At 35.2% G+C, this 129,633-nt stretch overlaps 1 protein-coding gene across 2 annotated transcripts; it reads right to left on the bottom strand.

The window, feature by feature from the left end:
- Positions 1 to 53,387: 53,387 nt before the first annotated feature.
- On the bottom strand, positions 53,388 to 119,385 carry LOC149544733 (hexokinase-1 protein). 2 transcript variants are annotated; one of them, XM_089795303.1, is made up of 3 exons: positions 119,130 to 119,385; positions 54,767 to 54,846; positions 53,388 to 53,739 (listed from the first exon to the last, which is right to left on the bottom strand). In XM_089795303.1, the coding sequence occupies exons 1-3, from the start codon at positions 119,238 to 119,240 to the stop codon at positions 53,652 to 53,654; spliced, it is 279 nt and encodes a 92-aa protein (XP_089651429.1). In that variant the 5' UTR covers positions 119,241 to 119,385; the 3' UTR covers positions 53,388 to 53,651. The 2 variants fall into 2 exon arrangements, with proteins under 2 accessions (XP_089651429.1, XP_089651428.1); XM_089795302.1 differs by lacking the exons at positions 53,388 to 53,739; positions 54,767 to 54,846 and adding an exon at positions 58,703 to 59,303 and having other exon boundaries at positions 119,130 to 119,309.
- Positions 119,386 to 129,633: the final 10,248 nt, after the last annotated feature.

Here is a 129,633-nt window from a genome sequence, read left to right as displayed (position 1 = left end):
TGAACTGAACAGTGATCTAAACTTGCAAAGTGGGTTATAATCATATAGATAAAAACCCTACTATTTTCTTTCTAATCATTCTAAACAATTTGTATTGAAATCCTTTTAATAAAGGTTGACCTAATAGTAATTTGAAGGACTTAACAGTCTATGTAAATCATTTAATAAAGTGACATTCTAAATGGAATGATCAAAGTCCTCTAACAAGGCCACTTCTAACATGGTGATTAAATCCTCTAACTAGGTCACATTTAATAGTGTGTATTGTAAACCTTTAATAGGGTTGGCTCCTAACAGAGCTCACTTCGAAAGAGTGAAAAAGTGGTGACATGTTGTTGGTGGTTTTTCCCAAATTGGGTTTCCACGTAAAATCCTAGTGTCAAACTTGTGTCGTGTTTTATATGTTTTGCATTTGATAAAGTTTATATTCAACAAAGTATGCTATGTTTGAGACAATAGTTTTATCTCTATAGTAGAGATTGAGCAACAACAAGATAAGCAGAACAATGAGTGTTTTATGTTTAATTGTTCAAATACATTATTAGAAGCTAATGGGTCAGCAATATCAATTTAGTTGGCCCAATTAATGGCATTTCACATTGATTTTGTCTCCACTATCAACTTGTGCTAAATAAACTTATCATAGTGTGTCATTTTTCAAGATATTATAAGGGTGAGAAAATGTGTAGATATTTCTAAGATAATTATTATAAATGTTAATAGATTTCTACAGTTTATGGGAATTTATGTTGTTGCTTATAGACTTGATTGTGTAAATGTTTTAAGCATCAACATTTCATGTTATGCATCTACCATCAAGATGTTAGAGAGAGAAAAAGAATAAGAAAAATGGATTCATTGCACACCAAGTTTAATTTAAAAAGAGAAAATAATAGGTGGGGAGAGACAAAGGTGCATAGCATATGAGGTATGGCCAAGTGACAAGACAAGAAATAAATAAATAATAATAAAATGTGTATATATTCATGCATTTTTATTTTAAAGGATACTTCATGTTTACTATTATTTTATGGTGTGTATTATTGTATGTGTGTTTAAGAAAATAAATTATTATCATTATTTATTTCTTGTCTAGCCACTTGTCCATGTTTCATAACTCTCTCTCTCTCTCTCTCTCTCTCTCTCTCTCTCTCTCTCTCTCACACACACACACACACACACACACACACACAATAGTTTTTCTCCTTTTTCTTTATAATATTCGGGTATAGGAGTACCTATTACAAAGGCACTCTAATAGGTTAAAGGTCATGGCATGGGTCATATGATTCACATTTGAGTTTATATATGATCATTTCAATATATTATGAGTTTGTTTGAGTCAATGTGTAAGGCTATGCAGGCCATTTTTATTAAGTTGCCTAATTTGTCCAATTAGGTCATCATAAGGTTAATAGATTATTATGGCCAAATTAATTCAAAGATCCAATGAAGGGAAAATTGAATTTAATATATCATATTTGGTCCATTTTGAGTTGTTAAATGGTATCCATGCAAAATGTTGACGAGATTTTTGTGTACTGCCAACATAGTAACAATTGTCACCAGACTTAAATGTTTGGCCAATATTTCCTAAAAGAGTGGGAAGCAAAAACTCTCCACTCCCAAGATCCCTATAGACTAGGCCTCAATCGTGCAAGAATAGATAAAGTTGGATACGAAGGTGAATGATTTATAATAAAGTGTACAGAAGCTTCATCATTTTTATTTGCATCTTGGTTTGGCAATGGGTCACTTGAACTAGGTTGGGAAAATATCTTAGGATAGAACCAGGGGGTACAAGGAAAGAAAAAATAGAAATAACAGATCCTATAGGGTTAGAAATTTAATCTAGCTATAGTCTATTTTTGCACTGCCATTATTAACAATACATGCTTGAATGATGGGATAGCATAGATACATGCTCGTTCAATCAATCTAACATACACAAGTGTTGTAAATGAAGTGGTATCGAAGCAAACAAAATCATTTAGTTTTTATCCAAGCCAAGGAAGATAATAGAAAAAAAATAGAAAGATCTCACTATTTTCAAAGATAAATGAATCCCATAGCAAGCACTCCAAGATCCTTCTACTCAAAACACAACTTAAAAACACCAATGTGCACTAGGTGAAACACCAAATACTTCAGAAAAGATAATACTACTTGCATTCATGAAAAATGGTTTTATAATAACATGGACAATAAAACATTAACTTTATCAACCCTAGAATAGTCAACATTCTTCTTATTTATAGGCAAGTCACAATTTTGGTGGGAAACCAACTTTTTGCCCTAACTAACTCAACTGCCACTTTTATTGGCAAAATATATTATTATCTTCACATAGAAACATATGCAAAAAAGGAAATTTATACTTGAAAAGCTATGAAAAGAGGGTGAAAAGTGTTGGTTTTTTGAGGATTTCCTACAAATGTACTAAGCAATGCCATAATGTTTTGGTATGTTTTTTCCAATTGCAACCACCTCTTATATTTATAAGAGAGTGAGAGAATGGACATGTTCCTTCATGGGACATGTATGTTCATTAACATAATTGAAATCTCTTAGTTATATATTATATATTATAACTATATAATATATATTAATATAAATATTTTGTGTGTGTGTGTGTGTGTGTCTTGATGTAATTTATCTGAGTAAAACTATAAAACATCAACAATCCCTCTTTGCTAGGGAGGATAAACACATGACTATATATTAAATCAATGTAATATACAAATATCTTTGATTAGAAGATATTCAACATTTTGATATCATATTTGATATCAAGAGTATTGGTCTTCCAAAATATCAACATATGATATTCACTAAATACTCAAATAAAGTTTGATATCACGTCTGATATCACAAGTCTTGATCTCCTAGAATATCAACATTTGGTATCCACCAAGTACTCAAAAAATATTGATATCACATTTGATATCATGAGTATTGGTCTCCCACAATACATGATATTCACCATTTACTCAAAAATGTTTGATATCACATATGATATCATGAGTATTGGCCTCTCACAATATCTATGATATTCACCAAATACACTTTGTGTAATGACTTTCCAGAACGTTGAGATGCAAGACATTCACCAAATACTACGAGTAATGGTCTTCCAGAACATCAAGTCGTGTGATATTCACCAAGTATTCTGTGAGTAATGACCTTCCAAAACATCAAGACATGTGATATTCATCAAGTACTTTGTGTAATGGCCTTCCAAGATATCAATATGCATAACATTAACCTTGTACTCAAAAAATGTTTATAAGGTATTTCCACACACATTCTCATAATGCTTACCATATAAACATCCATTATGCAAAGTATTATCTATCATGATTTGCATAGACATTGTAAAACATCCATCATAGTAAAAAAAAAAAAGGTTATTGTAAGATCATCACCTTTCAATAACTTCTACAAATACAAGTGACATCATTTGGAATTCATCACTTCCTCATGATGTACACAGGGGATTGGCCCATTAAAATTACATAGTCACAAGGCATATTCATAAATCACAATCCTCTTGACTGCTACAATTTATTGATCGTTAGAGAATCCATCTCAACATGGTTTACTCCCTCAATATGATTGAGATCACCAAAGGTTGACTGAATCATATTCTAGGATTTTGCAAAATTTTCCTACGACGAGAAAGAAATCACTACTAAATTTTATTTTATTTTCCTATTTTGAAAAAAATTAACACCAATACAAATTTATTTTTTGCCCCTAAAATGATGTTGGATTCACCACGATTTTATAGATTTTTCCAAAGGGGGGTTTCTTAAAGTTATCCCTGCTTTGAAATTGATATCAATCCTCCTTTTCTTCCAAGAACATTCTCAAAGGAAAAGATCAAGGCAAATAGCTCTTATAGTATATACAAATAAGAGATATCAAATGATACCTTATTGATTAGTAAAATAAAATACACAAGGAAAAATGCTTAACTCTATATCAATATCCTTTAATTTAATCTTTCATGCCATTAGACATTAACATTATAATTTAATTTTAATTTCCCTTTATGTTAGGTTGGCTTAGATTGATCCTACAAAGGATATGAGATTCGAAAGAAGTCAAAACTTGATTTAAATAATTGTATTTGAACCAAGCTATAAATATCATCACTAAATTCTATTAGACATTCCAAATAACATCTATTTTCCACATATATTAGATCACATAAGGGATGGTAGATTTACAACTACTCAAGGTTGGACATGACCTATGTGGAGCTCTCTTATCCCAACATGAGAAATTCGTTCCTCCCCCTGTGCACACTCTTTATCCACTACATAATCGATGTAATGATTCTTATTTACTTATCTGTCATTTACTAATACTATTAATTATTACATTAGATTCCTTGCAAGAGGACAATTTATAATCACATTAAAGAATAATCATTTTATCAATACATATTTAGACTCAATTTGATTGTTATAATTTTTTTCATAACAATATTATAAATTCTTAGCTGTGTTTTCTGGGTAGATTGTGTTACAATTTTTGCATCAACATTTCGGATCACACTATGTGATCCATCATCAGGATGAGAGAGCTGAAGGAAATTTTTTTTTATTATAATATTAAGGATTAGTTTATTATATATCATGATAATTTTCAGTAATAATCTAATCCTTAATCTCTTTATAAAATAAATAACCTAATTATGAAATGGAATTAAAAACATATAGAATTTAAATACACTTTCTCATAACTTATAACTTATGTGAGTGATGTTACCCTTCACAATATATAACTAAGTTGAATATTCCTCATACCTTGCCAAATAACATGAGCTTGTGGTTCTTAACTAACTAATTTCCATATGCATGGTTACCATGTCGAATATAAGTTATCTATCTTTTGCCAAGGATTGTCAGCCCCCTCTTGGAAATGACTATGTAGTTGTTTGAATTCATCCACCATGCATATCCTTCTATTGCATCATATTAACTGCTCGATGCAATCTTATTGTATCATTGTTTGATCACTTTCCATAGGTATGCATTCATATGTCCCTTTCTACCATGTTTTGGTCTAATGCCCCACTCATTAGAGTCTACATGGCATGCAACATAAAGGAGACTATGTTTAGACTATACATGTTATGCAATAATCTATTTTCACCAATGTAGAGAAAACTATTGACTTGTTATCAAATAGTTTTCAAGACTTTGATATTTTGTATTCACTTTCACCATGAGCTCTTTACCCAAGCAGGGAACTTCAATGATGACCATGTCTTGGCAAATGTCGAGTGAGGGCACCATGTAAGTACACAAGTTGGGATTCTCATTCAAGATCTCCTCTGTTAGATACATGTATTTATTTCTTATCCTCGACTTTTTTTATGGTCTCTAGAAATTCTCCTTGAGCTCGACCTTATGGTCATTGTTGGTGAATTAGAATAGTCACTCTAGTCGATGGTGTTGGCGGGAGTGGTAATGCCAATGACAAGGATGATGGCAAGGCCATAAGCTTTCTAGGTATTTCTCTAGGCTTTGGTCTCCTCCTTGTTACACACTAGACATCACCCAATTATGGTAATTTTCTTTGCAGTAATAGATTTAATTTATAATACAAATTTTTCTCCAACACACATAATAGTTGATTCATGATATCCCCATAGTTTTCATTTCTTGGACACTCATCATAGGCAAGAATCTATTGGAAACTACAATTGGAATGATTTTTATGTTTTTGTTGATGTCAAACCTTATCGATGAGACATTTTACTATGTGATTTGAGTGTCATATCTAGATGATTGATGAAGAGGATATGAGAAGTTGGACATAAGAATAACACCTAGGGGAAAGGTTGAGTTATGAGAAGAAACTACAATGGACAATTGAATAGTTAAACATTGACAAGATAAAGTGATTGTCTAATCATACTACAAGTTTAGAAGATAGTTGTAATGAAGCCTTGAAGAAGTGATCAAATATAGACCAAATGCATATGCTTGACTGAGAAAAAGAGCAAAAGATTAAGGAACTTGCAATATATGTCGAGTGATGCTAGTGTCGACCAAGTGCCAATATAAGCTAAGAAGAAGTAATATCAAACGAGTGTTAGTATATGTGTTGAACAAGAATGTTAGTAGTGACTGAGAAACCCAGTGATGACCAAGTGTCAAGACACAATGTTAAGGGACAACATTTTGATAGTTAATGAGAAAATTATTATTTCTACCCAATAGAGTTGATTTCTTGGAATATGTAAAGCATGTTGAAGATAAGGTTGGATGACCTCGAACATTTAAATTAAAGAAAACCATGTTTGCACATTTCTATGCAAGGATTTAAGAAGATGTTTGGAGAAGTTTCTAGAATAGAAGGAGGAGATGAAATTTTAGAAAGATTCAATGAAACTAACCTAACCCTAAGATCTACAGTGGTGTTTAAGTGGAAAAATATCAAGATTACCTATTTAAAGAGGCATAAGAGCTAAGCTCATGTGTGTGCGAGTGGGTGTGATGACCTAGCAAGGTTGGAGAAATTGTTAATGTTATTGTAGTCACTTACTATCTCTGTTCAAGCTTTACAAATAGACCCAAATGGTGAACATGTCTTCCATGAGGGTCTCATGGTGCTCATTTTGAATGTTTTAAAGGCCAAAAGAATTGTGAGGAGCAGGGGTCGTATTAAAGATGCAAATTATGAAATGAAACGGAGTGCCCAAGAGAAGGGTTATGACTCTGAAACCCAAGATGAGGCTGAAGGGGGTGAGCTTAATGTGGTTAAGGGATCTAGGAATAGGTCTAAGAAGAAAAGAAGAGTTGTGGATCACTCTGATTCTGAGAAGGAGAGTGATTTTGTGGAGGATTTGGTAAGGGATTATAAGAAGAAATCTAAGATTAAAGGAAAGAGGATTAAGGAAAGTCCACAGATGAGGGTTTCTTCCCCTTCAGATGATGATGATACCCTAGCTTGATGACTGCAGAAGAAAAAAGATACCTGTCCAGACACCTTGAAAAGGATTTAGGAGATAAAGGGCAGTCAAGAGATGAGGACTCCCAGGAACAGGGGATAGATGCGGATTGGGAGGACAGGTATATAGGTACCCCTAGGTCTATGAAAGGGATGTATGGTAACTCGAGAGCTATACTGAAATAAATTGGGGTCATGAAGAGCCAAATGCAGACACTTGGTAGAGATATGCAAGACCTCAGGAAGGAAGTTGTGCATGTTAGTAAGATTGCACGTGGTGAGCGCACCCTCGGCCAACATATTGACAAGCTTATGGAGGTGGTTGGGAGCACTAAGGATGTTAAAAATCTTATGCAAAAAATTTTGCAATTGGAGGCCAAGAATAGGGCTATTGACAGAGACTTCAATTTGAACCAAGGCAAGGTCACTATGATGGAAGCCAAGATGTGTAACCTTGAGAAGCTAATTAAAAAAATGCCTGATAATGTGTCTACTTTGTTGAAGAAATTGGATACAAACAAATGCCAGGATTCTCCTCAAGTGGTTGATAGCCAAGGTCCTAGCAAACACACTAGGGCCCATTCTAAGAAGATTGATGACACGGGCAAGAAGGACAAGGTACAGGCTATGGCAGAAAACATGTAGATTCTAGCTGATCAGGCCTTGGACCTAATTAAGGCCATATAGCTAGTTCTTTACTGTCTTTTGTGCTATCTTTTTGCTATCTAAGTGCTATCTCTTTGCTATTTTTTTCAGCAGTCATGTTTGTGACCTCTTTTGTATTCTTTTTGGAGGTCTATTTTGTTTATGCTTCTAAATGCTCTATCTATTTCTAGATTGTCCTTTTGTAAAAAGGTTTTGAGTCCTTAAAACCTACTTTTACTTAATCAAAACCTAAGTTAAAGGCTAAATAGAGTTGTCAAGGGTGATTGCTTAAAGGGTTGCCAAGAAAATTGGAGACATAGATCGACATGAAGGCTAGTCAATGGATCAACTTATGAACATAATTGTGATTTGTATTTGCAAAGTGAGTTGCACTTATTCAAATTAGAACTTGTTGTTACTTTCTAGTCATTATATCGGTATTGAAATCCTTTAATCAAGGTTGACCTAACAGTCATATGTAAATCCTTTAATCAAGGTGGCATTCTAATGGAATGTTCTAAAGTCCTCTAACAAGGTCACTCCTAACAGGGTGATTAAATCCTTTAACAAGGTCACATTTAATAGTGTGTTTTGTAACCTTTAACAGGGTTGGCTCCTAACACAGCTCACTTTAGAAGAGTGAAAAGGTTGGTGACATGTTAATGGTGGTTTTTCCAAAATTGGGTTTCCACATTGAATCCTAGTGTCAAACTCATATGGATGTTATTTGTGATGAATTATTGTTAATGTTTAAATTCTACAAGTCTGTTATATTTAGGATAGTGGACTACTAGATGATGTTCCTGATAATCTACTATAGAGATTGAGCTAATGGATGTTAAGATCTAAATTAGTGTAAGTGTTTGTTTGTTCAATTGGTACATCTGGACCTTGGGTAACGTATTCACCCTCCTCTCAGTTATTCTATATATTCTAACAGCATCAACTTGGCTTTGATACCATGTTGGTTTTATGAGGATCTACTACAAAATGTACTAAGCATTGCCATTATGTTTTGGTATGTGTTTTCCAATTGCATCTTATATTTATAAGAGAGTGAGAGAATCGACATGTCCCTTCATGAGACATGTATGTTCATTAGCATTTCATAAAATCTTGTAGTTATATATTATATATTATAAATATATAATATCTATTAATATACATATTATATATGTATGTATGTGTGTGTATGTATGCATATATATGCATATCTTGATGTAATTTATCTGAGTAAAGCTACACAACATCAACAAAAAGTGGGGAATAGAAGGGAGGGGACCCCAAGGAAAATCTAATCTTTAAATGTTGATCTCTACATGCTTTTTTTACCAATTTTCATTTATCTCCTCGAGGTCCTTATTGATTTATAAGAGAAATCTACTTCTTTGACAATCTTAATTGCATTAGCTACACGGTGAAACATGTTGTTGAAAAAAAATAGTTCTTTTATCTTCTATCATTAACTTCCCACCATGTCATTAATAAATCTGTTAGCCAACAACAATGGGTGACAACCATGTTCAGGAATACTAAAACATCCACCTGCACATCGAAAGGACTTGAGTTTCAAGACTCCTGGGCATGGAATGCTAAATATCGGCTACCATGTAACACAAATATCATCTGACTAGATCATAAAGAAGAAGGAATACCATACCTAAAATTGTATTATAGAGTTGTGGTCCCTCTGAAAGCAAGTGAAGCTTCTTTTGAGCAGGTACCTAGTTAAACCAAAAGGATCACTCAATGTTGAAAATCTTGTTTGTAGGAGGGTCCTTATCATGTATTCTTCAAGTCACAATACAAGGAGGATCAGATATAGAAGTGGAGGTCTCATCAACCTAGGAAGATAAATATCTCAAACCCACTATTGTGGAGTGTCGATCGTGCAAGTATCCTTCCTTTATCCTACTTGTTTCATCCAAGGCTTTCCTTGCTTTGAGGCCTCGAGTCTTGTGTTGGCAACTAGTCCTTTCATGGTTCACATCTTGAGACCCGAATAGTGTAGAACTCTTAGGGAATCATCTTCCCATCTTTTCTTGAATATGCCTATTTTACAAGGCAACAACCATCTTCAAGAATTTACACCAATTCTTGCCCCACCATGATACCTGAACAATTTTATCGATCCTCCAAAGCCAATATTTGTTAGAACCTATGGAGACCAAACATGCATTAATATCATGATCCTCTCAAAGTACTTCATTTATTTTCTAGACTCAATATTTTAGGGTTTATGGGACCCCATGCCTTCTTGTTCTTTATGGAGGAAAAATATGCCACATGGGAAGGAATACAAGACCCAAAAGCCTAAACAATTAAAGTAACTTTTGATAAAACACAAAAAGAATGATATTCAGAAGCCATACCTTAGGGGCATGAAAAATACCTCTTACTAGTTATAGGGGATAAAATTCCCAAATCTCGAGAACCTACAATTTTAGAACTTGTGAGGAAAAAATAGATAGTTTCAAATTGGAAAAATATCAGTTGTTTATTCTCTAAAAACAAATAGTTCATCACCCAGAAAAAAAAACTTTTGACAATGTGGCTTATACTGCTAAGTTGTCCTTCCACAATCGACAATGCCACTATTCAACATTCACTCACATGACATATGGGATCAATATTGTTTACCCTAAAGGAATCTAATATTGTCAGTTAGAGAAAAACACTTATTCACTTACATGGCAAAGTTATTCAGCCAACATTGCAAGCAAGTGATTCTATATGGACCAAGTAATGTTATGTAAAGGAGAAGTATGAATATTCAGTTGTTGTCGAGCAATAGTTATTGTCAAAAAAACCAAGTGTCGTCAAGTACTCTAGTGGTTGTCAAGTTGTTTAGGAGGCAACATAAGCTGAGTGATACAGAGGCTGAGAAAGATATTAGAAACCAAGTATAGTTAAGGATGAGGGACAACACAAAGAACACACTAGAGAAAAAACACACTACAAACAAAAAGAAGAAGCAAAGGTTAAAAAACCAACCTTGAACACTTAGAATGTAGAGATGTTGTGGCTCTAGAACCTGCTCTTTTCTAACCAAAAATCAATACTAGACTAAACAACAAAGACACTTTCAAACCTGAGGAATGATTATTTGCAAGTGGGGTGCTAACAAAAAATGAAGACTTTTTCTTGTAGATTGCAATTGTGATTATCAAACAAACTGACAACTAGCCCTTTTAGGTATCTTAAATAACCCATCGATCATAATAATTAAAAGGGTGCTTTAATTGTACTTTTCCTCTATTATTAAACTTTTCCATGTGTCTTACTCAAGACCATAGAAACATTTTCTTGTTGTCGAAGACATATTTGAACAAGCTCATGTATGATCCAAAATTTTCTTTCTCAAAGACCATGGGTCCCACCGTGAGGTCGAGGATCCTTACTGCCTTCTCCCACAAAAGAGGGTCCAACATCTGCGACAAGGATGCAAGAACCTGAACAATGAAAATTGAAACAAACAAAAGGGCTTACCCCAAATGAGGCAAGACAAAAAGTGAAAAGAGGGGACCCAACTTTTTTCTCATAAGAAGTAGGGATGGGTATGTAAGGTATAACAAGTGACAACTCACCTGGGAAAATTTCTTGCATTTAAGAACTCCAAAACTTATCCTTTGAAATCATTAGTGCCTTATTACTATGAAGTAACTCCTTGTAAGCATGAACTCTGGATCCAAATATCCTAACTCACCATAACCCATGGAATTTACCGATGTCTAGCAATTAAGTGTTTGCTTTAAAATAGGGTATATCATTTAATCCATGATGAAAATAAAGAAACCAAGTTTTCTCAAGACTTCCTTTGTTTTTCTTTTACTGCATATCATGCTTTGTTTGAGAACCAAGGATCTCCTTCCTTCATTATTCTTTATTATGTTTCCAAGGCATGGGAGGTGGTACTTATTTACCTAAATAGAAAATTTAATTTGTTCATGTAGGGGTACTTCTTTCACAATCTCATCCTTATATGTTTTCTCATTATGGAAGGACAAAGACACTCATTTCCTGAGATATCACTTAGCATTTAATTCCATCAAATATAAGTAGAATCAATCTATTCATTTCACTATTATCATGATTCTTGTTTTCCCATTTTCTTGCCAACTTAGTTGGTTATTCTAATTAGCTTGAGATAGGAGCAAATTTGTTCAAATTCGGTGAAGGTTGGTTATTTCCTAAGTTCATACTTGCAAGTTTCAACTTAGAATGATAGAACGAGAGGGGATTCACAAGATGGGCAAAGGAGTACTTGAATACCATGTGAAAAAATTCATTAAGTTACATAGTGTCATGCAAAGAATACTTGCCTACTTGGAGGAACAAGAAACAAAACCCGCAAAAAGGAAAAAGACCCAAAACCAAAAAAAATAAAGACTCGACCCAACTATTTACAAGGGTTAATGAAGAACACATAGAAAAAATGTTAGAAATTGAAGTCCACCAAGATAACTGGGGGGGGGTGAATTAGTTATGCAATTAAAAAAAGTTTCAATATATTCTTTAATTTTGAAATATGTAAAAAAATAGATGTAACAACCATAGAAAGATAACCATACACAATAATACTAGATTTGTTAACTATGGAAACCCTTGATTAAAGGGAAAACCTTGGTGGGAATGATGCCCACAAGATGGTGTACTAATATAAATGTTCCTTTATGAAAGGATGGACCCTGTTACGAGTCAATTAAATACAATCAATACATACGAGTCCCTATAAGGAGACTTTGAATACTTGTTAGAAGATTTCAACCATGTTAAGAGTTCAAAGGAAGACATAAGAACCCACTATCCAAATAACTTCAGTATAATTCTCACTGAATAATACAAGTGTACATCAATAACTATCCAATAGAAACTTCTCTTTCCAAATACAATTCCTTATAATATTACTATTCCTTAACTACACAAATCTCTACTTTGATCCAAAAGATATTCGCATGTAAGCTTGCAATATACATCAAATATATATGATCACATATCACACACTACCTCAAGGAAATTATCTTTCCTTTATACCAAGTCCTAAAAAAATTTATTGAGTTTTCCTTGAGGCTTTCCCAATTTACAATAATTAATAATATAGGACCAACTTAAGATATTACAATACATGTTTCATTGCAATATTACATCTTTTCATAATTACAAGCAATCTTTTAGCTCACAATCTTCATAACTTCCCACTCGCTAATTATTTAAATATGCATGATTAACCAAAGAATCTTCAACATGTCTTCAACCTACCAAATTTTGCCTTTATTAGGAGATAGAATCCAAATATCATCACCTACTTTCTAGAAATGTTGTATGAGAGTTTCCCTCACCAAATCCTTCATAAATCAATTGTAACATCTAGACACATTCTAGAACATAATCCCTTGTATGCATAAGTTGATCATCAATCACCAAACTGTGTGAAGCCTGACTCTATATGTTGCTCTATCAATTTTCATATAATAACAATTATGTTGACATCAATTGAAAACTATGTCATGAATGCAAAATACAACCAATGAAACATGTCTCCAACACTATTAGGATACTCCCCCATAGGAATAAAATTAGCACTCATGCTAACAATCTGTCCCTTTGGTATTGATGACAACATAGATGAAAAGTATCTAAGTTCCATGAATATCATATGTATCTATGTTGCATCTAATCCCCCATTCATGTCGTCCACAAATGTCACCATTTAGCAACCAATATGCACAAGGGAGGTATTAATATCCCACATACATTAGCATCTTTCCAAATCCTCTACATCAATAAACATGAATTTCTCCTTCAAGAACATCTCTCCCTCATGTACATATCTCTCTCCAAACAAAGGTATCATTATGTCAATTCTCTAAGTATGATCTGCAATAAGCTCAGGTATCCAAAGACATTATCAAATACCAATACCAAGAGTCCTTCATGACTTAAACACAAATACTCCCCCAAAGCAAAATCATCAAGCATTCGATCTAGATAAAGAAATAGTGCTTTGTTATCACTAGACTAATGCAATTTTTGCATCAGCTACTCAAAAGTAGGCTAGGGCATAACACCAAGCATACCTCTAAAGTAAACAAATGTGTCCTTCACCAAAGGTTTTGTAAATATGTCTGCTATCTAGTCCTTTACGCTAACATACTCCAATTTGATCTCTTTCTCTACAACTTTCTCTCTCAAAAAGTGATAATATATATATACTTTGTCTTTGAATGTGATACTAGATTCTTTAACACACTCATTGTACTTGTGTTACCCCAATGTATGATAACTAGCTCTGTAAACTTAATCCCAATGTCTTTTAACATTTTCTTCATCCAAGTAATCAAATTAAAATTATTTTTTGCTACTACAACTCTGCTTTTGTTGTACTCTATGAAATACAATCTTGTTTCTTGCTTAGCCAAGAAAGCAATCTTCCTCCCAAGAAGAATGCTCCACCACTGGTGCTCTTTTTGATATCTACACTTCTAGCCCAATCAACATGTGTGTAATCATGTGATCTATCATACCATAGTCCATAATCAATTGTGCCTTTCAAATATCTAAAAATTCTTTTTACCAGTGCATAATGTGTCTCTTTAGAACCTGCTCAAAATATTTCCACAATTCCAACTACACTACCTATATTAGGTCTAATATGTGTCAACTAATCCACCAATCATAGATCTATACTTTTTATGTTCAACAATTATTCAACAATAGGGGATTCATCTTTGCTAAACAATTTGCATCTAGCTACCATAGGTGCTCCAATAGGTTTAAAACTTTCTAATCCAAACCTCTTTAATGGGTCTTTAAGATACTTAATTTGTGATATGAAAAATCCATCTTTGTTCTGTATAATCTGCAATCCCTAAAAGTATTTTATCTCACCAACCATACACATCTCAAACTCCTTCATTTCTTCTAAAAATATCTTACTTTCTTCATTATTACCTCCAAAAATAATGCCATCCACAAATACTTGAACAATCAATAAGTTGGTTTCGTTCTTTCTCAAATACAAATTACTATCAACATTACCTTTTATAAATTCAAAACTTGTCAAATACTTATCCAATATTGCATACCAATATCTAGGTGCACAAATGTAAAGGATCATGAATAGAATTAACCCACTTGTGCAAGATTAGATGATAGTTATAAGACTCATGGGTGGTCTAAAAGAAGAGGTCACAAAGGATACTGAAGAACTTGTTAATTAGGTATTGAGTGAACCCGTGAGTAGAGCTTACATGGAAGAGGTCCAAAATGAAGTAATCACAATTTCATCTACTACAACAATACCACATAGTTAATAAAAAATGGATACTACAATAGCAACACCAGAAACTAAAGCTCCTAGCAATTCAAAGGCAAAAGCAGAAAATGTCATTATGATGAATGAAGAAGAAGTCAGCAAGGTTGCAAAAGAAAATGTTAAAGAGACAATTTTTGAACCATCATAGATCACCATTGATGACAATTCCATGAACATTGACAAAAAACATATCATTGTTGGTAAGATAAAGGATCCATTCAAGGATCAAGACAATAATATTGAGAATTTGACCATTGAAAACTTGGTTGATTATCCTAGCTCTAATGAAGATAAGGATAAAAATAAAGAGATTGAAGAAGAGGAAGAGAATGACTTGAAGATGAAGTAGAAGATAATTGTATAGGAAACATCCCACTTCACAACACAACTAAGACACGTTGAAATAGAGAAAGAAACCATGGTCAATTGACAACAAGATGAACCGAATCAATAAAAATGACACTACATAAGCTAGCTTGACACTTCAGCCTATACAGGAAACATAAAAGGTTGTCAATCAGAGTTTGAAAGTTCAATTGGTTATTCAAATCAAAGAATCAAACAAAGAAGCTTTAATCTTATCCAAGTCCCATTAGAATCATTCTTGACAAACATCATGAGATACTCACCTTTGAAAATTATAGGAGATACATAAATTAAGATGTTTAGTCACTTATCAACACTTTCTACAAATAAAATCATTGATAAAAGAAAGAGCATCAAGAGGAATCAAGAAATTCTTGAGAAGATGACTAATAAGTTGCAAGACAACATTTTAGTCAAGGTAGGGGAGTTAGATCTAGAGAAGAGAGATCAAGAGGAAATAAATGAATTTGACAATTAATTTACCACTATCTTGGAAGTTGCATCAACAAAATCTCAAGTAAGTCATGATGCAAAACTATTTGGCCTTATAAGAAGATGTCTAATAGAAGGAAAGACTTTTTATGAATAGTGTGCCCTATCACACAACTACATTAGAGACATCACATAAGTACTAAAGGCCAAATAAGAAGAATCATAGAACATTATGAATGAACTTCAAATACCCAATGTGCAAATTAATGAAGATCTTGAAGGAAAAAGTGGGAAAGTGAATGGTGATATTAACTTAATAGAGATGAGAAGGGAGAAAATAATAAAGAGATCTTCATTGTTGGGGGAACACCTCACTCTAAAAACAAGTCATATTCAAAAGTAGTTAGATGAGTGCCTTAAAGCCAAGGAATCATATGAAAATTGTGTATATTCATATTTAAATACAATTGAGATAGCATCCTATGGACTATGTGCTTTAATCAATGTATCTAAGGCGGTTCAAGATTCATGGGATAAAGAGTTTACAAATTTGAAGAGAAACTTTTCTAATTGCTTTACATGCCTAGCCAACTAGTCAACTTGAAGTCAAGAAGGTAGAATTCCAAAAAAAAAAATTGTAAATAGTTTTTTTGACACTCACCTTTGTCATTGATGTTAAAGGGGCATGGTACCATGGAAAATTGTATAATGTATAATGTAAGGGGGAGTAGTATATGTTGTAAAAGGGGATACAAGGTAAGTGTAAAGGGGGGTAGTATACATTGTAAAAGGGGATATAAGGTATAATCTAATGGGGAGTATGTATAATGTAAAAGATGGTATATAAATAGAAATGATCCACATTTTGAAAATTTTGTAAGGCTATGTGAAGAACTTTACAATTTTGTAGTTTTAAAAATTTGGGACTTTGTCAAATTTCCCATATGTTATCATTAATGTCAAAGGGGAAATTGTTAGAAATTTGGCTAAGAGGAGAATATACAGATACTATGAGTTTTTCATTTATGACAACATATATTCATTGAGAAAATTTTGGTGTTATGCTTTGGAGGAGATAACTCAGAAAATTGTCTAAGTGTTACAAAGGATAACTACCATAAGGGACATCTTTTTTATTGGCAAGGTTCACAAAAATAGAACTGGTACATGCATTGTTGAGGAAAGATAGTACATATTAAGAGGATTTTATATCTCAAAGCACATATCATAATGAGTTGTATAGGCAGAACAAAACAAAGGCAAGGAAATTGTAAATTGTGTTAAGGAATTATTTTGGTTTACCAAAATAATTACTTAACTATTATGGGATGACATTCTAGATGTTAACCCTAACTTAGCATAAAGTGATCTTGTATTTTTGGATACGTGTGAAGACTTGAAAGCCATTAGGACAAAACATAAGGGTATAAAGGAAATATTTCTATATGCAAAGTTATGTGATGTCTATGTTAATTTTATTGTGATAATTATATGGTTTGAAATTTATGTTATAGTAGAGCAAAGGTAGTATTTGTAAATTATTATAAAGAGACCTAAAAAGGAAAAAATAGATAATGGAGATATTAGCATTGTCAAGATGGTTTTGTAACTATACCTTTTGTGTATGGAATATATCATTGTATATGCATGTTTGAGCAATGGGCTCATCTTGCTAGTTTTGTAATTGTAATATCATCTCCATATAGGGTTGAGGCTTCTAATTAGGCCTAGTCCTCTAACAAGGACAAATACACTATATAGATATAATAGACTCCTAATAGGGTCAATATCTTTCATAAGATACTTTTGATTAGTGGTTCATTTTGTGGGTACCATCTCTGTCAGGATTTTCTCTTGGCCAGGGTTTCCCTAGTTAACAAATAACAGTGTTATGAGTTACATTGTATTAATATTGTGTTTACTTTTTAGTTTGATTACATATGCATGTTTTAAGATTATTAAAGATATCCATAGTTGGGCAAAAGTTTATGAAATATCGATTCAACCCCCCTCTCATTATTTCCTATTTATAACAAAAAATGAAAAGAAATAAAAGGAAATTTATAGGATGAATCTGGAGGTTCACCATAGAAATATTTAAAAATTCTTTTACATATGGTACAGTAAAAAGGGGAATGTGAACCCTTATCCCATCTATTTACTCAAAGTAATGTTTGAGAAACTTTCCATTGATAGGCAACAGGAAAGGTTCTCTAGTTAGAGAACTAAGACGATAGGTATTAAACCCATGGATCTTCACAATCTAATAAGGCCCATGATAGAGCCATTGGAACTTAGTGTACTTTCATTTCTTCTCATGGGATTTGTCCTAAAGGAGAACTAGATCTGAAATCTAAAAGGCCTTGTATTGGGCTCTTTTGTTAAACCATTATTTGACCACTCATTGGTGTTTTGTGAAGTGCTCGAGGGTTGTGTCCCTCTGATCTTGAGGCATACAAGATTGAGGATATAAACCTCTACAATATTATCCCTCTCATTATACTCCTACATAAATTGCAAGACTAGATTTTGTAGGTTCATGGGGAACTCTGGATTCTGGTCATAGACTAGAAAGGATGGAGAAATTCCTAGCACTGTCTTAGTTCAAATATGATTTACCCAAAGGGAAAAACTGATCTTGTTGTACCAATCTCAGGGATTTCTCTCTAGTAGATGTTTGGTAATCTCCAAGAGGTTCTTGTTGGTTGATTCTTCTACTCTTTTACCTTGTGGATAATAATTACTGAAATATTTTAAGGTAAAATTTTGGTTGTAAGCCCACTCTAGGAGCTAAGTGGAGGTGGACGCCTTGCAATTTTTGCACACAAGGGTGAAGGGCATCCCAAATCTAGTCAAAATGTTCTCCTCAATGAATTGAAGTATTACATTCACTATGTTGTTCTTGTAAGGAATGGAATCAGACCACTGTGTATAATAAGCTATCATAATAAGCATGTACTGGTGTCTAGTAGATAAACTGGAGTTTATCTCCCCAATGAAATCAAATACCCACTCAAAGAATGGTCTAGCTTCAAAAACTAGGCAAAGAGACATTCTAGATTCTTCTCTCTAGAAGTAGTGGTTTGGAAAGTATGGCATTTCCTCACATGGTTGTGGATGTCATTGAATAAAAAAGGCCAATAATACCCACCCAAAATAATTTTATGGGTGTAGCATTATTGGGGCCATTTCTAGTCCTAAACTATCTGTGGAACTTTTCAATTATTTTCTTTGCCTAATCCTGATCAAGGCATCTTAGATATATGCCTTAAAAATTCAGCAAAGTAGGGTTCCTCCCTTGAATATGAAATGTGTTCACTTTAATCAAAGTGCACACCATTTATGGGTTGGGAGTCCCTCCAGATATCTCTTATGTAGTAGGAGATATACTAGATTAATGTACCATGGACATTGGGTTAGAGTTTCCATGGTCTAGGTCTACGATGTCGGTCTAACATTCTAACTGTGGATCAGTTGAGGCCATGGATTTTGATAATCCTTGTCCATGAACTATTTCAATGGGATGCATTTCTAAGTCATACTCTTGGAGAATGGTCATCCACTTTACACATCTTTCATCGAGTTCACTTTGCATGAGTAGTGATTTGACTACTTGGTCTGACATAATTGCACACACTTTACTTTGAAGAATATAATGTCAGAGCTTCCTTATTATTTGAACAAGAGAAAGCACTTTCTTTTCAAGGGTGGAATACCACACTTTGACTTTCTTGAAGAGGAAGTTGATGAACACAATGGGTGTCTTCTCTCCTTCAAACTCTTGAGTTAATATGACAATAGTAGTGTGTGTGGACACAAAGGAATAAATAAAGAATGGGAGGTCGTAATCAAAGCTATCCAAGAGTAGAGCTTCCATTATAGATTGTTTTATCTGTACAAAGGCCTACTTTGCCTCCAAAATCCATTCAATTTTATTGCCCTTCTTCATCATTCCACTCAAGGGTTTCATAACCTCAACAAATTATATAATGAAATGTTGGACAAAGTTTATCTTTCCAAAGAAAGATCTCATTTATTTATTCTTGTCAGGAATTTTTAAGTTCAACAGAGCCTCCACTCTCTTAGGGTTGATAATAATGCCCTTCTTAGAGATAATTTATCCCAGTAGTTTTCCTTTAGTAACCCAAAATATGTAGTTCTTGGGGTTTAGTGAGATACCATATTAGCAGCATCTCTCATAATTTTTAGCAAGATGGGTAGGGTGATCATGCCTATCCTTGGAAAAGATTGTTAAATCATTCATATAGATGATTGTGCATTTATTGACTAATCCCTTGATAGTTGTATCCATCTCTTTTTGGAATGTGGCCTCGACATTGATTAGTCTGAAGGACATTCGCCTATAGGGGAACATTCCCCACATTGTGGTAAAATAATTCTTGAATTGATCTTCATACCCGATCATGATCTTATTGTAACTCAAATATCCATCCATGAAGGAAAAAAATTGTGCATTGTTCACAATCTATAGGACCTTGTCCAACAAAGGCAAAGGATGGTTGTCCTACATCGACACCTTGTTTAGGTTTCAAAAATCTACACATAACCTGATTTCTCCGCTCTTCTTCTAGACTAGGACCAAATTAGCAACCCATGTGGTATGTCAGATGGGGAAGATTGTTCTTCTAGAAAATATGTTTTGAACCTCTTGATAAATCAAGGGCTCAATATGGGGGTTTACTGGCCTTTGTTTCCACCTGATGGCTTGGCATCTAGTTTGAGGGGTATTGTCTATTGCATCATGGATGTGTCATATGTTTTTAAATATTCATAGCTCCAAGCATATCAATGTATTCTCAAAAATTCATGAGAATCTTCATCTTTTCCTTGAGTGAAGAGGAGGTTCCAATGAACACATTTTTCTCCTCAGTGTCTATCCCAAGGTTGACCTTTTCATATGTCCCTCATTTAGAGGAGGGGGGATATATGTCTTTGACCCATGTAGGTTTGATTCATAGATGTGTTCAAGTGTTATCATCTCCTTTGGGATGGTGTTTGTGGGAAGATCAAGGATCTCTCCTGGATCATTTTCCTATCTCGTATCATCATGTTCTTCTTCTAGGATCAGGCCTTCAAATACACCACTATTGGCCAAAAAGGATAGAATATTCCAATCATCCCAAAAAACTTGGAAGTTCTTGATATTATTTAGGACCAATGGGATTTCTACCATTTCTACCAAAAAGTGTTGGAGGTTAGAGCTAGTCATGGGATCAAGAGTAATAGCGGATATGACAAGGGCATCGGGTATATGATTATGTTTCTGTAGGATGACTTCAATATTGAAGGTGTTAAATTCCTCAATCAATGTAGGGGTAAGAATTATGGTAGAGGGGATTCCAACCTATTGTACAATAAGGGGGACATACTGATAGGAGTTACCTCTAGAGGCAACACCAAGAGGGGTCCCTCAATGGTTAGACACTCTGATATGATTGTCGGAGAGTTATCTACATTGGAAATTTATTCTTGTCATTCTTCATTGGCAATGTCAAAAATACAGATAGAAGCTACATTTACACAAGGCGTGCATTCTAACTTGTTGTTCCCTTCACAATGGATCTTACACCATGAATCATACAGGATACTAGATAGGGAGGCACAATCACCATAAAGGTTGATGTCATGCTTCAACCGAATAGTGAGGTCATGAATTCTCTATGTGATGGCCAATTCCTAATTGAAGAATGTCCCTCTTGAAACAAAATCCAGGGCCAAAGTCTCCATGACATGATACAAGCTAGGCTCTAGTTAAGAATAAGAAACTTCACTCACCTAACCATAACTATTAAGAGACTATTTCATTTGGGCTTCACTACTAACTTTGATTTGATTCATTCCCCTCTCCAAGGAATCCATAAGTGGGAAAAGTCCATATAAATATACCAACTAAGGTTCTTCAACTAATTCTGACTTAACAACATCTTGTAAGTTTCAGGGATGTCTAACACTTGGATGTCAATAATACTAGACACCCGGGGTTCTTGGATGAGCTAAATCTAAACATTTTTCAACTCACCCACCATTCTGATAGTGGTCTTATCAAGATGCACTATTGCACCTTTGGGTGTCATGGGGACTAATATGAGATTCTTGCATACAGAAAGAGGTGTGATATTACTAGAATCCCCAGAGTCAACCAATTAGTTGTGCAAGTTTTTTCCATATATTTTAAACCAAGCAAGAAGGAAGGACCCTTAGTATTTCCTTGAAACATGGTCGCATTCGGATCATTAGTTACACTATTGGTATCTATCGGGCATGTTTCAGATAGAGCAAGTTGTTGTATGAGGGTCATTTACTTCTTAGGACAACTCAACAACATGCCCATCATGGATATGATGGCATCAGTACTCTTCATCACCCATCTGATATTAAACTTCACTCTAGAGGGGCCAAAAGCTTTCATCATAGAATGACAAGGCTAATGGGTCATTCCCTTGGGAGGTGGTGGGTTCACATTGGCATGAGGATCCAGAGGTATGGATTTATTCTTCAATGGGACTGACATTATAAAGGGGCACTTATTGAATCGGCTCTGTATATTGTAAGGAGGCCATAAATTGGTGAAAATATTGGCCTCATAAGTAGGGATGGAATCATCAAACAATCCTTGGAGAATGGGGTCCACATCTTCTTGTTCATCCTACCCATAAAAGACAATCTTGCAAATGAAGGAAAAAATGGAGGGTTCTGTCAAAGCCTCTAGAGATATTATTTTGGACTGTGATTGCAAGTCTTATTGGAAATAACAATGGGAAAGTACGTTTTGAGATGGGGGGGTGAATCAACACTTAAAACTTTTACCTTTAAAACATTTCACCATTCATCCATCTCATAACTTAACATGTAAACTAAAATAATTAACCATGCATCACATCCAAAGCATGAAATAAGTCAACACATAATACATAAGATTTTGGTTACCCAAAAACCCTCCAATGAGAAGGTAAAACTGGGGTGGGGATGACACCCACAACTCTTCACTACTATAGTTGTAAAATGTGGCCTATTATGGCTACAAAGTTCTGATTATAATCTATGATCTACCCTGTAAAGGTCTACCCTATTAAAGGCTTACAAGATTGTTAGGTCTCACCTTGATTAAAGGATTTAACTCACAACTAAATAAGCACTCTGTTAAGAGATTTACCAAAGTCAATTAGGACTACTCTATTAAGAGATTTACTTTGTATCACTCGTTAGAATGATTCACCACCCAATCCTTTCGTTAGCACCTTGTCGCTTGATGTTAGATCTCCTATTTACTAGCTATCTCTTGATCCTCATGATCATATCTATATTCTCTATCATTTCATTGTCTATCTTTGTTCTTCTCAAATGGGTTCTACATTGTACTTCCATAACTTAGCCATCATTTCCACCTTGAAATGTTATCTATGCTCTTAGCATTCCTCTCCTTGCACATGTAATGCTTCTCTTCACAACTTCTTCACATAAGTAATGTTCTTTAGGATTTACCTCTTTAAGTAGGCATTATGGAGATGAGCTAGGTTAAAATTAGTGGTTTTGGTTTATCCTTATTGCCACCTAACTCTTCCCTTTATCTGATTGGATGCATGTAATGGCATAGGGATTCGTAATATGCCTGGATCCTTATTTCTTAATATCAAAAATTCATGTTCATGTCAGCCAAAAATGGTTTATATAGAAGTTTATGCCATTACAAATATCTATGTCAAAGACTAGTAACTCAACATCAATAGACTCTAATGTTCGTCCTTCACTATGCTCTTTATACTGGTACTTGGCTTCTGAATAGCTTGGCACTTACTCTTGCTTGACACCTGAATCACTTGGCACACATTGTTTTCTCAGCTCCTTCTGTTTGCTCAGCACTTGAGTGACTCAGCACACACTAACTGCTTGATACATACTAGTGCTCAACACTAACTGTCATATTATTCACTATGTATTATCTTGAGGCTTATGTTTGGCATACACTATGCACTCGCCTTGCACTATTCTTTGGTAGATAATGACTAAGTGTTTTGTTACTACTTTGTCAAATACACAATGAGATTAACAATCTACCCCTTTGACATGAGTGGAAAAAACACTTTGTCATGGCATATACAATCTTATTTTATGCATAAGTCAGACAATATATCATCTCTAATTCGGCTTCTATACAAAGTTTCAAGATCTCAAAATTTGTAAAAAATGTTGTCTCCCATACCTTATTACTCCCCCTAAGTAAATACTTCATTTCAGTTCTGTAACTCCTTTTGAGTAGATATCTTCCTTGATAATATCTTCAAAATTTACAAAATTCAAAATCTTCAAAATCCCCTTTTTTTGACACTTATGTCATTTAGGTGGTACACTTACACTGTATTTCTCCAAAAATGTCTTGTAAAGTTCCATTATGATTCCCAAAGTGAAATCCCTATTGGCTGCATCTAAAGATTGAATCTATATTTCTAGATTCACTGTCATATCTACTCGACCTTCTTGAGTAAAAAGATGAGAATCTTTCTTCATCAATGTTTATGCAAAGGCTAGTTCCTTCTACAAAACTTCCATGTATAGAGTCAACATGCACTAAATGTTGATAAGAGTTGATCTTATATTTGCATCCTTTACTTGTAACTCAAAATGCCTACTCTATGTCAACAATAATCTCTGAAAATGAACTTGACCAGTGCCAAGAGAGTGCCTCAATGTAGTACTTGTTAATTGTAAATCTCCTTGCAGTAGGTCAATTGATTGTTGAGTCTCTTTGGTAAAGATATCAATATCACATAATTTTTTGTACAAAGAGAAAATTTTCTCCAACACCTTCTTCATGCTCTCCATCTTAGTTGATAAATCAACTTGTCTAAGTGCAATGGTACTAGCTATCTTGTCCATAACCTTAGTGTGAAATTTCCTTTGAGACCATTCCAATACCTTTACATTTGACTCTATATCTTCATCCTTAATCTTATCCACTATATGTAAAAGTTTCTCTAAGATAGGCTTATTGGAAAATGAATCTAAAATATCAAAACCATCAACAAAAATATATCTAATATCATTAGAATCTATTTTTTCTTATGCTCCCTTCTCAAGATTTATTGCCTTGATTTCCTCTACGAAGCTTCTTGAAGAATAACCATTTCTTCAAGTGTGATTGTTGTTGGATCAAACTAGGGTAGAACAATCACTTCATCTAAACTTACATCCTCAAATGATGTAGTCTTGTCACTCTTATGTGTATTGGTACTCAGCCTTGATATCTACAATGGTGTAGCTTGAGTACTTGGCCTCTAAAGAGTCTATATGCTAGGAGGAGATGTATTTGCTTGTAAAGTGACTAGTATCTATATGGCTACCTATTCCTCTTATTTAGTAGTCATCTTATCCTCTTCCTCTTGTTCAACCTCTGTCTAATCTTCAATGGGTATCAGTGAGGTGAGTGTAGGATTTTCTTCCTTATCCTCTTTCTCTCCATTACCCTTTTTGTCAATTATGACAAATGTTGGCAACCCTGAGCCTTGTAGACTCAAAAATAATGTAGTTGTGGTACCTGCCTCCTTCTCTTTTATCTTAATGAAAATAGCAGACATTGAAAATGGTGCTTGGTTGAGGTCACCTTGTTGTTCCAGGGTTACACTTATCTATTTCTTGTTCATTGGAATCCTTCTCCTTAATTTCTGCAACATGTGGGGGCACAATAGATATGTCTTGTTTTTGTGGCTCAGTGGATGTAATCTCAGCCTTTTGAGATTCATCAATCCTTACCAATACAAGATTTGTACATAGAATATCAATATTGGTGGATTCCTATCGCAGTGTCTTCAAATCATCCTCACTCAATGGATTTACATTCTATGTAGAGTTATCAGGTATGTCCTCAATATTCAATGAGTCTTGTTGACTCTCTTTCTCTCCATGTGTAGCACTGGTGCTCAGTACATTGACATCTTGTGCATCTTCCTCAACTATGTCATCCTGAGTAGTTTCATCTTGTTTTGTTTCATTCTTCTCTACCTCTATCCATTTTCTTCTCTTCCGTTGTTCCCATTGTTTTTGTGGTCAACCCATAGATTGTTTTCCAAAGTAAGTTTCTTTGGGTTACCACCTCTTCAACTCTACTTCTCAAAATATGCAAGGCTCTATATTTAGGAGAAAAACTCTCTTTGTGTTTCTCTACAGCCTTTGTGATTTTTATCTTATCAAATTCGGACATAACTTGAGCTAAAGTAGCCTCCAAATTTATTTTTCAATCTCCATACTGAACTTCCATTTCTACTCAACTCTTTTATATAGGCTTTTGGGTAATGAGTTAGCAATATCTAATGGAGTGGTTTTAAAAGTATTCATCATATCATAAATAGCTTCTTCAATATTATGCTTATCTCCATTATCTAACTTATCAATATCAACATGTTGAAAACCTGACAGATCTGCATTACTCTTTATATTGTCACATAGGTTTTCAATATCGAATGAAGGATTATGGCTAACCACTTTGAATCGACTATTTTCATCTGATTTTGTACTTTCATCATTTGATTTGTCCTAAAGTTTCAAACTCCTCTTTAATCTCTTAGCAGACATGCTCGAATCTGTTGTATCATTCTTCTTTTTACCTTTGGTAGATTGAGCTTCCTTAGCTTGTACAATGGCATCCCTTATGCTTGACCTTGTCAAATGTGCAAATGGATTCTATTTTTCCTTCTTTTCCACTTTCTTTTGTTGTGCCTTCCTCTTCTTTTCAATTTTCTTTGGTTCTTGCCCGACTTCCTCTTCATTCTCTGAAGCTTGATCCTCAACTTGTCCTTGTGTAAGTTGTAAAGGTCGTTGACCTTCATCATCTTCTTCTTCTTCTACTTCTTTTCCTTCACCAAAATTTTCTTTCAATTTCTTCACCATCTTGTTCTTCTTTCTGATGATGGTGGCAGTTTGCAATTTTATTGTTATCCTTGATTTGGCTTCATTATAATTCCCAAAAGATGTGGCATCCTTATCAATCTCTTCTACCAACAATGCAGTGATGGCTTTTGATGCCTCATCAACATTTATCTCATATGGTAATGGTCTCAACCATCTTACCCTTGGAGTAGCTACCTAAACATAGGTATAGTCAACATCTACTAGGAAACAAACACCATTATAATGTTGCTCCACTAGAGATACAAGAATTCTTGATCTCTACTTCATTGATTTCTTGAAATCTTCAAAATAACTAGCCATTACTGAATCAAAATTTTCTCCTAATTGCTCAATGAATTCACCTATTGTTGGACAATAGACTGACTAGACTTCCATACTACCTTGGCAAATCAAGGAAATGTGTTTTGCATATAAAAGAATGTATAGATAAGGAGTGAACCAAACTTACATGAAGAATTATTTGCCTTTCTGATAGCTTCTAGGTTTTCTAATAGTTGTTGAAGCTGTAACTAGGCTAGGTCATAGGAATGATCTTTCTTTATGATTTTGTAACCTAGGCCAATGGAAATGCATGACACACTATTGAATCATCTCAACTGGTAGAATCTATGTGCTATCATGCTCACTGTGAATGCAATATTAGGGTCTTCAATTGTATCAATTGACATTCCTCTTTTATTCCATACGGCTCTAGTATTTTCTTAATTACTTATTTTGCATCGCTCTTCAATGTCTTTAGCCTGTCTAGGGTAGGATACCCTATCACTCTGTGAATGATTCTCTTTGATATTATGATAGGTCCATTCTCTAACCATAGTTGATTGTCATGTATTCGGCTCAATACAATCTTTATCCATTTTGTTTTAAAAACTTGCACAAAATCTAGGGCATGTGTTAACCTTTTTCACTCTGTAATTTTGTTTTCTTCTTTCAAAACACCATTCTCACACAAGTTCTGATAGGTCTCTCTGATCTCTAAATCTCCAACTTCTCCAACCTTGCATGTGTAATAACATCTTACATTATTAATCATTAAAAACTTGGGCAGAATAATCGATAACACACCGGATGGATCTCCTTTGTATGCAATCTCCAGAATAGCGCAAAATGGTGGTGGTTGAACATCATTATTAATTCATTATACATCAGTAACCTCTTTACCTTCCTTTCTTACTCCTAGAAATGAACTTGATACCATATTTCACTTGCTAGGGTTTGCCAAATGTGAAATAGTATAACTTGGTACAAGTGAAATACCTTTCAAATTGATGTGAAATGTCATGTAGCAGTTGAATCTAGTATATAGTCATTGGAATCCATTTCTCAAATTGTCTTCATGCTCTTCGATCTTTTGATAAATGCAAATGACTCAAAAAATTGAGTATATAGCCTTCAACACCTTGTAATTAATGTTTAGTGCATATAGAGTTGTTAGCTTGGTCACTATAGGGTTTTCAATTCACTCAGCTATCATAGCTAGCTCAATAATCACTACAACACCTCATTACTCAACACTTACTGCAATACTTCCAATACTCGGCAACAATAAATAAAATAATATAAGGATAGATTGTATCTTTATTCTAATCACTTCATTGCATCTTAATATATGTTGATAGATCCTTTTTATTACTTGAATGCTTGGAACTTATGTAAAATATATCATTTTAGATGCCAGTTCCACACATACCTTTGATTGCCTAGTTGGGGGTGATGTGATCACTTGATCCATTGGATAAAGTGACCTCATCTAGACTTGATGCACTACAATCTTCCTTATTTCTCCATGACTTGTTCATCTACATCTTTGTCTTTTCAACACCTATCTTTCCTTTACCTTTGTTGAATTCATTGCTCGGTGTAGGTGACCGAGTTGGACAATTTCTCCTTACATGATCGGTTTTAAGACAACTAAAGCATATAATCTCATTCAACCATCTGTTGTTATTACGTCTGAAATGTGTCCTTATGCAATTTATAGAAACATGACCATACTCACCACAATAATGACAATTGTACCTTGTATTGTAATCCCAATCATAAGAATTCCTATGATGAAGTACCTTGGCTTCCTTGTTTGATGTCCACTTGGATTTGGGTCTGCATTCATATGCCTTGTGTCCATGCATCTGACAATTGTAACAGTATCCTTAAAATCTCTGAGTGTTGGTGGTCTTTTTCTTGCATTCATATGCCTGATGTCCTTGCTTCTAACAGTTATGGCAATGTCCCTTGAATTTCTTCTTAAGGCTTTGATTTCTAGTGTTGCTCCTACAAACATTTTCTCGATGACCCACTTTTCCATAGTGATGACAAGTGGGCTTGTTGATCTTTCCCTTATTGTTCCTTTATTCTCCACTTCTAGATGATTCTCCTTTTTCAGTGGTAGAATATCCCAATCTAGTAGTGTCATTGTTTGGTCTTGGTGCTTCTATCAATGTTTCAAAGTACTTTATGGCTTCACTAGGCTTGTTAAGCTTTTCCTTTTATGTTTTCAATTCATTCTGAAATAGGGAATTTTGTGTTTCCAAAGTTGTAATTTCAATGTCTTTCCTATTCAATTCTTGACTTGCAATCATTAGTTGGTTCATCATATCCAATTGAATGCTTGATAACTTTTGCACATCTAATGACTTCTCCTCAAGTCTATTAGCTAGTAGTCTTTTGTCTTCTTCAATCATGACTCTATCTTCTTTGGCTTTCTTTTTCAGTTTAGTTGTCTCACATAACAATACTAACTGAGTTTCTTGTTCCTTTTTCAAATTCCTAACTTCTTTATTTAGGACGTTGTTCTTTTCCATCAGATCTTCAATTGTTGCATCAAATTCTTCGGAGTTCTTGTCCTCAAACAATCTAGTAGTGTCTTCTTCTTTATATTGAGTGTCATTTTTTTGAATGGCCGATTCCTTTCTTTTCTTCAATAATTGGTGCAGTTCATCTCTTTCCTCCTTGAGTTGATGTAGGGCAAGCTATATTTCAATCTTCTGGTTCTCAATAGTCTTTCCTAGTTTTTAGACTTCCATCTTCAAGATTTTACCTCCAAATCTGTCAGACTTTCCTTTCTAGATAAGAAAGCTCTAATACCAATTGTTGGAAAGAACAATGGGAAAGTAAGGGGGGCGTGAGGGGAGGGCGGGGGCGCTGGTGGGGGGCGATGAATCAACACTTAAAACTTTCACCTCTAAAACATTTCACCATTCATCTATCTCATAACTACTACAGTTGTAAAGTGCGGCCTATTATGGCTACAAAATTTTGATCATAATCTATAATCTACCCTGTGAAAGGTTTGTCCTGTTAAAGGCTTACAAGATTGTTAGGTCTCACCTTGATTAAAAATTTAAACTCACAACTAAGTAAGCACTCTATTAGGATATTTACAAAAGTCTTTTAGGACTACTTTGTTAAGAGATTTACTTTATATCATATTTAGAATGATTCAACACTTGATCCTTTGGTTAGCACCTTGCTACTTGATGTCATATCTCCTTTTTATTGGTTATCTCTTGATCCTCTTGATCAAATCTATCTTCTCTATCCTTTCATTGTCTATCTTTATTCTTGTCAAATGGATTTTGCATTGTAGTTCCATAACTTAGCCATCATTTCCACCTTGAAATGCTCTCTATGCTCTTAGTATTCTTCTCCTTGCGCATGTAATTCTTCTCTTCGCAACTTCTTCACATACATAATATTCTTTAGGGTTTACCTATCTAAGTAGGCATTATGGAGATGGGCTAGGTTAAAATCAATGACTATGGTTGATCCTTATTGCCGCCTAACTCTTTCCTTTATCTGATTGGCTACATGTAATGGCATAGGGATTTGTAATATGACTAGATCCTTATTTCTTAATATTGAAAAGTCATGTTCATGTTGGTTAAAAAAGGTTTACATAGAATTTTGTGCCATAACAGACATCTATGTCAAAGACTGGTAACTTGGCATCAACAGACTCTAATGCTCAGCCTTCACTATGCTCTTTATACTGATACTCATCTTTTAAATGGCTCGTCACTTACTCTTGCTTGACACCTAAATCACTCAACACACACTATTTTCTCGGCTCCATCTGTTTGCTCAGCACTTGAGTGACTTGGCACACACGAACTACTCGGTACATACTAGTGCTTGGTACTAACTGTCATATTACTCAACATGTATTATTTGGAGGCTTATGCTCAGCATACACTATGCACTTGGGTTGCACTATTCTCTGCTAGATAATGACTAAGTGTTTTGTCACTACTTTGTCAAAACCACAATGAGATTAACAAGTATGAGTGAGAAAAATAAATTAGTTTCTATAGGATGGTACAAGTGGCCTCTGAATGTGATCTTGTATCATGTAACTAACACCAATTTGTCAAGGGCTAAAATTCTTCCAAGTGGGTAGAATGACTAGGTCATGCATTCCCTTGATGATTCAATTAACTTGGGATGACACCCTTGATATTTGGCATGTTATTCCATTGCCAACTACCCATTCCTTGGTTGTAGTTATCATTGTTGGTGCCTCAAGTACTAGAGTTATAGGAACCTTTTTATCCCAAGAATATATTCCCCTACTATAGGGGAGTGGACTATTTGTTGGTAGCTATAGTCTTATCTATTTTTAGATGGTACCGATGATAATCCTATGGAAGGATTCTATATTAGTTGCAAGACATGTAACTTGATCATGCAGTTGTGAGGAGTGCACCTACATGCTTGCCAAAGTAATATGGGTGCCAGAGTTCTAGCCACTAGGGCTAGTGGATAAAAAAGTAGGGACATCAAATGGTGATATGACCTATGGGGTTGTATTGGAAAATGCAGTCCTGGATACCTAAGGTACCATTTTTTGAGTCTAATGAGAATACTTTGGAGTTGGGGAAGGAGTGACCTATGATGCATAAGTATAATGAGAGGTTGGAAAGGCTTGAAGTCCTACCATAGGGATCATGTTATAACTACCTAGCTGAGGAGTTCATTCGGGGTAAGGAGCTCCTCTAGGATGAGGATGACATGACATATGTTTTTGTCCATCGAGTGAGCAGTTAATAAGTTGAACAGATAATTCCAAGGTGAAGGCATAGACTTTGGCCTTGGTATCCTAATAGCCTTAAGGTATAGTACACATGATAAATGTTGACATGCCTTGGTCAATAGCATCCAAGTAAGTCCTTAGGGAGAGTTCTAGTATAGGTGTAAAGGTATATGAACATCATCTGAGAGTTCGTTGGAATTGATTATTGAAAGAAAGTAGAGGTTTGTTGGGTTCCTTTTGGATTTTGATGAACTAACATTGGCACAAGGCGAGGTTGATCTAGGACAGAAATTTCAAGAGAGAGATTCTGTCCATATCAACCCATCCGTGGGAGGTTAAGGTACCTGTTCAACTTATTGGGACACAAGGTCATGAGAAACAGGTAGCAAGCAACATCTTTGTGCTCTACATTATTTCTAACTAGAGCATCCTTCACTAGTACATTAGGTATCCATTTTCGATCAAATTTTTTAACAAGCAGCCAATTTGGCTTGTCAAATCCACTTTTGTAATAAAAAAAAAGATCCCGACAAGGTTGAACTTTCAATCAAACTTAATTTTGTTCGTCAAAATTTTGACAAAACTTAAAGTTTCTGTCAAAATTTTGATGACACTTAAGTTTGGCTATTTGTTCAGAGATTTGTTCATCTCCTATCCATCCCTTCACTTTTGTCCATGGTGATAAGGGCTCCAACAAATTAAAATCTCTATATTATATCTCATCACCTTCCACCTCCAATACTTCCTGTTATTATCATTAATAATCTTCCCAATTTATAATTGGTTTAGTTTATTAGTACCTGCCTATATAATAGGCAAGGAACTAATGTTCTCACTCGCATGTCCCAATTAATTTTTCAAGAAATCAATATGTATAATTCTAAGGTTTATAATGATTTATTTTTAAAATATTTTTATGTGCATATATACTAAATTATTATTGGTCATAGCACATTTTCACAGGGGTTAAAAGAGTTTTCTTACTCAGAAAATTGGTAAAACATAATGTCGGAGTGGTTCTCAAAGCATCTCAAAAGTTCTACATCCACAGGAGAGTATTTGGCGGCAGCACCTCTATCAACTTCAGCTTATTTAGGAGAGCAAGCCTCCCTTACATGCTCTCCATGGTCTGGATCGAGTCCTCTTGAGTTGTATAGAATCAAGTAGCTAAAGTAGCGGGCAACATGCCACTACTGCTATTTTCCTTGGCCAATACAGAATGGACTGATAGTAGGCAAAGAATCAAGATTTTTACCACAGAAAAATAATGATTCTGCTTACAAACCCTCAATCAACCCATGCTTATCCAGGTTTCAAAGAAAATTTGTGCAAAAATAATATGCGTATCCCTTGGAACCACACAAAAATTTAGTAAAAACACCATCAAATTAGTCCCTAAGAACACTGTTATCCTTGTCCCATTTGAGCATTCACTTCTTTCAATTCCACTTATGGTTTGTGATCCATTCTCTCAGCATCTTCAACAACAGTTTCCCAAACAACTAGAATAAAAATCATTCTTTTTAGCATATGCTTTTTGCTTCTGCTAAAATGGGAGCTTGGGAATAGGGTATCAACATGAAGCAAAGCATACTGGTTATTGGTCAATGTGTCATAGTATATGGGTGGCTGCCAGAAAAGTAGGAGCATTTTGGTTTCTGTATGTTGCACAAAGTCTGCAGGAAAAGGAGACAGATGCACATTGAAGGGTACCCTCATGCTACTTTGTATGTGCTGGCAATAATAAATTGCCTATGGTTTGTGTGCTCTTGTTAATAATTCTCCCAACCAAATTGCATTCAAATTGTACCTTGTGCTTGATGAAAAGAGTTTACTCATTAGGCGCCCTACTATCTTTTTTGACAATTTGTAGTAAAAGAGAAGAGGAAACATTATTGCGGATTTGTTATTGGAGATGTCTTGCCAGTAATGGATCCCTAGCTCCTTTGTTTGGAACACAACTCTTAGTCAATTTTAGTTAAATTTTGATATAATACATGTCACATTCATCCAAACTCTCCACATGCCACGTCTCAACTCTTAAGTACTCAAACATGGAATAAATTTACCTTCCATTTTATTATACTTAGATATTATTCTTTATTTTCCACTTTACAATGCTTCACATTGTCAGTGGTGGTGTCTTTTGTCTAGTCTTTTGTTTTGGCTTTGAAAAAGTGTTCGATATTGTAAGAGGTGATATCAAAGAAAAAGAATTAATTTTAGTTAGTAAGCATCACTTAAAGAAATTTGGACGATGGCATATTTGTAAGGACAGTGCATCTATAAATCATTACTAGAAAATTCATAGTCATAGTCTATTTGTGCACATAATAATGGTATGGCCTCATGATGGCTATTCTATATCAAGCTCTTTGAATCCTCTACAATTGAGTCTAGCATTGATGGCTATTCTATATCAAGCTCTTTGAATCTTCTACAATTGAGCCTAGCATTGAGACACATTCTCTTTCAAATATTGTACAACAAAATACAAACTAACTTAACAAAAAAAAAATTTAAAAACTAATCATACAAATCATAAAAATACACATTAAATTTATAATTAAAAATTAATTAATTTACACAATTAGGATATTTATTTACTTTGATTGAATATAAAATAATTATTTTTTACATAGGTTTTTTCAATGAGAAATTTTATCTTTCTTTAATTACGTAACTCTTCTATCTATTATATATGTTTATAAATATTAACAAGTATTGAAAAAACAAATCTTAGATTATATAAATTAAATGCAAAGAAGAAATTATTGCACTAAAATGTGTCAATATTCATATTTATATTATAAAGAACCATGTCTATAATTGTTAAAATGTCTTCATGCTATGAAAATGACAAAAAGAGATGAGGTTGCACTATGTCTTTCAAGCTCTTATTTCTGAAATTGATATATTATATCTTTCAAACTATTTATCTCTTAGCCACAACCATAGACCCAAACAATACATGTCCCTTTGTAACTATTCTTTTAAGTTCTTTATGTTTTATATAGATATCTTATTTCTATGTACATATTTGTCCTGATCAAACAAAACAAAAATTCTAATTTTAGTTCAATTTCAGAATTCAAACTTATGACTATAGACAGAGACTCATGCTCCAACAGAACTCTTGTTATATTGGATACATTTATTAGAATCGAAAATTTGGTAATGCTAAGGGTTTATGTCCTTCACAATGACATTCTTCATTGCATGCCTAATAGAACTATAGGTTTTCAAATTGATTGATAACAAAATAGATTATTCTTATAAACCAGTGATTGTCTTGTAAATGGTCAAGGCGCTTCGCTATATCACCACCATCATGAGCTTTCATGGTAACTTGTGAATTCTATGGTACTCTCGATATTGATTATCCATGTCCCCACTATCGCGCTTTCCTTCTGAGTTATTATGTCTCTGTCATGTTACAGTTGTGCTTCCTTCTTATTAAATGTTTTGATGTTTCCCCATTTTCTTCCTCATCAATGGTGGCATGTTTATAATGCCTGGTATTTGATTCTTCTTCATCGTTCACATCTTCAGATCGGCTGCATTTGTATACATGACAGTTCCCGAATGAACTTCGCTTCACACTTGCACCTCCATTATAATTATTAGTATGACTTTTATTTTCATTGTGGCCATAAAACTCTAACCCTTCCGCAGACTCCCTAGCCAAATTAGGCATTGAGTTGAATGTTCTATCAGACGCACATCTCCGCCTATAATTATGGCATCCACGCATCTTGCTCTACATCACTTGCACACTCAGTTCATCATCAACATCTGGAGCTGCCCTCGTGATTGGTATGAAGGCTGGATATACGAATGGCTAACACTAGACGTATCTTTAGAAGAAGAAGAAACCCTCGTTCAGACAGGTGCATGCCATTAATTTCCCAGCATTGTGTTTCACATATCGCATGGTATTAATATGCTTTGCAATCTCAATAGTTTTCTCCCTTAGGATAAAAAATTACGCAAAATAAACTTGTGGGACACTTCACTTATTAATGCTCCTTCATGTCAGCTCTTCGATACTAGCAAATATTATTCCCAACCAGCTTAATATGTTTTGCTTCAAGCTTCACAGGAAATATTATTTCTTCCCAGCGGCCAATGAACTAATGATATTAAAAAACGGCCGATATGGTTTGCTTCACACATGTTTTGGCTCAAACAACTGCCCTGATTAATTTTATCCAAATAGTTAATATTTGCTTCTCCGATTTGGTTATGTATCCCAAATTGTTGGTTGGACGATATGTGCCAATGGTTCTAAGAACAAATTTAGTATTCGATCTGCTAATAAGAAGAAAATGTCTGTCAAACTGCTTCTTGCTATTGTACTTGTTCTCTGCGGATGTAATTAAGTATTTTCTGTTTTCTTACATTTGCAGCTAAGCTTTGATACTATGTTAACTAACATGAATTTTTTTGCAAATGTAATAATATGACCATTGTAATTGATATGTTTCAAATGCAGATTTAGATCTTATATAAATATGAGAGGAGGAGACATGTCTCTTGTCTCCAAAGTTTAATCATCATTTAATATATAATTTTCATAATAATAATTAGTATTTTATGTGTGTGTGTGTGTGTGTTATATACTATAATATGTATAATAATATATATATTATTTCATGAATACTTATATATAAAAAATGATGATTTACCAATAACAACAATGTATCTCAAATCAAATTTATCTGACTGAAGCTACAACTTTAACACCTTCATGAGTAAGGTAGTCCAACCAACTGTTAAACGTTTGTACAATTACCGCATTCCTCTAGATTTGATCTAGTAGTTGTTGATTAGCTAGCAATTTTGCAAGAAATGGTGAGGGGGTAACTATGCCAAAGGTAGGGGTTAGGATGTCAGAGGACATTGATATAGTTTGTCATTTGTCACATTGCCTATTTTAAATCATTTGTATCTTTTTCATCCTTCTAGGTTTGTCTTATTATTATCTTTGTGTAAGAGACCAAATGCCTATCATCAAAAGCCCTAGAAATTTCACTGAGATTGACCTTTTCTATTGTAAAATCTTGTGGCATAGCTCCTTCAATGTTTGTATTTGTAATATCAACCCATCACCTAGTCTTGTCATCGGCCTTGATCATGGTTTCATTCTTAATCTTTTTTATCCTTTTGTGTTTTCCTTGGGCACTTGCTAACCATGTCATCAATCGACATTGATATGGGTACAATGCTCCTCTTCTTTTTGATTGATGTCCCCTACCACTTGGGCATTATGGTGACTGTCTTATCATTGGGGTTGTGAAATCCTTGCTCTTCTTCTAATTTAGTGGTTCCTTGAGAATTTATTGCAAGTTTTCTCTCTTTCACTAGTTCCTTCCCAATCTCCAAGGCATCAAGAAGGTGGGTGTTTCTGCAAGGTGGTTTTCCATGCTTTTCAATACTTCCTCCACAAATTCAAGCTCAACTATAATAGGATTACTAGAGTTTTTTCTACTCCTTTTCCTACTTCAAGACCTAGTCAATCAAACATGGGATAGCCTCGTTGGAGACTTAGTGAGCTCACTCTCTAGAGATTCTTCAACCTAAGTACTCTACTCATCTGCATATGCAACACCTGGGTTAGGACCTTGAACAGGGGATTTTGAAATACATATAGTGTCACTACCGACACATTCCTTTTCCTTTACTCGAAATCTTTACCAAGAATTTCTCCTGAAGCCATCTCTTTGTTCTTCTTATAACATCGAAGGTTCTGGATATCAGGGATTGGAAGATGCTCAACCTTTTCATGAAACTCGAGATATGCCACTTCTTCATTCTCTTCTTCCTTTACCCTAGTGATGTTCATTTTCAAATTCATTGACACGGTTTGCCTCAAGTTGATGTTGGAATGTGGAGTGGTAATATTCATTAACTAGTTGTTGTCGAGTTGACAAGTATATTACATGTAGTTGTACAAGTCATACATAATAAATTTAGTAAGTGGCCTATAATTCAAAATCTATAGCTCATTTTTTATAAGCAACTTGAAGTAATGATTGTTCATGCATTTTGAACATTTTTGTAACTGTGAAAATTCTTGGAAATTAAAGTTGAGAGATTGTCCTGTGGTTTTTTACTATTATATTTTTACCAGGTTTTTCCATGTAAATATTTTGTTATATGTGTTTGTTCTTCTCTGCAATTTTCTACACTATGGTATTTTTCATTATAGTTGAACTTAGACAATAATCTTCTTCTTACTTCAAGTTCATCCTACAATTCTCCTAATAATAGTCTAACTAAGGAGAATACAACATATTCGGGTGGGTGACTTTGTATCCTCTACTATCAAAATTTCTTCTAGCCACATATCAGGATAAGTGCAATTTATTTAATTGAACTTCTAAATTTAGGGCATCAGAGACTGACTTACAACTATAGTGATCTAGTTCAACTAGGAAGACTACTCCTGAACTTCATCCTTCTTTGGATTTCTTGTCTATGTGATCTAACTGCCTAGATACTTTGATTAAAACATAACTATCTAGGGCATATCTAGGGAGCTTAAGTGGTTCTCCCTCAAATCCATTGACTCTATATAAGTGAATCGAGGGAACTAGATAAAGAAGTTGTCATAAATGATCACTGATTCCATAGCCTCTTTGGACATCCTCCTATTTTAATTCCCCTATAGTACATAGACTAACCTCCCAAAGAAGATATCTTTCACTCTGACAAAATTCTATGTATATCTCTATTCATGCAAGTGGGGGCAGTATTCATAGACTTTCACTCCTTCCATCCATTATTCACAATGTAGCCCCTTCTACTCCCTCATGCATGCCAGGATATAAAATGAATATGAAGATGTGTGAGAAATTCTGCACCCAAAGAAATTAATGAGGGACTCATGCAACCTTTTTGCAATTACCTCTCCCTAATCTAAGAACTTATGTCCTCTGCAAAAAGCCTTGATGAAGAAGTACATCCAGTGTTCTTAATATAAGGAATGTTGGTTTCCTTTGACTCAGTTGAGGAGGATTAATATGTTTGTCACCTCTGGTATTGGGTGTTCTTGAGTCAATGGCTTAGATAGCCTACTCCCACCCTTTTAAAGTTTTAACAACTAATTCCTTGTTATCACATTTTGGTAAATACCCTTCTTGTCTTGAAAGACAACAATGGGAGTTCCTAACTGTGCAATCCTTATATGGATCCCTGTTAGGAATTTCCATTGTTGCCATTACTATATCCCTATTAATTTTTATGAGCTCATTATCATCATACTTCTGAATACATCAATTTTGCATATCACACATGTTCATACAATCTACAAAAAGCTTTGGATATGGAAACATCGTAGGGAAGACATTTGCTTCTACCAACCCACTTTCAACTACCTTTTGTAGCATTGAGCCTTCTTGTGGGTTCTTAATTCTTATATGAAATTCCCTAAATTGGCATCTATTAGGGAGGTGTCTCCTAGCTCAAGGAGACCGTTAACTCGACTAGAGGTTCATCCCAATTTAGGAAGCTTAGGTCTCATACTCATGTTACTCAAAGCCCAAAATTTACAAACAAATAACAATGCAGCTAATGTTGGAAATACAATAGGAAAGGTAAACTTCTAAGAGGGGGGGGAGAGGGCGGCTGTGAATTAGTAGTTTAATCTTGGACCCATAAAACTTTCTCCACACATCCATCTTATGCATTCAATGAGTAAATTGAAATAATATATAAAGCATATAAATCTAAATCATATAAACATGTAAGCATTCACACACATAACACTAGATATGATTACCTAGAAACCCTCCAAGTGAGAAAGTAAAATTGGGGTGGGAATGACACCCACAAATCTTCACTACTGCAACAAAAAAGTGTATCCAATGAAAGTTACAATGTTTTGACCATGAAACATTATCTACCCTGTGAAAAGTCAGCCCTATTAAAAGCTTACAAAGACTATTAGGTCTCACCTTATTAAAGGATTTCAACACCTTGTTAAAAGTGTGCCTTATTAAAGGACTTCAACTTACAACTAAGTAAGAACCCTATTAAAGGATTTCATATAGCCCGTTAAGACTATTTTGTTAAGAGATTTGATAGAAATCACCTATTAAAATGTCTAAGCACAGATCCTGTAGTTGGCACTTACTTGTTTGATAACAAATCACCTTTAAACAATGTCATATTGATCCTTCTTGATCAGATGTCTCAATGTTGCATACTCTTCTCTATCCTCTGTTCTACTCTAATTGATTCTACAATTCACTCTCTCTTCATAACTTCTGAGTCGCCTTGAATGCTCTATTTACGCATGCACAACTATCCTCTTCACTTCAACTCTCATTAGATAGTTTAGGGTTTCGTCCTCCTTAAGAAGATTGTGGTGGCTTAGGGTTAGGTATGAATCTATGACTGAGATTCATCCATTTTACCACTTAATCCTTCCTATTTTTTGATTGGTTGCATGTAATTGCATAGGGAATCCAACTAGAGATTCGTCCTTATCTCCAAAATATCGTAATTTACCTTTAAGTCAGCTCAAAAATGGTTTACATAGTTGTTTGTGCCATTACAAACAAATATGTCAAAACTGTGTCACTCAGCATCTGAAGTCTCTAATGCTCAACATGCAGTATTTTATATGTTGTGACTCGACACCTGCATTGCTTGGCATCTATTATTTACTTGGCTCCTGAATCACTTGGCATGGTCTATCTACTTGACACTTGAGTGAATCGGCACTCATTGTGACTCAGCATAGTCTAATATTTATATGTTGTGCTCGGCATGAATTAAGTAAATAACTTAAGTGTGTTGACACTCACTTGTCAAAACCAATCTGAGATCAATAATCTCCCCCTTTGACATGAGTGTCAAAAACACTTGAATATACATTAATATCCTTGATTTCTCAAGCTCAACATATCCATAACTCGGAAGAAGAAGTAACTAGGGCCTTACTCTAATGAAGCAAAGTCTGCATATTATATATCAAATTTTATGAAAATGTCGACCTGGATCCAATGGTGAGGTCTATTTTTACCCAGGAGGTCATTTTTGCAAGCTAACCCCCAAAACCCTCATTTAAATGAAACATCTGAAAAAACCTTTTTGTTCGACAATTTCCCATGCCCAAATATTTTAACATCTCATCATAATAGCAAATCCAAGGTCCTCAGATCTACAATAAATCATTCATATATCTTGCCTTTTTTTTTATCCTCTCATGCATTTCCATGGATTCAATCTAGGGTTACAATAATAAAACCATAGCTCTGATACCACTTGTGAGGAAACTTGGCAATAAAAAATTATAACCGTTTCCACATAACTCATAATAAATCTAAAATAAACACGGAATTAAAATCCACATGCAAGAGAATAGAAAACATACCCACAAAATTGTGACACAAGATATACCCTGAGAAACCCTCATTGAGGGAAAAACCCAGCCTCCAAAAGCATCCATCATCATGTATTATTCAGCAAAAATATCATTGTCATACAACTATGGAAGCCTTCATGGCCATAGCCAATACCGAGCAAACTATGTGAACAAGCATGAATCCACACATCCCATGCCATGTTTTCAACCTTCACAAATGCTCCCTTGGCTAACCTGTCAAGCCTTGTCTCGCTCGACTCTTGCCTTTTGTCTTCTCCTTGTCACTCTTTCTCATTCTACAACAACTACCCTTGTGGCTGCTTATATAGTAGCAAGTCCCACAAAACCACTAAATGGTATTACATAAACCATGTGCTACCTAATCCACTGACCCCACATTTAATATTGGGCATTTAATTCTTTTCCCCAATATTAAATAATTACATGAAATATTATCACAATGTTACAATACAACTCATCAAGAATATTCCATGAGAATCTTTACATGTTGCACGTCCATCTAGGCACAACATTACATAATAAAATAACAATATTATGCAATGTGTGCAACACCCATTATCTCAACAATCTCCCACTTGTTGTATACATTGCATAGGGTCAATCGGTAGCCACATAAATGAACAAGGGAACAATCCCTCCCAGCACATCCACCATCATGGATCAAAATACACCAAGTGCTCCATCCTGGTACCCGCAACAAAATCAAAGTATCCAGCATCTCGAACATAAATGATCTCACCTCCTATTATGCCACTCCCACTGGACATACATAGAAGCCATCCAAAGAAAAAGCCACCCAACCTGTCGCATTAGAAGATCATAAAATCCTGTACCAACTGAAATTTCAAGCACAAAAATCTGATCCAAAGGTAATCACATGTATCCGTAGTTGTCAAAATATCCATAGCTGAAATAGCACCCACAGCAAAGTGCCAACCCATCCAACTATCCATACCTCCAAAAGGTATAACAAGTGAATCTTATATCACCGACATATCCAATCTATAACCTGCAATCATAAGCTTCAAGAGCAATACCTGCCACATATATACCAAGAAGCTCCCACTGCAAAAGATAATGTCAAATCTATAACCAATCCACTCAACACATCTCAGAGAAGTGAATCCATGTAGTATCAAGGACATCCACAATACATAAACTAATATCCTGCAAGAATAACTCTCATAACAAGTCTCCAATGCTCTCCCAAGTTCACCACAACCAACAGAGGAAAGAGATAAAGTAATAACCATGTCATCTCTCACATGACAAACATGAGCACAAACCAGTGATCACAATCTCTAACCAATCTCAAATCCAATGTAGGCAAAACTGAACATCCAGGAAGATAACCAAGACTAGAGAAACCATGCAAATCATAACCTGTATCATGTCCTTCCACACACACCTCTAAATGTAAACTGTGCAAGTATGATCTCTTCCATAAAACCCCAACAAGAAGCCTCAACAACACCTAAACCATACCATATAACTAATCATGGATGTAAGCCTCTCACAAGAAGATCAAACTCAATAAAACCATTCCTAAACCAAGGAATAACCATTCCTAATCCAAGGAATATGCCCAATATAAAACCATCTGCCAAACTCAACCAGCATAACAACATATGCACATGGAGATAACCAATGCTAAACCATCTCTCAAATGAACCCTCCAGAACTAACTCATGTACCATAGCTCAAGATCCATATCCATGAAAGACAAGCATAAATATAATGCAACTAAGAGAAAAAAACAATGGGCTATACCTCTCAAGTAGCAAACCGCCGAGTAGACCAAGAGTGGGGAATGAGAATGCTCATCAAGATACTCAAGTCTCCAACCAAGACTCATCTAAGAACAATCTCCTCTCAAGTCCATATCAGGTGACTGCCCCTCGGACTTCCTGCTGAAACCATCAACCGTCCCAACAAATACTTCTCTAATCCAAGAGAAATCAGCATCACCACCGTCTCTAAGTATCTATGAGCACCTGTAACCAATCAATCCATGCCAACTCCAAATGCAACATAGCAATATCATGAAGTATGCAGCTTATGATCAGTGTACTCAATACCAAGAAACTAAACCAAGATCAATGTCAAAATTCCAACCATGGCCTCAGGAACATAAACATGACAATATGATCTAACCATCTCAACCAAAGAGATAACATGCTCTATCTGAACATACCATAACATGTCACAACTCTAAACGCGTATCAAGAGTATACCATGACATAATAATGAAACCATCCTCATACCAAGGATAACATTCCAAATAAAAGCATAAACCACACCTTTTCCAAGAACCCTGTGAGTCCTCAAGATGCAACCATCTCCACACACCATGAAGAAAAATCATCTCCACATACCAGGAAGAACCATCTCCATACACCATGAAGATAACCAAAAACTCCATGAGTCCTCAAGATCTAACCATCTTCATACACCATGAAGATAATAAGTGCACCATGCAAATGTCAAAGACGCTTCTGCAACAACAAGATCTAAGACAAACCTCCAACATCTGCAAACACTCAATAAATATATCAATGCCAACAACTCCCACTCAACTGTGGTACCAAGTCACCTATGGCATCATAAAATCCATCCTCTCCAAACCAAGAAGATATAAACCAAACCAGAAACTAATCCTGCACTGTCACCCCATCACTGTCACAAACTCCCACTAAACTATGTATCCAAGTTATCCATGACATCATGATGAAAAACCATCCTCGAACCATGAGAATCAACCAAGGCATCAAACCATCAAAGAACTCAAAGTGCACATCATGAGCTCCTCAAAAGAAACCAAATAACTATGATCCTCAACCAAGAAGATATACCACCATAACTGAATCAGAAATCCAAGCTAATGAACATCAAGGATGTACCTGTATAACCAATCATGTCATGCCAAAATCCATGGCACCATGATCACATCCATGAACCGAGCATCTGGCTCTCAAAGTGTCCAATTTGTTAGCATAAAATAGTCAACCACAATCCTCCACCATGACTGTACCTGGTAACAACATCTCATCCCTTCTACATGAAGATAAAATCATGTGACTTAGGGCATAGACAACCCAAATCCAAGCCACCAATCTGAATATGCATCAATAATGAAAGATCAATGGGCAAAGACAACCCATAACCAAGCCATAAATGCAACCTATAAGTATAGACCGCTTACAACACTGCACAACTTGTAGACCCAACAAGTCATCATGCATATCCAAACCAAACACTGATAACCATATCATCATGAGACCAATCTAAAATATGAACTGAGTATACAATGACAACAAATCTTAAATCTCCAATGCCATAAACTCACAATGTTACCATAGTCAAAATATACCTATAAACTGTTCGGATAAATATATCAACAAATAAATCATGCCAAACTTGCACCAAATCTAAACCAATGTGTAGAGCTCTCCAAGAGCTTTCCGTTGACTACTCGAAGTCCAAAATCCGACTCTATATGCCCAAGTTATGCCCTAATCCGTGCTCAAAATAAACAACATCTGACTTTAGGGCTCTTAAAACCTGACAAAATCTCAAAATCATACAACCAAACCTACACCATGTTGTAGTGCTCTGAATTAGCTTTCCAACGCCTGTAAGAACTCTGAAATCTGATATTCTAAGAGAAAGTTATGGCCGTTTTACTAAGACAGTCTTTTTACCATTTTTAGTACGATTTTTCATTTTTTTTATTTTTCAGTGACGAAAATTCCGACGGGATTAAATTTGACGGCCATCATGGGCTGAAACCAAAAAACTCTTTCATTTCCTCTAAACATGGCCAAACTAGGGCATATTATATATCAAATTTTATGGAAATGTCGACCTGGATCCAATGGTGAGGTATGTTTTTACCCAAGAGGTCATTTTTGCAAGCTACCCCCCAAAACCCTCATTTAAATGAAATATCCGAAAAAACCTTTTTGTCCAACAATTTCTCATGTCCAAATATTTTAACATCCCATCATAACAGCAAATCCAAAGTCTTCAGATCTGTAATAAATCATTCATATATCTTGTCTTTTCTTTTATCCTCTCATGCATTCCCATGGATTCAATCTAGGGTTACAATAATAAAACCATAGCTCTGATACCACTTGTGAGGAAACTTGGCGATAAAAAATTATAACCGTTTCCACATAACCCATAATAAATCTAAAATAAACACGGAATTAAAATCCACATGCAAGAGAATAGAAAACATACCCACAAAATTGTGACACAAGATATACCCTGAGAAACCCTCATTGAAGGAAAAACCCAGCCTCCAAAAGCATCCATCATCATGTATTATTCAGCAAAAATACCATTGTCATACAACCATGGAAGCCTTCATGGCCATAGCCACAACCGAGCAAACTATGTGAACAAGCATGAATCCACACATCCCATGCCATATTTTCAACCTTCACAAATGCTCCCTTGGCTAACCTGTCAAGCCTTGTCCCGCTCGACTCTTGCCTTTTGTCTTCTCCTTGTCACTCTTTCTCATTCTACAACAACTACCCTTGTGGTTGCTTATATAGTAGCAAGTCCCACAAAACCACTAAATGGTATTACATAAACCATGTGCTAAAACCATGTGCTACCTAACCCACTGACCCCACATTTAATATTGGGTATTTGATTCTTTTCTTCAATATTAAATAATTACATGAAATATTATCACAATGTTACAATACAACTCATCAAGAATATTCTATGAGAATCTTTACATGTCGCACGTCCATCTAGGCACAACATTACATAATAAAATAAAATAATAAAATAACAATATTATGCAATGTGTGCAACACCCATTATCTCAACATGTTCCTCCTAGTCTTGTTGGGGGCCAAGGCCCTATACTCTCTCTTGCCCCTGCCCCTGTATCGAACGCTTCTCCTGGTCCTGTGGGGTGCCAGCTACCTAAGGGCTCTTCTAGGGAGACTTTTATTGCTTATGATTCCCCTAGGCTCCATTGTTCAGTTTCTTCTGAGGATTGTCTTGTTGAGGCAGCTAAGGTTGAGAATGGTTGGACTGTAGTAAAAAGAAAGAAAACTAAGCCATCTGCTCCTCCTTTAGAAATGAACCTCTGATCGTGTAAGGGAGGCTCAAAATCTAAAGGCAAATGGTGAGCTCCATTGTAATATATGGCCCTCATTTGTCTTCTTGTTGTTTTTTGCGTTTGGCTGGTGATAGGCTTTTTGTCACCTTGGTTACCCTTTGTTCAGGGGGCGACTAGTTTCGCTTCTGTTTGTTGTTTTGTTGCTTCTATACTTATTGAAAATCTTTTGACTTGTACAGGGTTTCAGGCACCCTTCAAAACCTATTTTCCTTAATCAAAAACATATCCATAACTCGGCTTATATACAAAACTTCAAAAATTCAAAAAAATTGCAATAACTTGTATACCTCAAACTTTGATAACTCCCCTTGAGTTGATATGTGTATTATGTAACCAAAATTTTGTTCTCCTTCTAAGTAAATGTGTCTCTGCTAATACACTTTGACTTCAATGCATTATGTTACTGATACTCTTTCATTTGTTCATCTGATGTGTTTTTCCTTAGATGATATCTCCCCATTTTGTTTTTTCTTCAAAATATGTATCTCCCCCTTTGTTCTTATTCTCCCCCTTTCTTATTCTTATTCTTTTATTCTCCCCTCTTTTGACACTTATGTCAAATGGGCTACACACTTATTGTGTGTTTGTCCAAAAAGGATTTATGGGCATCCAATATTATCTTGAGGGTTGCATCCCAGTTATCACATGCAACATCTAATGACTTGAGTTGGATGGCAACCTCGGCAGCAAGGTGGACTAGACCATCTAAAGTAGAAAATTTGGGGTTTTTCTTCAGTAGAGTTTCAGCATAGCCTAGCTCCTTGTGCAATATTTCAATATGCGGGGTGAGGGTTGCTTGTATACTAGTCAGTTAGGGTCTTATGTTAGCCTCATCTGCTATCAATACAGCTAATTGACTCTGTGTTTGAAACAAAGTTCTAAAATGCTTCTCACTCCGAGTTGGATTTGTTGGTAGTCTTGCACTTGATGCAAAATACTCTCCAAACTCAAAATGTGACTTTTGGTCCCTTGGGTGAAGAGTGTTGGATTACACAATTTAGTGTACAATCAGAATATGTTCTCAAGTACCTTCTTCACATCCTCAACCTTAGATGCCAATGCAACTTGTGTTAGTGCTATCTCACCAGATATTTTCTCATTCACCTTGTTTTGGAACTTGTTTTCTAACCATTCTAATAATTTGGCATTTGTATCAAGGTCTTCATTATTGACCTTCTCCACTATATCTGTCAGTTATTTTATTAATGGCTTGGTCTCTTCAAGAGTTGGCAGACTAAATGCATCTAAAAAGATGTCATTAATATCTTGAAGTGCCTATTTATGCCTGTGTTCTCTCCTAAGCATTTCTTGATGCTTTTGTGTTTCAAAGGCCTATTGTAATATGCCTATTTGCTCTAATGTCATAGTATCATAATCATATTTAGGTATATTAATTTCTTCATCAAGGCTTATATCTCCATAATGAATTACCATTTCAACCTTTGATGAACATGGGCTTGGCACTAAGATTTGCAATGGAATAGCTTCTATGCTCGGCTTCTAAAGAGTTTGTGTGGAAGGAGTGTCAGATGCTGGTAAAGCTACTAGAGCTAGAATGGCAACTTGTTCCTTCACCTTAGGTGTGTACTCTCTCTCTTCAAGCTTGCCCTGTTCTACCACTATGACATGACTTGCACTTTGCTCTTGTGTTGTAGGTGCAGATAAGTCTATCTGACCTGTTTCTTGCTATCCTGTAGTGATGACTTGTTCTTCTGTTGTTTTCTCCTCAACAATATCAATCTTGACAATTGTATCAACCTTGGTAGATGTAGCTTATGGCATTTGGACCAAAAGTTGGACAATAGTGACTGAAGGGATTGCAGAAGGTGGTTCTTATGGATTCACCTTTTCCCTTGTAACATCAATCACAAAACTTTTGTAATTCCTCTACACTTACTAAAACTAGATTGCCACAAAGTTTGGCATGCAATGTAGATTGATCTAATATTTTCTTCAAACCTTCTTCAGTAAGACGATTGGTGTTCTAAGTTGATAGATCAGAAACACCTTTAACAATTATTGTTTCAATTGTGTCATGTGGAGGACTGGCACTCGGCAATTGTGTGTCTTGCACACTCTGTTCTTCTTGTTACTCAAGCTCGACTGTTGCCTTGTCATCTTCTTTCATTTATGTTCCTCCTCTAACTGTGTCATCTTTGTCATTATCTTCCTTATCATCATCTCTGACCTTAGAAGGTTCAGGTTCTCCTTTCTTCACTGTGGTTAATCCATAAATGAGTTTTCATATCTATGTTGATTTCTTGACAACATCTTCAATATTGTTTTGGAAAATGCGAAAGGCTCTATATTTAGGTGTAAACCTAACTGCATACTTCTTTACAACCTTAGCAATTTGTCCCTTTGTTAATTCAAGTATCACTTGGGCTAGTGTGTAAACCTAACTGCATACTTCTTTACAACCTTAGCAATTTGTCCCTTTGTTAATTCAGGTATCACTTAGGCTAGTGTGGTCTACTTGATTTGTCTTTCCACATTTAGACAATGATGCCACTTTCGCTCAACTATGTCATATAGACTCTGAGGTACAAAGTTGGCAAATTTTAGAGGTGTTGTCTTAATTTTGACATCATGGCATATAGGGCCTCTTCCACTTGGTTTTTCTCCTATTTACCCAATTTTTCAAAATCAACATGACCAGAACTTGATAGATCTGCATTATTTCCAACATTTTCAAATAAATTTTCAAGATCTGGGAGAGGGTTGTGACTCACCACCTTGAATTGGCTATTGTCATCTAACTCTGTTTTCTCCTCTTCAAAATCTAGTTGTGTAACATATTTTCTTCTGGGTCGCTTTTGCTCTTGACCTCCTTGTTCTGTTTGCTTTGTATTTTCTTTGGCCTTTTGAGTAGTTGCACGTGTGTTGGCTCTTGTTGTTGGTGCAATAGACTTTGGCTGACTTGGTTTGCCAATTTTCTTAGTCTTTGGCTTCTTCTTCTTTTGCTCAACAGGAGTAGGTGCTTCACCGGCTTCGTCTCCCTCAACACCTTCAATTTCCTCTTCTTATTTATCTTCTCCCATGCCTTGTGCCAGTGCTAGAGGTTCTTGTGCTTGAGTTCGTTCTTCCTCTTCTTCCTTTTCCTCCTCGGCACCCTCTCCAAATTTAACTTTCAACTTCTTTACTAGCTTTTCCTTTTTCTTCATGGTAGAGGCAGTCTTTAATTCCATAGTAATCTTGGATTTCACCATCTCATAGTTCCCAAAAACTTTTGCATTTTTGTCCACCTCTTCTACAAGTAGCGTTGTTATAGCTACTGAGGTTTCATCCACATTTATCTCATAGCCTAAGGGTCTCAACCATCTTACCCTTGGTGTGGCAGCTTACACAACTGTATAATCAATATCCACAAGAAAACATACATCATTATAATGTTTTTCAACTAAAGATATTGGTATTCTTAGTCTCTCCATTGATTTTTTGAAATCTTCAAAGTAATTGGTCATTAAGGATTCAAAATTTTCTCCTAGATGCCTAATGTACTCACTAAAAGAATATACAAATCAATATAGAGCCAAATTTGCATTGTGCACTCTTAGTTTTGTTGATTGCTCCAAGGTTCTCCATCAGTTGTTGCTATTGTAGTTCTGTTAGATCATATGTATGATCTTTCTTAACAATCTTGTATCCAACATCCACAGCTATACAGGGTACACTATTCAATCTACTAGATTGATAGAACTTGTGTGATATAACCCTTACAACAAAGTTTAACAATGAATCAGTGATTGTATCTATTGTCATACCTCTTTTATTCCAGAGAACTCCAATATTCTTTTCAGTCACTTCCTTATAATCACTTCTTAGTGTCTTACGTTGATCTAGGGTTAGATAGCCAATAACCCTATGGATTATTCTCTTGGTAATTTTGATAGGTCCGCTCTCTAGCCATAAGGAACCATCATGGATTCGGCTTAGCACTATTTGTATCCACTCTGTCTAAAATACATTTGGAAAATCTAGGGCTCGTGTTAGTCCCTTTCTTTCAACAATTTTGAATTCTTCTTTCAAAACACCATTATCATACATCTTGTTATATGCCTCCCTAATCTCCATATCAGCAATGCTACCAATCTTGCAATTATAGTATTTTCTCACATCTTGAACCATTTTTGCATTTGACAAAATCATTGATAATGCGCCAGAAAGGTCTTGCTTATATGCAATGTCAGGAATGGCTTTGAAAATGGGTTGTTTAACTTCATTACTCACTAATTGAACATTCAAAACTTCCTTCCCTTCAACATTCTTTGAACTCGATGCCATTGTGTGAAACTAGGGTTTAAGGAAATGAAAATTGTGTAGCTCAACTCTTGATAAATACCTTCATAAATATGACGAACTGGTGTGAGATTGCTGCTAGAATCTTTTGCAAACACTTGGATGAATTTCCAGATTACTTTCTACTATGCTCGCTCTTTCTCAAATTTGAGATGAAAAATGAGCTACAATCATTCAAATACCCTTGCATTCAATGTTGAGCGCTTACAAAGTTGTAAGCTCAACATCTTCTAGCATTCCACTCGGCATACATAGGAAATATTTCATGCTCAACAACAACATGAAAAACTTCAACGATTTAACTTGAATTCCTAAGAGCATTTTGCATCTTTATTAATGCTAATGTAATCTCCTCAGTACTATCTCCTTTTTGAAACTGATGTATGATATAGCCTTTAAATATCAGTCCCACGTACCTTTTAATTTCCTAGTTTGATGAGGTGTGATCACCTAACCCATTGGGTGAAGTGATCCCTTCTCCATTTGATGTGTTGCAATCAACCTTTCTCTTCCATGTCTTATTCATCTCATCTCTGATGTGTTTAACATCTGCCTTGCCTTTGCCTTTATTAAATTCACAACTTGGTGCCTTTGACTTTGTTGAGCAATATCTACTGATGTGACCACTCTTCAAATAGCTAAAATGTGGTTTGACTCAACTAGCATTGGCATTTGCCTCTAAAGTGTGTCCTAATACAATTTCCAAGAACATGTCCATATTCTTGACAATAATGACAACTATATCTTGTATTATAATCTCAGTTATAAGACTTGTCATTGTTCCTCACCTTTGTTTGCTTGTTTGATGACCACATGGGTTTGGATCTGCAATCAAACGCTCTATGTCCATACTTCTGACAGTTGTAGCAATATCTTTCAAATCTTTGTGTATGCATGGCCCTGATTCTGCATTCATGTGCCTGATGAGCTTGTTTGTTCCACTTATGGCAGTGAACTATGTTAATAGGCTTGACATTTTGATTTGCAGTCTTGCTCTTGCACACTTTAGTAATATGTCATTTCTTATCAAAATTATGACAAGTTTAAAATTTTTACCTTTGTTAATCCTTTCTTCTACATTTTTGGATGATTCTCCTTCTTCAGTGTTTGTATATCCAATCCAAATGTATCATTATCGGATCTAGGAGATCTAAATAATTTCTCAAAGTATTTGATGGCTTTATTTGGCTTGTTGAAACTTTCAGCAAATTCCTTTTCTCTCTTTAGGTCACTCTGCAATTGTTTATTCTGCAACTTCAATGTAGTTATCTTAATGTCCTTGACATTCAGTTCATAATTGGCATTCATCATTTAACTTAGAGTATCTAATTGCATGTTGGAAATCTTGGTTAGCTCTGTTGACTTCTCTTCCAGTCTATTGGCTGGAATTCTTGTATTCTTCGACCATGGCTTTGTCTTCCATGGCTTTCTTCTTCTATTCAACCACTTCACATAGCAGTATGGCTTGTGATTCTTGCTCTAATTTGATATTTCTAATTTCTGCAGCTTGGACTATTCTTTTTCATTAGATCTACAACTGTTGCATCAAATTCATTTGAGTCTCCATTTACAAATAGCTTGGTAGTGTCAATCTCTTTGTAATGTGTGTTATTCTCCACAATAGCAATTTCTTTCCTTCTCTTCAAGGATTTCTTTAGTTCCTCTCTTGCTTTATTCAGTTGATGTAGTATTCAATCTCTTAGTTCTCAATAGTCTTTCCCAACTTTTAGACTTCTATTTCAAGATCTTTCCTCCAAGCTGCAAAGCTTCTCATTTTGAAAATAAGGCTCTGATACCAATTGTTGGAAATACAATAGGAAAGGTAAACTTTTAGAAGGGGTGAATCAGTAGTTTAAACTTGGACCCATAAAACTTTCACCATACATCCATATTATGCATTCAATGAGTAAATTGAACTAATACGTAAAGCATATACATCTAAATCATATGAACATGTAAGCATTCACACACATAACACCGGATATAATAAGAATCCTATAAATTTTATTTCTTTTCTTCAATATTTACTTATTTGGGGGTTTCAATTGCACATACCTAACAGGATTTTTGTATACAACTGTATCATGCCAATTATTAAATAGTTAGTTACATTTACTATTAACTTCTTAGAATATCACTAAAGTAAAGTAATTCTTATAGCATCCTTCACTATTATTTCTTTTAATTGTGAGTATACCCCTAAGCTTCACTTTATTCTGAGAAAGTATTAAATTTGTTTTATATTTGTAACCATGATGCCTTACTTTCATTATCATTCTTATAATAGCTCTAAAGCATATCAGAACTAGATGTTACACTTCTCATTATCAAATGTATGTTCTTTTGTAGATACTCATATTGTGCAAATGGGACAACACAAAAATGTGGCAGTTCGTTATTTATAACCATCTGTCTCTTGATGCATCATTTGTGCAACTGACAGAAAACAAAAAGAGCATCACTGACATAGCAAGTATCAGATGCACAACAATCAGACTGCAGTGTACCAAGATCACATATCCAAGCATCAAGAATAACAAGGAAGTTGAACGAAATAGAACCACAACCTACAATGGAATTACAGATTACGATACCCATTCATGAAAAAAAATGCTGACCAAACATTTCATGTTATTATCAAATATAAATGCCATAAAACATTCGGAAAGACTAAGAGTATAGTTTGCATTAAAAAAAGATCAGTCGTCCAGACATTCATGAAAAACACACCCATAACCATCATATGACAATCAAAGCGAGATTTACCAAGATAACATATACATGCATTAAGAATAACAAAGAAGTTGAAGGAAATAGAATCACAAACAGCAATTGAATTGCAGCTTATGACATCCATTCAGGAAAAAGAAAATAATGCTGAACAAACATTTCATGTTGAGATAATAAGACATAAATGCTACAAAACATCCAGAAAGAGTGAGAATTACAGTTTGCATTAAAAGCAATTTAAGTCATTTGTCCAGACATTCATGAAAAATGCACCCATAAACATAACAACTCCTCAGTCATTATTTCATCGTTACTTTTGTTTTATAAAACTGTTCCTATACACCCAATGATATGACTTAATTTCTGGTATCATTACCTATGACAAGAAGTTAATGGAGAACAAGGATCAGTCCCCTAATTCACCTTCAAGCTTGTTTTCTTTCCTTGTTGGTGGATCAAGCTTAAGATAGAAAAAGGGCTCCGTAGGCTCCTCACTGCAAAATACATATAATTATTCTCTTCAAGTAGATATTTTCTAGGGTTCAGAATAGATGCTTACGAAATAAACTATTGTTATCAATAATAATATCAATTAATCTGATTATCAGATGAAAATTTCATTCCGAAGCCTACACGTTGAAGTTTTCAAAAATAAAACTGCTATTGCTTTCCCTCTAGAAAGCATTTGTTCCTAATCATTAAATGATATTGGAAGGAAGAAGAGCATTGGCATTGTTATTGTCCTTCCGTCCACACGGAAAAATGAAAACATAAACCATTAAGAATCAATTCCCCAAGTAAACCAGAGTAATTAAACTTTTTGTGCCTTGTATTAATTAAACTCATAGCCACTGATTACCAGATTAAACCCTGAATAATTTCACCAAACAAACTAAACAATGAAACATAAATAGCATTGACAATAAATGTAAAAGGAGTCAAGTCCAAAATAGTTAGGCATCAGTTCCCCAAGCCAACCAAGGAATACTAAAGGTACAATAAGATGAAACTTTCTATACCTTGCATAAATTCAATTCATAATCACTGATTAGTAGATAAAGCCCTGAATATCTTCAGCAAACAAAACTAAAAACGAAAAATCCATAACAAAGCTAATAGATATGAAGAAGGCAAGTTCAAAATCAAGTGCCCGTGACATATAAGACAGAAAAATTGCCTCGAGAAAATTCATGACTACCGGGTCCAATAACTATCATGTACACAGCACAAATTACAACACAGAAACTACATTCAAAGATAGAAAGATTACGAAAGGTTTGTCGACATCAAATTTAAGTCACGTTTGCCCTCCCATATTTCCACTTTTGTCACAGAAAAGATTAACAGAGTTGAGTTCTGTCATCTTGTTCAAAGAAATGTTTCCATGAGAGCAAAAATAACCATAATATGACTACCAAAACAAAAGGACAGTGGAAAATATCTTTGCTTAGTTGTTCTGTACTTTATGTTTCAGCTCTGGATAGTGAAAATAATATCCATGCTAGGAATCGGAATACTCACCCTGGATTTGATTTCATGCATTCCCTAAAAAGCCTTATAGGACCTGGAAGAGTCTTGAATAAATTTCCCTCAAAACAAGCCTGCAAAAAACTTTAGAAACCTAAATTAGCAAGACAAACTTGAGAAGAATACAATCAAACACAAATTTTAAACTATCCCTCCCAGTAAAACTGCTTATCTAACACTATAAGCTTCTTTGATGCTCGAGGAATTCTTTCAACTTTCAAGAATTTTTTATTGAAAGCACAAATGAATTGTATAACATAGAATTCATACAAAAATTATACTATTAATGAAGCCAACTGCTATATTACAAATTGAACTAAATTAAGAAAAGCTATTTGATTTCTGATTAACACAGAAGCAAGATACGATTTACAATTTACAGCTTAGTCATACCCATGCCAGCTACTAGATGTCATCTTTCACAGGTGAATCTGTTAGAACATATAGTCCACCAATATAACTGGGGGAGGGTGAATCAGTTATCCAACTAATATCACAATTATCAACCTTATTAAACTTTAACCATATGAGCAATATTATTAGAAACCACAACAAGATACTCATGCACAATAACACCAAATATGTTAACTAGGGAAACCCTTGATCAAAGGGAAAACCCCAGTGGAGATGGTACCCACAAGATGATGTACTAATATAAATATTCCTTGTTAGAAGATGGACCCTGTTAGGAGTCTATAACAACATTCAGTACATATCAGTCCCTGTTAGGAGACTTTGAATCCCTATTAGGAGATTCCAACCCTACTAGGAGTTGTGGAAAACAACTGGAACCACTACCCAAACAACTTCAAGGGCAAGATCAATGAACCCACTATCCAAATGATCTCTATATTATTCCTTGTAGAATAATAGAAATGAATAGTACTTCCTTCCTCTTCCTCTATCCTATCAATCAAACTTCTGCTCCTTCTGATCTTGTAACCAGATCACAAAACTCGCATCCAATAATATCCTTCGATCACTTACTCGCATTCCGTAAACACTTTTCTCCTTTTTGCACTTCCGACTTCATACAATGATCACAACACTTTCCAAACAAGGAAAACATCTTTCCTTTATACAATATCTTCAAAAAATTTCATTGAGTCGGCCTTAAGGCTTTCCCAATAAATTATAATAAGATAATTAATTAATTACAATTACAATAACACTGTCGGCTCACAATATATACAAAACTTCACACGTGTGCCTTCAGGACCTACGCACTTGCTGATGTCACCATCAGACTATGCTCTGTCACTGGCTGACCACGCATCTTCTTATTACATCTCAGATGAAAGATATAATACAAACATCAAAAACTGCTTTCCAAGCACTCTGTCTCTGTACTACTCTTAGTAAATCAAGTACAACTTCCATACGTCTTCGACTTACATGCTGCGCATTAAACCTCGTCATCCAGACACTATACTAAACATGTCCATGAACGCACATCACTTGACACTCAAAACCATGTCCGTACAACTAAGATTTTTGTCTACTACTCTAGCAATCTTCGCAAACTTATTGCTATGTTGACATCAATGACAAACATAGTCATGAGTTCAATATGTCAATACTCTCCAATACTAAGGATATCCCCCAGTGTAGTATTATCAGCATTCATGCTAACAGAATCTATAGCAGCATTCTTGAAGCATTAGTGGCAATACTAGCAATGATAAGTACGACTCCTTTTCATTCAAGTAGTAGACCACTATAATGCTTCAGATATGGTTTTTCCATCTCTGATTAAACTTTGCTGAAAATATATCTTAAGCTGCACCAAGGTTCAGCTCTAGACGCACTGTATTTATGAGGTTTGAATGACCAGAGCTATCACAGATCACACCAGCAGTAACTCCTAGTTGGCATGAAGACAAACGAAATTATTCTTCTTGTCAAACTAGTAGCTCTAATATGCAGCAATTGAAGTAGTTAGTGAAGGTGTTTTAGCTTGGCATCCAAAACACGTGATCTCCAGGGTTTGTGTCCTGAAAATCAAGAGCTATTTCTTCCAAAAGAATCAATAACTCATAAAGTTTAAATGATGCCCATGCTGAAGCTTGCGCCAACTGTATAAACTCTTCAATCCAAAAAAAGTCATCGGTTTCTTAAAAATTCGACTTAGGTATTTACTTCCAAGATTTTCCTCTTTAACAATTTAAATGCTCACCATATGGAATTCACCTAGGACGAAGAAGGCATTCACTTAAATTGGCCTCTTCAAAAAATATAAAGTGAGTAATTAAGTGCCAAGTATTACACTCAATCTTTTTGCTCCTTTATTTAATTATTTTCATTATTCCCTTATTACTTATTTTATTATCTAACCTCTAGGAATTGGACAAGCTAGAAAATTCACCCAGATTGATTATCAAGTGGAAGGAGACATTACAAATTTCCTATTTTACATTATAAACTAACATATCTCTGTGGCAACATATAATGCAAACTAAAATAAATTTCAGGCATTTACTTGCCACGGGACATAGAAAAAGTAGCATACTGAATCATCTTCCTATAGCCATTAAGAGAAAAAATCACAGAACAAATGGACTGAGAAAAATCAGAACTAATCGTAATAATGTAGTTATGTACAACTGCCTGCAGAAGGCAAGTTGAATTTTATTCCAATTTACTTACCTTAATTATATGCCATGTGCAATACCATATCGATACATTTCTAATTCAGTTTTCTTTGGCTTCTTTGCCAACTAGTCAACTTTTTAATCTTCTTTTACAGAGTTGGCGTGTATGAGCAGATCAACATGTAAACACTGAAATATCTATACAAGGATTTTGGCCATTATGTTCTCCAAGCTTTTGAAGTCTAATAAGTTCATATCAAGGAAATGGATAGACATCAAGAGAGATTTGCAGAGCATCAATCACAGTCAAGTATTTATACTATCATTGAGGAGGCTCATCGACCTTCTCTTTTGAGCTTTTCCACTTTCCAAACTCTATATCTCTGTGTCCCAGGCACTTCTTGTTTAGGATCCTACACACTATAAATATCTCATGTATTGTCGTCGAAAAGCTCTAAAATACTTAAGTGAGCTGGTTCCATACTTACCACAATTTGAACTTGTTACAAGTATAGCCGGAGGTAACCTCTTTCCTAAACTCTCTATGGGGTCTATTTCAGTGAGCTTGATAACTTCATAGAGGAGAAAGCGTACGTACATACCTTACACTATGTCCTGATTTCTATGTTGTTATTTTCCAGTAAGATGTTACTGCAAGCTCATCCCTGAGTGATTGCAAACACAATTAGGCTCACTTGCTCATGTTTGTGAACTGTTGATGTTTGTAGCTTCAGTCAGATAAGATATATATTAATATATACGAGACAGAATATGTATACTCAAACAATATGTATATTGAATAAATCCAAAAGTTACGTGTGGAGAAATTAAAGTAATAAAGATCGTGTGGTATATATATATATAACCCAATACATTGTAATATTCATAATCAAATGTCAACTTGACCAAATGATAAATATAAACTTGGGAGTATATTTAACTAATGACTGTTTTGTATTAGTGACTGAATGGTCGCATGGGTTGATAAGGAAAGACATGTTCATTCATGGACATGTCTCCCACGTGGGAAGCACGTCCATTATGCCTTCCCAAATCATGAACCTCCTTATTTATATGCAGTTGCGGCAGTTATACGAACACCAACGAACGCATACGAAACCAGTCTTCTATGTGGATAATAGAACTGCCGATCCATGATAAAACATAGCTGCTGCTCTGTGATAAATAATATAATTTAAACATATATTAAATACAATTTGCTTTCAGGTACTATAAATATATAGAAATTTTATATCAGTTCGTCAGAAAATTCAGTGAACAAGATTGAAATTACAAAATACAAATCTGATCACTAAATTAACATGGTATCAGAGCAGGCTTAAGAGACGATCACATCAGATTTTTATTGACAAGATGTACATACATATTTATTTTTGGATTAGAGATAGTATATCAACAGGCGAATGCAGGAGTACAAGCTGTTACATCACAAAAAACATGATGTCGAACAGTTCAAAATGTCCTATACTATGTATAACTTGGAGCACAAGAGTGCATAGCTATATACATTACAGAGCAAAAACACTTTAAAAAGTTCAAGTATATAGACTGTTCATCAAAATAGGAACTAACAGCCAGCAGACCAATTCCATCCATCCCTGGAATCACTCCTGTAGTTTGGGGGCCCCTAACAGTCACCATAGAAAGCATCTTCAGCTTGAGTATCACCAGTTTCTTCTCTTTGCACATTCCAATTCAGCTCCTGGTTGATAGCTGGTATTGCATTATTGTTGTTGTCACTTGTCATCATCAGCATTATTTATTCCAGTTCCATGTTGAGTATCCACACTAGGCAGTTCCATAACAATTTCTGATTCCACAAAATTTGATAGCTTGATGTTTTCTTTGAAAATTGACAAATTTCCTTCCTTGAGCAGAGCTACAAATCTTTCCTTCGAGATCTCCAAAATAGTCATGACCTGTGACATTATGTGAGATTGGGTGAGTTTTATATAAAACCCAGTAAGATCCCTTTTCCTTTGCTTCTAGATGAACCAGAAAATCTCATTAGTAAGATAGAACTAGAAAGCATTGGTTTTAGCATCAAGCATGTCCACAAACCCAGCAAGAACTTCTTGCCAAGACAAACCAGGTTTATGATTCCACTGAACATCATGCCCACATAAAAAAGGTGTTTAAAAGATTCAATACAGTTGCATAATGCACTGTTTACCCAAAGGAGAAATGAAAGAGCCAACAACCAATTTCTTAAGCAACAACCATCTAAAACAAAGCTTTTTGGGTCCAACATGTGAGTGCCAGAATAAATCAAAGACAAATTGCCATCTAATACATGACCGGTCTAAGCCCCAGATTTGGTTGATTGTATTTATAATATGATATATCCAACTCACAATTTAAAATTTTATAAATATGCTTGCAAGAACTCTCCTTCAACAACTTACCATCAGCCCATTTCACCTGCTCAAGGAACTGCTTAGAATTAAAAATCTTGCCTGGAAAACAAATGCTAATGGCTTTAGAAATCAAAGTATAAGTCTTTTTCTGAGACTGAGGAAGATTATACTTGCACTTTAACTTTCCGAAGAAGAAACCCAATTCTCAAACACAATATCCTGAATCAGAGATATGCCTTTCATATTCCAAGCCTTGGCTGAGAAACATTGAGTAAGAGCCAAAGGTTTGTTATTATGGTAAATCCCTCATTAATGGATCGGTCCAAAACTGCATAGTATGGGTTCTTGCCCGCAGCATCCCTTGTGTTAGTTGCCAAAACCACAAATTGGAAATCCAAAAGCCTGCCCCTTCTCCAATAGGATTCCACAACCAATTCTAGCCAACGAATGAGAATCACTTTGAATCCCCTGCACTTTAGGCTCCGCTACACCCAAGCGGGTAGACCTTCTGATGCAAAGTCCTCTATTTTTACCTTCAAGGAATCTTAGTTCAACTCAAGAGATTCACAATAGGCTGGTACACTCTCAAGGAACCAAGAACATCTCAAAGATTTCAACAAAGAACCTGACATTTAGGCAACTAAGACATCTTCATTAACACAATCAGATTTCTATGTCTGATTACATTATTTATAACTTTTAATCCTGAACCATTCTTGCCAAAACCTTTGATGAAAGTTTTCAAAATTAGGAATACTAAAACATATCCAAAGCTAAGCCAAAAATAATAATTCCATTACAAGTTATAGTCTCTACACGTAGACCCATTTTCTCTGTCATAAATCAGAAGTAAAACCAATAACCCTACCTAGGGAATCCAATAACTTTCTCAAAACGACTCCAAATGAAACCAAAGCAATTTCATATTTGTAACAAACGAATTTTCCTAACCAATTTAAAACACCTAATTAACAAATAACTGATTCCATTTCACATGACAATGACTTCAATTAACTAATCTAACTAGAAAGAAGTAACTGTTTTCTATTCTATTTGCAACTTACGAAATAAATAATTGAACATTGCTAACATTTTAACCATTTCTAACTGATAACATGTTCAGCTGAAAGTAAAGTAACAACTATCTTCTTTATCAACTAATGTAATCATTCAATTTATGCTTTTAGAAATCTAAACTATCTATTTATTCTTCTATGGATCTATAGATAGACTGCAATACAATCCTCTTCTTTCATCTTTAATTCATCAAACCTTGCAATATATGTTTGTAACTTTGTGTGTTTAACCTTATCAACCCCTTCATAAACACCTTTCAATTTATCCCAGAATTCCTTAGCAGTTTTATAGTGCATAACCTTAGTGAACTCATTGTTAGCTAAACCACACAATAAGGCATTTCTTACTTTTGCATTGTTTTCATAATCTCTTTTCTCTACTGCATCAATTAAAGGCATAGTTACTGATTCAAGATACGAATCTGATTCGGGCACGTGAATCGGATCCGTGGATTCGTGATTTTTTTTTTCCCAATTAGGATTCGTGAATATATATATATATATATATATATATATATATATATATATATATATATATATATATATATATATATATATATATATATATATATACATGTAATGTATATTTCTCTTAGTTTTTAGTATATATAATGCATAAAAGGGTCATTTTAGCACTAGAAAGCAAAAAAATATATTTTAAAAAGTCATATTAAATAACTTACTCACTTAAACCTGTCGATCCTTGAGGATTTACACTGGATCCTTGAGGATTCGTTCCAGGCACGAATCTGGATCCGGATCGTACCCAAATCCAGATCTGGCCTCTAGGGCATGAATCCAGTAACTAAGCCCTTTTGCATTTTTGACAACATTTTATGCACTTTATTCATTTTTGCATTATAGATTTCATATAAACCCAACCTAGACCAAAATTATGACTCAAATGAATTTAGATGGATACAAATAGATCCATTCACCTATTAAATAAACATTTTGACATTATTTATCATATTAAGACCTCCTTTTACAATACTGACAACTTATTACAAATGGCTTCTCTAGCCTCTACATCTTGACTCAAAAGACTCAAATACATTATAAATGGTTGAAATGAATTTAAATAAATCACATAAGATATATTATCCTCCTTGTGTTCTTGTTTCATAGGTGCTCTTGCACCACCTTCACCTCAAATGCTGATTGCCCGGTTCAAGGCTTTTCTATAGCGAATTTAAGCTTTGGTGAGTTCTTCAGTTGGAAAAATGTCCTCGAACTCAATCAAAATGAAATTGAATGCTGAGTATTTGAAATAATTGAATGTTTTGTCTAAGGTTTTTTAATAATGGATTTGAGATTTGTAAGAAGGATGTTATAGATTTTCTGACTTCAAATATAGATCCAATACTTCAATGATAAAAAGACCAGGCTTTAGCTTATTTGGGCAACAGAGTCAACTACAATGAAGATTATAGTGTACAACTTTATAATGTTCTATGCACGTAAATTATAAACAGATTAATAATCAAGATGCGACGGATCAAATATATATACACATTTTTAAACTAGTCCAGATTGCACTATAACCCCTAAGGTCGGGGATACAGACTGGACACAGATTCGGAAACAATTAAATACTTCACAATATATGCAATGATCAAGTTTAAAATCCATAGATGACCTCGTCCAATTATCTAACATAAATTGCTTAGAATATTTTTTTTAAAAATTATTATGGATGAATCCACTGCAGTTTAAATCTCAAGGCCTTTAATAAAAATAAACAAAGGACCTTTTATTTTATTATTAAAATAAAATATTTAAATTCATATTACAAAGCCATATTAGAGCTCCTTATCCCTTTGTACAAATGAATGTAAAAATACTTTTTCTTATCTTTGGATGTCTCTTCTTATGATGTCCTTTTACTCAAGACTTTCGACTTTATTTATATATCAACATTTAAAAGAGCGTGTCCTTCTAAATTAAAAAATCATACCCCCTCAAATATTAATCGCATCTTTTTCAAATGAATTGCAACACTAATAATTATAATCACACCCTTTCAAATCTAACTTTATTAACAATATGGCTATGTTTATAGAGCCTTTAGTGCTTAATAATAATTTTAATTATTTTTATTCCCACAAATATTGACTTCTCTTGATTTGTATGAATCATTCCTATGGCTTCAAAATTACCATTCGAATAGTGCGTTAATGGCTTCTTATTTGCAGTTCGAGGTCTTGATTTCACCTATTATGTATCGTTTTGATCGAGACAATAATGGTTATTGACTGTATGGGGAACAGAATTGCAGAAAAATATATCTGGCTCCTGCTTCATGCAAAACTTTGGTCCATGTCCCTGCCCATTTTTCTCAATCTCTGGCTTCTTGCGCAAAGGATTTGAATGACAACAACATCAAATTGATCAATGTCTAAACATTTCTGCTCCATTTTGTGTTTATAGCCAAGATTAAACGTTACCCTTTAATAGCAAATCGTATTTACGTTGCACTCTGGAGCTCACAGTGACCTTGTATTTTATATTTTAATGTGCATATAAATTCCATTCGTTCCTTTCTTTGTTATTGGGCATCAAATCTATTAAAAAGATTATTGTTTAGACAGGAAGCATTGATGCTATCCTTTATCATCTTTTTATCATGTTGTCAAGCATTTTATTGCTGTGTTTGCAATTAAAAACAACTTATGTCTCATAGTTGCTATGTAATTGCTAGCCTTTATTTGTTCACTGCTAGCACTTATATCCAGGTTTATAATCACGTAATTATTCCTTCATCTGCAGACTTTTATTCATGAAACATCAGATCGCTGCAGTCTGTATATTGCCGTCTTGGTTTGACACAAGTACGAAATCATCAATTCCATTCTCCAAAAAAGGTTATTTTCTCTTAGACACTGCTATATATTGTTGTATAACATGGCATTCTCAATAATAACTCAACACTGCTCATGATTCCTCATCACTACTGGCTTTGAACTTCAAAATATCTGACAATGCTTTGTTGGTTTAATCTTTGCCCTCCATATATAGCATAGCATTAGCTGACTAGTATTTTAACACCTTAATTTATAACAACTCCTTATTGTAATATGATGTTTCAACATGTCCCATCTTCTCAGTGCTAGAGATTCCCATCATTTTAAGTGTTTTTTTTAAGTTACTGTTGTATTGCCTTATTTTGCAGTCACTTCTCTTACTAAATCATATTGAATTTTGTCTTTGAGACTATACAGCATACTCGATTGCATGTACCTCCTTAGCCTGATGGTTTGTGAAGTCTTTCTACAATATGGATATTGATTAAAAATGCAGATCACTGACTTGGTAAGTGAGGATTTGCTACTCTATAAATCTTTGACATCAATTATTATCTTCTTTCCAGTCTCCAACATCACAAATGGAGGCAAACATTTAGGGTTCCATCACCTTGGGCCAAGTAGTTGTCTAACCTGACTCCTTGCCTTCCACAATGACTGAAATATCATGGATCCCACAACCTTGACATCAAAGCTCCCCAAAACAATATCAATCATAGGGACCTTACCCCATTGTTTGCCTTTTTTAATTTTTGCTCTAGCCATGTTTCTGATGAGAACCTTCCAAAGTTGATCTCCATTAAGGGCCCTACTAATCCATTTAGAGGCAAGAGCAAGGCCTTGTTTTCTGAAGTCTCGCATGCCAAGGCCACCAAGATCCTTTGGATAACAACACCACTCCCATTTAACACTGTTTTTTTCTTGATCCCAATACAATCTGACCATAAGAACTCACTCAGGATTTTTTGAAGTTTATTGTATTGATAATTAGCGAACATCCAAGCTGATGCATAATAAAATGCATTAGAGGAAAGCACCATTTGGACAGTCTGTGCTCTCCCAGCCAAAGAATGCAAATGAGTTTGCCATTTAACATGTTTGTTCTCAATCTTTTTATGAATCCAATTCCATGTGTCTTTTAAAGAAGGATCCATAGAGAAAGGAATGTCAAGATACCTTACAATCTTACTGGGTCCTACCCATTGCCACTTTTTATTCAGAACCCTATTAGGAGGGTATTCATCCCAGCTAAGGATAGAGGATTTCATCTGGGAAATCTTGGCTCCTAAAGCCTTACAAAAAAATAATAATCTGCAAACCATATTGTGAAAACTAATGTCGGTAAGATCAATAAATAATGATGTGTCATTTGCAAATTGCTCTAAAATCAACTCTTCGTTATTAGGCAACTCAATGCCCTTAAGAGGGGGGCCCAACTCTTTAGCTTTAAGCATATAAAACAGGGCATCTACTGCCAGAACAAACAGGGAAGGGGCAAGAGGGCATCCCTATCTAATGGATCTGTCCAAAAAGATTTCCTCTAAGAGTTCACCATTGATCTCTATAACAGTATAAGCATCCTTAAAGAGAATACTTACCCATTTGCAGAAGAAAGGAGGAAATCATAGCCTTTAAAACTCCGATTACAAGCTGCCACTCAATCCTATCATAAGCCTTTTCAAAGTCGAGCAGAATCATACCAGCATTTTGCTCACTATCTTTGGCCTATTTCATGGCCTCCCCAACTGGTGATCAAGTTCTCTAGAATGTAACTCCCTTTGATAAAGCCAGTTTGGGTAACAAAGATAATACTGTCAAGCATGCTAGTAATTCTTCTCACTAGCAGATTAGCAATAATTTTGTAAGACAGATTCAACAAGTTGATTGGCCTCCAATTTTTGACTTGAGACTTATCTCCACCTTTAGGCAACAATTTGATGGCTCCCTTATTAATATTTTCTACAAGAGTCCCAACCTCAAAGGCGGCCAGGAGATTTCCCATTAGCTAGGGAACTAATAGCATCTTCAATCTCTTGGATATCTATTCTTTGACAAAGAGCATTGACCTGCCGTTTGAAAACTTTACGAGGAATTAAGTTAAGACACTTATTAAGGGCTTCATTACTCTCCTAATCGACCTCTGATGTAAACAGCTCTTTATGGTATTGCTGAAAAGCACCAATAATTTCTTTGTTGACATTAGCATATCCCTTCTGAGTTTGAATATTCTCAATATATTCCCTAGCATGCTTGGCTCTGATCAAATTAAAGAAGTATTTGGATCCCCTGTCACCATCTTTAAGCCAGATGGCCTTAGCTCTAATTTCCTGTCCTTGAATCTTATAGTTTTGAATATTTTTAGTTGCATCTAGTGCTGACCAACTCACTTTCCAAATCCACGTGATTTCCTTTATCTTGCAGTCTTCCTTAAGTCTCTTTTGATAAACATTCTCTTTAAACCTTCTATCCTTGGCCTCTTTAGTCTCGACAATCTGCAAGATCTTTCTCCAGGAATCTACCATTAGATCCCACTTATACCTAGCAGAGGTATTATTGTTACAATATTTAGTAAGACCAAATGCCATTATAATAGCATTGATAGAATCTTCATCTTGTAGCGAAGAGGAGTTCAGTTTAAAGGAATTCACTCTAGAGCTAGGTTTAAGAATATCTTCCTCCTCAAATTGAATGCAAGCCAAGATGGGGGAATGATCTGACATACTAGTTGGAAAGACCATGGTAGGAGATTTCACAGGTTGCTGCTTCAATCCAATAGAATGTGGGTTAAAGTAGATTATATCCAATCAACAATAGATACTTTTTGTGTTAGCTTGATTGTTACACCATGTAAACCAGATTCCTTCCAGCTCATTTTTGCATTTTTCCAAGGGCTCTTTAAGTTTTAATCTTCTTCTAAACTTGGCCCAGAAATACATTTCATTATCTTTCCACTCATGCCTTGACCAACCCATTTTATCAAGGCCATCTTCAATCATGTTAAAATCCCCTATAAAAATACAATTACTATCAAGCAGGTTCTCAAACAACCCCACATTGCTGCTCTTTCTCTATAATCATTTGAAGCATAGATGTTGCAAATACTGAATGAATTGTTCTTATCTTTGAAAGTGGCCCAAATTGCTCTATGGCAAGGGGAGGTATCATATAAAACCATCTTCTCAATCTAGTTTGGTTCTATCAAAAGAGCCACCCCACCTTTATCTCTTACATGCCCCGAATAAACACATTTAGCCTTGTCCCATATGAATTTGAGAGTGTTGAAGGCATAATAGCCAAACACTTTAATCTCTTGTAGACAAACAATGTCTTTGTGATGCAGTTTATTACACCAATTTCTCAGTGTGTATTTCCTATCAGGCATTTGAAGACCCCTAATATTCCCACTGTGAATATGGCAATTTATAATTAGTTCTTAAAGGGATGAGCACTATCATACAATCTATTTAGGCATTCTGGCATTTCACTGTTTTGAATCTTTCTCTCACAGTTTTTTCCACTGGCAGTACTTTCACGTCTGTCTTTTCTTTTTTTTATTCACCACTTCTTTGATTCCTTCTTCTAGTGACACAATGGCTCACAAATTATCAATGGTGTTGTCTTTCAAAGTTGTTTCCTCACTGTGGATAGGCATAGAACTAGGGCATACACTAGAGCTCAAAGGTTGTTGCTTCGGACCCGAATCCATTTTAGAATTAATTTTCTTGAGGGCTAACTATTGTACATTCAATTTTAAGGCATTATCCTCGTTAACCTTTTCTCTATTCACATGAATATATTGTAGTCGTGAATCAAAAGGGTTATGAATACTCTTTTCTTGGTGAGTGGCATGCAAAACAACATAATCATCCTCATATAAAGGATTTGTTAAAGTGACAATTTTTTCTCTACGATCATTCTGCATGATATTCACATTGTTAAAACTACCAACATGATTCACAGAATTGTCCTTATTGTTATCAGTATTCTGATTCGAAGCATCCACTTTGTTAGGGGCTAAGAGTTGATTAGTGGTCAAGGAATCAACGGTTTTTTAATATTTTTAAGCAACGGGCAATCCCTAAAATTATGGCCATTTATTTTATAGTGGAAACAAGCACCAACATCACCCAACTTGAGAATCTTCCAACAAAAGGTATCCTCTTCAATTTTGACCAAAATCTCATCTGGAAAAGCAATATTAGGGTTAAGAGAAATGAGGGCACGAGCACTAAGATGCGGCAAAATAATTCTGGAATCTTTTATTTGCAACACCGGCCCTTAGGGTTTTAACATATGAGGTAAAAAAAGACCAAAGTTCTGGCTGCACATCCTGAATATCCACCCAGAAGGGGGCCAAGGAACAATTCACGTGTTCAAGCTTGATTTTGAAGGAACATGGGAAAGCCCTAAACAGAGTCTGACCAACATTCAACGGCCCTTTATTTAGAACCTTCTCCTACATAGCATGATTCTTTAAAGAAATGACAAACGTGCCCTTCTAAATCATTCTATTAAAACTAACCAAAATTCCTAGCTTTTTACCCCAAACATTGTTGAACCAATCATCCAAGAATTTTTTGGCAGGAAGAAACTTCATGTCCATCCAAACAAAGAAAATGGCAACATTTTCTATCTTTCTTGCTCAAGTTTAATAGTTCTTACCATGTCTTTCATTCGGCTCAAGACTGAGGGTTTCCATAGCAAGCAATGGGATCTTACCTTCTTGATCCCCCCCATCTTCTCTTCCAATATTGGCGTTGTCTCCATTTTGTCTATTTCCATCAGCACTAGTTCCATTTCTTCCCACCTCCAGATTTATTCTGAGACATGTTCCATTTAAAATTGCAAACTCCAGCAATATTGTAGTGGTATTCTCTGAAACAACAACACTATATGAAGGTTTGGGAGCCATATTGTTATTAAAACCCTGACTCCCATCTCTTTCAATAATTTTTTTGTTCAGCTTGTCCTTGTTAGCATGAATGTTGATTGTATTCCTTTGGGGGAGTATCCTAAGTATTGCCAGAGGATGTGGAGATTGGTAGCATGATTGACATGTTGCATTCATGACTGTGTTTGTCATTGATGACAACATAGTATGATTTCTATGAAGACTAGCAGAGTAACAAATAGAGATCGAGGTTGTACGGACAAAGGTTTGATGCTCTAAGTGCAGTGCAGTTAAGGACGTGTTCTACACTATGCCCTAATAATGAGGTTAAGCGTACATAAAGTAAGTCGAAGTCATACAAAAGATATGTTTGATTTACAAAGACTAGTATATAGACAGAGTTCTTTAGAAGTAGTTTCTGATGATTGGATTATATCTCCTAACAGAGATAGAATTGGAATATGCAAAGATGTACAGTGATAGAGGGCAGTCTGATGATGACGTTAGCAAGTGCGCAAGGTTTGGAGATGTACGTGTGAGAAATTGTAAAGACTCTAAGCTGACAGTATTGTGTAATTGCGAAATAATTAATTATCTTAATTATAATTAATTGGGAAAGCCTCAAGGACGACTCAAAGAATTGTTTTGAGAACATGGTATAAAGGAATGATATTTTTCTTGTTTGGTTAAAATATGAAGTGTGTTGGTGCAAGGGCACCTAAGTAGGCTCATGGAGGACCTAAGGCTCCTAGGATATTTTGGCTTGTAGTGGGGCTAGCCACACCACTAGGATAATAATAGGACTAACAAGTCCTAAGGTGAAGTATGTTCAGTTTGGAAAGCCTTATGAGGCCTTAATTGCTCATAGTTGCATGACTAGGTCAAATAGAGCATTTTTGAGTTTTGGAGGGTAGGATGGCCAAATAGAAGGTCCTTTTTATATGTATCAAGTCAATTGTGGAGTTTTAGAATTCTTACTGACAACTCTTCCTAAAAATGAATTTAGTCAAGTAAACTCACTAGAAACATCTCATAAGATCTGGAAAGCTTTAGAATTTACTTTTGAAGGAGATCAGTATACTAAAAGAATGAGATAACAGAATTGGATATGTTTGTTTCAAGATGCTTAAATGTTGGAAGATGAATCTATGAGAAGCTATATTGGTAGGATATCTGAGATTATTGCAGGAATCAAATCTTGTAATGGATCCAAGGAGGAAGATGAGATTGTGTGGAAGATTTTGAAAACTTTGACACCACCATTCAAGCAAGTAGCACGGATAATTGAGCTTTTAATATCCTGCACTAAGAAGTTCACCAGGGAGACTTTGCTTGGAAGATTGGAAGCAACAGAATCAAGTTTAATACAATTTGAAGAATTGACAAGGGTGGAGACAACTTTCAATGCCTTAAGTGTTCGTCCTTGCTTATCCAGAAGTGCAAGCACACATGGAGATTATGCTAGCAGCGGCAGATCCAGATCTGAAAAAGACAAAAAGATTGAAGAAGGTATAGCCTTGCTTGTTAGAAGAGAACCAAATGGTAAAAAAATCTTTAAATGTTGGACTTGTAATGAATTTAGTCATTATGCTTCTAAGTGTCCTAAAAGAGAGGAAAAGTATAAGAGAAATTTCAAGCCTAGAAGACCTAGAGATTGTTTGTAAGCAAATAAAGATGATGAATCTGAGGAAAGAGTTCAGAGTGAAAGTGATGATGAATTAGGATTTGTGGCTATAAAAGAAGGAAGTTCTAAAATTGAAATTAGAGAAGAAAATGCTCTAGTTTCTCAAGTTGAAAAGAAATATGATTAGATTATAGACAGTGGTTGTTCACATCATATGACTAGTGAGATGAACAAGTTTGTCAAATTCAGAACTCATGATGGAGGTATTGTTAGTGTTGGTAACAATGCAGCCTGTCACATCTCAGGGATAGGATCTATTACTCTTGATGGGAAGACTAACACTAATGATGTCTACTTTGTTGATGGTTTGAAGCATAACTTGTTGAGTGTTGGACGGCTGGTGGATAAAGGTTATCAATAGCAGTTTACAGAGAAGACTTGTATTATCAAAGATAAGGATGGTAAGCTGATTGGAACAGATACAAGATCCAGAGACAATGAATTTCAATTGAATTCTACTGAGATGACTATTTACTGTACAGGGTAAGCGGTTTATTAATGCATTCAGACAATAGACAAGAATATGTAACACAGAAGTATTCCTTTTATTATTCGCATGCATACAGAAGATACTACAATATTCAATTTCATTGCTTACAAATGATGATTACAATTCTAATTATGATCCAAAGTCCATTTTGGATGGTGTACATATATCTTCCCAAAGAGGTGACTCAACCATCACATGCCCATTTGGATACAATTCTACCCGTCGGCTACAATATATATTATAGATTTTACCAACAACAATGACACGTTTGGTTGCTAAAGTGCATAATAGTTGGTTATGGCATAGAAGGTTCTGTCATATAAACTTTGACAACATTGTGAAGGCGAGTAGTACATTTGCACTCAGAGATTTGCCTAAAATCATGAAGTCCGCTAATGTTGTTTCCAAAGAATGTATCATGGCTAAGCAGAAGAAGGTATCATTCTCAGTAAGAAGTTCACTACTACAGGGAAGTTGGAAATTATTCATACTGATCTAAATGCCCCTACCAAAACAAGAGGATTCTATGGAGAAAGGTACTTTATGATTTTTTGTTGATGATCTCACTAGAATGATGTGGCTAGCATTTCTTAAGGAAAAGTCTGAAGCATTTGAGAAGTTCAAGATATTTAAGAATAGAGTTAAAAATGAATATGGTGTAAAGATTAAATGTTTGAGATCAGATAGAGGTGGAGAATTTACTTCTAGAGAGTTTAACATGTTTTGTGAAGAAAATGTAATTAAGAAACAGTTATCATCACCCAAGACCCCTAAACAGAATGGGATAGCAGAAAGGAGAAACAAATTAGTATCAGAGGCAACAAAAGCAATGATGTTTGAAAATGATGTATACAAACATTTTGGAAAGAAGCAATTAATACAACAATATATACTATGAACAGAGTGCAGATCAAAAAAGGTACAAACAAGACTCCCTATGAATTGTGGTTTGGTCATATACCTTTAATGAAATATTTCAGAATTTTTTGAAGTGTTACATAAAAAGAGATGATGATATTGGTAAGTTTGATCCAAGAAGTGATGAAGGTATATTCCTTGGTTATTCATTGAAAAGCAAAGCTTATAGATATTTTAATCATAGAACTAAGACAAATATTGAGTATGCAAATGTGAAAGTAGATGAAAAGTTTGGAGTTAAAAAGAGGATGATGGATTATAATTCTAATGAGGAAGAAGAAAAACCTAGAATTGTTAGACAAAATGCAGCAGTTTTTTTTGAGACTAACAATGACTTGCAAAATGATGTACAAATTGTTGAGCAAAGAGGAGAACAAAGATCTGAACCAAGAGAAGAGATAAGAGTTGAAATAGCAACTCCTACACCTAACAAGGACTTGGCAAAGAATCATCCCGCAGAGCAAATTATTGGAAGCAAAGACAAAGGAGTGATGACAAGAAATAAAATAAATGAGGAATTATGTTTGATTTCTCAAGTGGAACCTAAGAGTACAGATGAGGCATGCAAAGATGATCACTGGGTCCAAGCAATGAAGGAAGAACTTGATCAAATTGTGAAGAATGAAACATGGGAATTGGTTCCTAGATCTAAAGACAAAAATGTTATAAGAACTAAATGGGTATTCAGAAATAAGATGAATGAACAAGGTGAAGTTGTGAGAAATAAAGCTAGACTAGTATGCAAAGGATATTCACAGCAAGAAGGTATAGATTATGAAGAATCATATGCCCCTGTAGCCGAAATGGAAGCAATAAGAATGTTCTTGACTTATGCAACAAGTACAAGATTCAAAGTGTATCAGATGGATGTCAAATCAGCCTTTCTAAATGGAGAACTTGAAGAAATTTACATTGAGCGGCCTAAAGGATTTCCTCTGACAGAAGAAAAAGACATGGTATGCAGATTAAGGAAAGCACTATATGGCCTAAAGCAAGCAGCTACAACCTGGTATGCAAGATTGGATACATATTTGGCAAAACTTGGATTTGCTAAAGGTACAGCAGATGCTAACTTATATTTGAAAAAACTTGAGAATGGTTTGTTGATTACTATGATATTTGTTGATGACATAATCTTTGGAGGTAATGATGAGGCAAGTGATAAGTTTGCTGAAGAGATGAAGAATGAATTTGAGATGAGTATGATTGGTGAGATGAAGATTTTCCTAAGTTTACAGATTGTACAAAACAATGATGGCATTTTCATTTCATAAGCTAAGTATTTAAAAGATTTGTTTAAAAGATTTAGTTTGGAAAGTTGTAAGCCTATTGGTACACCAATGGTAACTAATCACAAATTATCTAGCAAAGATGAAACACCCACAGTTGAGTAAAAGTACATATCAATGATTGCAAGTTTACAATATCTAACTCATACAAGCCCAGATATAGCAAATGCAGTTGGGATTTTAGCTAGATTTCAAGTTAATCCTAAGGAGTATCATTATGCAACAGTAAAAAGGATATTCAGATATTTGAAAGGTACACTTGATTATGGATTATGGTATGATAAATGAAGTGATTTCACTTTATGTGCTTATACTGATGCGGATTGGGTAGGCAGTATGGATGACTGAAAAGGCACCAACGATGGAGCATATTTCCTTGGAGGCAGATTGGTTTCTTGGCTGAGCAAGAAACAAGATTGTATTTCACAGAGTATAGCTGAAGCAGAGTACATAGCAACTGCAAATAATTGTAATCAGATCATGTGGATGACGCAGATGCTAAAGGACATTGGGATAGAATTTATAGATCATGTTATCATACAATGTGATAACACAAGTACAATATGTCTAAGAATCTTGTATTGCATTCTAAAATTTAGCATATATCTATTAAGTATCATGTTTTGAGAGAGAATTGCAGAGAAATAAATCAGATTGGAGTGAGTACAAAAGATCAAATTGCAGATATCTTTACAAAGCCTTTGCCTAAAGATACCTTTGAGTACTTGAGAAGTATGCTTGGGGTTTTGCCCCTGCCTACTTTTGAGCAGATGATACGGAAATTGCATCAGTCCAGTGGTACAAAGCACTATTGTTTGACTAGACTGAATGTTGATGCTTCCTGTATGGGGGAGTATCTGAGATGAGAAGAGTCATCAAGGACTCTTGGTAGATGGTTTAGAACAATGTCTTTGGACTCGAGCTATGAAGACTTAGAGCAAACAATTGACATAATGAAGTCTTTGTCATTGATGTCAATGGGGGAGAGTATGCATGAAAAACATCTCCCACGTATGAATGGGGGAGAGTATGGAAAAATCCAAGCATGTATGGTGGAGAGATTGACTAATGGGGGAGAGATTGAGATCTCCTCTGTATAAGGTTTCAATGGGAGATAAATTGAATGGGGAAGAAGTTGAGAGTTGTTTAGTGTGTGAACAACTAATGCGCATTGATCAATGTGTGGACAACTAAAGTTGATCCTAAAGAAAGAGATGTAGAACAGAGCAGTGATCCAGAGGATTTCAGATTTGATTGATGAAGAGGATTTGAAAAGATGAGAACACCAACAGTTGCAGCCGAGAGTCATTTTGGTATTCTTGGAACTTAGATGTTTTTCATCTATGTTGCCATCAATGCAAAAGGGAGAAATTGTTAGCATAAATGTTGATGGTATTCCTTTGGGGGAGTAGCCTAAGCATCGCCAAAGCATGTGGAGATTGGTAGCATGATTGACATGTTGCATTCATGACTGTGTTTGTCATTGATGACAACATAGTATGGTTTTTGTGAAGACTGGCAAAGTAACAGATAGAGATCGACAATGTACGGACATAGGTTTGATGCTCGAGTGAAGTGTGATCAAGGACATGTTCTACACTATGTCTTAATGATGAGGTTAACTGCACATAAAGTATGTTGAAGTCATATAGAAGATATGCTTGATTTACAAAGAGCAGTATACAAACAGTTCTTCAGAAGCAGTTTCTAATGGTTGGATTATATCTCCTAACAGAGATAGAATCAAGATATGTGAAGTTGTACAATGACAAATGACAGTATGATGATGACATCAGCAAGTGCACAATGTCTAGAGTCGCACGTGTGAGAAGTTGTAAAGACTGTGAGCTGACAGTGTTGTGTAATTGCAAAATAATTAATTATCTTAATTGTAATTAATTGGGAAAGCCTCAAGGCCAACTCAAGGAATTCTTTTGAGGATGTGGTATAAAGGAAGGATATTTTCCTTGTTTGGTTAAAATATCAAGTGTATGGATTATGCGAACAAAAGTAGAGTATTTGGTAAATGCGTGTAAGCGACCCAAGGGATTATTGGATGCGAAGTTGGTGATCTGGTATCAAGATCAAAAGAAGAGTAGTCCAGTTGACAAGACAAAGGAAGAGGAAGTACAAGTATAGTTCATTTCTATTATTTTGCAAGGAATAATACAGAGATCTTTTGGATAGTGGGTTCATTGGTCTTGCTTGTGACATTGTTTCGACAGTGGGTCCATCTGCCTTCTACAACTCCTAATACGGTTAGAATCTCCTAACAAGGATTCAAAGTCTCCTACTACGAACTGATATGTATTGAATGTTTTTATTCACTCTTAACAGGGTCCATCCTCTAACAACGAATTTATATATTGTACATCATCTTGTGGGTACCATCCCCACCTAGATTTTCCCTCTGATCAAGGGTTTCCCTAGTTAACATATCTGGTGTTATTGTGCATGAGTATCTTGTTGTGGTTACTGATTATATTGCTCATATGGGTAAGGATTAATAAGGTTGATAATTGTTATAATAGTTGGAACTGATTCACCCCCCTCTCAGTTATATTGGTGGACTTTACATTCTAACAGTTCCTTCCATCATTACTTCTATCAATGGCCATAACCAACCAAATCTGAGATAGATAACCAATCACATAAAAGAAAGCAAACAATCAAAATAAAGGCACACACATGCAAGGGCGAGAGGTCAACCGAAGCCAAACTCCACCACAACAATGAGGGCACCAAAAAATGATAGCCAAAAAACTAGGGAACACAGCAAAATGATTGCAAATGAGGAAAAAAAGAACATAAAGACTAAAATCCTCCGCGCAGAACAATAGAAGACACCAAACATTTTCACGAGTTGAGAGTACAAGGGCTCTCCGCCGAAGCAACCTGTAGGAAGGGTACGGGGCGCTAGTAGGATGGATGATGTCAATGCACCCAACTTGGAAAGCTCCTTCCTTCTCTTCCCGAAATTTCGTCTTCAACAACTAGCAATCTATACATGCATATTTTGAAAATATTATATGTATCAAACTAGTGAATGGAATAAGACTTGAAGACAAACTTAAAGGTGCTTCAAATTTTGAAGCTTGGAAAATGCAGATGATGCTAACTAAGAAAGCATGAGTTAAAAACAATTGTAGAAAATCCTCCTGAATCCAATAAGAATGATGAAAATAGTCAATGGATAAAGGACAACACCATAGCAATGAAATTATTGGTAGACAGAGTAAAAGATCATCTACTACCTATTATCACAAAGTTAAACTCAGCATTTGATATGTTCAAAGCCCTGGAAAACATGAATGAGATCAACAACACTAACAAGATTCTTACTCTTAAAAATCAACTCTCATATTACAATAAATAAATAAAGGAGAGACCATCACCTCATACTTTATGAGGATGATGGAATTAAGAAACCAAGTCTCAACAGTTGGTCACATCTATGATAGTAAAGAGTTAACTATGACAACTTTATATGGACTCCCTATCTCATGGGGAAAATTTAAACAAGGAATAAGTGCTTGTTCCAAACTCCCCAAATTTGATCATCTAAAAGCTGACCGCATTCAAGAAGAGTGTAATCTAATATCTAGAGGAATCGGTATGGAATCCACAAATAGAGACATTCAGATTCTCACCACTAATTTTATAAGGAAAAAGGGAAAGAACTCAAATGGTAAACAGTAATTCAAGAAGCAGAGAGACTATTCTAAAGTACAATGTTACAGATGCGACAGCTATGGTCCACACTGCAGCTAAATGTCATGATACACTCAAACATCAAGCTACCTTTCCTGAAATCAGTAATTCAAACTTGGATTCAGAGAAACTTGTATTCTAAAGAACTTCAAAATTTTGGATTGAGAAGGAGTTCACTATTCTTTACAATTCTCAACAAAATAAAAATTACAAAACGAAAGAACATAGCTACCATTGAAGTCACCAAAGCCATAATGCAATGTCTAAACTTAGAAAATTACCTTTGAGTATATTTGATTATTGTAGTAATGAATCTATTTTATTAATCATAAGTGTTATTTCGTGACTATTTGGGCCCTATTTACATCATGAGGAAGTGTCGACTTCCAAATGATTATCACTTGTATCTTGCAATAACTTAATTTTTCTATTATGATGGCCATCATACGATGTCTAAGCAGATCATGATAAATTATATGTTGTAAATCATTCAACTAAGAGATAGATATCACCACATAGATATCTATGAGTTGTTTTGTATAGATATGTCATGGTGGACAAACATCCTTAAACAAACCATGAATTTAATGTTCCTATGGTAAGTATCATTGAGGATACATGCATATATACCTTATGGACATTTTGAGTACTTGGTGAATACCATGTGACATGATATTCTAAGGCCGTTACTCCTGAAATCATGAGATAATATCTAAATGGTGGCTATCTTTTGATCACAGATATCCTTAATCATACCATTCCTAATATATGCTAAGGTAATATCTAATCCTATTGTTTATCCTCCGTAGCTAATAAGAGGGAGTGTTGATGCTTGTAGCTTCAGTCAGCTAAGATACATATATATTACTTAGGATATATGAGTAGAATATGTATACTTGAACAAATATATATATTGAATAAATCTGAAATGATGTCTAGAGAAATTAATATAATAAAGATTATGTGTGATATGTGTGTGTGTGTGTGTGTGTGTATGAGAGATTATGTGTGATATATGTATGTGTGTGTTTCTAATATCTGACCAAACACATTGTAATATTCATAATCAAATGTAAACTTGACCAAATGATAAATATCAACTTTGTTATATATTTAACTAATAACTGTTTTATATTAGCAATTGAATGGTCACATGGGTGTCTCCCACGTGGGAAGCATGCCCATTCATGGGCATGCCTTCCCAAATCATGAACCTCCTTATTTATATGCAGTTGCAGAAGTTATATGAACACCGATGAACACATATGAAACTAGCCTTCTATGTGGATAATAGAACTGCCGCTCTATGATAAAACACAACTGCTGCTCTCTGATAAATAATATATATTAAATACAATTTGCTTTCAAGTACTGTGAATACGTAGAACTTTTGTATCAGTTCATCAGAAAATTCAGTGGACAAGATTGAAATTATAAAATGCAAATCTGATCACAAATTTAGCATGAATTTTGCCAATTACCATATTTTGTCTTAATGCTCGTACAAGGTAAAGGATAAAATATGCTTTTTAAGTCATAGAAAAGGTAGGAACCGCTCTAGTGGGGCATTCAGGAAAGTTTTCCCATTTACTTCATATATTATTTAAATTTTCTACTCATGGGTTTCAACTTCATGACCAACCTCAAGCCTATAGACCAAACCTTGCCAAACCACCTACACCCATAGTTACAACTTTGAAGGATGCAATTTAGGATCTCTTTACAAAGCACATATCAGCGAGATGTCATGATCAAAATACCATGCTCCAACCTAATACCCTTTGTAAAGGGACTGTCCACAGTAGCATCATCCAATGTGAACTAGACAGTCTATTATTGTATTGTCCAGGGTAAATTTGGTGTCAAATCTCTTCAAATAGAATGTCCTTGGGCTTAATTTCTTAGCGATTCAACTTTGCCTAATGAGAGATATCCATATTAAGCTCCTTGCTCTGTCAATCAGATTGACTCCCTGGGTTTCCTTTGATGACGACATATTGGTATTCAAACAGAGGTTTGCTTCTTCAGTCTACCAACATTTGCATTAGCCAAATCCTGCCCTTTCAGATGTTCCTTGAACACCCCAACTGGCCTTCTTTACACAAAGGCTGAAATCAATAGAACTACCATAGACGAACTTCCTTTTTGATAGTAGTTAGTCACCCAACTTAGCCTTCTTTGCATGAAAGAGAACAGAGCTGTCAATGAGTTCAACTATGAAAAACATATTTAAGTCAATTGCATCTCATCTCCTTAGCTTCTTCAATCCCTAAGACAACCTTTTGTGTCAATTACTTCTCGCAAAATTGCCAATAGCACTATTGTTAACCTTTACTGCCTTCAAGCACATCGATTGGATAGAATAGGATCCCACATGCCTAGTAGCAAGCATATTCTCAACAATTATATCTAGAGAAAGATCGCCATGTTCTGTAGGGCAGTAGCTATCTTTGTTTTATCTTAAGATGGATTGTAAAGGAGCACCTTATCAATAATTGCTTCATCTATTACGAGACTAGAGAGAGATTTATTTTTGTATGAAAACTAGAGAGGTACACAAGCTCCCATTTTTTTTGTTTTCCAGGTTTGAGCTGTTTTGAGTCTTGACATTTCATCTTAATGGAAAATCCTATCAAACATAATGCTCTTCAAAGGAATTTCCATGACCACTAATTTGATTACTCTTATTCATTCAGCTTATTTCAACCACTAGATTTGTCAAGCACCCAGCAAAACTGTCGATAGAGAAAATATTGATGATCAAAGGGATAATCTCCCCATTCACAAGCATGCACAAAGACACCTCAAACCTTTTACCCTCACCCTTAGCATAGAGGATTGAATATTGTTCACATTTCAATGTTTCATAAACCCAACCACAGGGGAAGATGTCTATTACCCTTTTTTTCTCTACATATGGGTGATCATTTGGGAGTAGTAGTAAGTGGTTCCATTCTCCCATCACTAGATTTTTCAATTGGACCCCTTAAATCGAGTCGTTCCCTTAAGGTATCATCAAAATTTGTAATGTACACTGTAGAGCAAGCAACAAGTATGATATCCCCCTTCTGCACATGACTTAGATACAAAAAAGAGCCTTCTTCTCCATTGACATCCTTCTCTTTGTAGCATTTGGCCTTCCTTTCATATCTATGTTTTGCAGTGAAAGACACTTGCCCGAGTGTATCCCTGTTACTAGGCCCTTTTCCCATCTAGATCCACTTTCAAAATTCTTATTGTTGGTTGTTAAGAGTCATTTAAAATTTTAGCTCCCTGATTAGCTATTGCAGCTTCCTGCACTTTTAATTCAGATCGAATTACTTTAGTCTTTCCCACAAATTAATAGTTTCTTCCTTCCTATCTTTCTATACCACTTTAAGTGTAGAAGCTCCAAGGAATGTGTTTAACATTGTTGAGTCTGTTGATTTCTTGTGAGGTCAATATTTTGTGTCTGGAGGCACCATGTTTCCTTTATGCTATTAGCAATTCGGTCTAGTAGGTCTTGACAGTCTACAAGCAAAATTGCAAAGCCTTGGCAGAATGGCACACATAGACAGTCAGCAAAGTTGGAGGATATATAACTTTACATTGATATGACCATGCAACATTAAAAGGTTGACAAATGAGAACATGATCATATATATATAATCCATGCATTGATGGATGGACATTATGATTAGTTTGAATATGTCCATGATGAGAATCACCTTGTCAATCAGAACCCTGTTGTTGCAACACTAAAACTAACAAAAAAGGAACAACGTGTAAAATTTAAGTATACACCAGGGAGCTTTAATTCTACTTCAAAATCGAGGAGGAGAAAAAAAAGAAAACTTTTGTTGATGCGAGTTTTGTATCACTTACATAACATATTAGGATTTGAATATTCAACATGGGATATCAAACATGCAACTCCTCTCTTGAAAAGTTATTACTCATGAAGACATAAGCAATAGCTCCAATGTTCCTTACACCGTTGGATACTCGCTCAGTTTTATCGATGTGATTCGCTGGTAATCATGTAGGCGGCCTTACGCTATTCATTCAAGAATGACTTGGACTTTGGTGGAATGAAGGTGATGGTGGCTTGGTTTGTGAAATGTGCAGAGGTAGATAATGTTAATGGTGGCGATGATGGAGGATGTGTCTACCAATGGTGATGTTGATGGGAAAGCGATGGTGGTGGAGGGTGAATGGGTGTGTTCTAATGCTTGGCCTACTCCTTCTAACTTCCCTCTCTCTAAACTTCGACTACCCAGCTACTCATTATTCTACTCCTACTCCTATGAATGGAAGGTTAGCAAATGGACGGGGATCGAACCTAATGAGAGCTGACCAGCGGCCTCACTTCCATAGGTGAAATGATTCAAAAGAACAATAAACTAGCTTACCACACAAAGCTTCCCAACCAGCCGCTAGGATGCTAGTGGCCTAGTATTGACCCCTATCAAACATTTACCAATGCTACCAGACAACTATCCACCTACGTTACTTTCACTTAAACAACTTAAACAACTTGAAATAAAATCTAACTAAGTGGAAGTAGAGAACATGCAATAACACCCAATGTTCTTGATCAACATGCCAATCGCAACAATGAAAAAGAGAGCAATTTTGGTGTTATCTTCGCAACAATTTCTCCAACACTTTACAAATGAGAGCAAATGGCCTTTTATAGGGACCAAAAATACAACGAACAGTGGAGATCAAAACAAGATCAACGATCCAGATTGGATCCTCAAAATCTTAATTAGGGTTACCACCTCATCGGCCAATGAGAAGCTGCCACCTCATCAATGGACCAATGAAAAAAGTGCAAAAAGTGGCAACCAATGAGAAGGCACCAAAATGGTGGCCAATCAAAAATAGACACTTGTCCTATTCTAGAAGAAAGGGAAATTGCCACTTGGGCTTACATCAAATGATCTTCTAATATAAATCTTCCCTTTTCTTTCATTTTCTTAGCTAAGGCAATGAACTTAGCTAGCCTTTCATTAACTTCTCCCATAGGAGGACAGGGTGTGTGCTTTGCCCTGAGTTCCGCTAACTTCGCCACGCCACTTGCTACTTGTAGTATCCTTTCGTGATCCTTCTCATATTGTTTCTAAAAACATTGAGAGAGGAAAGAGTACCCAAATGCTTTTTCTTGATAGCAACCTTTTCCAACTCATCCAACTTCGATCCAAAATCTGTGTCGTTGAGATCTTCTTTGCCAAGGGGGAATTGTCCTTCCTTCAGTCTGTCCCTCATCCATATCATGTCTACTGTATAGATATTGGTGTCGGTTATTCACTTCATTTTCGAGAAGAAGGAAATTTTGGGCGTCATATCCTCTTTGTCTTTCTTAGTGTTCGTCCACTTGGGATTCTTACTTGCACTATCATCCTCCATGCTCGTCGCCCTATTACGGGATGGTAGAGTGGTGGATCAAAAGGCAAGAAGAACCAAGTGGAGCAATCCTTAGACTAGAACAAAAGATGGATGTCAACTTAAGCACTCCTTGCAACTCTAGATGATGAAAATTCACCTTAACCAGTAAACTTACAGTGACTTTTTGGAACCTAGGATATGACTTTCAAGAAGTTCAAATCCCTTTGCAAATTAGAAATTTATCATGCAATTCACCTCCAAATAAAATTTCCCAACCTAGGGCAAAAATCGCAGCCACTTGCAAAAATCAGAATTTTATCTCCCACAAATTTTGGCTACCACAAATTTCGGCTCCCACAAATTTCGCCCTCCACAAAATTCGGCCTCCACAAATTTCGGCTCCCACAAATTTCGCCCTCTACAAAATTCGCCAAGCAAGAAAAGTGCAGATCTGCTCTTGCAAAATCACCAACGCCTTGAAAAGGAGAAGTGAGAAGTGAGGAAGAAATGGGAGAGAGGCCTCCTCTTATACCCAACTTTCTTCTTGGACCCTGGGAGAAAGAAAAACAAATAATTAATGCAAAATTATGGCCCACAATTAAATACTTAACCAAAATTAATTTTCCCATGATGAAAATTAACTTTCTAAATTGCCAATTAGTTCTAAATTGCAAAAAGAAATTAAATGGTGCCTTGGAGATGTTAAATATTTCCATTTAATGAGGATTTAGTAATTAATATGTCATTAAAATAGGATTTTGGCTAACCAAAAGCCATTTTTCAATATTAAATTACCAATTTCATTAAAGGCAAAAAGTTTTCAAGACAATTTTAATCTATTAAAATCATTTTTTTGCAATTTCTTACCCAAATCGATTTTGCTATGCTAATAAATTTATTTATTTATTTATTTTTATTTTTATTTTTGACAAAAATAAAATAAAATTTCTTCTAAAGCCAAAAATCGATTTTTGCAATTTTATTTCACCATCACAAAAATTAATCTTTTTCACCAAAAATAATCAAGATTTTCCAAAAGACCAAATTTAACAAAATTTTTATTTTTGAAAATAATCCAAATTTACACAATTATATCCAAATTTTCAAAAGAAAAATGTCTAAGTACAAAATTTACAATTTTATCCTACCAAGTGTTGCTCTTTAAAATTTGTTCGGCTCAAAGATGAAATTGGTGGCTCTAGAAAATCAAATTGAAACCGGGTGAAAATAAATCTAACCTTTTCCCACTGGACCTGAAGGTGTCCAAGGCTCAAAATTTTCAAAACTCAAAATTGTTGGACAATCCAAAAATTTGCCAAGGCAATTAGAAAAAAGGGGGTCCCCAAAAATTTTGGGGCGATGGTGTGAAAACTTCACAACAACTTCTTCAATGAGAACTGAATTGGACTTTATTAAACCAAGTTACAGTTATAAAGAAATGAAACATAGGAAAACAAGCAATTGGAAGAATAAAACTCAAAAATGGTTATATTAGAATATGTAAGTCTGATTCCTTTCATTCAACTTTAGGAAACTATCTAATATCTATAAGTAGTATACAAGTTCACTTAACATTGCAAGAGCAAGCTCTAAACCAATGGACAAATGGCTTCAGGAAGGAATGCCCACATGAAAAATCTAAGATCTACAAAGTAATAGTTGGCATATGAAATGGACTTCAAGAAGCCTAGTGTTTTAAATAAAAAGCAAAAGAAAAGAGAAGCCAAAGGACTATCATTCACTGTCAAGTACAAGGAACAAGGGGCGTATAATGAATGCCTAACACAAATACACCAACATTAGATTTGGTATAGCTATTAAATACCACTGCTAGATCTCACAATAACAACAGAAGGGATCCACAAAAACGTTTTTAGCACATGCAAGTGGTGTGGATCCATGATCAAGATTAAACTAAAAAGACAGATATCACACAATTATAAAATATAAAATGATATGAGCACCAAAGAGAGCAACTCTGGTTATCTCATGTTATTTGCAACGATATGATACATAACAAAACATTTCTAAAGCATCTTGAAATAGCCCTTTTTGATACCACTCTGATAATCACATCAAGGATTTTATGTGTTATATGCACCAATATGATACACAAAATAAAACACTTCTAAGCATATTGAAATAACCCCTTTTAGTGTGAATACCCAGGTTGTGCTTTGGCAGATTGTCATGGAAAAAATCAACATTTCCTTAGCTTGGCTAAGTGTGGGACTGCTAGGAATACATAGTTCCATAGATTTTGGAAATGCACCTATCATGGCTTGCCAACAGTTCTGTTGTACCCAATAGCCAATTTTTCTAAACCAGGGCCACTGTGAACTGGAATATGAAAGTTTTGTAGCTCGGATTAATCTTCATTGAGTTCTAATTCTCAATTTTTGTTGCCCTTCATATTAAATTAATATGCCTCTGAAACCTCTGCTTTACTTGAGGCTTTCCCCATGTTTTACCTTATAGATTCTTGAAGTTTTGAATCTCCTTTACAGCCAGTATACAGTGTGCTTTTCCCAAATTCCCAAGATGCATCCCTGTGGCTTCAATCTGTCCAGATTAAGTTTAAATTTTGGGCAAGCATCACTTTTGGGTCTCCTTGAGTCTTTTCACTGGGCAGGCGAAAGCCCAAGACCCCAGGATTGTGGCAACTGCCAAAATCATGGTCTCTTTGACTACGAGGTTGACTGATGTAAGGGTCCTAAGATTTTCGTAATATCCCCCTTCCAGCAATGGAATTTAGTATTAAACCATGATAGAATTATAATATGTAATAGAATAAATAATAAAATATAAACTGTTCAAAATATAAAATATATATTTAATTCCTTTTACAACATTTTAAATATTTTAATTAATATTGTAATATATAATCCTTGATATTAAAATATTAATATTAATAATTTAATATTGTAACAGACAAATATTACTAATCTTCCAATTATTAATATTCAAAATATTATAATATACATATTTATATATATAACTATTTTAAACTGAAGTATTGTAATATATCATATTTAAATTTTTCTTTTTAAACTAAATAAAATAATAATTGTTTTCTATATTTTTACCAATCACATGATTGGTAGTTATTTGTCTAAGACCATGGTAAGTAATTAATATTTATAAACTGCCATATGGAAGAGATATGTCTATTTCCATAAGGCATCAATTCTGATATATATTGGGGTCAATTTTCATTCCAAAGTTATCCTGGACTTCACTTGCTTATTCCCCTTTCTCATCACCGCTTAGTAAAGTAGCACACAGCCAGTGTATAAGAATATCAGTGTCAAAAGAATATTAGGAATAAATCAAGACTCTCCTCTTCATATTATGGTGGAAATAAAGGTATGCGACTGGCATCATAAGGATCGCTGGTTTATAAATGACATCTAGTCAGTAATAAAATATTACTACTCAATTAAGGAAACCTCGGGTTAAAGTTAAGTCAGAAAATATATTGCTACAGCAACACCAATCTATGAGTATCTTCATCTTACTGTAAACAATTATACATTTCATTCATATTAAACATGTGAAAACATACTAAGGAACAAATATAAATAGAAGATAGACATTTAACATACACAGCCATATGAATATTTAATTTAAGTCTATAATTTCATACGGCTGTAATCAAAATAGGCTATTGTTATATACATGGGGACTACTAAAAGAAATTCATGAAATTAGTGGATTAGAGAATAATTATTTATATCTGAAGAATAGGAAAATATTAAATATATAAGTATTTGCAAATTATACATGTCTGATCATACTGATTTCAAGCTATTTCTATGAGAGTCATGCATTAAATATAAATGTATTGCAATATATATTTGCATGTTGTAAGGCATATTCATCAGCCTGCCACAATTAAGTATATAAGAATGAGTGACATAGATAAAGTACTATGTGTATCTACATTTGAACTGCATTAATTTAATTATCTTACAACATAAGGTATGACCTGTGATGGAATACACTGTGCTACATCATACAAAGGTACTATGTAAGGCTTGCGGTAGAATGGGCTTGGGCTACATCATACAAAGGCACTAGATAAGGCCTGTGGTGGAATGGGCATGTTACATCATACAAAGGCAATATCTTGCAAGGGATAATCCACATTGATAGAGAAAGCTACATGTCATGCCCCCTTTTTCAATATAGGATTAAATAGTAATTGATTTAATAATAAAGAAGAATAATATTTTAAAAAATCAGATATTAGTTAAGTTAAACAAAAGGTAAAAAGGCATGAATGGAAAGATAGTGTCTCCTTCAAATGAGAGGCACAAAAGAGAGAGAAGGTAACTTCAGTTGGAAAAAATGAAGAGGAAGAAAGAATGGATCATACAATTAAGGAGGTACTAAGAGAAAGGAAAGGGAAGAAAATAAGGAAGTGACTTTCGAAAGGTGAAAGGTTATGACTCTTCAATAGGGTTGTGATGCTTTGAAAAATTTGTAATTATGAACAGTTGTGATTCTTTGAAAGGCATTGTAAGGGCTGTGACTCATTGAAAAAGGGACAATTATGAAGAGTCGTGACCCTTGCCAAAAGGCAGACATGATGAAGGGTGTGACCTCTCCCTCCCATGGGAAGATATAATGGGGTTAAAAAGAAGTAGAAGAGATCTAGAGCAGATTTAAAACAGAAGTGTAAGGAAGGATCTGAAATAAGAATTGAGAAGGAAATAAGAAAATAAGAAAACAGATCTTATATGATATGTGCAGATTTGAAGAGTAGTAAAGACAGACTTGATAACTGAAAGATTCGTAAAGATTAAATAAGGACTGCAAGGGGTGACAATTGCTGTCAAACAAATGTATCTTTTCATTACCTAAGGGTGTGACCCTTTCACAAGGGCATTAAAAAATGAAAGGGCGTGACTCCCTACACTCAAAGAAGATATTAAGGAGATTAGACAAGCATCAATAGAACAGAAACCTGCAACGGCACAGTTGTACAACTAGCAATCTGTATCAGTGTTCAGCGATATCTAGTATGAGCAACTTCCTATATATATACAGTGCTATGTGTTATCCTTGCCAGATAAATTCTAAGACCAATTGTGTACCGCTTAATTATAAATGACTGATCATTTTACACAGCCCTGTCTTTATAATCATCCATATGTTAAGTATGCCATATGCATATCCCTATTAATATAATCACTCATGTTGAATATGTCTGCACACTAAAGAATAAGTTGTCTATAATTACTTCACATTATCTGATATATCATATAAATGTATATGGAACTTGTAATATATATGTGTTTGCAAAGATATATGTTTCATTGACCATATTGACTTCATGTTATTTCTATGATGGACAGTCATGCATTAAATATAACTGTAATCATAGTAATGTAAGTAAATACTGTTATCTTAACCAAACTCTGTGTATTTCAAATGCAATATATATTTATATGTTGCAAGGCATAATCATCAAACTGACTGAATTAAGCATATAAGAATGAGTGACATAGATAAAGTACTATGTGTATCTACACTTCAACTACATTAATATTATTAACTCACAAGATACAGTAAGGCCTACAGCGGAATGGACCGGGTACATCATACAAAGGGACAAGGTAAGGTCTGTGGTGGGATGGGCATCGGCTACATCATACAAAGTGGTGCAGTCACGGTCAGAGAGACCTCAGAGAGATCTGTCCAATCATGCAGGAGTCACACATCAGAAGCAATTTGAAATAAATGAGAGATACGCAAGATCAGCCTTCTATTATCAGAAATTCAATGACGATGAAACTGCTGTTGGAAATTTGTTCAACGCTCCCCTCGCGATTCATGGCAAGGGTTTAACCATCTCCTGTGTACTATAATTTGAGTGGTTGTATCGGGCATCGGAAGATTGGTCTTTTGGTACAATGGCAAACCCACTCTAACAATTGGTATTAGAGCTTGGTCACAGATTTGAATCCTCAGACCCTCGGGTAACGTTGAGGGGGAGAGTGTTGGAAATTTGTTCAACGCCAACATGTTTTACCAATCGGTAATTAATGTTAAAATGTGACTCTACAAATGTTATTGTTGGAAGGTATCTAAAGTAGATTCAATATTAACAAATTCTGAATATCAAAGTATAATTTGAGAATTCCAAATAAGGCAAAGCATTTATTAATTTTGCTGCTTTGTCTCTTGGATTCAATCCATATAAGTATTCATACTAAGAGCCACATAATGAGTGGAGTTGACTGTTCATTAAGTGTCATTTCATGAAGAGGCATGAAATCACATAATTAACACTCCAAAAGACCCATTCCTAATTGGCCATGTTTACTAAATAAATGAGTCTTATTGTGACCTCTGATTTACATAGGATGATGGACCATAAACTCGATCCAATACATGATCAATATTTTGCAAGTTGTATTGTGCGATCTCCAAGAGAGGTATAATCTGAATGTACAGATCTGCATACTCAATTTGATATAATAGTTTCAGATAATCAGAAGGGTAATCGCTTGTGATTAAATGGCAAGATAAATACATGCACAGTTGCCACAATCAATATCTGGCCAATGCTATCATATCTCAACAAATAACTTCGCAAGATCTGAAAACACGAACTAGTTGAGAAACTGGCAAGAACATTAGTAACTTGAGAAGAATCCAACATAACTCAATCAAGACGAAACCAAATGTGATGTGATCCAAGAGACAGATAGAACATGATATCTAGATAACATCCTTAAGATTGCATCAGCTAGGTCAAAGGACTGAAGGATTGCTGCAAGAAATCCTGCAACAGCACAGTCAAAAAACTAAAGAACAAACATATTTTTTTATTAAGGCGAGGCTGCCAAGAGCCCAAGATGCTCTTGCATAAGACACCTAGGGTTAAGGAAGAGTTGAAAAGTTTGGTGCTCAAGAAAAATCAAAATGATTTGCCTCAGCCTGAGAAATCCATGAAGGATCCTCAATTGGTTTGCCTTTCAATTTCATCAGATATTCCTTATGTTGTTTACCTCTTATACTCCTACCAACTCTGCTATCCAAAATCTCTTCTATCCCATCCAATCGCTTCTTAGAAAAATTTCGTTCAACATCTGATTCACCATCTGAACTCAAATCAGCTTCATGATACTCATATAAATTTGCAACATTAAATATGGGGTACATATCCATATCCCCTACTAACTCAACTTCATAAACATTTCCTAAATCAAACTTCTTCAAGATCCTACAAGGTCTAACTTCCTCATCCTCAATTTTTTTTGTTCCTTCTCCTTATACTTTTGATTCATCCTTTCCTAATGTTGTCTTACCTCCTCATTTAATGACTTCATAAGATCTGCAAACTCCTCTGCTTCCACACTCCTCTTATCCTCATGACTACAATCCCTTAATTATGTTATCCCTTCAAGATTCAATATCCTATGACTATCTCAAATAGTGTCTTTCTTATACTCCTATTCACTGAACTATTATATACAAACTCTGCTTGATCTAGGTCCAAATTCCAATTGCCGTGCTTATCTCCAACCAAACATCTCAATAAATTCCCAAAACTCATGTTCACAACCTCAATTTGCCCATTAGTCTATGGATAAAATGTAGAACTTAATTTCAAATCACTTTTCATCTTCCTCCAAAGTGCCCACTAGAAATAAGCAAAAAACTTACCATCTCTAACTAAAACAATGTTCGTTGACAACCCATGCAATCTCACCTCTCTGAAAAACAAATGAGCCGTGTGCACTGCATTCACAGTCTTCTTAGAAGGTATGAAATGTGACATCTTAGATAACCTATCAAATACCACAAATTTTAGAATCATTACTTCTGTGTTTTAGGTCACCCCAAGATGATATCCATGCTAATGTCTTCCCATGGTCTACTAGGTACAGGTAAAGGTGTATACAAACCCACATTTTGACTACTAACCTTAGCAACATGACAAACTCTGTGATTCTGAACAAACTTCCTGACATTCCTATAAATTTGAGGCCAATAATACCTTTCACTAACCAAACTCACTGTCTTGTCAGTGCCAAAATGTCTAGCAATGCTTTTCCTTAATCAAGTTGTCCCTCATGGAACTCCTTGGCATTTACAACTAAACTCCTTTAAACAACATATCATCCTAAATGACATAATCTAACCATCTGCTCCAATTAGTTACAATAGGTTCCCTGCAAGCTTTCTATGGTTCTATAAAATCAGCATCATCCTCAAGTCTTCAATTCACAAAATCCAAGCACTCCTACTCACAACGACAAAACTCAGACTTTTGCCTCAGACTCGGAAAGCTAGTTTTGAGCTCGAGCTCGAACTTGAACTCGACATATGGAATTGGCAAGGACTCTACAAATTGATAAACCCAAGAAATTCAAAGATTTTTAAGGATTTAAAACTTTTTCCATGCATCATTTTGTCAATTAACATCAAAGACACAATAATTGAGATAAAATGCAGCTACTTTGCACTAATACACGAGTTTACATTGATCACAAAAGTATAAATGCCAATTTCTGCAAGAAAGAAGTCAAAATAAATTATATAGAAGGTATAGATTATTTATTATCATCATTTTGAGTATTGTGTTCGCAATGAAGACTGCTGGTAGTATCTCCCTTGAAGTAGACTACAAGGTTGCACCCTTGAAGTGGCATATTATTTTCAAGTGTTTATAGCATATTTCATATTATCAAGTTGCTGAATCATGGGACTTGTCTGGGTGTTTCCAGGTACAAAATTGATCTGATTAGGATCTAGCACTATTACAGAGGAATGCTTAACATTATTACATAAAGTAAAATTTCAAAGCGTTAATTAGCAAATTAGCACAACTTAAATGCTTAAATGAACAAAGCATAAAAAGGTAATGACTGAAAGAAAGTGAGTAGATAGACATAAGACAAAACACAATTGATAACGGAGTTCGTCCGCGGGTCGGACTACATCTCCGAGTCCTGCTCCAATAGAGGGACCGATCCAATTTGCTCCAAAATCAATTACAAGTGTTCAAGATCTTCCCTTCAAGCACAATAGCAGCATTACTCTCCAATGTGCAGGAATAATCATCAAGTCTCCAAGATCATAATCTCCTTCTCATCACCTGGATGCCTTTCCAAAGCCTACTACCCCCATTTTATACATCAAATTTAGCCAAAAATGGGCTAAAACAATTAACCAACATAATCCCCCATTTTGGTTACATATTTCGAATTTACCCCTTTTACCATTATTTTGTTATGATCTCACACCAAAATTAAGGGTTTGTTTTCAACAAATGCCCTTATTTAGATAAGATTGGGCGGATTTGTTATGGATAGATAATAACTCTTCCCTTAATATTCTATATACCATAAATAGCCCATTGGTTGGCCTTAATTTTAGGAGGCCAATGGTTAGGAGTTCAACTCCCATTATCTCATACTTTTAATTCGAATTAAATAGCTATTTTAATTTTAATTTGAATGTTTTCCCTCTCTTTATGATTTTGTGATGTCGTGCTGACGTCATCAAAATCCATACTTTTACTGGAATTTGAAACCATCATACCGATCTTCGTTCTTGATGAAACGAACGCCATTGGAAAGCTTTTGACGAGCTCTTTCATTTGGAATCCATTGTCAAATACTTTTGAGATGATTACTTTTTCACCCTTTTACAACCTCTAGTCCCAATTTGACCAAATTTTGACCAGTCATAATTTTTGCACTTGAACTCCAATTTTGCTCGTTCGAGTTATGTTAAGAGTCAAAATTGTGAACACTTTGTAATGATGTTCATTCTTGGAGCATTGGGGACATTTTAATTTTTAGTAATTTTTATCCCCTAGATCAAGCCTCCCCACTGAAGAGCTTTTGGACCTCCGAAAGTTTGGATTACTCAGAAAGAAGGTGAGGGTATAGTTCCCTCACTTTACCAATCTCCATCCATCTTACCTTGCTTGGATGCATCCCCTTCAATCCCACTCGAAGGTATTCAACTGGTCCTCTTCGTGAAGTTCTGACATTCCTGTTAAGGATGACATCTTGTGGCAATTCTGACATGTACTCTAGTGAAAGGTCATCAACTGATGGAACCTAAACACTAACATCTTCATCCAAGATCATTGGAGGCTCATACAACTTTAGATTCTCAACATTGACAACTGAGTAAATTTGCATGTATGGAGGAAGATTAAGGCGGAAAGCATTGGTACCAATCTTTTCCAAGATCTCAAAAGGACCATACCTGATAGGCTTGAGCTTCCTTCCTTCACCTTGCATTCTTTCCTTGCTGATATGTAACCAAACTCTGTCACCAACTTGGAATTGGTGATCAATGCGATGCTTATCATGGTGAGCCTTGTATTTTGCTTGGCTCTGCTCCAATTGTGCTTCTACTGCCTGATGGATTTCTTGGACCTTCCGGATGAACTTTAAAGCCTTTTTTGCATCATGACGTCCATCTAAAATGTCATCCTTCCCAAAAGCAAAATCCATTGGTGTCTTAGGCAAGTAACCGAAGCAAGTCTCAAAAGGAGACCTCTTTGTAGAAGAGTGTGTCGCATGGTTGTAAGCATGTTGCACATAGTAAATACTTTCATCCCATAACTTAGGATGCTTGCTGCAGTAACCTCTAAGTAGATGCACAACTGTCCTGTTCACTACCTCTGTCTGTCCGTCGGTCTACAGATGGAAGGATGTACTCTTCTTTAGCTTGGTGTCCATGAGTCCCCACAAAGATGACCAAAATTCCCCTAAGAATCAAGAATCTCGATCCAATACAATAGAAGTGGGTAACCCAAAATGAACCCATACATTTTGAAAGTACAAATGAGCTGTCAGTTCAGCAGTGACCCGCTTTTTACAAGGCATTAAAATACACATTTTGCTGAACTGATCAACTACTACATACAAATAATCATGACCCTTCCTAGAGATAGGTAAACCTCCCACAAAGTCCATAGACACACTTTCCCATGGACGGGATGGTACAGGTAATGGTGTGTACAAACCCAATTTCCTATTACTTGGTTTGCTTGTTGCACACATTACACATCCTTTTATATACTTAGTGACAGTTCCTTGCATATGAGGCCAGTAACAATACTTTTGCAATTGAGCTAATGTCTTACTTACCCCGAAATGCCCTGCAATCAAAGAGGTGTGTGCTTCACGGATTACATGTGCCTGTTCATCTTTACGAATGCATAGTTTTCCCAAGTGGTACAACAAATTATCATGCACATAGTAATCTTTCTCTTCCACATGTTTAACCTGGATTAAAGCTGCATAGATATCCTTAAAGTTCTCATCATTAGCATATTGTTCCTGAAAACTTTCATGAACCATAGAACTATTTTGAAGGATTATCAAAGCATTCTGAACAGGAGGTCTAGAGAGCATATCTGCTACTTTGTTATGGGAACCCTTCTTATACTTAATTACCAAATGAAACTGTTGTAGAAAACCCATCCACCTAAAGTGCCTACTTTGTTGCAACTTAGATTGTGAGTGCAAATATTGCAGTGGCTGGTGATCAGTGTGGATTACAGTTTCCTTTCCCATTAAGTAGTGCTTCCATTTTTTAACACTCTGAACTAAAGCATAAAGTTCTTTATCATACGTAGGATAGTTACTTACTGCTCCTGAAAAAGTTTCAGAGTGGTAGCAGACTGGTTTACCTCCTAGCATGAGTACAGCTCCCATGGCAAACCCGCTCGCATCTGTCTCAATCTCAAATGGTTGATGTAAATCAGGTAGAGCTAACAATGGTGCAGTACTCAACTTTTCCTTTAAACTGTCGAAAGCCTTTTGCTGCGGACCTCCCTACTGAAAAGTTGCCTTCGTACTGGTCAATGCATGCAATGCTGATGCAATGTAAGAGAAGTTTGCAATGAACTTCCTCCAGTACTGAACTGCACCTAAAAAACTCCTGACTTCTGTAACTGTACTTGGCTTAGGCCATTTTACAATACATTCGACCTTTGTAGGGTCTGCTTTCAATTGACCATTCCCTACGACATAGCCTAAGTACACTAAGGATGTCTTTGCAAATTCGCATTTTGACATCTTTACATAGAGTTTTTCTTTTCTTAGTACATCAAGTACTTTCTTTACATGAATTACATGATCATCCCAAGACTTACTGAATACAAGAATATCATCTAAATAGACTATGACAAAATCATCAATAAAGGGACGAAAGACATCATTCATGACTCTGATGAACATAGCTGGTGCATTACAAAGCCCAAATGGCATAACCAACCACTCATAATGTCCCTATTTTGTCTTAAAAGCAGTTTCCCAAATATCACTTTCTGCAATTCTTATTTGATGATATCCACTACGTAAGTCTAGCTTAGTGAAATAAATTGCATGTTTCAACTGATCAAGTAAATCATCAATTCTAGGAAGAAGGTACTTGTTCTTTACCGTTATCTTGTTCAGAGCCCTGTAGTCAATACACATTCTCCAAGTCCCATCTTTCTTTGGAACCAACACAATAGGAGAACCACAAGGAGAAGTACTAGGACGAATAACTCCTTTCTCGACCAGCTCTTGAACTTGCTTCTTGATTTCTTCATTTTGCAACACTGATAAGCGGTACATGCCGATATTAGGAAGTGGTGCATCTTGCTGCAACTGAATCTCATGTTGTATCTCTCTCTTAGGAGGCAATCCTTTCGGTTCTTGAAACAAGTCATCATAGGCGGAAACAACTTTGACCAATTCAGCCTTATGTTTCGGATCACATCACTCATCTTCTTTGGCTTTTACAAGCATTAACACAAAGTTCTTACTAGAGTTGACTAACCTTTTCATTTGACCAGCATTGACTAATGCCAGATTAGTCTTAACCTTATGTGCTCGTACAATGTATTCAATATTGTCTTTAAACAAATGATACTTATTTTCCCCCCTATAGAAGATAGCCTATCGATCATACAAATAGGGACTCCCAAGTACAAGACCACAAATATCTAAAGGGACTACATCGGCTTCTACCTCATCCACAAAGTTTGCAATGATAGCGAATCTTAACTTGCACTGTTTAGTTACTTGTAACTATGCATCATCGCAAACCCATCCAAGAGGGTATGGTTTCGGATGAGATGTTGTAGTCAAATTAAGCTTTTTAACAACTTCTTCAGATATCAAATTAACTTGAGAACCCGTGTCAAATAGTGTATCAACCTTAGTATGCTTAATAACAACTCGGATGTGAAATAATTCATTCCTTTGCTTATCATTCTTAGGAGAAGATTCTTTACTTGTACTTGCACTTATACTAGAAGAACTTGTAGCTGATGAAAGAGATATACCTTTTCCTTTACCTTGAATCCCGGTAGCAACAATCTTTGTCTCATCTTCGGAGTCAGATCCAAGATCTTGTTGAGTTATAGCAATAGTCTTTTGTTTGCCTTTGTTTCCACCAAATCGCTTCGGCCTCTTTTCAGGATGCAACTTCCAGCACTTAGAATCATCATGCCCTTCTTTCTTGCAATGTGAGCATGTGGGTTTCTCACCCTCTTTCTTTATTGTTGCTGTCTTTTTACCCTTTCCTTTGCCTTTGAACTTTTCCTCAGACTTAGATGGATTTTTATCAAACTTATCAATGAAAGTACCCTTACCCCTTGATTCTAAATGTGTTGCCTGGACACATACTTCATCCAAGTTACAAGGATTCAGGACGAGAATAGAATGCCTTAGGTAAGAATGAAGAGCACCTATATACTTGAGTAAAGTGTCCTGGGTATATAATGGGACATTTAATGAAATAGCCTTTTTACGAAATTCGTGGGTGTAATCCTGGACAGACTGACCTTTCCCTTGCCTAAAATGTTGCCAGTTCATCATTAATTGCTGCATATGGCCTAGGGGGTAGAATTGCTTCTTTAAAGCAGTAACAAATTCTGACCAAGACAAATTAAACTTACCATGCTGTGAAGTTTCATCCTGAGACCTACTCTCCCACCAAGTTAAGGCTACACCACCTAATCGAAGAGTGGCTAACTGAATTCTGTCAACATCATCTACAAGGTTTTGAACTCTATAATAGACTTCAACTTGCTGAATCCAGTCATCTAGTTTCTCGGCATTTAACTCCCCACAATATTTTGGCAAGTCAAATTTTACATCCAACTTGATTCGAGGCTTATGTCCACCCTTAAAAATATTAGAAGACTCAGAATGGGTAGAAGAAGGAGAAGAGGGTGAAGAAGGAGAAGAGGGAGAAGAAGGAGAAGATGGAGGTGTCTTTGGTGGATCACGATCAGCGCCTTTCTTTTTCCCTTTGTCCTTTCGAGTTGCACGTCTTCGCATCTTCTCTTCTCTTTCTTGTACCAAAACTTCTACCATTGTCTGCAAATTCTGAAGAGTCTTCTGAATACTCTTATCTTGAAAAGCTTGTCCACCACCTTCATCTGCCATTTGTGATGATGGTTTAGTCCTTCGTTTTCCAATCTCAGGATTGTATTCCTTGAGCTTTCCTTCGCCCTTCTCAATCCTGGATCTTGTTAGCATTCAAAACTACAATACTAGTCCAACAGAAGCTCTAATACCAAATTTGATCTGATTAGGATCTAGGACTATTACAAAGGAATGCTTAACATTATTACATAAAGTAAAATTTCAAAGCGTTAATTAGCAAATTAGCACAACTTAAATACTTAAATGAACAAAGCATAAAAAGGTAATGACTGAAAGAAAGTGAGTAGAGAGACATAAGACAAAACACAATTGATAACGGAGTTCGTCCGCGGGTCGGACTACATCTCCGGGTCCTGCTCCAATAGAGGGATCGATCCAATTTGCTCCAAAATCAATTACAAGTGTTCAAGATCTTCCCTTCGAGCACAATTGCAGCATTACTCTCCAATGTGCAAGAATAATCATCAAGTCTCCAAGATCATAATCTCCTTCTCATCACCTGGATGCCTTTCCAAAGCCTACTACCCCCATTTTATACATCAAATTTAGCCAAAAATGGGCTAAAACAATTAACCAACATAATCCCCCATTTAGGTTACATATTTCGAATTTACCCCTTTTACCATTATTTTGTTATGATCTCACACCAAAATTAAGGGTTTGTTTTCAACAAATACCCTTATTTAGATAAGATTGGGCGGATTTGTTATGGATAGATAACAACTCTTCCCTTAATATTCTATATACCATAAATAGCCCATTGGTTGGCCTTAATTTTAGTAGGCCAATGGTTAGGAGTTCAACTCCCATTATCTCATTCCTTTAATTCGAATTAAATAGCTATTTTAATTTGAATTTGAATGTTTTCCCTCTCTTTATGATTTCGTGATGTCATGCTGATGTCATCAAAATCCATACTTTTACTGGAATTTGAAACCATCATAACTTTTATATCTGATCTCCGTTCTTGATGAAACGAACACCATTGGAAAGCTTTTGACGAGCTCTTTCATTTGGAATCCATTGTCAAATACTTTTGAGATGATTACTTTTTCACCCTTTTACGACCTCTGGTCCCAGTTTGACCAAATTTTGACCAGTCATAATTTTTGCACTTGAACTCCAATTTTGCTCGTTCGAGTTATGTTAGAGTCAAAATTGTGAACACTTTGTAATGATGTTGATTCTTGGAGCATTGGGGACATTTTAATTTTTAGTAATTTTTATCCCCTGGATCAAAAATGTACCAGAATCTGATTCTAAAATGAATCTCCTATGAGTACACATCTGGTCCCTGTAGATTTAAATGTCAAAATGTTTAGTGATTCTAGTTTAATCTTTTACATATTTTTCAGACCTAGACTGCTGATTAGCTAACTCTGAACTTGTCTATCATGAGATTCCCATCTTCATCTTTTTTATAGAAAACCTGAAGTTTTATTAGAATAATATATTTCAAATTTTGATATTGTAATGGTTTTTTTTGACAAACACACACACATATTTGTATGAACGTACAAAAAACATACCCAGTCCCCTACAACAATCTACATGATGTACCATAGGCCTTACAAGAATTCTACCCTTCTCATATGTCTCTTATTGAACTTTTCTTGACTATTCAAATATTGCGAGGCTTTATGATTAGTATACAACACATTCTTTAGGTAACAAGTAATGTCTCCACTTCTTCAAAGCTCGTAATCATAAACTGAATACCTTATCTGCAGCATTCAACTTCTCACTAAAATAAGCAACAGGCCTTCCTTCTTGACTCAATACTACTGCAATCGCATTTCCACTTGCATCACAATTTACTTGAAATACCTTTCTGAAATTAGATAGGGCTAACATAGTTTGCTTTGTCACTTTTTGCTTTAACAACTCAAAACTCCTATGTGCTCCATTTGTCTATTTAAACTCACTCCTATCACATCTCATAGTTTTTGTCATAGGACTACAAAATGGGCTAAAATTCCTAATAAACTTCCTATAGAATCTAGCCAATTCATGATATGATCTCACTTCTCGAACGCTTTTTTGGTGTAGGCCACTCAAATAATGCTTAACCTTCTCAAGATCCATCTTCAGACCTTATGCTGAAGTGACAAATCCCAAGTACACTATCTTCTCCTTCATGAAAGAACACTTTTTGATATTGATCAACAACTTTTCCTCTAACAAATGATTCTCTCTTGCCTTACTGAAAATCAGATTTTCATCCAAATACACAATCACAAACTTACCTTAGATCTTCTATACTTCATTCATTAAACCTTATGAAAGTACCAAGTGCATTGGTCAAACCAAAAGGTATCACCAATCACTCACACAAACCTTCATTTGTCTTGAATACGGTCTTCCATCCATCACCTTCTCTACTTCTAATCTAGTGATACCTACTCTTCAAATCAATCTTGGCAAAATACTTAGCTCCACTTAAACAATCCTTAATATCATCCATCAAAGGTAAAGGAAATATATACTTCACTATGATCTTATTGATTGCTCTAGAATGACACATTCTCCATTCCCCTTTCTTCTTAGGTGCTAAAACAACAGGTACTGCACAAGGACTCAAACTCTCTTTGATTAAAACTTCCTTTAACAATTCTTGCACTTGCCTATTTAATTCTTCATTCTCTTTTGGTGCCATACATTGTGGTAACTTGTTTGGTAAGCTTGCTCGAGGAATCAAATCCATGCAACGACTAATACTCCTCATGGGTGGTAATCCATCAGGTACATCAGATATTATGTCCTTATATTTTGTCAGTAATTCTCTTACTTCTTGTGGTTACTCCTCTTCCAATCCTTCATCAGACTTTCTAAGAATCAAAGCACATACTTTGCCTTTTCAAACCATTGAAGAATTTCCTACTTTCAACCAAGCATACTCTAACCATAGTACAATTCTCACTATGAGGATTTTCTATCAAAAGTAATAATACTTGTCTCATCCCATTTGCCAATATGGTATACCTATTCCTTCTACCATCATGTAATGCTTGCCTATCATACTAATGTAGTGTACTGAACAAGATATGACATACATCGATTGGCATAATATCATAAAGAACTTCATCATGATAAGATCCAATCCTTACTTTCACAATACATTGCTCACTTACCAAAACCTTATGATCAGCCTTAATCCATGTAATCTGTTTTGGGTGCTTCAACCTTGGTAATTGCAACTTGGTCACTAAATCCTCGGAGGCCAAATTGTTTGAACTACCATTGTGAACGATTACTTTACAACATTTACCTTCAACTTTGCATCTTGTTTCCAACAAACTTTTTCTCATCATTGGTTTCTGATCTTGCTCTTCATGAGAAAGGGCTATCCTTACCATTAGGGCTTCTCCATTCTCTCGTTAATTCATAGATTTAGTTGGCTCCTCTTCCACGTGGGCATTTATGCTACTACTACCCGTCTTCTTTCCTTGGTTACATTCAAAGCTTGGTTTTAAAAACCAGTTTTCTCGGGTCTTAATTAACAACTAATATACTCAAAGAAATACAGTTATTACTTCATTTTCATAGGAAGACAGTTAAACCAATTTCATTCATATGAAAGAGATTGACGGTTAAAATCAATTAAACAATTTTCTTTTAATTAAGGATTGAAAACACCATCAATGAATTTACTATAGAAATTAAAATCCACATACCATGGAATTTGTACCAAGAAATCATTGTAGGATGCTTCTACAACCACCCAGGTTAGTCCACAAATACCACTATAACAATATCAAATAACAACTACCATCCAATACCACTATATCAGAATCAAATGACGATTACCATTAAACACCACTATGTCAATTAGGGCATCACATACCATTGTATCAATTAGGGCATCGATTACCATTGGATCATTTAAGGCATCAGATACCACTGTATCATTCAAGCTCCACATACCGTTGAATCAATTAGGGCTTCAGATACCACTAGATCATTTAGGGCTCCAGATATCACTGAATCAATTAAGGCTTCAGATACCATTGTATCATTCCTTTCCTTTTGATTTCTTAACTATGGCAATAACTTAAGATTAGAAGATATGCTCATATTCAATATTCATATAAATGAAAGACTGAAATAACAATCCATCAAATAAATCTATCTTTCGCAACTAAGTGTAAAATAACTACAACAATAATATAACTCAATTAATATTACCTTCTTCTTGCATATACTTCATAAAAGTAAAAATACATGTTTCTGACAAATGTTTGAATGCATAGCTTATCTTTGTCTGATGCACAACTGACATCTTGTAGAGAGGGGAAACATTGTCAGGAGCTTAACTACCCATCCTCGGACCATAACTTTATCCCAACACAATCTCTAACGAGAAAGGCCCTCCCTACCCGGAATAGACATGGAACATCTTGTCATCCACTAAACATCCTGGTATCTAATCACACCACTCAACTTGACAGCAGGAAAATACAATAAAAATGGTCATGCATGAGCTATTAAATGATTCCTTCCAAAAATAATAAACATTGTTATATCACATTTGATTCTGTTTTTTTGTTATTGCAGATCTTTTTCTCTCACCTCTTCACCATTTTCCTTGGCTATACAGCTAGGTGAATCCTAGGTGTTTGAAGCTCAGAGCAACCCGCTCTTTCTGTTGTACCTTAATCGGTAAAATAATATTATATGTTTCCAGCTTATCACAAACTGTGACTTGAAAGAATATGTTCTTTAAAACAAGCAGAAATATCATTAATTTTGATTTCCATATTGTATATTTAAATCATGACTATTGCATCTTAAATAACTCTTTCTCGAGAGGTTTTATCTGATGTTTACATCTACAGTTTAGCTGTTATGGAAAACGGAACCCAGTAGCAATTTATAAGAAATATACAGCAATGATTGGAGCATGATTGATTATATACTTCCAACTATTCACAATCTGTAATTGAGAGAATTTATACTTTAGGACTTGCAGAAATAAAAGTCATTCGATTCTGATTTCCAATGGCAAAATAATTCATGTTTCCATGGACACTTGCTTTGATTTATAGCAACAACTTCCTAAGGTTGTTTAAGTATGAAAGAGTATAATTGGCTGTTTACTGCTATGAAAATCAAAATGCATTAATAATTGTTAAGGGAATTATAGCAATATTCGGAAAAATGATCAACCACATGACCTAGTATAAATTCTGGAAATGTCAAAGCCTTGCTAGACGCTTGTTTATCGGTCCTTCTTCAATTGATTTCAGAGTATGTAAAGGCGACCTACCCTTCAGCAAGGTGGAAATATGCGGCAGCCTATACAATAATGGCAGCGTTTTTATTCTACCACAAAAATCTGAGATTCCAGAGGTTCGAATGGGTGTGAAGACAGAATTATGAGTAGAGGAAGGGCAAAAAGATGGAGAAGTCAGAAATGGAAAAAGGAGCTGATCTTGAATAAGTCAGATGCTTTAAAAGATATCCACCTCTCACTCATGACTTCAAATAAAAAATGAAGAGACGTGACTTCTTGGCTTCCGAACTTAAAAAATTATTTGTCCATTTAAAATGCCAAGTGTTTAATCGGTTATAAACAAAGGAAGAATAAAGATGGAAAAAGAGTTGGAAGGTTATAATTCGAATATTATTATATTTTGAATACTATTATAATTTAAATTTATATACATACATGTAAATATATTGGTGAAGTGGCATTATTTTATTATAATAAAATAATATGACGGTATCACTTCATTTTTATATCTGTGTATGTACATAGATATATATTATAATAACATGGTAAAAGATCATTTAAAATCCTTTGAAGTACGTTTTATATTTTAACTCAATTATTTTATGTTTCTCAAATTATTTATTGAAATAGCTCATGTAGTTTCATTGATTGTATCCTCATGTTCAAGTTGCTAGGTCCTCAACCCATTTGCCTAGTAATGGTGATGCTCCTGTGCCTAATTCTTTTCTGACAATGCTTCCACCCCTTCGACGTGTTTCCTGCAAGGAAATTCTCCACAATTAAATCATATTATCATAACAAGTTATAAATAATCATAACAGCTAGCTGCCTTTTGAATTCCATGAATTCGTGATAAATAATCAACTAGCATGTTATCTTCACATGAAATTATAACGACTAACCATCTTACCATTTCACAGGATTATAAAAAATTTAACTGTCAACTAACTTCATGTGAACTTCAACGACTATATTTTAAATTAGGTCAAAAATTGGGATGTAACATTGGTGTCCTTCTCCACACTTGAAATAAGCTCCTTCAAATTGGATAAGATCTTTCTTCTCTCGCAAATGACCTTTGAAAGCTTCCACCTCTTCATCTATGTTTGTTTTGTTGTCTTTTGTTCAACTTCACCTCTGACTTTAGGGCATATTGATAAGCTTCCTCAATATTCTGCATTTTAAGAAAACTAATCTCATCATGAATTGGGATCCTCAAACCATTCAGGTACCTTGCAATTCTTTCAACTTCATCATTGGTGTGACCTGATCCAATATCCAACTTATAGAATTCCTTGGTGTACTCCTTCATACTTGATTCCTTTTGCCTTAGGTTTTGCAATTTCCTCATCAAATTCACTTCATAATCTCATGGCAAGAACTTAGCCTTCAATTTTCCCAAATTCTGATCCCATGACTTAATCTTCCCCTTCCCTATCTTTTGTCTATCCATCTACAAATGTCCCCGCCATAAAGAGGCATGACCTTTCAACTTGGTACCAACATATTTCACTTTTATATCTGCATTGGCATTATCATACTCCAAATACTTCTCCATCTTAGTGATCATGTTACATCCCAATTTTTGACCCAATTTAAAATGTTCATATAGCCATTAAGGTTCACGTGAAGTCAATTGACAGTTAAAATTTGTTATAATCATGCGAAATGGTAAGATGGTTAGTCATTATAATTTCATATGAAGATAACAAGCTAGTTAATCGTTATGATGATATTTTAAAGCTATTTCAAATAGTTGGTTATTTATCATGAATTCATGGGAATTAAAAAGGCAATTAGCCGTTATGACCATTTATGATTAATAACTTGTCATGGTAATACGATTTAAGTGTGACGAATTTCCTTGTAGGGAGCATGTCAAAGGGGTGGGAGCATTGTCAAAAAAGAATGAGGCACAAGGGCACCACCATCATTGGGCAAATAGGTACAAAATCTTGAATCACCATGGCTAAGGGTATACGACTAGGCAAGCAAGAGTGTACGTTGGACAATACCATGAGCTATTTGGACAATCAATAAAACATAAAATATTTTAACATAATCAAACTCCGTACCTTTAAATAGTTTATGTTGGCATTCTCATCATTTTCTTATATATAAATAAATGCACATAAGTATAAAAAAATAGTGTCACCATAGTATTAAATTATTCAAGCTCATCTCTATTAACATTCGTATATATAAATTTGTATACATTGAGAGGATATGAAAATAATATATCCCCCAAGTATACACGTATTTAAACACGTGTATCCTAATAAGTATAACCTTGGACAAAATAATAAGATGATGTCACCATTCGAAATTATATATATATGTGTGTGTGTGTGTGTGTGTGTGTGTGTGTGTGTGTGTGTGTGTGTGTGTGTGTGTGTGCAAATATATATATGTATAATATTATAAATTATTCTTGATTAGGGGACCTTTGATTTCTTTCCTCATAATTATAAGTCTCTATAAGAGACGAGGAGTACACTTAGCATCTCTTTTTATCGGTAAACCAAGAAGCCAGCTTTCTTTTTTAAATCTGTTGCAAGAGCCGCAGTTTCTTCCAAGCCTTTTTTTTTCGTATGTCTTCTTGCGGGATATAAGTCTGAGAACCATCCCCAAGTTCGGAAATCTACCTCTGTTCCCTCATTTTTCTTCTCTTCCTTGTTTCTGTGATTGGATTGAAGACAAATCCAAGTCATTGATTTTCAATGAAATATCTTCAATTTTTGAGCTTTGCATTTTAAAACACAAACTTCAAGAGCCGATTGTATGGGTCAACCACAAAAGCTCCATATCTTTCTTGATCAAGTCATGTGATCAGCTTTCCCAAATCTTATTTGGTATATGTTATGCATTTGATAGAATAGATACAAAGATAGTATCAATGATTTCTAAATATCAATGCTTGACTATGATATCGAATAGCACATTCGATGAAGCTATCTCACTCTGTTAAGTCTGAACCAAATACACTTGTCATGCTAAGATTACTTCTTTGTTTCAGTTGGCTTTCCAGATTCAAGTTTTAATTCTCTAAAGTTCCTTAAGTGAACTTCTCGAGTCTTAAGAATTGTATTGTGATAGTACTGATTTTATATTATTTTTCCCATCAGCTGAGTTTCAGCAAAATGAGTTGATATACTTTGAGATTAGACACCCAGGACTCACCCAACTGGTTGGCCAAGAAAAAGGGTAAAGAGGTGGAAAGAAAGTTCTGCAACAACAAGAAAACAGAATCAGAATTGATATGATAATTTTATTACTTTTATAGAAACTATTCAATAGCTTACGTTGTCCAATTCATATACTTTGTTGTCAAGTCAAGTGGTGGAATTAAGTACCAGGATGCTTAGTGGTTGGACAAAGTGTTCCATGTCTATTCCGGGTAGGGAGGGCCTTTCTAGTTAGAGAAAGTGTGGGGATAAGTTTAAGGTCCCTAGTTGGGAGGTTAAGCCCATGACAATATTTCCCCTCTCCACAAGATGCCAAGATATGCATCAAACAAAGATAAGTTAAGCATTCAAACATTTATTGGTAACAAATAATTTACTTTTATGATGTTTATTCAAGTAGAAGATAAGATGGATTGATTTATATCATCATTCAGTTATTTCCTTAAATAAAAGCAACTCTTATCATTAATGTAATTGGCAACCAGTTAGATCGATTGATCTTCCAACTGAACATGGAATATATCTATATGCAAGAGATAGGCTTATCTAATGGATTGTTATTTTAGTCTTCCATTTATTTGAATAATGAATACGAGTGTATTTTCCTGACTAAATGTTATTGCCATAGTTAGCAATGGAATGAGAAGAGATGATACAATGGTAATTGATGCCCTAATTGATACAATGGTATGTGATGCCCTAAATAATACAATGGTAATTGATGCCCTAATTGATACAGTGGTATGTAATGCCCTAAATGATAAAGTGGTATAGCTAATTGTTTCTAAGCGGTATGTATGGATTAACCTAGATTTTGCAAAAGCATCCCTGATGGATTTCGATGTTAAATCCTACAGTATGTAGATTTTAGATTCCATGTTAAATTCATTAATGATGTCTTCAATTGTTAGTTATGAAATTTTCCATTTAATTGATTGTAACCACTAATCTCACTCACATGATCATAATTGATATAACTGTCTTCCTATGAATATGAAGTATTAACTCTATTTTCTTTGATATTTTAGTTGTTAGTTAAGACCTGGAAAAAGTGGTTGTTACAGATTCAATCAAGAAATTAATTTGAACCTAACTTTGCATCATAATCAGGTGGATTGAAACGAGGCTTTGTATTCACTCTAGTCGAGGCTCACAAAAATCTTAAATCTTCTTGTTCAAGTTCTAAGGTTGCTCCTTCATGTTCACTCACATCTTCAATATATCTGCCTCTCCTCTGAGCAATTTCTACAGCCTCAAGTCCGGCTACAATTTGTCTTAACATGTCCATCATGGTTGGATCTGCATCTCTCCTTCCATGAACCATCTTTGTGCAAGTCAGATTGCAGGTCAAATCTCAACTCTGCCACCCCAAAACAAACCAACTAGGGCTTTGTGACTCCAAGACAATGATTTAATCTCCTCAAGGAACAGAAACTTCGCTCTAATACTACTTGGTGCAGTCATTGTAAAAGAGACCTTAAGAGATCTGTCCAATCATGCAGCAAGAGTCACACAACAGAAGCAATAACGAATAAATGAGAGATATGCAAGATCAGCCTTCAATTATCAGAAATTTGACTACAATGGGTTTGCCAAATGTAGTCATATATTCCAGGCAAACAAGCCTGATTACATACAGAATTCTTATTGCTAATTTTCGGTTTGGAACTATTTCATGTTTTGCTAGCTACTCACTGCCTAGGGGGATTGATTACAAGCCTTATAAAGACTTCATGATGTGCATGTCGGCCAAGAACATATTAAATCCTCCAAGAATCAGGAAAAAATATTACATTGTAGGACAGGACATAAATTACATAGATCTTATCACATAAGCTGTGAAATCCATTGTGATCCAAGATATAAGTCCACATATGATCAAAGAACATTGAGATACACGCCAACATGTTTTATCAATTGGGAAATAACTTTGCGAGATCAGAAAACATGAACTAGTTGAGAAACATGCAAGAACATCAGTAATCCGAGAAGAATCCAACATAACTCGATCAAGACAAAACCAAATGCAATGTGATCCAAGAGACAGATAGAACATGACATCCAGATAATATCCTTAAGATCACAACAGCTAACTCAAAGAACTAAAGGATCACAACAAGAAATCTTGCAACAGCACAAACAGGAAACTAAAGAACAAACATATTTATATGGTTGATGCAAGATTACCAAGAACCCAAGATGCTTCCAGATCACAAAGGCCCTAGATAAGGCCCACTGTGGAATGAGCATAGGGTACATCATACAAAGGCACTATCTTGCAAACAATAACCCACATTTGGTATAGGGAGTTATAATAAGGGGGAATAGTGAGATCCACTACATATGCCAACCCCATGAAGCGTGGGGCCAAGGGGTAAAGGGTTCCACCCTTGGCCCTCGGGTTGGGCTAGGGCACCCTTTAGGAAAGAAAAAAATTACACATCAGAAATCTCTATATCAAATTATAAATATATAAGATGGATTATATCATGTTAATGATATATTTACTATATGAATGCATATTTGTGCTCTTGTTAACTTTTTGGTGTTGCAAAGCCTAAATCAGGAAATATCCTGTAAGAAGGCATTTTAATTGGTAAAGTTATATCTAACCATCTTATAATTCTTATTTTAATGGAGTTTGTGATTCTAGAGCAAATATTAGGGACCCTTACAAAGGGGACATTACACTACAATAAGGAGGAATGGTGATGTCTACTAAGTATGCAAACCCCACAAAGCATGGGGCCTAGGGGGATAGAGTTCCTCTCTTGGACCTAGGGTGGAGCTAAGGCACCCTTTTGTAATTTTTCCATCTAATACTACACATTACATGTTGCTATGTTTGGAATTCTCTTTGTCAAGTTATAAATGTATAAGATAGATTATATCATGTTAACAATATATAGTGATAGATTATATCATGTTAACAATATATAGTCTATGAAAGTATATTTGTGTTCTTGTTCTTTTTTGGTGTTGAAGGATCTAAATCAGGATTTACCTTGTAAAAAGGTGTTCTAGAGAAGTTATCTCTCTAACCATCTTAGAACTCCTATTTTAATGGAAAGTGTGATTCTAGGGCAATCCCAAAAAGGAGACATTGCACTTTTTTGTTCTTCCCAGGGTATTTATAAAAAAAATATCTCTATGCTCTTAATAAATGAAGTATTAGTACTTTAGTTTCCCCTAAACTTGAAGCAAATTTTATTTTTGAACAAAACAAGACTTAACCTAGAGTATAATCAGGTTACTTTTAAATATCAATAGTTTCTTGGCAGCAATTTGTTTTTGGAATGCAAAAACCATAAAATGGGCTCAATGGCAATGAAAACAAATTTTTAAGATACATTTTAGGGTTAAGAAGCTGTGTGCCCACATAGAAAGAAAAAAATGAAAGTCTGATTTATTTTTTTGTGCATTGAAATGTCCTTTGAAAGAAAAGAGGGCGTATGTGATCAAATTAGCTTCTAATTGATTAGAATATTATGTATTTAAAGTTTGATTTAGTGACAAGTGCATAGTAAAAGATTTTTAAAATGATTTAAAACTCTATAGTTCCTTGCTGTTTTCAATTTTCCCAGTTCAGGTATCAGATATGAGTCAGAAATCAGCCTGATGAATCTTTCCTGAGTTTAAGTCTGAATCTTATAACTATGTGTAGAATGCATGCACTTGAATGCTAAGGAGGATGTTCTGAGGATAGCCAAGCTTCTTGAGGAATATGATCAAGACCAGAAAATAGCCAAAATGCATGCATTTGAATGCTAGTGAGGAGCTTGTAAGGATAGCCAAGCTTCTCCGGGAATAATGAAGTCTTCTTGTTCTATTATCATGAGTGGTTCTAAGCATAACTTCATAAGCGAAGTTATTGAAACTGCTCTCTGGTTTGTACTCTTCTACGTTAACGATTTGACCAGAAACAAGGATAAACAGCAATAAAGAACACAAAGGTACAAAAGAAACGACATTTATCCTGAGAAAACCCTTCCATTTGAAGGGAAAACCTAGCCACTGTTAGAATTATTTAGAATAACTGAGAGAGGGGGGTGAATCAGTTATCCAAGGTCCAATGATGTCCAATACAACTTTTTCTTTTTCCAATCCTTAATAGCACATAACTGAAATTATCATGCATGCAATTGAACATTAAACAACCATAAAAGATAATATGCATCACACCATAACACTAAGGATTTTGATGACCCAGAAACCCTCCAGGAATAAGAAGGTAAAACTGGAGTGGGGGTGATACCCACAAAATAACTGCGCAATTGATTTCAACCACTTCTGATGGTCTGCCCTGTTAAAGGCTTTACACATTGTAAGATGTGACTCTGTTAAAGGATTTAAGAACGTTCAACTTAGAATGTCACCCTGTTAAAGGATTTACATAGAGCTGTTAGGCTCACCCAAGTCCATGGGATTTACAAGTCACCTTCTCAAAAGAATCTTTCATCCCTCTCTAAGGATCTCCTATCCTTCTCCTAAGGATCTCTTCATCCTTCTCCTGAGGATCTCATTATCCTTCTCTTGAGGTTTATCCACCTAGCTGTTAAGCCAACCTAGCAATGTAGGATTTCAATATCTAATACAATGGTAAGAAAGTATTAGAAGGGTTTTGACCTAATACAGATTGCAACCCTAACTGTGCAGATTTCAGATCACTCTTTAGTTCTTTTCTTTGCTTGCCTTTCCTCCCTTGCAGTGCTGACAGCTTGTTCACCCTTCAAGATCTGTCTCCTTGAGTTCTTCCACTCGTTATGCCAATGCACTCTATGGTCACTTGATCAACTCAAAATCTTGATGCTCTCTTCTTACTCCTCTTGGCTTCTTCGCATGATCACACTTATGACCAATTCCCTCTCATGCATGCGTGTTTTATCTCTGACCTGTAACTCCTTATAAAGAAGTTTTGTTCTCGATTTCCCGCTCAAATCTTAATTTGCTCTTGAGAAAATGGTATTGTTTTCCCTCCAAATTGTTTCCTCTAGAAACTTCATGATGAATCCATTAGCATTCGCCTTGAATTGGTTTGCATGGTTTACATAAAATTCTATGACATCTACTCATCATCCTTATCATCCAACTAATTCACAAAATTCGATGTAACAAACTTATCGCTGCTGATCTAGCGAATCTTTGACTTAACAAATAATGCAGCAACTTGGCATCATTGGTTTACTGATGCTCGGCTCCTTCTGTGTTTCTAGGCTTCTATTGTTATTTTACTCGTGCTCGGCACCTGAAGAAATTTTGTGTTACTCGGCACCTGATCTTCACTTGGCACCTGAAGGCTGCTCGGCACCTAAAGATCACTCGGCACACACTAAGTTGAACTTGCTCGGCTTCAACTGAGAATTTGTTCGGCACTAACTAGCTAGCTTGGCTCTCTCCAATGAACTTAGTTAATCCTTACATCATGTGTCTCAGTGTGTCCATCCTCTGTGTCTTAGAGTATGTCATCAATACACTATCTCATCAATGGCTTAGCTGATCCTTATACTTCATTACAACATCATAACTTCAACCTTTCTCTAGGTACTCTAGTTACATCTTATTGAATGCCACCTCCTTGTCAATCAACCAATTGATAGGATTTGGATCACTAAAGCAATTGTCATTCCTGCAAATAGCAATTTTGACATCAATGACAAAACAATGATTGAAAACATTCTTTACCAGTTCCATTATTCTTCATTCATGATCTTTTCAACCATTTCCAACAATCTCCCTCTTTGGCATTGATGGCAAACCAAACTGATCAAATGATTAAGCTGATCAACTTAGTTACCACCAAAATTACATACGTTTTCTGCTTGGTATATAATTCCTTCTTTTGCTAATACAAACTGAATCCTTTGTTCTGCTTCTCCCTTTGGACTGCTGCATCCTTACTCTTCTGAATCTCCCTCTTTCATATACATCTCTCATATATATATATATATATATATATATATATATATATATATATATATATATATATATATATATATATATATATATATATATATATATATATATATATATATATATATATCCCTCTTACTTTGTATTGATCAGTTTCTCATATATCTCCCTCTTTGACATAAATGCCAAAGATGTAGCATCTCCAACATGCTAAATATAAGTTGTGCATCTTCATGTTTTCTCCCTCTGTCACCATGCTTGTGACTGATCTGAAGTTTCTACTCCTGTTGTCATCCTCTACATCATTCTTCTGATATTTCAATGATCTACTCCTGTTGATGCAGGGCAGCTTCTTTGTTGCTTTAGATTGCTTGAGTTAGGGGCATGACCCCCAACTTGCCTCTAAGATATTCATAAGCATCCTTGGGCAATGGTTTGGTGAAGATATCTGCAGTTTGTTCCTTTGTGTGAATGTACTCCATCTTCACTTGTTTGTCTTCCACCAATTCTCTAACATAGTGATACTTGATTGCAATATACTTGGTTTTTGCATGCATTACTGGATTCTTGGATATGTTTATAGCACTTGTATTATTACAATACAGTATCACAGGTTTGGTTACCTCTTCTTTCATTCCTTTCAATAGATGTTTGAGCCACACAATGTTTGTGCAATTGACTGCTGCTGCCACATATTATGCTTCCGCAGTGGACTGAGATGTGCATGTTTGTTTCTTGCTAGTCCAAGTAACTAGCCTTTTACCTAAAAGTAGTGCTCCTCCACTTGTGCTTTTCCTGTCATAAATGTTGCCTCCCCAATCTACATTTGTGTATGCATTGAGCTCAAACTTCTCATTCTTTTTGTAATATAGACCAAAATCATCAGTTCCTTTAAGATACCTCATTATCCTTTTTACTGCCATGAGATGATTTTCTCTAGGATTAGCAGAGAATCTAGCCATTATTCCAACTGCTAGTGCTATGTCTGGTCTACTATGTACAACATATTGTAGTTTTTTAATCATGGATCTGTACATTGTTTGATTGACTTCAGCTGATTCATCATTTTTAGATAGCTTATGTCTTGTTGCCATTGGTGTGCTGACTGGTTTGGAATATTCTAATCCAAACTTCTTGAGTATATCCTTGATGTACTTTGATTGTGTCACAAATATGCCATGTTTTAATTGATGTACTTGCAATCCTACAAAGAACTTGATTTCTCCAAACATAGACATCTCAAATTCATGTTTCATTTTGTCAGCAAAACTTTTGCAAAGTACTTCCTTTTCTCCAAAAACTATGTCATCCACAAATATTTCAGATACAAGAATATCCTTACCTTCTTCTGATTTGATGTACATGTTGTTATCATCAGTTCTTTCAAATCCTGTTTGCACTAGATACTTGTGAAGTCTCTCATACCAAGCTCTAGGGGCTTGCTTTAATCCATATATAGCCTTGTGTAATTTGCATACCTTATTTTTGTTCTTTTCATCAACAAAACCTTCTGATTGCTCTATGTAGACTTCCTCTTCAAGTATACCATTCAAAAATGTGCACTTAACATCCATTTGATAGACTTTAAATCCTTTGAAGGCTGCATATGCCAGTAAGGTCCTTACACCTTCCATTCTAGCAACTGGAGCAAAAGTTTCTCCATAGTCTAGTCCTTCTTCTTGTGCATACCCTTTACAAACTAGTCTTGCCTTGTTCCTTGTGATTTCACCATTCTCATCTAACTTGTTTCTAAACACCCACTTGGTTCCAATTACATTCTTGTCAGCTGGTCTAGAGACTAAGGTCCATGTCTTGTTCTTCTCAATTTGTTCTATTTCTTCTTTCATAGCATTGTACCAGTCATCATCTTTTATAGCTTCAATTACTGTTTTTGGTTCCATTTTGCTGAGCAGACATGTTTCACTTCTTAGTCTATTCCTTGTCATTGGTTCTGTCTCTTTATTTCCAATAATTTGATCTGCAGGATGATGTCTTTTCACATACTTTACCAGTACTGGTTCTTTCCTTGTTTGCATGTTGTCTCTTTCAAAATCTGATCCCTCATGCATATTTTCATCAGATATTTGTTCATTTTCTTCATGTTGGCTGTTCTCAGAATCTGAATGAACATTTTTTGTATTCTACAGCTCGGCTTCTGAATGTGTCTGTTGCTCAGCATTCACTGTCTGTGACTCGGCAGATGCTGAATTTTGTTGTTGATTGTCATTCTGAGTTGCAACTTCACCATTATTAAGTATACTTTCATAAAAGTATACAAAGGTCTTGTATTCTTCTGCTTTCTTGGTGTTCTCAACACTTTGAACTTCTGCAAGCTCATCAAACTTCACATTTGTGCTTTCTACTACTTTGTTAGTATTAGAATTCAAGCACTTATAAGCTTTGCTTCTAGTAGAATAACCAAGAAATGTGCCTTCCTCACTTTTTGCATCAAACTTTCCATTTCTAGACTCTTTGTATATATAGCATTTGCATCCAAATATTTTGAAATGTTTTACATTAGGGGAATGCCCATACCATAATTCAAAAGGTGTAGCATTTGTACCTTTCTTGATTTGAACTCTATTGAGTGTGTAGACTGCAGTACTTACAGCTTCTCTCTAGTACTTGAGTGCAACATTCTTCTCCATCATTAAGGTCCTAGCACAGTCAATAACTGATATATTCCTTCTCTCTGCTATACCATTCTGAGGTGGAGTCCTGGGTGCTGATGTCTGCCTTTTGATTCCTCTTTCATTGCAGAACTCTTCAAATTCTCTTGATGTGAATTCACCTCCTCTATCAGATCTGAGACATTTTAGCCTCTTTCCAATCTCTTTCTCTACTCTGGCCAAGTACCATTTGAACATTTGAAATGCATCTGATTTTAGTTTCAGGAACATGATTGTCATCATCCTTGAATAGACATCTACAAATAGCATTATGTATCTGTCACTTTTGTAGCTTTGCACTTCAATAGGACCACACAAGTCAGTATGAACTAGCTCTAATACTTCATTAGAAGTATAAGTCTTGCTTTTGAAAGTTGACTTGGTCATCTTCCCTAGTTGGCATTGTTTGCACATGGTGTTATCAGGCTTCTTCAACTTTGGTAGACCTCTGACTTTCTTTATCTTGCTGATGCTTATCAGATTGTCTAAATTTACATGACATAGCCTCTTGTGCCATAACCATACATCATCAGTTTGAACAATGAGACAAGAAGCATCTTCCATGTCTAGGTAAAACAAATTACTCCTAGTCTGATCACCTTTTCCTATTAGACTTCCTTGAGAATCATAGATTTTGGCAATTCCATTTCCAAATTCAACCTTGTATCCTATGTTGCCTAACGGTGAGACACTCAACAAGTTATAATTCAGGCCTTCAACATAGTATGCATTATCACATGTTATCTTTTCAGTAAGCTTGATACTACCTTTCCCTTTGATCTGACATGGTGCATTGTTACCAAATCTAACACTATTTCCTTCATATTGAGTAAAGGTAATGAACTTACTTTTGTCTCCAGTCATGTGATGAGAGCATCCGCTGTCTATGATCCATCTATCATTCTTGTTCATGCAGGTTACCAGGGCAGTTGCTTCATCTTCATTTGATTCATCTTTCATAGCCACATAGACTACTTCATCATCATTTTCGTCAGAGTCTTCTTCAACAATGTAGCATCTTTTGCCTTTACCTCTGTAGTCCTTGTTGTCCTCTTTCTTGTTCTTGAAGTTGCCTCCATCCTTGTAATTTTTCTTTTGTGTGCATCTGGCTGCAATGTGACCAACTTCATTACAATTAAAACAAATGATTGGTAGCTTACCTTTGAATTTGCCTCTTCCTCTGTGAAATCTTCTTGCTAGTAATGTCTCTAATTGGTCTACATCATCTTCATCAATGTTGCTGTCACTAGATACATACTTTCATTTTCCATTCTTTTTCTTTGTTTGCACCTCATCATTGTCTTTTATCGTCATCTTGGCTTTGAATGCAGATTCAAAGTTTTCTAGCTTGTAGTTGTCAAAGTTGGATAGCTCAAAGGCAGTGAGTCTTCCAATTATTCCTTCAAATGTCACTGTGTTGCCTGGTACACACCTTAGCTCTTGGATGGTTGATACTCTTATAGCATAGATAGGAAGCAAAGTTCTCAAATATTTGCCACATACTGTTTCTTCTGCTAACTGTCCTCCTAGGCTTCTTATGGCACTGACTACTTCCTTAATTCTTGCACCGTATTGAGCAGCATTTTCTCCTTCTTCTATTTTCATATCATCAAACTTTCCTCTTAGGCTCTCTCTTTTAGCTCTCTTGACATTATCATCTCCTCCATAGATTCTTGATAATGTTTCCCACATCTAATGTGAAGTATCACATCCTTTGATGTCATCATACTCGGCATAGCTTAGAGCTGAAGCAATATCTAACATCGCTTGATTGTGCTCCTTCTTCTTGCTCATGTCATCTGCACTGAGGGGTCCTGCAGGGTCTACATGATCAACTGTGATTGAGGTCTGTGCATAGTCACCTATTGATCCGAGGTGTAGCTTCATGAGACTTTGCCATGCAACAAAGTTGTTTTTATTTAGCTTGGGAACTTCTCTATTGGACATCTTGATCTTCCTGCTACTAGTACCTTGAAACAAATCAGTCGTCTGCTCTGATAACAATTGTTAGAATTATTTAGAATAACTGAGGGGGGGGGGGTGAATCAGTTATCCAAGGTCCAATGATGTCCAATACAACTTTTTCTTTTTCCAATCCTTCATGGCACATAACTGAAATTATCATGCATGCAATTGAACATTAAACAACCATAAAAGATAATATGCATCACACCATAACACTAAGGATTTTGATGACCCGGAAACCCTCCAGGAATAAGAAGGTAAAACTGGGGTAGGGATGATACCCACAAAATAACTGCGCAATTGATTTCAACAACTTCTGATGGTCTGCCCTATTAAAGGCCTGCCCTGTTAAAGGCTTTACACATTGTAAGATGTGACCCTGTTAAAGGATTTAAGAACATTCAACTTAGAATGTCAACCTGTTAAAGGATTTACATAGAGTCGTTAGGCTCACCCAAGTCCATTGGATTTACAATCACCTTCTCAAAAGAATCTTTCATCCCTCTCTAAGGATCTCCTATCCTCCTCTCTGAGGATCTCTTTATCCTTCTCCTAAGGATCTCTTTATCCTTCTCCTGAGGATCTCATTATCCTTCTCTTGAGGTTTATCCACCTAGTTGTTAAGCTAACCTAGCAATGTAGGATTTCAATATCTAATACAATGGTAAGAAAGTATTAGAAGGGTTTTGACCTGATACAGATTGCAACCCTAACTGTGCAGATTTCATATCACTCTTCAATTCTTTTCTTTGCTTGCCTTTCCTCCCTTGCAGTGCTGACAGCTTGTTCACCCTTCAAGATCTGTCTCCTTGAGTTCTTCCACTCGTTATGCCAATGCACTCTATGGTCACTTGATCAACTCAGAGTCTTGATGCTCTGTTCTTACTCCTCTTGGCTTCTTCTCATGATCACACTTATGACCAATTCCCTCTCATGCATGCGTGTTTAATCTCCGACCTGTAACTCCTTATAAAGAAGTTCTATTCTCAATTTCCCGCTCAAATCTTAATTTGCTCTTGAGAAAATGGTATTGTTTTCCCTCCAAATTGTTTCTTCTAAAAACTTCATGATAAATCCATTAGCATTCGCCTTGAATTGGTTTGCATGGCTTATATAAAATTCTATGACATCTACTCATCATCATTATCATCCAACTAATTCACAAAATTCGATGTAACAAACTTATCGCTGCTGATCTGGCGAATCTTTGACTTAACAAATAATGCAGCAACTCGGCATCATTGGTTTACTGATGCTCGGCTCCTTCTATGTTTCTAGGCTTCTATTGTTATTTTACTGGCACTCGGCACCTAAAGAAATTCTATGTTACTCGGCACCTGATCTTCACTCGGCACCTAAAGATCATTCGGCACCTGAAGGCTGCTCGGCACCTGAAAATCACTCGGCACACACTAAGTTGAACTTGCTCGGCTTCAACTGAGAATTTGTTCGGCACTAACTAGCTAGCTTGGCTCTCTCCAATGAACTTAGTTAATCCTTACATCATGTGTCTCAGTGTGTCCATCCTCTGTGTCTTAGAGTATGTCATCAATACACTATTTCATCAATGGCTTAGCTGATCCTTATACTTCATTACAACATCATAACTTCAACCTTTCTCTAGGTACTCTAGTTACATCTTATTGATTGCCACCTCCTTGTCAATCAACCAATTGATAGGATTTGGATCACTAAAGCAATTGTCATTCCTGCAAGTAGCAATTTTGACATCAATGACAAAACAATGATTGAAAACATTCTTTACCAGTTCCATTATTCTTCATTCATGATCTTTTCAATCATTTGCAACAGCCACACCAGAAAAATATCACGTTTATTGATAATAAAATGTTCAAGTACAATGCTTTCACTTGATTCAATTGACACAACGCAATCACATATATATACAGAATTGAGAGAGACTTCATATCAAAACCAAAGGTCTCTTCAATTTCAAATACAAGTCTTTTCATATTTCCAAAGTCACGACTCTTCGCATGACACATGTCTCTTCATATAATATTATCATAAATATCTTCTGTAGCTGTTGACACAATATAGAGGTAATTTCTCAATAACAAATCAGAGATAAAGATCTCTATCACAGCTAAGATCTTCAACATTCTGCTCTATACAACTGTCAGAGCTGTGTGTACATATATAGTTGTCTAAGGCGTAGAGAAGCAACTGATACAAGAAAATCTGATGATCAAGTCTCACATTTGGTTTTAAGAATCGTCTACAGTAACATGGCATTTCATGCAAGATTTGTTATGAAGCCTCGAACTCTGACTATAGTGATGAAATCTTTGACTCTGTCTCCAAGAATTTAGCCTCTAACCCTAACCTGCAATAGCACAGGATTAGCACTGGTACCCTTCATTAAATAAGACCTATCATGAGTCTCCAATGTGAATCCAAATCCCTCAGCTACTAGTTGTATTATCTGGGACTCTACAAGTGAATTTCAATATTTCAGCAAATTTTCTACCAGAATAAACTCTAACAATGTCACAGATTGGATGAGCTTAATGGCAGTAAGATTGGTCCCGACTAATTTTGTGAGAAGATTGCTAATGGAAGGTGACACAAAACTGTCAATAGACACAATGGCCTATTGAGAGTGCTAAGGAAACGTGTAATTCAAAGACCTTCAAAAATTCATTCTTTCTATCATTCAAGAGAAGGTAATAAGGCACACATACAAATTGTTTGGCTAAGTTGGGCATGGTCTCCTCAAAGAAGATGATGGTGGGTTCCCGAGAGAATATAAGGATGTTGTAAAGTTGGACCTGATAGGAATCGTGCATTTGAATTATCATAATTCAAATTCCATGTGGCTAGCAATAGAATAATTTTCTTACAGATAAATGTTATTAGTGGGCCTCAACATAACGTACCACCAAAAGAGCAATGGATCAGACCCGGGCCGTATGGAAAACTCGGCCAAAACCAAGCCAACTTCATATGAGTGTGTGTACGTTTACTAATATTTTTAGTGAAAATGTCAAGTTGATTTTCTAGTACTTTCGAGCTCAAACAAGTCTGCAAATTGAGGTTGCAGACCGCCCAGTCTGACTAGGAATGAGGTTCGTGAATCCCCTCACCAAAACCCGGCCATTCTCAACACTTTAGTTTATTCCAATGGCTTTGGGCCTCTGGAAGTACAAATAAAAACTAAAATCTAAGTGAAAAAATGATGGGGAGATCTTCATTAGCGGAAGATATAAATGATCCGGAATGCCAAAAAGCGTTTGTTATCTCTCCCAATAACTGGAATTTGATTACAAGATATGTCCAATGATTGTATTGCATTGGTAATGCACGAAATCATTTCACCACTGTTTTGAAATTAATACCTACACTTTCTTAAGATTATTTTGATATCATTTCTTGCTTGAAAATACACAATAGGATGAAATTTTAATGCATAACGTTATTTTACCATTAAGGATCAGAATTAAGAGAAAAATTATGAAGGGTTTATTTGCAATTCAAAACCCAAGAAACCCTAGAATGGGTTCAGTTCACTTGTATGCATGAGATCCTTAAAATGGCAAAAATGAATAAACCAGTAAACAATGAAAAGAAAAAGAAAGAAAATAGAAACGACTCTGAACACTGTAACTCAGTGAGATTTCAGATCAAAGCCACTTTAAAGTGTTTTAATAACATGATGAAGAAGAAGCTTGTAATGTTTTGTCAATCTAAAATGTTGGACAGAATTGTGTGACAAAACTTAAAAAGGAATGGTAGGCTGGATTAGTTGCCTGTATGATGTCTTCCAGACGATCATTGCATCTGTGAGCGCGAGGCTGCCGATCTTCTTCCTTTGGATTTCCCCATGGGCTGTTTCGGCGAGGCACTGGTCTTTCCGCCATCGGATATATACAGATCAACAAAATTCACTGTCGCCCACATGCCATAAATCAAACAGATTACATTATATGAGATTATATAAGGTTAAAACACCATTTATCAAATTTATTTAAACAAATAGCTACACTAGGAAAGAGACCCACTAGCAGCTAATTTGGGGCATCTACATCTGTTAAATCATACACCTCTCCAGTTGATTGAAGAGCTTAAAGTTAAGGTTTTAGTGTTTGGATATTTAAGATTTGTCTATAGAGGTCGTTAAGTGTGTAGTGGTTGAAAACTGCCATTTTAAAACCCTCTCCTGATATCCATTATGTTCACCCCTCAAAAGTGTCATTTTAAAACACTTGCCCGATATATTGAGACTTGGTGTCATATCATTAGTATTTATGAAGTTGTTGTAGATTTTTGGTGTGTAATTTTGGTAGAAAAACTTCAGGGTCAATTTTGAAAGCCTTAGAGGCCCTAGATGAGCTCCAAAATGGGGTCAAGTTAAAGATTGTGTGAGTTAGGCCCTATAAATTAAAAGTTGAGGATTTTGGAATGGGGTTATAATAGCCAAATGGAGGAACAATTCAAAAGTTATGGATTTCCAAAGTTTGGCTGACTGAAATTTCCAAAATAAATGTCAAAAGTGTATTGGATTGACTCTATATGTATTTTTAGCATTGGCCGACCTCAAAGGTTAGGGTTTGATCTCTAGAAAATTCATGAGCAACATAAAATTGCCTATAAAAGAAAGGCATGTAGATTGTCTAAGACAGCTATGGCTGATAGTTTGTGGCTCTGTATTGCAAATTATTACAAGGAAGGTGCCCGTGTGGGTTTGCATATTGTATTTCAAAATTGTATAATTTTGCATTTGCGATGATAATAAGAAAGACCATCTTTTGTTCTCACAAATTGTTGTTATTTCTTTGTTTATGTTACGTGTTTGTGGTATTAAGGAGAGCACCCTTCATCACTTTTATATTGTAAATCTTTAAACTGAGTGCACACTTAATGAGTGTTGCAAAATCCTTTAACAACGTATACTTTAATAGGTCTTTGTAAGTACTTGAAATAGAATATTGATTACTCCTAACAAGGTAAATCACTAGAAGTGATATTTTTGTGTGCTCTAACCGAGCAACCTTTATGCTACAACAATGAAGGATTGTGGGTGTCATCCACACCGCAATTTTCCTTCTAACCAAGAGTTTCTGCATGACCAAAATCATGTGTATTGTCATGATGTGTGTTATGTGTTTATGATTGAAGTTTTTAACTTAAGTTTATTTTCATTCATCAAAAGTTGCTAAGTTTATGCATGCAAAATGAGTTTAGAGATCCAAATGTAAATCAATCATTAAGGGTTAAAAGTTTTAGAAGGTATTCATTCACCCCAACCCCTCCACCACCACCCCCCCCCCCCCCCCCCAACACCTTAACTTTTCATCATGAACAAATATTCTGCCAAATTATCGGATGTGGCTCTGTTAGTTGAAGCTCAAAATAATGAGGATGATAAAAATGGAGGTGATGCCCCTAAATCATATTGGAAAGGTGCATTGGTGGGATCGTCTACCAATACTTTGGGGTCAATTTCCTAAACTTCATTCAGACTAAAGAAGGGACGAAAATCTACCTCCACGATACTAATATGGTAGGATTGTTTCCTCCATATAACTTGCTCTACTTGGAGGATTTATTTCCTTCTGGTCATCCATTGACATAGTTTCATAGTCATAACCCATTGGTAATTGAAGGGAAATGTTTATATCATTTTTATGTCATGTGGATTATTTCTATTCAAGTTCATGGTGAAGGATGATTTGATATGTGTCCTCTTTGGCTCATGAGCATATGATAAACACTTCCTAATGCTTTCCAAATAGAAGCTAAGGTTTGAGTCATTTTTGAAACTCAATTGGACAACTCCTATGGGGGTTAGAATGTCAAGTATCCCACTAGAATTTTAGGATGAGTGAATTTTTTGATGGGTGAGAAATTCCTTCAACCACTACACTATAATAGATATCGTCGCATTAGCCAAATCTAGGTTAGTATTTACCCAGTTTTATGTTAATGTTGCTAGTAATAAGCCCCTTCCTAATTTTCTTACTTTAAAATCCAAGTAGCGCAAATGTACCCATGTTTTCATTTGCGAGAATGGCATGTTATACTTGTCAAAGATGTGCTAAGTGTTAGAATGAATGTTGATGGTATTCCTAGGGAGGGTATATTAGCATTGTTGGAGACATTATTCTTAGGTCGTGTTGCATTCATGATAGTGTTTGTCATTGATGTCAATATATTGGTTATTGTGTAAAGACTGACAGAAACAAAGAGAGATTTGCTTCGCATTGTTCAAGGATTGAAGAATGACTTAAGCACACTTGAGAATATGTTCTATAGTATGTCTAGATGCTACACTTAAGAGTGTGTACAAAAAACATGAAGATTGGATAGATTTATGTGGATTTTAGTGAAGGCTTCTTTTAGACGACATTTATGAAAAGTGGGTACTATTGTTTGGATTTTATCTCCTAACAGAGATGGAATCTTGTTGAGTGAGATGAGAAATGGATTCAAGACATGTTAAATATGACCTGGTTAAGTTAGCATGATTCGATGTCCATTGCATGAAAACTCATGAAGATTGTGAGCCGACAGATTAAATGTAATCTTGGTTAAATTGTAAAAATATAATGTAACTATTGGAAACAATTGATTAATTGTGTATTGTCTTTGATGTTACACAAAATGCCATATCATTGCCAGTTAGTGTATGCCAAGCTCACTCGGGTGATGAAGACAGTTTCCTGTATCTGTCGAGCATTCCAGAGTTTGTCTAATTTAGAAGACAGTGTCTATCGAGTTCACTTGGTCATCAAAGGAAAGATTGCAGAAGTTGAGTGTTAACCGAGCTCACTTGGTTAATAAAGAAAATGTTGGATGGAACCAATGTTAACCGAGCTCACTTGATTACCAAAGGAACTTTGTGAATATGCAGTGTTAACCGAGTCTAACACAGGAAAATCATTTTTGAGTTAGTGTCTACCGAGCATGGTCGACTAATGAAGGATTTTCTTGTTTTGGCATATTGAGTTCAATTGATTTAGTTGTTGGTTCTAGCCGACTAAGAAGTTAAATATTAAGTATTATAATTTGTATTCAAGCCGACTTGACAATTTGTGAGATATAAATATAAGGTCAAGTTGAGGATTGAAGCAGAAGTGGAAATGAATAGAAGATTTGATGATGATTAGAGGAAGTGAATTAGAAGGATAAGAAGAATATCCTTGTTGAGTTGCAAAGATACATTTGATCAGGAAGGATCAAGTATACAAGCAAGAATTGATATATGTAATTAGCAATTCAGTTGCATCAAAAATCAAGTCATCTCATTGTTACTCTCTAACATTGTAGCAATGATCTAGATCTCTTAACCAAGGCGGCTTAACAACTATTTGTAAATCCTCTAACAAAGTGGCATTTCTAATTGAATTGCCTAAAGACCTCTAACAAGGCCACTCTTAACAAGATGCTTAAATCCTCCAATAGGGTCACACCTAACAGTATGTTTTGTTACCTTTAACAGGGTTGGCTCCTAACAAGGCTCACTTTAGAAGAGTGAAAATCAATAACTAGTTGCAATTGGTGGTTTTTTCCAAATTGGGTTTCTACGTTAAATCTTGGTATCACTTGTGTTCATGTTATTTCTTTTATATGTATGCAACTAAGTTAAATAAGATTAATCACAGATAATATCTAAAAGATTTCATCTTAAGTAGTTACCGAGTTATTTTAGTGTTTACCGAGTTACGACATTTTCTAGTGTAAACTGAGTGCATGTGTGTTTGTTGAGTTACAACAGAATAAATGCAATTTATACATAGTATTGATTTGTACTAACAACTAAGGGATCTTGGATTTATTTTTGTAGTAACCGATGCACCTCTCCCCTCTTAGTTACTGCTCTTATATTTCCAACAGTAACATGTATTATAATATCTTAAAGTGCTCCTATATTATCATTGTAAATTGGTAAAGCCTCAAGACTGACTCAATAATTTGATTTAGGACTTGGTATAAAGGAAAGGTCATTTCCTTGTGGTAGGATATGGTATGCGGTCATATCTTTGCAATATCTATTGCATAAGCTTGTTATGCAAAGTTGTGAAGACCATAGTAGAGTTTGGTGTAGTTGAGGTGCAGTAAGCTTACAAAGAAATTGTATTTGGAAAGATTGGTTGAGTATTTGTTGTTTCACATTGTATTATTTAGAAGGAATAATACACAGGTTATTTGGTCAGTGAGTTTAGTGGTCTTCCTTTCAACTCTTAAGCGGGTTGGCACAACTCCTAATAGGGTTGGAATCTCCTAACATGGATTCAAAATCTTCCAATATGGACTCATATGTACTTATTGTATTTCATTGACTCCTAACAAGGTCTATCCTCTTACAAGGATCTATTATATTAGTAAATCATTTTGTGGGTACCATCCCTACTAGGGTTTTCCCTATGATCATTAGCATGAATTTTGATGATATTCCTAAGGGGGAGTATCCTAGCAGCGCTGAAGACATGATTCAGAGGTTCTATGTTGCATTCATGATAGACTTTGTCATTGGTGTCTATATATATTAGTTATTATGTGAAGATTGACAAAGTAACGAACATAGTTTGTATTTGTGTGGTTCGAGGAGTCAAGATGAGCCTATACATAGTTGAGGATATGTTCTAAAGAGTATCTAGATGCTATAGTTAAGAGTGTGTACAAAAATATGAGTACTAGACAAAGTTATAATGGATTTAGTAAAGGCAGCTTTCAGACAGTGTTTCTAGAAAGCAAGTATTGTTATTTGGATTATTTCTCCTAATAGAGATGGAATATGATTAAGCAAGGTTATATAGAGATAGAAGACATGTTGAAGATGTTGTGTTTAATCATGCATGCCCAAATGAATAGCGAGTGTAAAGTTATGAAGACTGTGAGATGACAAATTACTTATAATTGTGAAAAAGATGTAATATTGTAATGTAATGTGTAAATGTAATGTCTTAAGTTGGTCCTATATTATTATTTTAAATGGAAAAGCCTTAAGGGTGACTCAATAACGTTTTTTAGGACTTGGTATAAATGAAATATATTTTTCTTCGTTGTAATCATCAATAATATCAATTTTTTGTGATATGCAAATTTGAGAGTGGTATCTAGTGTGGATTTTGTATTGAGTGAGAACATATTATATTATGTGAACTTACATACAAACATCTTTTGGATCAAAGAAGTAATTTGTATAGTTGAGGCATAATGAGCTTACAAGGAACTCTATTTGGCAAGAGAAGTTGTTGTTGGACAGTTGTTGACATACACTTGTATTATTCAACTAGGATAGTATTGAAGATGTTTGGACATTGAGTCATTCTATCTTCCTTTCAACTCCTAACAAGGATTCAAAGTCTCCAAACAAGGACTCTATGTACTAAATGTATTTTATTGACTCTTAACAAGGTCCATCCTTTTGCAAGGAACATACATTTTATTACATCATCTTTTGGGTACAATCCCCACCAAAGTTTTTCCTAGTCAACAAACCTGGTGTTATTGTGTACAATTATCTTTATGTGATTGTTGCATCTATTGTTTACATATTTCAGACTTAATAAGGATATTAAGAGTTTTTTTAATTGGATAACTAATTCACCACCCCCCCCTCTCCCCCACCAATTATCTTGGTGGACTTCACTTTCTAACAATTGGTATCAAAGTATCAGGCCCATAAAGGAAAAGTTTAACAACTTACTGTTGCAAAAACCATAAATTTGAATCTATATGAAGCAAATGAAAATCCCAATTCCTTCTATGCTTATGCAATGACAAAGGCCTGAAATAGCTACTTACATGAACTATGAGATTCACAAGCTAATTATGGGTATACTTTTCAGATCTACAATATGAAAAGGAAAAATATTTTGATTATGAATTGAACTTCAACACAACCCACATATAAAACAATAAGAAACATGTAGATACTATGACTGATCAGTGGCCTATCCATTGGGTATTTCGTCAATCATAAAATACATTAGGGTATTTTGATCTATCCATTCACTTTGTGAATCAGACATCAAAGTTCAAACTGAATCTCATGCTCATTGGATACTTCCATGAAATCTGCAACCCTGTCAAGACATATCAAGCATTTACTTTGTTTGGACTCAAAATTGCATTCATGATTTTGAGTACCGTCCTAAAAATTGAGTCCTATAAGCGCATTTAAATGCATGTGTATCTAGATCTCCTTTTGAGGCCTAAGAGGTGTTTAATGTTTCTAACACCTTGCATTCATCTTATCCATGCATTTCATGAAGATAAAATTGACATTCCAAGTCATTTCGTGAAGTTTCATTTTGAGAAATGTTCAAATTTGCATTTTTGCTTAAATGTCAAACAATGATAGGTAGCCTAGTTTGCATTTGAATATCTCATACCTCATAATGTTTCATGACTTGCCACTTTGGGAGTGTTTACTATGCATATCAGAGAACCTATATTTCAAATTTCAAGTCATTTTGACATTTTTTGATTAGGTTTTGAATCCCTCAAATTCGATTGTTTACTATTGTCATGCTGATGCAAATTGTTCAAAATTCTGGGAGGCCCTGTTTGACCTATTATAACTTTGATCCAGTTGATCAAAATGAGAAAATTCCTTTTGCATTATATTCTAGAGGTTAGAGACTTGCTATGTTTCAGATTTGAGCCTATGATGAATCCGTTTGATCAATTTTCAAACATGATTCCAAATGCAATTTCTAAAGTTTTACTGGTGTCATAAAGTGCAAATTGATCAGTACCCTTGTTTAGGATGTCATAACTCTAAGCTCGTGACAGGTGAGAACAAATGGATTGTACTGTTGTGTTCTACTCTAAAAATTCTCTAAATGTGTCAATTTGTAAGTCTTGACGAATCTGTTTGCACACTTTGCCAAGTCCATTTCGTTTGCAAAAATCACTTTTCTACCTATGTTCCCAGTTTTGCAAATCCAAGTAGCCCAATTTGACCACTCACCAAATTTGCCCTGTTATTCATCATGAGCCCTAATCATAGATTTACACTTCCCTCATGACAATGAACTAATGCCCCAATTTTTATTCCCCCAAATGCCTATTTGACATGTTTTCAAAGGCAAACCCAAACGTGATTTATTGTTTTCTAATATGTTTTCTTGCAGGCAATTTTATGAAGGCAACTTTGATGGTCGATATCTTTTGACCAAGGTGTCATCATGACACAAGATTTAGCAAGGTGCAAGAATATGGAATAAAGAATTAACATGTCATATTACATGGCTAAATTAGGTGTTTTGGTCAATTTTTTAGGCCAGTCAAAGGACCCCTTGGCACGAAATTGACAGTTTGCAAGAGAAGTTAGAAAACCGTTTCTAAAGGTTGAATCACTAATGTAAATGGTTTTCAATTGGTGTCAGATGTTCATTGGATTAGTTTAAGATTTCTAGGTGTTTGAATTCAATTTTTTTTTAGTTAGACATGCTTTGGGGCTTGGCTAAATTCATCAGATTACTAAATGGGGTGGAATCTTTTTGGTCAAATGGACATCATATGAATATGCACTTATCATCAAGATATTTATTTCATAAGACACTATGGTCATCTTTAAAGTTTGAATGGGCTCTAGTGTTTCAAAGGTGAATTTTAGCATTATTCTAGATTGAATTGGGATGGGAGAGACACATGTTCAAGAATATGGTAGTTGCAGTAGTTGCTTTTGTAGATATGAAATGTATGAGGAGATACGACATGGAATCTATATTTGGTATATTAAATGTCCTTTAATTAGTGTAAATCTTCTTTTAAAGGGACCATTATACCATTTAATGAGGCATGCCAAGTGTTACAGACACTATAGTAGGCCAAGTAAAACCATTATTCACATCACAGAGGACCTAATGCAGCATCCCAAGTATAAATCTTTGGCAAGTCTTACACATATGCCATTGAATAATGAAGAAAATCTGCCACACAAATGATCAGAGGGATCTCAATTGGACAGTGATCATAATAATATATTGTTGGTAGCAAGTGTAGGTAGCAATCATGAATGATGATGGTGCTTGTAACAAGTCAAGCATTTCTATTATCAAACTATTCTCAACCTACATTAAAAGGGATATACCAAGATTAGGAAATGAGGATATAGCTATTTTTTGCCAACCAAAAGCTTTATGGTACATGCCCCATAATGAGATCGTTTTTAAAAGAGAAGAGTTTACATAGGAGACATTTGAAGATCGATTGAAGAAGCAAAGAGCCTAATTATTGGGGGAGAAGAATGTATCGATGGTGCAACTAGACATCAAAAGGAGGTTCCAATTTTTATAGTAAAATGTGAGAGAGACAAAGATACTAAGAAACTATAGAAATAAAGAGGAATGTTAGCGCTCCAACAATCATATTAGGGTTACAACTGATTTCAATAAGTTAACCATTATTGAGTAATCCTCAGAATAAAAGATAGATTCCTATATGATTATAAGAGGGCAATGTGTGCACAAATTACCAAACACCCACCTGCTCTTTATGAACTTTGATATGTAGAAATTATGGTATGTTTCTCCATGATGATTTTGAATATGCAATGCATGATGTGAGAGAGTTGTTGACTAGAGAAGTCTGAGAAAACAAACACAATGCAATTTTTGTCCTTCAGCTTGATCACCATGTGTTCACCTTGTCTGTAAGAAGCTTGTGTTGTTTTAGGATGATGACTTTCTTCTAAGAGCACTTGCAAGGAGAAGACAACATCTACTAGAAGGAAGACATTAAGGTGAGGTGTCATGAGCATACTAATTTTGTTTTATATTTGATTGATGAGGCGACAATGGAAGATGGAGCCTTGATTGATCCTACCTCTACATTAGTTTAAAGTTGGACTATCACCATTGGTGGAGATGGAAGTGATCTCTTATATGCCTCACGATTTGTTAGCATAGGTTGGTTTGCTACATGAGTGTAAAGGCACAGGCGGCTAGTTCTATAAATAAGAATCTTGCGTGGAATGTTTCATTTTATCAAAATGATCAATGGTGGGCATCCTCTCCCCCCCACTAATGTACCCTTGTCCTCCATCAATTACTATCTCCAACTCATCGAATTAAGCCAGTACCTTAGGATGAATACATTGGATGGCATAATCTTTCCCAATGTTTATTGCTTCTAACAAAGCGATGTCTTTGTGCTTCTAGACTATAGTTGCATTGAGAATATGAACTCTTTCTTTTATTTCAAAGCCACAAGGTGCAAGGAATGAGCCCAGGAGTCTAAATCATTGAAGGAACCCTTGAGCATGTATTTTGAAAAGGAGGCATTTAAAGGGTGCAGATTATGCATGTGCAGATAGTTTTTGGTTATGGTAATGGAGGGCCTATAATTTACAGAAAATGAGAGATTGATTGGAGAGGTTACCTAAAGAGCCAACACATACTAATGGGGAAACAGGAGTAGAGAGGACCGAGAGTGACCGTTGGTGGAGTCTCTGAAATCCATTTTACATCCTTCTCCGTAGCTCTATGCTAACATATTTTCTTCTTCTCAAATGTTTTTGCCTTCTTGATTTACATGAAGACATGAGTTGAGATGAGTGAAGACTAGGACTAGTATGGAAGATTATGAGCAAGAAGGGGAGACTTGCATTCTAATATGATCGCCTATCAAGTCATGTAGAAGCAATAGTTAAAAGAAGAAAAGGTAAATGGTTTAATCCCACATTGGTTATGGAATGGGAGTCTTAAACATTTAAATACTCCAATACATACCATACTAAATGTCTTGAAGACATGACCTTTTTGAGACGTGAGCTCAAGTGCAAGGGACCCACTACACCAAGTTGGAGGGAGAACGTAATGAAATTTTGAATGCCCACACATAGTGACTAGATGATGACATGGCTTGACATCCAACCAGGAGTTGACATGTGCAGCAGGATAATAAACCATAAGATGACACATGGAAATGGTCCTCAGAGCTTGGCACAAAAATTGAGGTGCTAACATTGCATAACAGGACATGTTGCAGCTTGTTGCATTCTTACAAGTGATGTGGTAGTTTGGTGACTAGGATGCGAGAATGTGAGAGTGCAACATGTGGCACTAGGTAATGATGTGTCATCGGGAAGATTAGGTACACTAGATCATGCCATGTGGTAGATCAGACGACTTTTGCTATTTCGCAAAACAAAGATGTAAGGAAGATAAGAAATGCGAAAAAGCGAGAATCTGACATGTGGCAATGGGCCTCGGGTCGAAATGGTAGTCTTGTCAACCAATCAAAAAGTGCCACATGGCAATGACGTGGTAGGTGCACCCAAAAGATGATGACCTGGTG

Source organism: Cupressus sempervirens, chromosome 8 (assembly GCF_028749045.1).
Source record: "Cupressus sempervirens isolate cs-2001-9-10 chromosome 8, ASM2874904v1, whole genome shotgun sequence".
In the NCBI taxonomy this organism is placed as follows: Eukaryota; Viridiplantae; Streptophyta; class Pinopsida; order Cupressales; family Cupressaceae; genus Cupressus; species Cupressus sempervirens.
This window is presented reverse-complemented; position numbering and strand designations above follow the sequence as displayed.

Coding starts and splice junctions, on each gene's coding strand:
- LOC149544733 (XM_089795302.1), bottom strand. CDS start 119,240: ATGGCGGAAAGACCAGTGCCTCGCCGAAACAGCCCATGGGGAAATCCA. Junction 59,304..119,129: donor GTCTGGAAGACATCATACAG/GCAACTAATCCA, acceptor ATAATGTCACAG/GTCATGACTATTTTGGAGAT.